The sequence below is a fragment of the Pinus tabuliformis genome, chromosome 2_2 (genome assembly GCF_031772625.1).
Source record: "Pinus tabuliformis cultivar Carrire ecotype Pingquan chromosome 2_2, CPIR1, whole genome shotgun sequence".
NCBI classification, from domain to species: domain Eukaryota; kingdom Viridiplantae; phylum Streptophyta; class Pinopsida; order Pinales; family Pinaceae; genus Pinus; species Pinus tabuliformis.
The window spans coordinates 846,191,442-846,335,620 of NC_142300.1; positions in this window are offsets into that span (position 1 = coordinate 846,191,442).

Sequence of the window (144,179 nt, forward strand, 5' to 3'; positions counted from 1 at the left end):
TACGAATAATTTTGTTGTTGTCGAGTACCTAGAAGATCCGATGAACAAGAGGCATTGATGTATTCTCATTGTTTGTCGGCATGAGGACTTGCCATTAAGGCATGCAAGCCTCAAGGTGTTTTTGCAAGGATTTTAGACTCAAAGGACTATGGACTCAATAATTTGCATTGAAGCAGGGTTTATTTGCGAAATGAAAAGGGATAGGAGAGGGAAAATGAAAATGGAAAATGACAATGGAAAATAATAATGACAACGGGCAATAAGCATGTCAGTGAGATTCTTGTTTTTATTTGTGGGTCAGATAGAAAGTGTATGTCAATAAAGGAAAATGAACAACTGAATATTACTGGAAAAAAAAATGACTGTGGCTTGCTTTGAATTGCTTGGTTGGATTTATAATTCAAAATGGAAGAAAGGTAATGGTTTTGATGGATATAGACATGGACTTATTCTTATGTTTCTCATGGGATTAGTCCTTTGAAGACCAATTGTGCGCACAATTAGTTTCCTTCAATGTTCATTCAATCATCCCAAACCTGCAAAAAAACACTTGACATAAATAACATAAGTGTGATAAAAAAATAAATGATCAGTTCCTTTCTGATTCTTACACAAAATGTCAAATGAAACAGACTACAGAAAATTAAAAGTGTTATATTCAGTCCAATTCATGATATCGATAACAATCCATTTTTAAGAAATAACTATGAAAAATAAATTAACTCCTTGTTATCAGATGACTTCGTGCACTATGCTTAGTAAAATGATTGGCATCACAAAGATTCACTGTGTCCTGCAAGTTAAAACTTCATAAAAAAATACACAGCAACAATATTAATGCCAAATGTTTAGAAATCATTTAAATAATTTTCCAATTGTTCCGCAAGCCATTATTGAACATCCCAAAAGAACCAAAGAACTGAGGTAGAGTGTTCAATTGTCCACATGAAATCTTATATATATAAGCTGGCACAAGAGTAATAGCTAATTCGATTCCAAATCCATCAAGTAGACGGGCCAATACCATTAATAGTACAATTGCATAATGCAAGTGATGGTCAAGATCAACAAATTGTGGAGAGGATGAAAGAGACAGAAGTTTAAACCAATTTGGATTATTCAATCATGTATCATATGGATTAAATGCCACAACAAAATTTCATTTTGAGTTGCATTCTTCCACCTTGCTGAAAACCATCCACTGTGTATATATAAAAATTGTTTCTTCTTCTCACACAAACAACAAAATAGGGCTCTGAAGAACCACAAAATTATCTCAATTGGTTGCAAAATCTAGAAAATGGTTTCTAGATTACCTAACTACCCCTGTTCCGGAAAAAACCCACGTCCTGGATTTTTCTAATTCTCCCTGTTTATTCAGAAAACACATTTTAAAATCATTTGTCAAAACAATTATGTTTTCTAGAAAGGTTCCGACTACCAAAATCAATTTCTTGTGGTTGGATTTTTGATTTGCAGATTTTGAAGGTTGGGCTTGTAGCTACATGGATGTCTTCCAGCAAAGGAAAAGGGAAGATCTAACTATATCAATTGTCCTATGAATAACTATGGGGGAAAGTTCATGGCTAGATGTTAATAGAATAGATTGGAAAGCGGCATTACCTACTGGTGCGCTTGAAGCTCAAGCCTTGAAATTATCTTCCTTTGTTTCGCTTGGAAATCAACATATCACATCAGTCGATATCTGCATGTCTCACATAAGTCGCATTAATGTATCAACCACAAATCTGAATTCATTGATTGTGTATTCACGCTTCATAGCATTCGAAATAGAATCACTCCCTGACTGCACTGGCACGTGACGAAACGAGTATACACATGGGTGCAGCGTTAAGTTAGCAATTTCTTCCAAGTGTTCAAGGATGTAAGGAGGGTAAATTTGTTGAAATTTTATGGAGGAGAAAGAGTCATTGTTTGATTAGAAGTCTTAGTGAATTAAATGTGTTATTGCAACCAAAACCTCGTGCACAAAAAAAAAAAAACAATTTTCCTCACTTAATCACCAAATAGGGTTCTGAAGAACCACGATTTTCTACCGAACATTTAGGAATCTGAGGAAATGATTTTTGGGTTATTAAACTCATCCCGTTTGGGAAAAAATCCATGTCCCAGTTTTTTCAGATTCGCCTTGGTTGGCTCAAAAAATGCGTTTTAAAAACATGTGTCTAAACTATTGCGATTTTTGTGATGCTCTGGCAACAAAAAATCGATTGCTATGGATATTTGTTAAGATTTCTTCCTCATTTCACGAACAAAAAGCCCGATTTTCTCATGGACAGATGGGTTTTCAATATTTTTGTTGAGTTAATTAAATTTGCAACTATCACATGCCATGACAATATTTGATTTTAAATGAAATTCGTTAGCCTACTCCAAAAATATTAGATCTATCTGCCAACCTATTATTCCATAAATTGGTGTCAAACCATAAATGCACATGCTTGATAGAATTCAATTTTTATTTGCAGGTTTATTGAATCTCAGAGCAGCAGAGAAAGAAACACCAGATCTGAACCTTGTTTGCTTTCGTCGTTTTCAAACACTCGTTTTTAATCATTTTTCCACACTTGTCAAACATTTTTTATGTCAAGAGAACCAGATCTGTCGAACAATTCAACCGCCCAATTATCATTACAATTAAGTCAAAGTTTGGATGGTTGCGCAGTCAAGTTTTATTTGTAGGTTGAGATGTGAGATAGAAGCCCGCGACTTGATTGAACCAACCACTTGAATTGTAGGTTTTTACATTACGCACTTAGCTCTCGTTTCATTGTTTTATTCTAACCTCATTTTATGCATGGCCTTTTAACTTAGGGTCGTGTCTCATTTTGTTTTATGCTTTGAGCTTTTTCATAATGTTGACCAACATTTTTTTTTTAATATATACATATATATTTCATTTAAACAAAACAATTTATTAATAAAGAAAATGCATTTAGATTTTTTTTAAGTTTATTGAAAAATCAAATTAAATTAAATCAAATCATGAAAACAAATATTAGCTGCAGAATTGTATTTTGTAGCTAAATAATTTTTATGATATACTAACAAAACAATTTATTTTTCTGATCATCTAGGTCACACGAAGTGCAAAAGGAGAGCATACTTGAGATTTTTTTATTTTATTTTTATTTTGTTAGCATAGTCAAGATTTTATCAATCGATTCCTCTATAAATTTTGCAAAAATAAAATGAAAAGGATTGATCTCATACCTTAAATTATCGTTTGTGATCTTCGCTTGCGCTTCTTGTTCTCAATCATTTGTTTTATTGCAAATCTTTCCTACCAAGGGTTAGTAGATGGGTGGTTCTTACTGCACCACAAAACATCAAATTTATCTTAAAAACTATAAAAATTTATTTTTATTTTTCCTATCTATCTAAAAACTACTTTTTTTAAAGTATATTCATGCTTCCAATGAATTCATTTACGAATTAGAATTTTTGAAATGCTCATATCCAAACTTGAAAAATGTACTTGATTGTTTGTAAGGATATGCGAAATCGACTTGACCTTTCGATTTGCTGCAAGGATCTCTTGAATAATTGATGAATATTGTGGCGTAACCGCTTTTTGATACCATTCCTCAATGTAGTCTTTGGGCTGTATACTATACCCTTTGTCCATAAATGGTTAGTAAAATAAAAAACAAATAAAATACACTCTAAACTGAAAGCTAGTTCCTATGCACACTTCCCCAGCAACGGCGCCAAAACGTGAAGGAAAATTAATTACCTATCATTTAATTGTCAACCCCTAGGTTTCATAAAACTTGCAAAGCATGCGTGCACTATATATGCTAGAATTAACTTCCAATTTAGATCAATCTAACTACTAAACCAAATTCACCTATTCTAATTCAACAATCACTTCAAAGGAAATTATAGTACAGTGTTTGAAATTGAAATCTTAAACTATCACACTTGCAGGAATTGAAATCTTAATCTACCACACTTGCAGGAATTGAAATCTTAATCTACCACACTTGCGGGATTTGAAAAGCACACCACTCTTTTCAAAAATGAAATTGCATGAAATGAAATCTACTCTAAAAGATCATGTGTGCATTATCAAATCAGGATCCTATGAAATGAATAATCAAAACCACATGATATGATATGAAAGCAAAAACAATAATTCTTAACCTCTAGATATGAAAGCAAATAAAAATAATCACTCTTAACCTCTCATATAGGAAACGATACGAAATAAATAAATCTTAATCTATGAAAAACAATAAATCTCACACATTATAGATGGTCAATCCAAAAGCATGTGGGATGGAAAGTTGAGAGGATCCAAATACAAGAATAACCAAATCAAAGTGAACATCGCTCATGAGTATGGTGCCAAATCCAAATTCTATATTCAAAACAAGAGCATTTCCCCAACTTTTCACATCCCAATGATAGGAGAAAACTTCCCCTATTTATACAAAAATATGAGACGATATCTCATTAATGGGAGTCCATGAATCTTTCCCTATATCTTTAGAGTTACAATCAAAATAAGAAATGATAAGGCACATGTCTTCTTATAGTTTCAATACAAATAAGAAATGAGACACATATCCTTATGATTCCATGATCTTCTCCACTCAAATTCGAATTTGGTTTTGGGATGCCACATAAGGGTCTTTTAGAGGCTTCCTTTTGACCTACACATGTTAACAATCTCATCCCACTTGTTAGGTATAAGGATATGCACATTATTTTCTAATTTTTAACCATAAATTCACTTAAAAATGCTAAGAATTAATATAGTTTAGAAAAACATAAATGTGACCCAATAATGATAATGGTAAGGTAAATGTGATTAAATGGAGGTAAATGTAATGAAATAGAGGTGGAGTGAAAGTGACAATATGGAAATATAAGTGAAAATGTAATGGAAGTGAATGACAATTTCAAGGCCAAACAATTATTTTGCTTCAGTAGCATGAAGTATTCATCTCATTCTTCACAAGTGATTGTTAAGAGTGTTCATATATAAAATAGCTTAGCCTCTTGGAATTATATTTATCATTGTTCAAGCTTGTTACAGCTCTATGGATGTGTAAAATAACATATGCTTAAGCTTCAATGCCTTATAAACATAAACTACAGATTAGTAAAGTATGAACAAGCATAAATACCTTTTTAATGTTATCAATGTTTTCCAACTAATCAAACAAAAACCAATCAAACTTTTCTTAATTGATTGGGAAAATGCCATAGACTATTGAGAGCCATGATACGAACTCTTGATCATTGAAAACCATAAATATAAAAAGGAAAAAAGTGACTATAACCCCTCCCCCTCCCTCCACACACACACACACATATCCTTACATTATTGTTAATAATAATATTTAAAACTAAAAAAAAGCGATATCAAACCATAATTGATTACATGCTCCTTCTATCCTTGGCCCAACCCCTCTTATATCTGGTAGCAACACCATGATCACTTTTGACACCCGGTAACCACTTAGGTGTTCCCTTTCCTTGATTCAATGGTATGGAGTTCTAAATTGTAACGTAAACATCGGACATCATCAACGATTCAACAAAGTGGGGCCTTGTCATATCTCAATCTCTCGCCTGACATGGAAAAGATCCTAATGAATTTGTCTCGACTCTGCATACAATTATTAGTGTTTGACGATTGTTTTATTTAGTTTAATAAGTTGATTTTAATCATTGTTCACATAGTAATTAAAAAAATTGTTATCTATGCTAAGAAATACACAATACTGTGTTGGTAATTTTGCATCTGTATATAAAACAAGGGCTATATAGTAGTTGGTACCCATCATTTAGCTTAAATATAGTTTAATAAAACTAAAAAATAATAAAGACATATTTCATCACAAAAATAAAACAACTAATAAAATATTGTATTGTTGAATGCCATCACCAAAAATTAAGAAATATGATTAACTAATATTGTTTATATTAACATATATGTGTGTGTGTGTGTGTTTTAATTTTTGTTAATATTTATAATTTTTATAATTAAATTTATTAAAATATGTTTTTAATATAATAATAAGTTATATTAAATTTAAAATATGAAGAAAAAATATAATTCATGGAAAAAAAAAAGAAGGAAATAAAACAAAAAACAAAAAATTAGTAACTAATAGAAATGGAAGTTACTAACAGTCCATAACAAGACCTCAATTCATCACCTTAAAGATAAATAAATTTAAATAATAATAATAATAATAAATAACAAAAAATGAATTCACAAGGTTAAATTATGGATAAGCGACATATATTTTTGGTCAAAGACAAACTAATACAGTCAAAGGAAAAATTGAATATGTAATACCATGCTTGTGGAAGGTATAATAAGTGTTATTCTTTTCCTAATAGTTCTCAAAGTGTGTACTACTTTTGACCCTTTTCCTAAGGGTTCTCAAAGTTATAGTGAAATGGAAAAAAAAAAATCCCAAATTAATCCAAGTAACTCACAAAGTCTGAGCAATTTACGCGGATATAAGCCACAAAGTTGATAATTCAAATTCAGTAGAGTTTATCACTGATATAATAATAGCCTAAATTCATTTTATCTCAAGTTTACCAATAATCGAGAGATCATTTTTTTTTCATTTTAAAAGAGGTTTGCATCTCAAGATATTTGATCCCTTTAGTCGCATAGATCTAGAATTAACATAGATATGGGTTTGTTTAATTATTAGTTATAATTATTAATATAATTATATTTATTTTTATTTTTTTTTTATTTGATAGAGTCAAAATGTTAAGCATTATAATATCTCTACCATATTAAGTTAGAAAGCACCTTTCTGCATTGTTTTAGAATTTGTTGCATGCTTTTACCACAGTTCATTTTGTAACAACATTTTCGCTTACCCCATCCATGATTCGAATCAATTCGAAGACAATCATTAGTCTAAGGAAAATCAACACTGTATGGAAAGAACATTTTGAAGGCGAGCTCATATAAAAGATATTGAAGGTGCTTAAGTAAATATCGACCTTCTAGATATGAAAGAAGGAAAAAGAGTTTGATCGATCAATAGTAATTGGGAAATGAAAGCATTGGTAAAACAACTATGTTGGTTAGGGAGGTGGATGAAAGCGGCTATAAATGGAAGAATTTTGTTGAAAAACAGCATAAATCCATCTCAGGTATCGATCTAACATAAGCCGAGAGGGATCAAATTTCTTCATGTGCAAATTTTTTTAGAGTGCAAAATACAATGCGTTATTTTTCATTGTTTAAATTGTATTTTTGAATGCTAAATAAAGTATATATAGGACCAAATAAAAAGTCTAACCATAAAAAATAATTTTTTTTCTATATATAGATATATATGAAGGAGATATCGACATAAATTACTTAACATAGATCTTCAAATAGTTTATTTAAATCTTTTGTTGAAATATTTTTGAAAAGTATAAGATTTAAACATTTGATTTTTTTTTGCTTCTAGTTATTTTACAACATATTCATTTTTTTTAATTATAGCCAACATTATTTTTCTACTTAGAGCATAACTTTTAATTTCAATTTTTATTTTAAAGGGGCACGGGCAGACATACAAACTTACACATCTCCTCATATTGGGTTGTAGAATGATCCTTTCAGCTCAATGAAAAAAATGGCACAAGGAATTGAACAACCCTTTCTTCAGCAGCTAGGGGTATTTTGACCATCGACCCTGAGATGAATACTTATTGGACTGACAAGAGAAAGAGCAGGTTTGGACCGGTGTGATGGCATAAAAGCAAAGGAGGATGGCATAAATGTGCATCTAGGTTGAGCTAAAAGGAAGATGATGTGTCAACTGCAATAACCTGTAGTTGATCGCAATCTCTGTAATGTTAGTTGTTAGAGCTTCGCAAATGGTAAATAACATAATGTAGAGGAAATTATTTTTTTAGTCTTGTAAATAAAAAAAATATAGATTAATAATAAGTCAAATCTAGACACGGTGGGACACATCAATCTTTGACCTAATTAGATTTTTGTCAATAAAATTTTTGAACCAAAACCTTTACACTATAAAATATGTTAAAAAAATATATATTCACGATCTACTCTACCCCATAAACAAATATCAAAATATAATTTAACCAATAAAATTTTTATAATATATATATATATATATATATATATATATATATATATATATAAAACATTAAATATATTAGGTCATTACTAATAAGGTGATAAGTACACCTTAAGAATAAGCGATATTATATTACAAGGAGATGCAAATCTATTATTATAAATAAAAGACATTAAGTCATAGCGTGCCCTTTTAATAATTTATTTAAATTTAAATTTTATAAACAACCTAATAAAATATATAAATTTTTTAATAAATAAAGTTTTATATGAATAAATTATTATTTTTTTAAATAACTTCAAATTCCCTCAGAACAATCACTATAAAATTTTCCCATGATGTTTCAGTAAATTCTAATTCTAATATAAAAGGCAAAGAACAAATCAAAATAGGAATTTTCTTATGTTGTTTAACTAAATTCTGGTGAAATAGTAAGTGTGTTTTAGTTGTGACTTACATAATATCATAATTAGTAAGAAGTTATGGTTTATTAATTACATCAATACGTATTCTTTTATGAAGTTTTTGCTTACGACATTGTTGAATATTCGTCGTCTTTAATAGTTTTCCTTTTTCTTTATAGCACATGGACTTGCCCATGCACCTATAGTATGTGCTTAACTAGGTGGTGGCTCATGGTTTCTACATGGGAATTGGTGGGTGCTTTTGTGGACAATCTAAATGACTTTTGATGATCTAATTGTGCGAGAGTTTAGGGTTTATAATTCTAAAAATGAATCTTATTATCGTTTCACATTCATTTCTCCTTTGTCTTTGCTTTGTTCACCATTTCGCTCTGGGAACCCTTGTAAATTCCCTTTGTGTTTTCCTTATGTGATTGTCATGAATCTGTTTGTTTTAGTTCTTCACCATTCATTTCTTTTTATTGTTGGTGGAGTTCGAAGGATCCCACAAAGGTTTTATTGGTAATTTTTATCCATTCACATGCTTTGTTTCTTATTTATCTCTGCATTTTTAACATAGAGTTTGTATTGACTTCTAATAACGTTTCTCATAGGTTTCAAACCCTGGTTTGGCTCAGCCTTTACAACTTTGGTGTGGAAATGGTTAGCCATAATATCCTCTTTTCTCTCGGCCAAAGAGGTGGTTCTTTCTTCCCGCAATTCCCTGAGAAACATCTCCTAATTGCTTTTCATCTATCATTGGCTTCCAAGGTTTTAATTTGTTTGTTATGGATTAGAACTCTTTCTACCACTTATCATAGCAATTAGGTTTGTTGAGACATTCCCTAGTTTAGATTGAAGTTGTTAGCTTTCAAACCCAACAGATATTGTATCTATGGCATGCAAGTTTGCGTTCCTTTTTTTATTCCTGGATTTTTTGGGTTTACTTATTGCATTGTATCTATTTTACTAAGAGGGTTTCTAACCATGGAAATTAATTGTCACGAGATTAACAGTGGCGCAACCCTTCTTCATCACAACACTATAGATGAGAAATTTCTTCCTCATTTGGATTATTTATTATTCATGACTTAGATATTCTTGGTTAACCCTACATACTCTAATTCAAATTTATCCTCGGGGTTGTTGTAGGTTGGTTCATCGAACCCTCATCCTGTACCCTCACTTTTCAAGCGCAAATCCAAGTACTTAGGTTATTTTCCCATCCAGACACAACATAGCATGGCATAGGGATTGCATCTATTTTTTCGCTGACATTTGGCTGGATTTATTTGTGAAAGTTATTGCACCCAACACTATAGCTTGGTGCCTGCTCAATTATGGTTCCTTACCAAACCATATGTATTTAACAGAGAGAACAACACCATAACTTATTTAGCTTGAAATACTTTCTTACATATCATAGACATTTTTCTCACACATAGCAATATCCCTAGTGCATGTATCACTTGGAAGCAATAAGAAAAAAATGTGAAATTTACATACAAATAACAAGAAAAATCTAATGCAAATTACGAATGGGGCATTCATTCACTAGTGCAATTGATAGTTCTATTATTGTTGCAATATGTCCCTACCCAAATAGAATGAGTTAAGACGGGGTGGGGATGGGTGAAAATCATGGGCTTCTTTGTCATTATAGATAAGCATCATACCTAGCTTCTAAGAAAAAGGAAGTTCTTTCTCTGCAATGCAGCTCCTTTGGGCATAACTTCAAAAAAAAAAAAAAAATCAACATAACAAAATATAAGCATACAATTCGGAGAAATAAATTGGTGCATCCCATGAGCAAAGGAATGTTCTCGGAATATAAAATAAAATACCAACTAGCAGGGGTGAACAATCGAAGCTTGTTTCATTTTGCATTATTCAAAACTTTCTTTATTTTTCAAAAACAAATAATTTATGCAAGAATCTCAGTCCTTTACATCTTCTTCATTTCTTAAGACTGTTGGGTGTATGTTATATTCTTTCCACGACTAGTCGCATGCAGGGAGTGGTAATAGGGGGGGTGAAATCCCCCACTGTTCATTGCATTGGGCGCAACAGGGATGTCACAAAGGGGGCATAGCTCCACCTATTACAGGGTTTTAGGGGGGTGGTAGTCCCCCTGCACAAGGTCTCGAGCAGCATCTTGGGATTTTTTTTTTGGACCCTATATTAGGTGGGTGGACCTACCTATGGTTTTAGGCATGATGGTTTTTTCCGCATGGTATTTTGTAGATCTGGTCAAGGGAACTATGGTTATGTTCTAATCCAGGGTTAATGGATTGGGGTTTACGAATTCTTCAGCATGTATATATGTGTATTGTAACATTAAAAGGAACATAATGAAAAATCAATATAGTAGTCCCAGTTTTGGGATCCAGGGGAAAATCTCTACGTATTTTTTTTATATTCTCGTCATTGTTTATTTTCTGTTTTTTAGAATTCCTATGCAAGTAATTTTTGTATAGGGTTAACACCTACATAGACGACCAAGAAACAACATGAAATCTACAACTATAATCCAAACCCCTTGGAACTTTGAATCTAAGAAAGAGATGAAAATCACATTCTAAAGTCTTGCTCCCACCTTTACAATCCATCACAAAACTATATTTTGGGTGATTTTGTTCACTGTTACCGTCCTTTATTCTAATAAGTCATAAACAAGAACATATGAGCTTCATGGATTTTTTGTATTTTTGTAATATATGAATCAACTACCATGTTTAAGAAATTGCTTCTTTGTTCAAAAAAAAAACTGTGAATATGTTGAATAAGCGTAGTTATACACATATACCATGTCAAACAAGGACTTTCAGTTTGTGACACTTACTCAAGTTTCTCCTAAATTTGTTCAAGAAGAATTCACTTTCGACCTGTTATTCTTAGCCCATGCTTTCACAAGTAAAGCTTGCATTGATCCACTTTCAATTTTTCAAGTTTACCATCTCTCAAAATTATATAATAACACAATATCAAACCTCTCTGAAATATTTCAAATTTTTAAAAGTATGCTTACATAAATCTCAAATCAGTCTTCAATGACAAAATACACCATGTGAAAACCTCTAACCATGCAGAAAACATATGCATTTATGTTACAGGAAACGTTCATCAGGGTGGCACTTCTCCAAGAAACTGAAACAATAAATAAACATCATTTCTTGGGTGCTTCTCAAAACCTTTGAAATACAAAGGGTTCTAGTTCACTTTCACACTTGGGAGGCTTATAATTGTTAGTCTCCAACCTTCTAAAAAAAAAATTAGTCATATAATTATTTTGGTTGCACAATCTTAGGATACATTTGGGGATGAAGAATAGGACTTACTTGGGTTATTTAGAAGTGGAACGAAGGCATTCAGTTGTATTATTCACTTTTCCAAACCATAGTAGCTCTACTGAGATGTAGAAATCCATAGATTAAGATTAATATTTAGCCAACTCTCTATCCCTAGTAAAAGTCCATAAATTTGTCTTAAAAGACTCAGAAATACATGGTATAGATAGAAAGCATGCAAAATAGGCTAAATGTAGTATCCTTCTTAATAGTGATAACCATGCCATGGAAGTATTTTGCCAGAAATACCACAAAACCATACTATGTACTTGACGACACTCTATGAAGAAGGTTTGAATTTAAATATCATCCCCTCAATTGTAAATGCTTGAAATTGTGGAACTCCTTGATACTCTCTCCCTTGCATGAAGAGTGGCATGAGCACTATCAAGCTCTAGGACTCACTCCAGAGGTCGAATATCTCACTTGGATCTACCAACAAGTTTCCTTTAGACAAAAAGGGGGATTTCTTCCATTTACCCCTACCCCATGATGAGCCCCAGCAGTGCAACAATAATGTCGCAACTTGTTGCACTAAAAATTGTAACCTTGACATTCTACTATCTGTGTGAGTTTATTACCACTCATACTTTCCCCCTCTGCAAGTCTGAAGCATCAGTTCCTCATATCAAGCCTTGAAAGTAAGAGAAAAGCCCTCAAAGTCTTTAAAACTCTGGTTCCACACTTTCTCTTTGTCTTACCTGCGGTCCCGCACCTAATGGTCATGTCTCCTGCGGACCTGACCGCTTTGTCTCTGTGTTAAAGGTGCAGACCCCTATAAAAGTTAAAAAGGCGCGAGTATATTCTAAAAAATTCACTTTCAGTCATTTCTAGAAGCTTCTGGAAGGAATCTTGAGGTGGCAAGTTCGCTCTCTTAAGGTTCATGCATCCCATACCTTAAGGAGCTAACCCCTTGATGTGACGAGCTTATCCCTTTGAAGGAGGATTCTATCCCTTCATAGGTGGACCTATAACCTCCTCCTCTGCACATTAAAAAGAAGCATTGGGCTGGTTACTAGGGAGGTTAGAAGCTGAATATTTTTGAGGTAAAATGTTGTTGGAACTTAGTCTTCTTAATTGAGTTTTTATGAGGACAGATTACATACCTCTATGATCTCATTTGGAAGAGTGCAAGGCTTGTCAAAGTAAAGGAAATTCTTGTTTCGGACCCCAGGAAGAGCTTGTTCAACATCAAGGCTAAAAAGTTTGCAAGGTTCTTCTACTTCAAAATTAATACAAATAAGTTTGTTTTTCTCAATAAGTTCTTGATTCATGGTTTATTTTATGGATTCCTTGATCACCATAATAGACATGATTTATGATATTTGCTATGCAAGTTCTATTTAATGTTTGCTTGTTTGTGATTGCAGGTTCTCAAAGGTAACTCTTTCAAACGATTGAAGGATGACTACTACAAACAAGCATTGGATCTAAGGTAGGGTCTTAACACCTTTATAGTATTTATTTATAAATCACATATGTCTAGAGAAAGATAGATTTGTTTGTCTATTTGTTGCTAGCTATCTTCTGATACTAGGGAGATCGGTCTTGTCCGCAAGATCGACTTATCCGGCCAACACAACTCCCAATGCTACCAACTTAAATTATCAACCCGGGGTTCATACAAATTTAAGAGGTGTCAGAACTATATGTGCAACATGTAATGTGTCCTTCTTTCATTAATATGACACAATGAAGTTTTTGGATGTGTGTTATATTCTTTCCATGGCTAGTTGCATGTGCGCGGGGCTCATAGGAGGGGAGGAAGCCCCACCTGTTCGTTGCATTGGGTGCAACAGGGGAGTCATAGGTCGGGTGGCATCCCCCCCAATTGGGGATTTTACAAGGGGGCGGTAGCCCCCTTGCATGGGGTCCGAAGGAGCACCCCGGGAATCTTTTTTTCCTATATATATGCGGACCCAAGGATGGGGGGTAGACCCAAATATGGTGGGTGGAGCTACCCATGGTTTTGTGCATGGGTTCTTCACATGGTTTTGGGCATGACGGTTTTCAGCCCATGGTATTTTGTAGATCCGGTCAAAGGAACTACGGTTATGCTCTAATCCAAGGTTAATGGATTGGGGTTTATGAATGCTTCGGCACGTATATATATCTATTGTAAAATTGAAAGGAACATAATGAAAAATCAATATTGTAGTCCCAGTTTTGGGATCCAGGGGAGAATCTTTGTGTATTTGTTTTATGTTCTCGCCATTGTATATTTTCTATTTTAAGAATTCGTTTGCAGGTAATTTTTGTACAGGGTTAAAACCTACATTTGGTTTCAGAGTTGTTTCAGCTTCAAGGGACACCTTTGTTGCTCAGGGGTTTTGCTCGAGCCTGTGGTAGACTTTGTTTAGTGGGAGATTTGTGGGATCGATTCTTTCGATGAATTAAGTTGGCGAGAATTGGTAAGAAAGAGATTGAGAAATTTATTGGTCAGAGTTTTGAGTTGTGGAAGCTCAAGATGGAGGAAATTTTGGTGGACTGAGATCAGTGGATTGTTGTAGATCCAGGCACGACACCAACACGAATGTCGGTAGAAGATTGGGCGAAGATAGATCGGAAGGCGAAGAGAGAAATATGATTGTGTCTCTCAGATTTAGTATTGTTGAATATGTTAGGGGAATATAAGACAAAGGATTTGTGGGATAATTTAAGGTCTTTGTACCAATCTGAGTATTTGGTGAACAAACTATTCCTATGGAAAAATTTGTATAACCTAAGGATGAAGGATGGAGACTCAGTGACAGAGAATCTAAACACCTTTAATACTATGGTAAGCTAGGTTTTATCTGTTGATTTTAAAATTTCAAACGAAGACAAGTGCATCAGTTTGTTGTGTTCTCTACCAGATTTGTGGGAAAGTATGGTTGTTGCAATAGGTAGCAATACAACTACCTTGAAGTTTGATGAAATAGTTTCATCCTTGCTATCTGAGGAGATGAGATAGAAAAATATGGAGAGCTAGAATGGGGATGCCTTGTCTATATGAGGACAATACTAGAACAGAAATAAAAATAAGTCCTCGAGTGGGAGATTTAAATCTCTAGGAAAACCTATAAAGGTATGTTTGAAATGCAAAAAGGAAAGGCACTACAAAAAGGATTGTAGATCTAAACCTCCCGAGAAAGGAAATGGATTTTAATGCTCCTTCTACAGAGGTGAAAACAACTTTAGATGAAGGTGGGGATGTGTACTTGGCTTCTTATTCAAGTACACATCTAGATCATGAGGCATGGTTGATTGACTCAGGTGTATCCTTTCACTTCACTCCACATAGGGAGTGGTTTTGTGAGTATGAGAAATATGATGGTGTTGATGTCTTCCTAGGAGATGATAGGAAGGCCAGAATAATCAGGCACAGAAAAGTCAAGTTGAAGTTGCAAGATGGAAGGATTATAACATTTCCTAGTGTTCTTCATATTCCCACGTTGGCCAAAAATTTGATTTCTATAGGCAAGATGGATGATGTAGGTGTAAAAACAATGTTTGTGAAATATATCTGTAAGATGGTTCAGATAGAACTGGTATTGATGTGAGGATTGTAGAATGGAACTCTGTACAAGATTTTGGGTAGCATTATTATTGATGGGTGCAACAGTTCTATGGTTCTTGAAAGTGGAGCAGAAAACCTAGTGGTCTCTGAGAAAATACCATGTTATGGTATCAAAGTCTTGGACATATTGGAGAGAAGGGTCTTCAAATACTATATGGTAATGGTATGGTAGAATGTGTGTCTAATTACTTTTGGATTTTTATTAATGTGAACATTGTGTATATGGGAAGGAAAATCGAGTGAGTTTCCCCTCTGGTGCTAAGAGGGCGAAAGGGATATTAGATCTCGTGCACACTGATGTGCTTGGACCTGTGTCAGTTCCATCACTGGGTAAGTTTGTGTACCATGTATCCTTTATAGATGAATTCTCAATAAATACATGGATGTATTTCCTCGGGAAGAAATATGAAGTCTTTGACAAGTTTAAAGAATTTAAGGCTCTGGTGGAAAATCAGAAAGAGAAGAAGGTCAAGTTGTTGAGGATAGATAATGGTGGAGATTTTTGCAAGAAGGAATTTTAAGAGTTTTGTAAGAAGTGCGACATAGCATGACAGAAGACTAATCCATACACACCTCAACAAAATGGAGTTACAAAAAGAATAAATAGGACGTTGATGGAAACGACAAGAAGCATTCTCAATGGTGTTGAGTTAGGACAAGAATTATGGGCAGTGGAAGCAGAAATTGCATGTTACTTGGTTAACATATCACCTTCATCAGCGTTGGAGGATAATACTCCATATGAGGTATGGACTGGTAAGAAACCTTCTCTTTCACATCTGAGGGTATTTCGTTGTGATGCATATGTACATGTTCCAAAGGAGAAAAGAACCAAGTTGGATAGTAAATCTCAAAAGTGCATCTTTATCGGGTAGAAGGATGGTTTAAAAGGTTATAAGCATTGAAACCTAGAAACAAGGAAGGTTGTGTACAACCAAGATTTGGTGTTTAGAGAGGTGAAATATGTTATAAACATGAATTCCTACCAAAGGAACCTGAAAAGATAAAGTTTGAGCTAAAGGAGGAAGAATCGGACTCTACATCAAAACATGAATTAGAAGCGGAAGAGCCACAAACTCCATGTTGGGCATGGAATCCCCCCATGGCATGTTTTGGGGATCAAAGCCCAAGTTTTGAGTTGATATTTTTGTAAAGCTCTGTGAATTGCAGGCACAAAATGTATGTTAAAGTCATAGGGCTGTTCGCCCTAGTTTTGAATGTAAGGTCGGCCTACCCATGGTCCGCGGACCATGGGATTGTATAAATAGAGCGAGGCTCTAAGTTGTAAAGAGATGAAAAGAATGGAATCTAATAGATAGCACAGTAGAAGAAAAGAGCAAGTGTAAAGTGTGTCTTGGGTCGTAGGGTAGGAGAAGGCTCTGCAGTTGAGTGCGCGGACCCCTGCAGCTGAGTGCGCAGGGCAGAGTCGAGTCTGTAACCGAAGGAAGATAATAATAAAGAGAAGTTTTATCTTAAATCCGTGTATCTATTCTTGGGTTATTGTCTGTTGATATGAATTGCAATTATATTGTTTCTTTACTATGCGCACTAGTATGAATTGTGAATATTGTTAAGTATAACAGAAAGCACACAGATAAGCTAAGTTAATCAACTAATATCGGATTACTAGTAAGGACTTGGGTAATAACATTGTTCGGCCCCCGAGTAGGGTTGCGCGAAGGTAGCACCTCAGGCTGCGAGGAACGGGTAAGTGTGCGTAGCGACGTGCGTGTAGGGTCGAACCGCGGACCACTTGAACTCATCAGACATCTCCAGGGTGCAGAAACCTGGTTGTAGCACCCTCCCATACTACTTCGGGTGAGACCTCAATCCACACTCCACGAACTATTGCCAAAAGGGCCAGCAGTACCGGGATTTCTTTTGTCTAAATCACCTCTGAACCTGGGTCAGGCCCCAACAAGCCAACAAATGGTTCCGTTCCCAGGACCGGGATCTGCATAAGGGATGTTTGATGTCGTGTCACTGGAATCCGACGAAGAAATAAATTGAAGGGTGGTTGGACAGAAATATTCATGAGTTCGTGGTGCAGGAAAATAGGAATCCGCGAGTATCAAAGGTAAAATGATTAGAGCACTGCTTATATACGGAAATCCATGAAATTTTATTTGCATCCTTCCCCTCTGAGTTATATGAGTGGATCACGAAGTTAGCAGACAGTCAGGGAAGGTGTAGGCTCAACAAACCAATTGTGTGGACTCCAGAATTGGTGTGCAGACTAGAAGCATCAAAAGATAAGATCGCGTGCGCTGTGGACCATTGGCTCGATCAAATTATCGAAGAGTTTTACACTAAAAAATGTCACCATGGCTATTTACAGTTGGTATGGCTCTATCAACAGTCATACTACCCTCTTAAGCAAGTCTTATGCCTCTGCTATCCATGTCAAACTCCAAGAAAGAGAGAAAGTCTTTATAAATGTGTTTATCTCTGGGTACGCAGGTTCTCTCAACCTTGCCTGCGGGTACGCACCTAATGTTCATGATGTCTGCATCCAAGGACGCTCTGTATCTAAAGGGTCAGGTGCGTCCCTCTGAAAAGGTTAAAATGCGCAAGTTTGATCTTCAAAAACTTACTTGTGGTCATTTCTAGAGCATTCTAGAAGGTTGTTTGACGTGTATGAAGCGCCTCCAGATGGTTCATGCACCCCTAGCAATGAGGAACTTATCCCATCAATAAGGGAGTGATCCCATCCAAAGAGGGGACTATCCCATTGATGGTGGACCTGATTAACTTCCTCTTGAGCATTATAAATACAGGCATTGGGCCAGAAGGAGGGGGGTTGAAAGCTATACATTTCTAAGGGTAAATGCTGCAGGAATTAGGACTCCCATTTAGAAGCTTGTGAGGAGAGATTGCCATCTTTGCTTGTTCTATTTGGAAGTGGGTGAGATTTGTCAAAGTAGAGGAAGACTCTTGTGGACCCTGGAAGGAGCTTGCACAACACCAAGGCTCAGGTTGTAATGGTTCCTTTTGATTACCTTTAATGCAAATTGGTCCATTCTTCTCAATAACTTGTTGTTTATGGGTTATTTCATGTACTCCTTGGTCTATATGTTGAATATGCTTTGTTTTATGTTATAATCAGGTGCTATTTAATTGTTTGACTGTTGGTGATTGCAGGTTTTGGAGAAAAGGAGGAGCTCATCCAGATCAACAAAGCTTGGACTTCTACAACAGCGTTTGGACAAAGGTAAGAACGAAACACTTGATTTCTCATATCATAATGCATGTTTAGAGAACGATAGCTCTAGTTTGTTTTGTTTGTCATTAGAATGTCTTAGACTTCTAGGAAGGTCGGTTGTGTCCGCACTTTTGACTGATTCCGTGTGACAAATTGGCGACCATACTGGGGATTCCATTAATGAGAAAAGTCTTTTCCTTTGTGTGAACTTTGCTTTGAGAAAATTGGTTTATTTTTCTGGTTTTGGCTCTGTGATTTTGTCTTTGGGTGGGTTAGCTTAGGATTAGTTTTATTTTGGTTTTTCTTGAGTTTTTCAGTAGGACGCACCCTCTGAGTGCTGCACAGTGCGTCCCTGGATGCACTTTTGCTGTGTGCACAGAGCGGGCCCGCACCTGTGCTAACGGGTTGCCTGCGTCCCCTGCTAAAATTTGAAAAAATTCCATTTTTTGCTCTTAGATTTTGTTTTTTCTTAGTTTTTTCTGCCCAGATTCATTAGTCCCTTGTCAAAAATCTTCACCTGAACTTGTTTCGATAGCATTGAGTGTTTTAGTGGATTTCATCGAAGTATAAGCCCTAGGGTTTGATTTTGAGTAGGTCTTGTAGTGACTTTGGCGGTAGGAGTTGTCAAGCCTTAGATCTCTCTGGTTTTGTCAGCATTCTAAGAAGTCAGACCTGTCATAAAGTCTACCTGTGAGAGAAACTTACCATTGAGTTGTCTCTTGGGCCAATTTCGAAGTGCTTGTTGTTTAAGTCTTGAATTCCATTTTACAAAAAGAACAAAAAGATTTGAGTTTTGTTTTGACTAGTCTTTTGATTCTGCATTAGCTGGTCCTTGATTTGATTTTGATCAAGTAAAACAACCTAGAATCATCTTTGTGAGCTTTTGCCTTGTTAGGTTTGCTTAGAGTAATCTCTCTTTTGATTTGCTTGTGAGTCAAGTTTTCATAGTTTTTGTAGCTTTTGAGATTGTTTTTTGTTAAGATAGGTTTATATGCTTTATTAAAAAGAGAAAATACAAAAACATCTCCTTTGAAAAGTTTTGTTTCAAGTAGCTTTGAAAGTTTTGAAAGAAAAAGAGTTTTTCGTGCAAGTAAAGAGTGGTCATGTTTGTGTGCTTGAAAAGAAAAAGAGAATTGTTTCTTTGATTGTCTTTTCTAAGGAAGTTGTTTTCTCTAAAATTTGCATTCTCTCAACTCTCTTAGTTAAGAATTTCATTGAAAAAGGAAAGTAGCGTAAATCATCTTAGGTGCATCTTTGTAGTGGTTGGAGTCGAGTCTACACACCATTGGTTTCACTTCCACTACCTTTTGTCTTTAAAGAAAAACCATAAAAGTAACGCTTAAAGTAAAATCGATAGTAACTTTTATTTACTAGGGCTCTGAAACACCAATTTAGATCAGGCTAGTGTCTTGGAGTAGGTGAGTAATTAACTCTCCAAGACAACAAAACCAAACAAGTAGCTTATCTTGTGATAGAATAAATCCAATTGTCTCACTTGTACTCTGGGAAAGCTCCTCTTAAAGGAGAAGCACGAGCTCGTGTCCGAACCAGTGAGGGGATCAATCCCCCCTCGTTGGGAACGACGCCAGACACGCACGTATTACAAACGGTAAACCTCGGATTAACCATTGTCGAGGAGCCAGGGGTCACTTGTCGGTAAACCTTGGATTATTGTCAAGGAGCCGGCAAGGGGATTGAGCTTGCTACTCTGCCCTTGCGTGCTGTCGGAGTTTAGACTGTTCCCCCAGGTGCATTTGTTGCGGTTGGTAACCTTAGTGGCCATTATCTTTAGGATTCTACCGAGGTGACGGTGGAGGGAAGGTCCCACTGTACCTGGAGCAGACGTCGGCTAGACTCACTTGGATTTTCTGGGGGGTTCACTTCACTCGAGACGGTTAAAGTGGAGGAACTTGGTCCAGTCTATTCATTAAGCAGGTTGCCGGGGTAACTGTTCCACCCGCCACTTCTGTACTGAATCCAGCGAGGTTGGGCTTCATCACCAACTAGCGCTTTTGGTCCGGAAGGCTACTGTTTGTGTTTGGTTTGACGCCCTAGATTCTTTAGGCGTGTGATTCAAATTTGTTTGGTTCTTTAGAGACTTTAGGTGGTTTGATTTGAAATTTTATTTTGTTTTCGTGTGTAGTAGTTAAAAGTTTTTAGCTGTGGCGGAATTACCGAGACAGTCCCGTAGACTTCGGGGCCAGTCTCCTGAAGTTGTTTCTGTGGCCGAATTGTTGAGAAGATCCCGTAGACTTAGGGGTGAACCTCCTCAAGACGAGTCCAGTCATCTAGAAGGTTTAAAGGTCCTTGTAACTCCTCCTAGTGGCAGTAGAGTAGGTTCACCTGAAGAAGGAGAATCTTCCTTGGTAGTCCATCCAGATTACCAAAGTTTAGAGACAGGTTATAATCCCGAAGCTGTTACAGTTTCTGAGCTTGTTGGTAGTTTTTCGTCTGCTAGTGATACAGGCGAAGAACCAGAAATATCCGAACCTGTTACTCCGACTCCTAGTGTTCCTGATTCACCGAGAATAGAAAGAATTATCACCGAAAATCTTCCTGTTGGTTTGATTGCTATTGAAGAACTTGTTCCAGAGGAAGAAATAGGCGTCTCTGATCCTGAAGATCAAATTACCCTTGATCTAAGGGAGCGTGAATCTATCTTTTACAGTCCTCCTAGAAGTACTACTTGGTACCTTTCGTTAACCAATTATTTAGACAACTTTGGGCTAGGTTTTTCTACACCTCGTACTCCTTTTCCACCTGGAGGTATTCATACTCCTGTAAATATGTCTGGTCAGTCGTCCGTGTTTACACAAAGTCCTGAATCTTTTTTACATGGCGGTCCTTCTGTTCCTACTGGGTATCAATCTCTTTCTGGTACCTTTGCGGGAGCATCTCCTCAACCCGTTGATCATGGGTTATTAGTTGGAAACAGTGGTAATGTACCATTGGGTGTAGGAGACATTTACATGATGTCAGGTTCAGTTCCCGTTTCCCAACCTCAAGGTGGCCAATTACCGCCTGGGGGGCAGCCTCCGTTAATGCCTGGGGGGCAACCTCAAGGTACTTCATTCGTGTCTGGGGGGCAACCTCAAGGTCAGTACGCTCCTATAGGGCAATACATACCTCAAGGTCAACCCCAGCCTCAATATGTACCCCAAGGTCAACCTCAGTATCAATATCAACCTCAAGGATGGCAACCTCAAGGATGGCAACCCCAAGGGTATCAACCCCAAGGGTATCAACCTCAAGGATACCAACCTCAAGGTCAAGGTCAACCCCAGTATCCGTATTTACCTCAAGGTTATCAACCTCAAGGTCAATACTCAAGTCAAGGTTATCAACCACCTCAAGGTCAATCATATGGTCAAGGTATGGGAACTGCACCTTACAATTATCAATCCTATCCTCAATCCGGCTATGGATCTCAGTATCCTCAACCTGTTATGGGTCAATACCCTGGAATGTTAGTGTGGGATCCATCACAGGGTCAACAGGTGTTGCAGCCAAGTATACAGTCGGTACCTCAAGCTGGACAACCTGTAGTTTCTGGTCCACCCCAGCAACCGCAACCTGTCCAGTCAAGTGTTCAAACCTCTGTAACTTCGGTAGTTACTCAGCCGCCAATTGCACCTAGTACTCCATCTCAAACGGCTGCTGCAACTACCGCCACATCTACCATACTTACTTCTGGAGTATCGACGGCTCCGGTTTCTACTGTCTCTGTAACCACTCCTCAGACATCTGTACCGTTGTCTGGATCTACGATTCAAACCACGGTCCAGATGCCTGTAGGCCAGCCTGGTATAAGTACGGTTGTCACTACTCAACCTCAATTTGTTCAACCTCCGTACCAGGGACAGTACCAACCTGGGCAAGCTGTCCAACAACCGGTTTACCAGTATCAACCGTATCCTGGGTACACTTATCAACAACCTCAGCAACCCCAGTACGGTCCGGTTAATCCTGGTTTTCCAGGAGGATATAATATCCCAAATGCGACTCCTGTTCCTAGTTATCCTGGATATCCTCCTCCTGGGGCCGGTATTGTGACCCAGAGTTTTAGAGATCCTAACCGGCAGTTACCGTTTATCGCAACTTTGGATTTACCAGACTTGACGCGCCTAACGAACGATCCAATTCAATATCTTCCGTTCTGGCCGCCAATGCCAAATAAGTTGCCCAGCGATATACCCAAGTTCGAAGGTAAGTCTGGAGAGGATCCGTCCAATCACGTGATGACTTACCACCTCTGGTGTGCTTCAAATTCTATCTCGGATGATTCGATCCGCTTACGTCTTTTCCAGCGTACACTCATTGGTCTCGCGGCCAAGTGGTACATTGAGTTACCACGGGCCTCTTTTTACAATTTTAGCCAGTTAGCTACCTCGTTCTTAACTCACTTTCAGTTACCGGTCAGATACGATAACGGTACGGAGTTATTAACTTCACTAAAACAATCAACCTCCACGTATATTTCTGATCACATTCATGAGTGGAGACGTCGAAGAAGGCTAGTGAAAGTTTTTATCCCGGACCAAATCTTAGCTGAATGGTTTGTTAAATCATTATTACCAAGGATTACTGAAGATGTAGCTAAGGCCGGAGTAGTTACTGAGGAGCAAGTCATTGCTCAGGCGCAATACCTTGACTTAGTTTACACTCAGTCGGGTACATTACACGAGAAGATTCCGGATCTTCCAAAGTCGAATCAAATCGCTGCTGCTCCTTCGGGATCTCATGCCGCTGATGGTATGATTGGTATCGTGAATACAAAGAGCAAGAAGAAGTCTTCCAAGGCTTCAACTACTCCTATTATCACTTTGCCCGATTCCCCGACAGGAGAGTCTTCTCCTGAACTTACCGCCGATATTCACGCTGTAGAGTCATCTACGGCCAAATCAAAAAACGGTGGAAAGAAGAAAGGAAAGAAGAAGGCTAAAGCAGACAAGGCTCCGAAGGAGAAAACAGAAAAGTCGGAAACCAATGACGAAAAGCGCAAACCTCGATATCCTTGTCTTATTTGTGAAGAGGATCATTTTACGAGAGATTGCCCTCATCGGGCCGAGGTAGTGAAAATAGTCAAAGGTTCTCCCACTCCTGCTGTGTTAAAAAATCCATTTCCGGAGCAGGAGAATAAGATGATAGGTTCTTCCTCGAATGCCAGTGAAGAACCCATTTTGATGATGTCTCATGTGAGGATTGCGACTCGATCGCAAGATTATGGTAGTAAGAATCCTGTTGATGGTAAGGAAGCAGAATCTTCTCACTCTAACCCATCAACCTCAGCTCCTGGTTCCGATCCACTACAGATCGAGAAACCTAACCCAGACTTAGTAATTAAACCGCCCGCCAAGGGTGTACTTCGAAGGTCTGCTTTCAATCCACATGCGAGAGCGGCCCAGAATTACAACATTGTTGAGGACTTAGCTGTTTCACCCTCAGCAATGTCGGCGTTAGAAGTGCTGCAATCATGCCCAGCACAACGAAAATTGCTTTTGTCGGCTATAGGAGCTGTTGATGTTCAGGATCCGAATCTAATGATCTTCGATCTAGAAAATAGTACACCGCGTCTCCCCCATCAAATGGCTTTCCAAATTCCAGTGATAGTCAAAAACAGGCCTATTCATCGGACTGTGATTGATGAGGGAGCTTCTACGTGTATTATGTCGATTCAATGTTGGAGATCCCTTGGTTCTCCTTCGTTGAACCAATCCCCCACCATCCTTAAGGCCTTTGATGGCCGTGGGTTCCGTCCGTTTGGTATTCTACAGGAATTGCCTATAGGGGTAGAAGGTAAAACCGTTAGTCTGGATGTGGAAGTGGTTGATGCCCCTCTAGACTACAACCTTCTTTTGGGTCGAAGTTGGTCATATGCTATGACAGCGGTCGTTTCATCGGTCTTCAGAGTAATTAAGTTTCCACATAACGGTAAGATCGTGACTATTGATCAGCTGACATACTTTTCATCCGACCCAGCCTCTTCAGAGAGTATCCAGCATGTCGGTAAGACGACAATCCCTTATAGGGACGTTGGTGTAGGTTTAGTTAAGGATTCCGGTTTACTGGGAACTTTTCCTCTCCCTCCACTCAGCGTAGAACCTTCATTTGCAACAATTCATATGATTACATCAGAAAACATTATTTATGATGATCCTTGGATTGTCCCATCTGACTCTGAGATAGACTCATTCGGTGATGCTATGCCTTTGAGTCCATATGAAATTGCTTATGAAGCTCTCATGTCTTTTACCGACTTTCATTCAACCGAGATCGACCAAATGAATGTGGTCAGTGAAGAATCACTTTTCACCTCAACCTTAGAACGGATAGCGTTTCCCGAAGTCGTGTCATCTGACGAACAACTTCGCGAAATCCTAAGTGTAGACGATCTACCATGGGAAGATCTCCATCACAGATCTTCGTTTTTACCTAAGGATGATGCATTTGAAAATGATTTTTCATCTATCTTTACCGCTGAATATGTCAAAGACGCTCAGGATCCAACGAAACATTCTGATTCAGAGTTGAATTTAGGGAATATTTCTCGTACTATTCCCATTGATATTTCAGTGAAGCCCGGAATTGAGGAGAACATTCATATAGGTGCCGCATGTACAGAAGAAGAAATCCAAACTTACAAGGCCCTATTCCAAGAATTCCGCGATGTGTTTGCCTGGTCTTACGAGGAAATGCCGGGAATCGATCCTGCCATTGTTGTTCATGAAATAAAGACCTACCCGGATGCTAAACCCGTCCGGCAACGGTTGCGTCAGATTCACCCTCGAAAAGCGGCTGCGATTAAAGCAGAAGTCGAAAAGCTGTTGAAAGCAGGTTTCATTTATCCGATCCCGTTAACGGATTGGGTATCGAATATTGTTCCGGTCAATAAGAAACAAGGAACAATAAGAATCTGTATCGACTATAGGGATATCAATCGAGCTTGTCCAAAAGACAACTATCCTACGCCTTATATCGATCAAATTATTGATGATTGTGCCGGAAGTGAAATGTTTTCCTTCATGGATGGTTTTTCGGGCTATAATCAAATCAATATTCTACCTGCCGACCAACCAAAAACGGCATTCATTTGTCCATGGGGGACATTTGCTTATTGCAAATTACCTTTTGGGCTTAAGAATGCCGGGGCCACTTTTCAACGGGCGATGTCTTACGCATTTCATGACATCAAGCACATTGTGCAACCGTATCTCGATGATTTGCCTGCTCATTCTTTACATCGAGCTGATCACCTTGTCCACCTACGAGCAATCTTTATGAGGTGTAGGCATTATCGAATTCGGTTGAATCCCCACAAGTGTGTTTTCTGTATAGAAACAGGTCGATTGCTGGGATTTGTTGTTTCAAAAGCCGGCATTCGCGTCGATCCCTCGAAAGTCGAGGCTATCATCAAATTGCCTCCTCCTTCGAGTTTGCGCCAACTCCAAAGTTTGCAAGGGAAAGCGAACTTTTTACGCCGATTCATCCCAAACTACGCCGAGGTCACTAAAGGTTTTACACGGTTGTTGAAACAGAACGTTCAATTCTTTTGGGACGAGATTGCCCAACAATCTTTTGATGCACTTAAACACGCGTTGACCCATGCACCGTTGTTGCATCCTCCCAACTACAACCAGGACTACTTCTTATACCTCGCAGCTTCGCATTCCACCATTGGAATGGTGTTAGTTCAAGAAGATGAATTCGGAGCGGAACATGTGATATATTATCTCAGTAGGACCTTAAATCCCACTGAGCTAAAATATTCGCATGTGGAGAAATTGGCCCTGGCAGCCGTTCAAGCTGTCCAGCGTTTTCGTCACTACATTCTTCTCCGTAAAACTACAGTTATTTCGGATTGCAACCCTATGATTTACATTTTGACAAAACAACTGCTAGGGGGCAAGTACTCTAAATGGATCGTTATCCTGCAAGAGTTCGACTTGGAGTTCGAGAAGTCCAAGTCTAAGAAATCCTTAGTTTTTGCGGAATTGATGTGTGATTTCCCGCGTACTGACACAGAGACTGTGGCAGAGGAGTCCATTGCGGACGAATCTTTGTTTCTTATCAGTACTTTAGATCCGTGGTACGGGGATATAATCATCTATCTCCAAACCCAAACCTTTCGGCCTGAAGCTTCAAAGGCGGAACGTCGAAAAATTCGGTTTCAATCCCAGCAATACAAAATTATTGGAGATACACTTTATCGCCGGGGGGCAGACTTAGTTTTTCGACGTTGTTTAACTCACGAAGAGGCTGAGAGAGTTTTGAATGATTGTCACTCTGGAGCATGTGGCGGTCATATGTCTGGGTATGCCACAGCTCAGAAGGTGTTGCGCGCTGGTTACTTCTGGCCATCTATGTTTAAAGATTGTATCATTGCAGTCCGGAAGTGCCACAACTGCCAAGTGTTTGATCGAAAGATGCGCGCACCACCTGCTCCTCTCCACCCTATAATTGCCGTTGGTCCATTCGCCAAATGGGGTATCGACTTTATTACTTGTAACCCTCACTCGGCCGGGGGGCATGCGTATATCATCCTCGCGGTTGATTATTTCACTAAATGGGCCGAGGCGATGCCTACATTCGACGCAAGCGGCAAAACAGCTGCAGTTTTCGTATTCAATCATATTATAACTAGGTTTGGTGTCCCACAAGCAATCATTACTGACCATGGGAGCCATTTTCGAAACATCATGATGACTGAGCTTACAAGCCAGCTTGGTTTGCGCCACGACAGCTCTACTCCTTATTATCCGCAAGCCAACGGTTTGGTTGAGTCTATCAACAAAGTTCTGGTTATCATGATCCGACGAACCATTGGTATTCATCGGTCGAATTGGCACAACATGTTATTTTCGGCGCTATGGGCATACCGAACCTCAGTGAAAACCTCAACAGGGTTCACTCCTTTCCAGCTAGTTTATGGCTTGGAAGCTGTGTTACCCATTGAATGCGAAATCCCATCACTTCAAATGGCTGTCGAATTACTCCAGCTACTTCCGAAGAGGAGAAACGTTTATTGTACTTAGCTAAATTAGATGAGACTCGACGTGACGCTGCATTGGCAATCGAGACTCACGCGAAGCGAATGAAAGCTCAGTATGATAGAAATGTGACCCCTCGAAGTTTTTCGGAGGGAGACCTAGTGCTTTTATATGATCAAGCTAACGATAAGCTAGGTGCTGGAAAATTCGTTCCTATGTGGCATGGACCCTATATTGTAAAGCGAAAGCTAGCAAAAGGGGCTTATGAGCTGGTAGATTTTGATGGGGACTCTTTGGGTAAACCCAGAAATGGACTTTACCTAAAGAGGTATTATGCTTAAATGGTGGGTATGGAGAATTTTTAGTTAGGTTAGGTTTTCTTTCTAGCTAGTATGATTGTTAGTTAGTCAGTGTGCTTAGCTTAGTGAGTGTGTTTTTCGTCGTTATTCTGGCTTATCTTGGTTTTACTCTTGATATTGCAGATGTCGACGCCTCTCCAAACATACATTGGATTTGCTGATGGTGCTTGTCGTAGTACACGGAATATCTCTTCCGCAGCTTGGGTTATCTATTCACCCTCTGACGAGTTAGTTTCTATGCATGGGGTAAGCCTCGGTCAAACAACGAACAACATTGCAGAATACAGTGCAGTGGTTGAATTATTATCCGAATCTATTTCATTTGGAATTCGACGTTTGATAGTGAGGTTAGATTCTGAACTTGTTGTATTACAGCTTAATAGAGTTTATGCCATTAGAAATCCTGTGTTATTAAGGTTGTTTTTGAGAGTGCGTCTCTTGGAACGTGAATTTGATTACATTGAATATCAGCATATTCCAAGGTCCTTAAATACATTAGCAGATGCAATTGCTTCTCGAGTGTTGGACAGACATTTACGATAATCATGCAAGTAAATTTAAAAACATTTCATCATACATGTTAAACAAGATAAGCCGGTAATAGTGATATATATATAGATAGGAGTGTGTCAAAAAATATACATCGTCTTCGATCATAGGTTGAAAAACACCTTATGATCGGCAAAAATGATAGAGTACAAAAAGTCAAAAATGTCACATGTGTCTACAAAGTGACTAGCCAATCACTGGTGGTGCTCCCTGTACGACACCACTGCACGGGCTACCTTGCGCAAAAATCTCCTAAACGGTCCAGGGACCGCGACTACATAGCGCTGAAGTCTGATAGGAATATCATCCATAGTAGTCTCAGGTATATCCGCCGTCAGACGCTCTAGATCATGCTCCAACTCAGCTAGTACCTCTGCAGCCGCCGCGTCCTGTGGGGCCGGTACCGGTGCAACTGGATGTCTCCTCTCAAAAGGCCGGAGGTTGGCTGGACGCTGTGGACCAACATCTGCATTTTGAAAATTTTACTGTCAGTTTTGAGACGATATATATAAAAAACAAAAAAATACATAATTTGAAAACTCGTGAAAAATAAAGTACCTCTGTCATCCCATTGTTCTCCCTGTGGAAGAACCATGTCCGGATCACCTCGAAAATCTACTCCGGCATACGGAAAGTCCTGAATCGCAAACACCTGGTCCTCTAACCAGTGAAAATAACTGTCAGTGAATCGAACAACTGTCGCGCCCTCGTCAGGATGCCGGGCCATCACCGCAACCCATCGTACCAGCTTTGGCTCCTGAGGACCCAAATATCAACAGTGAGATGCTGAGGGATCAGCATCGGAACTCTCTCTAAGGCAAAGCTCACGACTATAGGCCCATATCCAAAGGTCTTTAGTTCCCGGTCTTTGCCCTGGTCAGTTGGCTTTCAAGTTAGCCGACACAGCATCACACCAGTTGAAAATGGTGCCTTGGAGACAGTCAATTGCCATCCGCATTTGGGACCCAGTGGCAATATGTAAAGTGGCTGAGCCACAAATTCTGGTAACAGTGAAAGCTAAGACCATGAGTTCACGCCGAGAGATGTATTTGATCTCTATGCCTTTCGCATGGTGTCGATCAGGTAGGCACCAATCTGCTCGGAGACTATCAAGGGATTGGCCACCCGGCCTAGTCCCGGCTAGATTGAGTTGCTCGCCTCTATTCGGCAAGCCAGTGAGAAAGTATATATCAGAGGGCTCTATCTCGAGTTGTTGCCCTCGATATAAAAGCATTGCTCTTGAACGTTCCATCTCTCAACCAGCCACTCCAAGAATCTTACCTGAGCCCTCATGCCAGGTATGGCCCAGTATTTGTATAATCCACATCCTCTTAGGGCATCGAGGGAAGGTTGATGATTGATTGCAGCTTCATCAACCTCCTCATGCTCTCTTTCTCTCCAATCCAACATGATAAGTGCCCTACACATGAACAAACAGGCATTAAAATAAATTTTGGGAAATTCAATGGTTAATTTGGGAGTTTGGGGTTTCAAAATCCGCGTTTTGCGGAGGACGCACCCCGCGTTTGGCACACAGTGCGCCGGGACGCAGGTGGCCTGAAGGTGGGCTGCGTCCCCCGACCTTTTCCCTGTGTAGGAAAAAGTCGGGGGACGCAGGTCACCTTTAGGGCACCTGCGTCCCCCGCGGAGCGGTTTTCAAAACCCAAAACCCCCCAAAAATCAAAAATGAAACCTAAAATAAATTTCTAAACGGATGAAATTGACAAGGAGGATGTTGTGAAATACCTGGAAGAGACGGCGTTCGATTCTGACGGTCGGATTTTCCGCAGCGACCACGGGAAGTTTCTTGTCAAAAGCCCTTTTTCAACCTCAACAGTAAAACGGTAAAAATGACATGGTAAAAAGTCTTTTTATAGGTTTTTTGGATGAATTTGTTCATTTTTCACCATGGAAAGATGTTTTTCGATGTATTTTTGCCTATCTTAAACAGGTATGAGTAATGTGTCGCTTTTGTGCAGGACAAAGGGATTTAGAGGGAAAATTGTCATTTTTCACGAACAAAATATCAGAGTCATCTTTTAAGCCCTTTTCTGACTCCTAAAAAATGAAAAGATTGCCGAGCGTTTCTTTTACACTCGTTAAAACGGAATTAAAAGACGGTCCCCTTATAGCTCTTTTCTGACCGTAAAATCAGGAAAAGATTGCCGGGTTTTTGTCGTTTCAAACTCGATACGGAAATAAAACGACGTGTCCTTGATCGCTTTTTACTTTTCAGGTCAGTGGCACTAATTATGAAAGTACTCCTTGGTCGCAAGATCAAGCGGTTCCCCCAGGTATTATTTTATACTTTTTCGGGCTTGAGGGACACAAATCTACGAAAAAGTTCAACTTGGAGTCTTCTTAAGTTTTTCAGACTCTCTAAAATTGAAAAACGCCGAGTTTCTCCTATACTGGGCTCGTTAAACATTTCACAGTAAAGGACCTGTTCAATTACAAACAGGAACGAACCACTCCTTCCTAGGGTTCGAATCAAAACTAGGTTGGACTCATCCGAAGGATGAGCTTATAATCAAGCATATGTTATCCTCCTCAAGCTTGTTAAAAATAAAGAGGTACTTGCCAGAAATGGTGGGGGAAAAGAGAGAAGAATGAGCCTATTTGTTACCTTTTGTCTCAGAAGAAACTTTATTACCACTCTTGAACACGACACTTTTCATTCACCTGGGTTGGGAAATTCTTTACCTCACAGTTGATCAAACCACTTTGAAAGTCTTCAGCCGGGTTCCGGGGATTAACTTTGAGTTATTTAGCACCAAACCATCTGTCGTGTCGTTATGTGTTCAAGAGGTCTGCAAACAAAACTTTCATCTGCAAAATACTTGTCATCCATTTGACCATCCCTGAGTCAGTCCTTACAGCAACATTTCTTCAACTTGAACAATGATTTCGTGTTGTGGGCTTGCCTGCAACGGGTCGCTTTCTATCGACATCAGCACATTATCTAGAGAGATGACTTAGAAATCGTCAGTACCTTGAAGTCTGCATGCATCAATGGCAGGTTTCTCGCCTTTGACGTCAGTTTACATCATTGACTTTCGATCGAAGGATTCCGTGAAATGTTCGACATCAACTCATTCATTCACATCTCATGGATTGTACTGGGTACTTTGAGAACCATTGACATTACTGGTGGTCTCTCTCACGCTTGTTAACAGTTCACATCATCGACTGGTAATCAAGTGGTTTCTACCATGTTCGACATCGACTCATTTATTCGCATGGCTAGAATCGTACCAATTCGAGAAGTAGGAATGAAGACCCTGGATCGAGTCTCTACCATCCAGGCTGCGAGGAGTTTTGTATTCATTATCTAAGTAGACTAATCATAAACAGATGGCTGCGTCCATACTGTGTCTACAAAAGTCTATGATTATGATGTACTGCAAGATCATTCCTGTATCAGAGTAGTTAGTCTGTTAGTTAAAGTTTTAATCTGAGTATGGGAATGCCTACCTCAGTGATGATATAATCTTATACATGTATTTTGTGTTGAAAATTGCAGGTTCTGACCAGGCTCTCCACGAGATAATCCTTGAAATGATAAAGCGCTTCACCCTTCCTAGATAATACAAAACCCTAATCTATTCCAGGCTTCGCACTTTAGGGGGCAATCTGTTACACTAAAAAATGTCACCATGGCTATTTACAGTTGGTATGGCTCTATCAACAGTCATACTACCCTCTTAAGCAAGTCTTATGCCTCTGCTATCCATGTCAAACTCCAAGAAAGAGAGAAAGTCTTTATAAATGTGTTTATCTCTGGGTACGCAGGTTCTCTCAACCTTGCCTGCGGGTACGCACCTAATGTTCATGATGTCTGCGTCCAAGGACGCTCTGTATCTAAAGGGTCAGGTGCGTCCCTCTGAAAAGGTTAAAATGCGCAAGTTTTATCTTCAAAAACTTACTTGTGGTCATTTCTAGAGCATTCTAGAAGGTTGTTTGACGTGTATTGAGCGCCTCCAGATGGTTCATGCACCCCTACCAAAGAGGAACTTATCCCATCAATAAGGGAGTGATCCCATCCAAAGAGGGGACTATCCCATTGATGGTGGACCTGATTAACTTCCTCTTGAGCACTATAAATACAGGCATTGGGCCAGAAGGAGGGGGGTTGAAAGCTATACATTTCTAAGGGTAAATGCTGCAGGAATTAGGACTCCCATTTAGAAGCTTGTGAGGAGAGATTGCCATCTTTGCTTGTTCTATTTGGAAGTGGGTGAGCTTTGTCAAAGTAGAGGAAGACTCTTGTGGACCCTGGAAGGAGCTTGCACAACACCAAGGCTCAGGTTGTAATGGTTCCTTTTGATTACCTTTAATGCAAATTGGTCCATTCTTCTCAATAACTTGTTGTTTATGGGTTATTTCATGTACTCCTTGGTCTATATGTTGAATATGCTTTGTTTTATGTTATAATCAGGTGCTATTTAATTGTTTGACTGTTGCTGATTTCAGGTTTTGGAGAAAAGGAGGAGCTCATCTAGATCAACAAAGCTTGGACTTCTACAACAGCGTTTGGACAAAGGTAAGAACGAAACACTTGATTTCTCATATCATAATGCATGTTTAGAGAAGGATAGCTCTAGTTTGTTTTGTTTGTCATTAGAATGTCTTAGACTTCTAGGAAGGTCGGTTGTGTCCGCACTTTTGACTAATTCCGTGTGACAAAAAGTTTATCACCGAATTCACTGTAGATACTTCAGTCAGCTATAGTGAGGTGGAACGACGCTTCCTCAAAGGACCACGAGGTAAGTACATTAAATCTTTGAACACCTTGATTAAAATGCTATTGTGTGAAAAGCAGGTTATGTCAATAAATTGATGTTTGGGGCTACACGGAGTGGGAGGATCTATAGAAAAAAAGGTAGCGCAAAAATAGAAAATAACCCCTTGATTTCACCTCAGTGAAAAAGTGAGGAAGAGCTCGCAAAAGTTTCACCAAGAAGTGCGATCAGTCTAATAAGGAAGCAAATTTTGTGCATAACACCTCCACCTACACCACCACCGGTTTCACCATCTTCACCCCCATCTCCGCCCACAACACCTCCGCCACCACCACAGTTCAATATGGCGAGCGCGATAAAATTTCTGATGTTCAAAGGAGTAGGGAACGAAGATCCGGACCAATTTTGGTTCATAGTAAAAGCTGTATGGGAAGCACAAGGAGTCATGCATGACAATATAAAGATGGAAACGCTGGTAAGTGCATTGTAGGATCATGCACTAACATGGTACATTAAGAATTCTATGACCATCCAAACATGGGGATCGCAAATATCCAGGTTGCGATAAACAGGGAATTTAGCAGGCCAAAATCGGAGACATGGTCGATTATCAGGTTTAAGGAAATTGCGATGCTTCCAGGCAAGACCCCCTACGATTTGGATCAAAGATTGAAGAGTATGATTCGCGAAGCCAACATGACCTTGACAGATGGACAACACCGCGCATGGTTTGTAGTATCGCTAACGCCACATCTAAGGACCACGTTGTCACAGTAGAAGTTATCCACCCAGGGCGAAGCTTTGGAGATTGCAATGAGATTGCACAAGACCCCAATACAAGATCCTAGCCTGGGACTCCAACAAATCCATGCGCAACTAAAAAATTTGTGTCCAGAAATGCAGAGTTTGAAACAAGACAGGACAACTCGGCCAGAGGCGTGCGAGGAGGTATGGTGCATAAAATGCAAAGGCCAGGGGCATGACAAGGACCATTGTCTAGTCTTTACAAACTACTTAGCAGGAGGAGGGTCGATACCATTAAGACCAGAGGCACAAGCAGGACCGAGTGCAATGCCTAGATTATGGTGCACGATTTGTCAGATAGGAGAAAAACATGCTACGGATAATTGTCATCTCTTGCAAAAGTATACATAGACGTCCCAGCAGTTGTTCTGTAATTTTTGCAGATCAGTAGGCCATGATGAGCACACCTGCAGATGTTATGATCTGATGATGGATCAGACCCCTACTTTAAGGGTGCAGATCGAAACGCGAGCCCTCGATCAAAATACAAGGATGGCACGCGCTGGATTTCAAGGGTGCGAATGAGGTCAAGGTGGAATGGGAGTCGGGACCAGAATGGGTCACAAACCATTGATTTGTTACAATTGCGGAGGGCCAGGGCATTATGCCCGCGATTGTACAAATCTAACAAGAGCATCATGTTTATATTGTACCCAGTTTGATCATGAGACAAAGGACTGCCCTACACTGATAACGAGGTTTCGCGATAAAGGAATACTCTAGCCTCCCCAGACTCAAAACCTACAAATGATGAGGTCTGAGTCACACGAAGAGGACTCGTAAGTAAACATCGTGCTCCAAAGTGGTATTACGATAGGAGATGACAAGGGCAAGCAACCTAAAGAGAGTGCTTGGGTTCGCAAGGCTCCTACAAAGGAACTAGAATTCGATTTGGAGCGCGCGAAGGAGATATTCATGGAAGCTAAGAAGAGCTTCACGGAGGCCTCCACTTCAGGTAGTAAGTACAAACTAGAACCAGAGATGGACCCATCAATGCTTACTACCTTTCTGGAGACATGCATGAAGTTGTTGCACGACAACAAGGCTCTGAAGGGATAGCAGGAACTCATCACTAGGTTTGCTGGGTCAGGAGAACCGTGCGTAGTCTGGAAGCTCGGGAAGCACACAACGCGAACAGGAAGGGAGATGAGATTGATTGCGCAAATCGGGGAATATGAAATGGATCAAGTGACTCTAGATTTAGGATCGGATGTGAATATACTTCCAAAGTAAATATGGGAGTGCATGGGCAGGCCCGCATTGCAATGGTCCCCTATTCAATTGCAAATGGCGAACCAATAGAAGATCCTACCGATGGGAAGATTGTAGGGAATAACGGTAAACATCGAAGGTGCAAGCTCGCTTGCAGATTTCAAAGTGATAGAGATTTTTTATGACAGCAATCCTTATCTGGCGCTACTGGGAATTGATTGGCCACTAACATGAACAGAGTGATAAACCTAAAGAAGCGCAAAATGATTTTTGATAAAAAGTCACTACATGTAGTGGTACCTTTAGACCCTACGGAAGGATCGCACTACACAGAGCCATTGCATGACGACGAGAGTGACAACGATCTAGAATGTATCTACAAGATAACATCTCAGGAACAAGATTAGGTGAATCCTACAGTGGATGGCAGGATTTCGTGGGAGCATGAAAGCTCCTGCACATCGGATTCAGATGAGGAAATAGAACGATCGCAGAACCGGTTACACAAGGTAACCATGCTCAATTGCAACATGATGGTAAGATCACTGCGTTGTGTGAAAACAGAGGTAAGGGATCTACCTATTTATGAAGGGTTGACAGTGGTGGATGAATTCCTAAACAAATTTGAAAGAGAAGTGCTAGAAAAACAGTGTTTTGATGCTCTGAAATGGGCACTGCACACTACACCTTCAAGATGGTGGGGTATGCATCGAAGAAGTTTTGAGAACTGGCGTGAATGGAGAATGATGATGCTTATATGGTTTGGAAAGCCTCAGCTACGGATGGAAGCTGGGTATGATGGAAGAAACAGCCTACGTGCCCACCTCTCTAGATGGGTACAAGCGTATGGTACGCAACATGCACGAATGCACACTGTCCTTACGATAGAAAATAGGAACGACAAAAAGCGGTATGCAAGACAAGGACGCGAACAATTACTTGGACAAGACCAAGCACACAAACAATGATCCACGTAGAAACCTTTGACAAGGTGTGCGAACTACTGAACACGGTCCACCATGTGAGACGCACTGACTGGGACCTACGCATACCAACGATTCTATGGGCTTATAGGACCATGTGCAAAACCCTGACTGCGCGAGCACTTCCAAAGATGAAGTATGAAGCAAGGGCTGTAATTCCTATGGAGCATGCGAAGCCTAGTCCGCGAAGCCCGAAACGAAGGAATCACACAGCCACGAGAAACAAAACACATAAGACTCGAGGAAGAAATCCGAAGGAAACCTTAGACTTCACAAACTTGAAAAAGACCGGGTACGTCTAAGGGAGAAAAGCGCTTCGATGGATGCAGAGGTCAAGAAGCTAGAGAACAAGATAAAGGAAGCGTTTTTTGTCGAAGAACCTAGGATGGTAAGGTAAGATACGAATGATCATACTGACAAGTTTGAGCACTATTGTCGTGCATTGGTTAGTATATTGCCTTGGCTTGGACCGCATATCGCCAAACGTAATGACCAGGGTAGCACCTTGCCAGTACTAAGGTGTGCAAGGATGACCACAACTATGGATGGTGGGGATTCTCCATGAACCATGGTGGAGGACGGGATGGAGCCCCACATGTGTGGTGTGACCACCTGACTAGCCGTAGGAAGGATAGTCTTAGGACTCCAAGCAGTTGAAAGCAAGCATGGGACTATAAACTATTCTTCCTGGAAGCTGCGCGATATTGGGGATGCGCACAGAAGCAGAGCGTCACAGGGTCTGCGACCGCACATGGAGGGCTGCACTGTCGCACGAATTGGCCAGAAAGTGACCATTGGTGTCATTATTCATGATGGGATTTTTTATTTGAGGCCAAATGGAGCGGGCGGCGGGCATTTAAGACACGATTTATGGGCCAGATTTGGGAAAATCTGCCGCCAAGAAAGCATTAATGGCCCGAAATTGGGGGAAACGATCGAATTTGAATTCAAAAGGTGCTATAAAACACAAAGGGTTGGCCAACGAACAACACTTGGTCATTTGAGAATTGAGCGCTTAAGCAGAGCACTGAGCATTGACAGCTAAGCGATAATTGAGCCCCTAAGTTCGCAAGTGACCAAATACAGCCTAGTTACGATGAAAACCACTAAGGATGGTTTAGGGATTGAAGAGGTAACCGCCGACGAGGCCGTGCAGACCCCAATGGTGGAGGATGTTCCAGAAGGCAATAGGTTTGTGACAGAAATCCCCAAATCACCGCGAACACCAAGGCCCAAGAAAGATAAACAAGCAATGGCCCCCCTACGCATGTCCCCGAGGAACCCACTATGCAATAAGTTATCAACGGCCGATAAAGGAAATCTGTCACCGTCAACACAGATGAGGAAGAAGAAGATTTATAAGCCCTTATCATTACAGCGGAAGAAGACAAAGATATGTAGGAAGATATTCAACCTATACGCTCTGCAACAAACCTACCCGCGTATGTCCCTTTGCAGAAAGGGAAAACAAAAGTGCTGAAGGACCTGGATGAAACGAAGATTTCACTCCAGACCCTACTCCTCCCAGATGGAATTGCGTTTGAGGGCACGCACCTAGGCTGTGTGCCAACCATGAAATTTGAAGACTAGGACCTCACTTACCGCGAGAAGTTCCCGCACCTAAAGACTGGGAACCTAATGAAGCAGAACACTGGGGGGGTGGTGATAACGTTAGAGCTACGGAAGTGGCTATGCGGTGTGGAAAAGGCCAGGTTGCTACACTTATTATGGATACCACATTTCCACCGTGCGTCCATCACCATTTTTGTCATCAGGCAACTGCTCTGCCTGGTGCATGATGGGTATCTATGGCTGGAGGAGCCTATTCCCATCATGGCAGACCTCATTCACTGCATTTCTCAGCTCCCCTGTAAAGGAAAGGACCCCACGACCATAGCCGAAGGAAAGGGTAGTGATTTGGCTCTCGCAGAAGCCATGAAGGCAAAATACAAGCTGGAGAAGAAGAAGAGGGGCTACGCCATCTCCAGCATCAAGGACAAAGGGGTACGCGTAGCAACCCAACTCCTGGCCGACAAAGTTATGAGGAAGTGTCGTGCCGATGAGGTACTGGCGCCGGTGGTCACACTAGCTGAGCAGTGTGCGGAGGGGGTCCAGTTCAATTGGTCTGAATTCCTCTGCAAAGAATTTTTGAAAAATTGTTGCGAAGCCTAGGAGCAGGATAAAACCTTCCACTATGCATGGTTGTTTTTATCCATCATGCTCGTAGCAGGGGAACTACCAGAAGAAAATCAATTCCCCAACATTGATAGAGGCTTACCAGAGGCTGCGAAGTATGCTTCGCTCTACCCACAAAGAACGTAAAATGGATTCGCGACACCAAAATTTTCTGGGTGCTCATGGATATGAGCATCTGGATGTGGATCAATTGGAGGCTGCACCTATCACCTACAGTGTACAACAATCTACAGATTTTTGCAGAGTTCAAAGCGACATGCATAATGTATACATCAGGACATGCAAGGATATAACAAAGCAGTGGACGAAGCTCCCATTTATAGCCACTGACGGCCCCATCTTCACTGTCTTGGAGACATGGCCTCTAGAATGGCGCACCCTAGACCTAGCAGAACTTGAGAAGGTGGCAACACAGAAAAAGAAGGACGATGCCAAGTTGCACGTCACACAATTGGCTAAGAAAATATGGAAGGAAACCGCAGTAGCTAAGGAAAGGGAAACGGGGGAAGCGACACAAAAAGCCACGGAACAGAAAAAGGCTACAGATGCAGCAGCAGTAGCACAGGCAGCAGCAGAATAAACAGTAAAGGCGAATGAGGACCAAGCAACATCCTCACAGGTGCAAGAAGCAAAAGAAACAGAAATAACATAACGGAGCACGGACCCAGGGGCTGCATCCACACATCACAGAGGGAGCAAGACTAAGGAAGAAGGTTAAGGCCTCGAAGTTGGCCATTGACCCGATCACCTTAACTGAAGGTGATCTCCTTGACATAGGTGAGACGGTCTGCGATGTCATGAATGAAGTGCTTCAGGATTTTATGCAGGAGCATCAGACTGTGTTGGGGGCCCTCAAGGTGCAGCTACAAGAGTTATAGGTGCGGCCCCCTCAGGTGGGTACCCTTTTTACCCACCTTACAGTAGGATCCTCGATAGCAGAGCAAATGTTGCACACATGGATGGAAAACATGATAGTGTTACTGGAAGGGGCCCTGGTCACAGTGAATGTTACTGATAGGTTTTCAGTTAACATGTTGAAAGGCCTTGGCCTTAATTTGGCTGCCCTTCCGCGAGAAACGTTGTATCAGCTACAGGATGGGATAACGGTAGAGATGCGCGCTAGGGAGAGCCGTGCGATCCAAGTTCTTAACGAACAGAAGATAAAAATGGAACAACTCGCCTTTCAGTGCAACGAATTGGTGTCACAAAATCAACACTTAGAGCATATGGTAGATGATGCTTGCCGACGCGTCCCAGAGCTGGCCATCCCAGCAGATCTACCAGTAGAGGTGTGGATCCACCAATTGGCAACCAAAGTTTGCGAAGCCAACGAAGAAATGAGAAAGGCTCAACTGGAGCTGAATCTTCATATCGTCGAGCTGCAATTGAAGGCGTAGCCTTCCACTCCCCCGGAAGTTAGAGAACAGCGCGCTAGCGCTATTGCAGCAGGATTGGCAAAAATTGGAGGTGCAGCGTGCGACTGCACCGGCATGTTGGAACAAGCATTGGAGTTCCTCACGACTTTGTAGGAGGACCCCAACATCCAACACCTGGAGAAAGAGGTGCAATAACTCCAACAGCAATATGACAGTGTCCGAGTAAATGCACAAACAGTAGTCCTCACTCAGCAGCTTGCGAGGATGTAGAAAGCTAAGGCACTGAAGGAGCAGGTGGACGCGGCGTGACATAAGGAAGCAGTTCTCAAAGCATGCGTTCAGCCATGGATTGACGAGGCCTTCACAATCATGGTGAATATCGAAGGAAAGCTCGTGCACATACAGGGGTTGCATGCGTAGATGCAGGGAATCACATCAAACACAGAGGTCTCAGAAGAATGGATGCAACAGGTTCATCAAGTAGCATCTCAATGCGTTGTAGACATTAATACCGTTTGAAAATGGTTGGACGGACTCTGCGCCAAGATCACCATGCCGATAGAGTGACTTGAGGGCGAGTCACGGTGTTTTTGTTGGGGGCCTGTTGGGCATGGAACCCCCCCACATCATGTTTTGGGGCTCAAAGCCGAAGTTTTGAGTTGATATTGTTGTAAATCTCCGCGAATTGCAGGCGCGAAATGTATGTTAGAGTTATAGGGTTGTCCACCCTAGTTTTGAATGTAAGGTCGGCCTACCCATTGTCCACAGACCATGGGATTGTACAAATAGTGCGAGGCTCTAAGTTGTAAAGAGATGAAAGGAATGGAATCTAATAGATAGCACAGTAGAAGAAAAGAGCAAGTGTAAAGTGTCTCTTGGGTCATAGGGTAGGAGAAGGTTCTGTAGCTGAGTGCGGAGAGACCTAGTTGTCCGCAGCTGAGTGTGCGGACCCCTGCAGCTGAGTGCGCAAGGGAGAGTTGAGTCTGTAACCGAAGGAAGATAATGATAAAGAGAAGTTTTATCTTTAATCCGTGTATCTATTCCTGGGTTATTTTCTGTTGATATGAATTTCAATTATACTTTTCTTTACTGCACGCACTAGTATGAATTGTGAATATTGTTAAGTATAATGGAAAGCACATAGATAAGCTAAGTTAATCAACTAATATCAAATTACTAGTAAGGACTTGGGTAATAAAATTGTTCGGATCCTGAGTAGGGTTGCGCGAAGGCACCACCTCAGGCTGCGAGGAACGGGTAAGTGCGCGTAGCGACATGCGCACAGGGTCGAACTGCGGATCACTTGAACTCATCAAACATCTCCAGGGTGTGGAAACCTAGTTCTAACACCCTCCCATACTACTTTGTGTGAGACCTCAGTTCGTGCTCCATCGACTATTGCCGAAAGGACCAGTAGTATTGGGATTTGTTTGGCTAAATCACCTCTGAACCTGGGTCAGGCCCCAACAAGCTAACACTCCATCTTTGAGAAGATAATTTCAAGAGAGAAGGAAACCATAAAGGTATATTCCATTTTCTTTCTATTCAAAATTTTCTCTATTTATTATTGATGATGATCCCAGACCTATCAAGGAGGAAGTAGATGCAGAGAATGGAAAACTCTGGAAAGAGGCCATGGTTGACGAAGTGGCATCTTTGGACAAAAATGAGACCTGGGATCAGGTGGAATCGTCAGCTGGAAGTGAACCCATTGGAAGCAAATGGGTATTTAAGAAGAATATGAATGTAGAAGGAAAGGTGGAGAAACACAAAGTTTGGTTGTTAGCAAAAGGTTATTCCCAGGTGTCGGAATTTGATTTTTGTGATTTTTTTCTCATGTTGCCAAGTTAGCTTCTATTATATTACATTTATTTGTTTTTTATGCTTTTTATTTTGAGGTAGAACAGATGGATGTGAAAACAACATTTCTTCATGGGGATTTAAAAGAAGAGATTACATGAAGCATCTTGAACGCTTTGCAGTGAAGGGTAAGAAAGAACTGGTATGTAGATTAAACAAGTCTCTTTATGGGTTAAAACAGTCACCAAGGATGTGGTATCATAAATTTGATACATATATACAAGGACTTGGCTTCACCAAAAGAAAAGCGGATCATTGTGTGTATTTTAAACCAATTGGTGACTGTGTTATTTATTTGGTCTTGTATGTGGATGATATCTTGTTGACTGGAAATGACAAAGAAATTATCCAGGATTTGAAAACCAAATTGTCATCCAAATTCGACATGAAGGATCTTGGTGCTGCAAACTATATTTTCGGCATGGAAATTAAACGATATTGGGGAAAAAGGAAGCTCTGATTAAACCAAAGGAAGTATGTCGAAACAATATTGCAGAGGGTTAATATGCAGGATAGTAAACTAGTGAAGGCTCCTATTCATGTAGGTGTAAAGTTATCTGTTGAAAAGTGTCCCAAGGCACAAGAAGAGGAAGAGGACATGTCCCATGTTCCATATGCAAGTGAAATTGGTAGCCCGATGTATACAATGGTCTTTAGTAGACCATACATTGCACATGCAATGGTAGTATTGAGTAGGTTTATGTCAAAACCAGGGAAGAAGCATTAGACAACAGTGAAGCGGGTTTTCAGGTATTTGCATGGCACTGGTAATTATGGTTTGTGCTACCAAGCAAGACCAGGATTGGACAGAGTTTTGGACATCCGTACCTTTGTTGATGCAGACTAGGTTGGAGATCTGGATTGGAGAAGATCTACAAGTGGGTATGTGTTTAACCTATTTGGAGGAGCAGTCTGTTGGATGAGCAGGAGACATTCTGTAGTGGAACTTTCAACTACAAAGGTAGAATACATGGAAACCATTCACACAAGAAAGGAAGCAGTTTGGTTGTAGAGATTGCGTTCAAGTATAGGGTTAGTACAATGAGTTATAAGGATACATTATGACAGCCAAAGTGCAATTCTCTTGGCAAAGAACCCTGCTTATCATTCAAAGACAATCACATTAATGTTCAATATTACTTTGTGAGGGATATGGTTGAAGACAAAAAGGTTTTCTCAGTAAAGGTGGACACATTGGAGAATGTTGCAAATGCATTGACGAAGTCTGTGAGCATTTTCTTGGTGTAGAGAAACAATGGGCATTGCATGGATGGACTAATGAATAAGCTCTCTTATGACCCCCTGTGTGGAAAAGAAAACAATAAGTGGGAGAATGTTGGGTGTGTGTTATATAATTTCCATGACTAGTCGGACATGAAGGGGGGTCACAGGGGGGGAGATATACCCCCTTTTTCGTTGCATTGGGTGCAACAGGGGGGTCACAGGGGGGGTGAAAACCCCCCCTTTCGGGGGGTGAAAACCCCCCCTTTCGGGGGGTTTATAGGTGGGCAGTAGCCTGCCTCCACGGAAGGTTTATGGGGGTCAGTAGCCCCCCTGCATAGGGTCTAGGGCAGTGCCCTGGGAAAAACAAACCCTATATATATGCGGACCCAAGGATGGGAGGCAGACACGAATATGGCGGGTAGACCTACCCATGGTTTTGTGCATGGGTTTTGCACATGGTTTTGGGCATGATGGTTTTCTACCCATGGTAGTTTGTAGATCCGGTCAAGGGAACTATGTTTATGCTCTAATCCAGGGTTAATGGATTGGGGATTATGAATGCTTTGGCATGTATATATATGTATTGTAACATCGAAAGGAACATAATGAAAAATCAGTCTGGTAGTCCCAGTTTCGGGATCCATGGGAGAATCTCTGTGTATTTGTTTTATGTTCTTGCCATTGTACATTTTTTGTTTTAGGAATTCGTTTGCAGATAATTTTTGTATATGGTTAAAACCTACATAATTGAATGACATGAAATCTAAGCCTAAACTAATTGGAGAAATGGAAATGTTACTCTATTTTTAGAAAGGAAAGGTTATTCTACTTTGCATGAATGTAAATGTTAATCCTATTTGTAGAAATGTATTTATTAACCTATTTGTAGAGTGTAAATGGTGTTGGAAATATATTCAATACTGAGAGCGGGGGGTGAAGCAGTAGTGATGTCCTTTAATCAATTTTCACCAATTTATACTTTTTCTTCTATGTCAATTATCCATCCACATCCACAACATTAGTTCATCAAAACATATAGGCAGCAGTTAACTAAAATCATAACAACCATGAGAAATAATAATGATAAATGCAAGCATGCACACACACAAGAATACAAGTATTTCAAGTGGAAACCCTTTTGGGAGAAAACCACCATGTTGTTGTTGCGCTACTCAAATATTCTATTAATCTTCTGAACAAATTTACATGGGTTAGCTTACAACCATAAGCCAGAATACTTGGCTTCCTCTACAGTATGTTGAAACCTATCAATTTGGAACTTTGTTTCTATCACAGATCTATGAACTACCATCCGCTGGAATCTCCCATGACCAACGATCCTCGCCCAACCACCATTGGACTGTCCAACTCCTATTGGATGGAGAAAACTCTTCCTATTATGAATCAGCCAAATCACTATCTATACTGAAACCTCCAAACACCTTCACTTCCTCCATGTGAACCACATTTCATATATTTTCATATTGGGTTCTCAATTCACTCAACATGAGCAACCCAATAGCTCTAGCATTCTTCTCATCCATAAATATCACCTAGAGAAGGGAATTTCTTCACTACTTCAACAAACCAAACACCTCTCTCAAACACACAAAAAGATGCACAAATTTCTACCACAATTGACACACAAATTATGCATCTTCTTCTCAATTTTATCTCTGATTTTTTCTCATATATCTTTGATCTATCTCAGCATAAAATATGTGAGCAATTGCTTTATACTTTACTCACTCATAATGCTATCACAATAGCATCCTCTCACATTCTCACAAAAAACAACCAAATGAACTCAAAACCTTCTTCTATTTAACATTTTCTAAGATGATTAACTCAGTAAATGCAGCAAGTTATGGAATACTCAACAAATATGTTCACATACTTTAGATTTGGTTGAGGAAGGATTCTTGAAAAAAATCAATCACTAACTCCGCTAACCCTTTGATATATTCAACCTTCATCAACTTCTAGAGGGCCCACAAAATTTTTCCGGCCATATGTTAAAAAGTCCCAATCAATAACAAGACCACAACACCAAAATTGGTTGAGCAACATGAGGAATGCAGAGAAAAACTTGCGAAATCCAGTAGTCCCTCCCTTAGAACTGTCCTCTGAGCAACTATAGCTATAATCATTCCCTTGATCTTGTCTTGCAAGCGACTGGAGCCTAAAACCACTCCCTTGACCCATTTGATGAGCGCCAGTATTGCAGCAAGGATGTTGCAATTCCTGGGTTACCAGCTTTACTTATCAACCTAGGGTTCGTACAAACTTGGAGGTGACAGTTCTATATGCACAAGTAAAATTGAAGGTCCTGCCTATTATCACTATTCATCTGGTGAGAGACCCCAGGGGTACCATAACAGACTTCTATAGAGTCAAAAGAAGCTTGATTCTTTGATGGAAGAAGAGAAAATTTATTCTAAGAGAGCTACTCTACTGCAGTAATGAAGAAAACAACATGTAATGATAAATCACACCATATCCTAATTAACATTTTAAACAACTATGCTAATGTTTCTATCTAATTTACTGACGTAAATACTATCAAACCATACTAATGTGTGAGTAATAAAACTAAACTAAATCTGTTTTAACTTTTTTGGTTTTCTTTGGTAAAATCAAGCATGCAATTTAATTGTTCTTGTGGATGTGACAGGTGGATGGAAGGTGATTGAGGATGGCTAGAAGGTCTATGGAGTGTTTGGATGGTGTGGGAGGGTCCTAGGAAGCTTTTTGTGACTTCCTAGAGGTTCCCCATCAATTCGGCCTCAAAACAGGCTGATTCAGGAAAACCTACAGGATGATCCTGTAGGAATTATAGGAAACCTATAGGATGCAGCCGAGAGCTAATTGTGAGGTGTTGGAGGTGTTGGGAAGCTTGTAAAATGTGTGCGATGAGTGGGATAGGGTGTTATAAGGTCTAGTAACACTCAGAATTCAATATCCAAAAGAAGAGATGGCTAGATTCACTCTATGTGTCTAGGGGAATTTCAATAAAAAATGACAAAAAAACTAGTGAGGGTGATGGTGGAACAAGAGATGGTTGAGGCGGATGAGGTGGAATATGGTTGTTTGTGATGAAGTCTAGACCTCCTCTTGAAGTACCTACAATGCTTAAAATGTGTGTGTCTTCCTAGAACTATGCAATAAGATACATTCTCATAAACTAGAAAAGCATGAATCAATTGCCCATATTATGCATGAAGAAAGTGTTGAAGGAAATGAGAACATGAGTGAGATCTTATTGTAGAAAGAGAGTGATGGAAAAATATCACAATGCAATGAACCAAGTACTGAATCAAGATAACAAACTCCAAAGCTTATGAAAGAACTAGAAATCTGTGTTCTTGGGGTTGTTGAAGGGTCTCTTCCTCAGGTCATGGTCCCAGAGGGAGGAGATGAGGCCGAGACACCTGCTGACAACCTTACGGTGATCTTTCTTTCCTTTCTAACCTTCTAATTGAAAGAAGTCACAAATGGAAACAAACTAAAATACAACCAATCTATTCTACACTGTTGTAATGGAAATGCAGCTACTTAAGCAAATGAATAATTAAACCATGAATCTAAGCTAGCATACATGTACAATAAAGAGGAGCCTTGGCTACTGGGGTTGGGCCCTAACCCAAGAGCTTCAGCCCTCTGAGTTAGCTCAGTGTTGGCTCAAAAGAAAACTCATTCTTATTATCAAAACCATGGATTACATCAAAAACTGTCACAAGTCTTGTAGCTCGAAAATAGAGTAGAGTTTTACAATAAAAAATCTAAATCCTACTAAGGTCCTAGGCTTCTCTACTTATACATCTGAAGTCTCCAATGACTTCCTTAAAATCAGGGAGGCTCGGCTCCAAAACTTGAGATAAACTGGTGATTTGTCTTTCACTTGCTCAGTTACCTTCTAGTCCTCATGATTTGGCTATTTGCACTCCGAGCTGATGGATGGATATTCGAATGGAGGGGTATTAAATGAGGAGGATTTACCTCCTATAATTCCTCTACCTTGTCCCATTCGAGTTTTGACCAAGGTCTTTGCAAAAATTCCTTGCTTTTATCCTTTAATCCTGCATTAAATGCACATTAGACCATAAAGCAAAATATCCAACTCTAACTCATCTAATAAATAAAATATAATCAAAAGTATGCAATAAGTTGTGAGAATAGTTGGTTTGACTAAGCTAGGAGGTGAATTAAGGCCCATATAATTACCCAATGATGAGGCTCACCTTCACCCCCTACTAAAAGTGTTGCTCATCCTCTGAGTAACTTAGTCAATGTCCATGCCCTTCATGGCTCTCGTAGCCTCTCTAACATCCCATGCCTCTGATGTGGTCTCTTCTTCTTGTTCATAGAAGCCTGCTTTTTTCTACTTCTTCCCACTGTCTCTTTTCCTCTTCTTCTTTTCTCCCTTCTAGCATCCCTAGGAGTAGTGGTGGACTGAGTTTTAGGCCTATCCAATTGATGTTCAACTTTTCATTGATTGCTTATACATAGGTGTCCTGTTGAGTGCCTCTCTCAACCTTTGAGGGGAGTGATATTCTCTTATCTTCAAGTTGTGTGGCAGTGTGTTCCATCTCCTTGGCATGCATGTATACTATCATCTCCTAGCAGCCTAAACATATCTTCAAAATGTGGAATTTCTTGCTCTTGGGCAGCAAGATATCTAGGTTCCAACTGAGGATCATTTGCAATTAGATTATGGGTGCTTTTTAGGTCCATGGGATTTGATTGTTCAACTCTAATGAAAATAGGTTCATTTTTCTCTCTGGCCAATATTATTTTCATCTCTGTAGCCCTTGACTCCTCATGGTTCATCCATGATGCCAAAGCCATTAATTGTAGATCTCCTAGCTTGGCATTAGGGTCCTAAATATTCATATCTGTGAGGCCCATGTTGTGCAAGTAAAACTCAACCATTTTGGCCCTATCCTCTAGTGTACTTTGATCACAAAGATCAATAAACTGTCTTTAGTCCTGAAATGGCATGGTGCCCCTTTGTGCTAGTGTTTTAACCTGAAACTGCAGCCATTGTTTGAGGTACAGAGCATAGGATTTAGTTGGAATCCTACACTAGATGGCCTCCAAGGAGAGGTTGGAATACATTTTAGTTGGTTCTCCCTTTCCTGCAGTTGTCCCCTCAACCATGCATTTTACTTCTCAATTTGATCTCTCATTATTGCTTCTTTTTCCCTTAAGCCACTTAGCTTTTTGACCATTTATTTGAGCTTCTCTTCCATGTGCCCAATGTGTTCCACCCATTTTGACTTGGTGATTTTCATCCATCGATGGGTTCTATCCCTCTCCTTCTCAAGTTCAAAAAACAATGGGATGGAAAATTTTTGAGGTATCACCCTGTCTCCTTCAATAAACCGATAGTAGGAGTCTAGGTTAGGTTGGCGACTTGGTTCCTTTGTTTCAGGGTCTTCGTCTTTTATTTCTTGCTGCTCCCCTACCTTGCTTTCTAGTTTTTGTGCTACCTATAGTTGTTGCAGAGTATCCTGTAAGACTTTTTTTGCTTCCTGTAGGTTTTGTTGTGGATCCTGTAGGATGGCCTTACCTTTTAGGGAAGTTGATCTGGTACTAGGCCTCCTTACATAGGTGATTGGTGACTTAGGGGAATGCATTTTGTCTCTTGGTGTAGGGGAATCTTCAATCTCAATAGGGATTTTTGTTGATATTTATGGCTTCCCTTGTTTGATTGTTGTGCTCTTTCTTGTTCTGAAATATAGATGGGTTTGCCTCCTTCTTTTCCCCTTTTGCTTGACTGGGGTGCTGAGAGAAGTGAGGGAAACTACTGCCTCCCTCTCAAGGGCCTTTGGAGACACCCTAGGTGACATCCTCCTTGTGTTCTTCCCCTTCTGTTTCAATTCCTTCTTCCTCTATGTTTTTCTTATCTTCTTCCTCTTCCTGTTCTTCCTTATCTCCATCAGTTTCTTCCTTAGTTTCCTCCTCTATTTCAGCATCATCCTCCTTCTCTTCTCCCTCTTCTTCTTCTTCTTCATCATGTTCCTCTGTGTCAGCTTCTTCTTCTTCTTCCATCTCATCCTTATCTAACTTTGTATCTTCCTCTTCCTGTTTTGCCTCCTCATCACTGACAGAAGGACTAACATCGTAAGTGAGGGTTTTGATGTAATATTTTGCTAGAAAGTCTCTGAAGACTGACCATGTTATAGGGATTCTGAGCTTTTGGAGAGCAGCCTCAATGAGGATCTTGATCAATCCATGGTGAGCCAATTTTTGGTAAATCCCTCCTCTATGTTGGATGCCTATAGTAATAGGTTTCATTTTTCATGATTGATTATTAAATTTCCAAATATGCTCTGCATTGTTAGCACAAAGATCCCATATTTCCAGGTAATCAGAGGTGTGTGTAATTACTTCAGATATTGAGGACCTTATTACATATTTTGTGGATGATTCAACAGTCTAATCTGGATCATGCCATGTTTCAATTTTGAGTTGTAGAATAGAGAAAGATGTCTATCCAAACAGCTTAATCTTGGCAGACAAGTAGTTCAGGTAGAGAAACAAAGGTTCCCAAAAGTCTAATCTGGGACCTTGGAGGAGATAAGGGCAGAAGTAGATAGAGAGAAAAAGGGAAAAGCCAAAGAAAAGAAAAAGGCAATTGAGGGTTGCAAGTCCAAGTGCCCCTCCAAGAAGAAACAAAAAAATGTTAGGTGAAATAGTTGGGTAGGCAGTTGTGGTTGCAGAAAGGGTGTTTTCACCATTACACCTATGTCAACAGGTGTTTTGCCAAGGCGAAATCTATCAATACAAAAAGTGGCTAATTCCATCATATTACAGCAAGGAGCATGACTAACTTCCCTCTTCCCCTTTGTTCCATTACTAACACTCCCTTTCTTTCAGCTGAGATTTATGAAGAGAGATCATGGTTTTATGGTGGTTCTAGTTCATTCAGAATCCACATTTCTTGTCTAAGATCTTTTCATTTTGATCTACTCTCAAAACCAAGTCAATTTCAGATAAACTCAGTAAAATCCCTTTCATTTGCTCCCTTCATTCATATTAACCTCTAATTTTACTATATAGCTCCCCTATTTTACCCCTACCCCTAATAAATACTAACACTGAGGTGTATAAAGCCCCAAATCTTATATATACTCCCTCCCCTTGGCATTATAGCCATATGGTCTTCAAAAGGGACCAAAGTGACATCTGGTCACCTTGGTGAGCCTATCCCATCCCATTCCCCCTTGCTGCAGGTCAAAATGCTCTTCAAACCACCATTTGCATTGAAAAACCCTTGTAAACCCTCTTTTACCCCTAAAAAACCTTTGCAAAAATTACCCAAAGTAAAAAACCCGCCTCTGGCACGTTTCCCAATCCCACCACATTACGGGTTAAGCCAAAAGATGAAAAATTGTTCAAAACCCACTAACCTATAGTTTTGCGCCCAAATATTAAAATCAATATTTTATTCCGCTGGCGGGACCCTTCCCCAACATGCTCGACCTGGCGGGAGGCCCGCCAGCCGTCAGATCTCCAGCGCCTAGATCTAAGGGTGGGCGGTCGATTTCAGATCTCAACATGCCGACCTTTAGCGTCCGGGGAAAGTGGTTTTCCCTGTCCCGTACAATGGACGCGTGGCGGGCGCTAAGGTTGTTCGGAGCCCTCCTCCCACTTACCGCCTTTGCCCAAAGGTGGTGCGGGGAACCCACTTACCGCCATCCCGTGTACCGCTACCCCACGTCATATCCACGCTGCTTTGACGTCACCCCGCCGGTGCCCGCTCCCATCGTCCCTTGGTCCTCCACGCTGGCCCGCCTTTGCGCCCGCCCGCCACCATGTCCTGCCGACCTGGCCAACACATCAGCATCCACGTCACCCGGGCCCCGCCATAACGTCATGCTGACGTCACCGGCGGAAAAGCGCCAAATTCATAATTTTGCCGAATTTACCGTTTTAAACGGCTAAACGCATAGTTTTTGATTATTTCACATGCGAAGCTGAACTAGCCGTTGTCAAGCCTGCTGCCGCGAAATCCTGCATCCAGCCATCAAATTCGACAAGTAAACCGGTCAAAGTTCGAGGCTTGACTGCATTAAGCCTTTGCAATCCAACCAGCAGGCTTCCAGGGCGATTTGCCAGGTATTTTGCCGTTTTCTCCCATTTCTGCCCGTGAATTCCAATTTTCTGCTAAAATCACCTTTAAAGACTGCAAAAACTCTGAATTTGTCTCCACCTGAGCGCCCAAATCAGACACAAGCAACCCTGTACCATCCATCAGCCCCAATTCAGCTCTGTACTAAACAGCTTGCGGGTTAAAACCGCAGAAATCGCCCTGAAGTGCCCGGCATTGTTCTTTATTGCCAATTGCTGGTTATTTACACTCTTCCTGTACAACTGCCAATACCTCGGTAAGCCTTCCCTTAGACAATCTACATTCCTGAAATTCACCAGTATTTTGCCAGCTTCAGAAAAATTTCACACCAAGAGAAGACATTGCACCAATTGCATCTACCTGCTGCTCAAAGTCTTCAGTAGATTCATCAAAGCTTTGCATCCTACTGCACCCTTTCATACTGTGTCATGGCAGCATCTGAATCCTCCTCCCTCAACATCACTCCACTGAGTCAAACCAATAAGGAACTGGAAGCTATGCAGTTAATTGACAAAGACTGTCTCATAAATGATTTTGAGGGGAAAAGAGACTTTTTGAAGACCTTCACCACATTGAGGGAAGATTATAAAGCAGGACTTGGTACAGATGGGATATGGGAGTCAAACCTGCCCTATTACTGCCTCCCAGCTGTGAATGTTTTCCCTGAACTCATTCACTTATGTGCTCAAAATTATGATCAGGAGCACAAAGCTGTCAACACTCAACTAGGGAGGATTTTATTCTACATAAACGCTGACACCATCAACAAAATGCTGCACTTCGAACAGACAGAACTATTAGTCCCTTTCTCCATGAGATCTTTAGTGGAAGAAGGTGAGAAGATGACCAGTGAAGAACTGCAGAAGATCACCAGAAACTACATGTGGCCTGAGAACCAGCCTACAGGGCCACCTCCTTATCTACATAAGCACTTCAATGACTCAGGCAGGCTGCTCTTGGACATGATAGCCTATGTGCTAGGCTACCAGAGCAGCGAGCATGTGGATCTAGTCATGCTTGTAATGCTATCTGCCTACAGCCCACGACAACCCCCTGCCCGAAAGTTCAACTTTGCCAAGTTCATAGCCAATAAGATCCATGATCAATTGTGCAAATTGGACAGACAAGGAGTTTTTAGATATTCAGCATATATCTACCACCTGTTCATGTATCATCACTCAGAAGCTTTCCCATGCTACATCAGAAGGCTGAACAACAAAGGGGAGAGAAGATCAGTCATTTTTTGGACCTCAGTCTATCATGAAATCACAAATTCACCCTATAGCTATTGTGAATTTATAGATCAGTTTGTGTACCCTGTCTCCAGCATACTTATGAAATCTCCTCCCCCCAGAATATCAAATGAGATCAAGAAAGCTTTACAGCTTTCTAAGAAATACAAAGTAGGTGATTGGTACCTATATGAACACCACACTGTGTTCAGAGTGTATGGGTGTGAGCTCTGTCCATACAGACTACCCAAGTATGTTCCCATGAGACTATTTGCCTTGGAATATTACAGGCAATTAATCCAGTCAGACCTCACTCACTTCCACAGCTCAAAGAAAAAAGCACACCTTAACTTCAAAAATGAGCTGGGCCCTTTTATCATGAATAAGAAGGAAGGATGGGAGGCTGCAGATCTGATTCTAAAAGACAAATATAAGTTGTCTTACAGTTTCCGATGGGTCCCATATGACCCTCAAGGTTTCATCACTGCTAGGAGAATAAAGTACAGACTCCTAGCCATCAAACACTGCCACTATCCCCATCTAGAGCAGTATGCAAACTCACAAGAATGGCAGTTGGATACCCTTGTTGAGAGCTTGTCTGAAGAGGAAAGAATAGCTAAGAATATGAAAGAACTTGAAAAAACTATTGACCTGGACTATGTGATCCAGGTACCGTTCAAGCTGCCTCGAACATCAGAAGGAGGAACCTCGGTTACCAGGACAGCGCCACCAACAACAGCACCAGGCTTAGATAAGGGAAAGGGAAAGATGGATGCTGAAGATGAAGCAAAGAAGCAGCAGTCTGAGCAGGAAAAACAACAAGAGGAAGAAGAGCAACAAGAAGAGCAACAACAAGAGCAACAACAGAAGCAAGAAACAGGGCAGCAAGAAGAACAAACTGGTCTGCCACAAACTGGGCTGCCAAAAACCCCCTTACTGCATACACCACCCCCTCAAGTGGAGCCCATAACCACTTCAATTTTACAGACCCCGGCACATGAAGAAAGGGGAACCAAAAGACAAAGAGAAGAGTCCACTCCCCTCAGTGGATCCTCCCATCAGCCAGAGGCCAAAAGACAGAGGGCAGACTCCCCAGAAGTAGAAGACATTACTGAAGATGTCTTAAAGGATACAGCCAAGGATAAGGAGGGCAGCCAACACACAGGGACTAGTTCCTTTCAGCAGGAGCAGAATCTACAACTTGGCATGGAGGTATCATCTTCTTCCAAACAAATCCAGAAGCTCAAAGGTCCCAAGGCCACCTTCAAAGAAATCAAGGCAGCTAATGAACTATTGAGGGCTGAGGTTTACAAACAATTCATAGATGCTACTCCAGCCCAACAAGAAAGATTGATGTCGGTCTACGACATCAAAGAGGATAAGATGATATTCAGCCATTTTAAACCTAAGGGGCCCAACCCAATGTCCACTGCTGATTTCATCAAAACAAGGGTGGAGGTATTGGCCAAAGACATACATCCTATGGACCAAATTGAGCTCCATAAGCAGACTGGAGAAATGGTCTATGCCACCTTGGTAGATAAGGCCACATTAGCTCATGAGCTGAAAGAATCCTTGAAGAACACAAATACTCAACTGGATTTTGAGAGATTGTCCTCCAAGGCCAAGGATAACAGGATAAAATCTCTTGAAGAGATTATTGTTGATCTAGGGCATAACCCTAGTGACCCAACCGGGGTGAAAGCCCTCTTGAAGAAAAAGGAGGATGACCTCAATGCCATGAAGAGGAGATTGAAACTGTCACCTACAGAACACCCTCAAACATCTGAACTCCAAAAAGAAAAACAAGTTGATCAACAACTTGATCTACTATTGCAGCAGGATCAAAGGATCCAAGAGCTAGAGAAGGAGCTGGAGAAATCATATCAAGACAAACAGGGAGCATCTACACTAACAACTCCTCCAACAGATTCTACAGCAGCAACAGGTTCTGGAGCTACAGTGGCCCCTACAACAGCAAATACAGATGACCAGCCCAGTGTAGAAGAACTAACTGAGGCTGTTAAGCAAATGGAGCTACAAGCAGATGAGATAAGGAAGGCAAAAGAAAAACTGGCAGAGATAGATGCCAAGTATGACCAGTCCAAAATGACAGTGGCAGAGCAGGGCAGACAGATCAAAACCCAAAGGGACAGAATCAAAGCCCTGGAGAAAGAGCTTGATCTAAAAAACACCATGGCTGAGATCAAGAGGATCTTATGGAACAAGATCACCAAAAGCATGACTAAGCAGTGGAAATCACTCAAAACAATCCATGAACATATGGATTTAATTGTGCAAGCTCAGATAGATATCCAGAAGGCTAAGACAGCACTAGGAAATAGGCCTGAACAGGCAAGCCAACTGATTGATTTTCTGAACAGACAAGACAAAGATGAGCTGGCAGCAGTTGGAATCACCAACAGAACGGAGGCCATCCTCATGACCAAAAAGGTGCTAACACTCAGAGGATATGTGCAGACAGCAGAAAGGAGGAGCTACGAGATACAGACTGAAGTTGAAGACTTCAAGCTCAGAATGGGAATGCTACAGGCGAGAGGAATGCCTAGCTTGTTGAGTGGTACAGGGAAATTGATCAGCAGGGATCAATTTACAAATAGGATGGCCGCCTACATAGAAAATCAAATCACTGCATCCAGCAGTGCTTCTGAAGAAACTATTCCTCCCACAGGACAAAGTGTATACACCCAGCTTGAAGGGCCATTTTTCATTGAAACTGAAGTTAATCATCTTTTTGAAACTCCTCCCAGTTTTTTCAAATACACAGAGCTTGATGAGACGTTGATTAAAATGCGAAGGCATCAAATGCCCAAGGAGGACTGGTGGCAAGCCATGCTCCAGATACTGCCACGGTAGTTGCAAAGCTCCAGGTCAAAAGCCAGCTCAGGTCACCACAAGACAAGTATAAAGTGGTCAAGTGACTGGAAAATATTTAAAATGTGCTACATCACTAACAGTGACAGCAATTTTGATGGGACAGAACCAATAGTGCATGAGGAAAGAAACAGGTACATGCAGCGACAATTTTGGGAATCAATACCCACAGGAAAGGACAAGAGGCTGAGCCAACTCAGCCAGACCAATGACTCACCACCGGCAGCAGTCAAAGTCATAATGGACAGGTCCGAGACACAGTGTACCAGCCTACAGTCGGGTTCTCCATGCATTAACTCCAAATATTCAGACCGACTTAGCTGTTCCCAGTAATCTGAAATATCTTCTGACAGAGCATTAAAATGCCTGTACTATGTATTAAATGTTGTATTAAATTCTGCCCATAATATCTTAGATAGTTGGTAAGGAAGTAAATCTGAGATAACCAAGGACTCAGATATTTTGTAAAGAACGACTAGTATATATTCATCCTTCACAGCAGTGAAAAGGGTTGGTTGGTCGATATTTGTAACTCTCCTAGAAGAGCTCTGGCTCATTGTAATTTTTCAGAGAAACTAATACAAAGAAAGCATGGAATTTCCAAAGCTGAGTGTTATCTGATGTCTTGTAGTGAAGGATGCATGTTACAGGATTCCATGGGTGTTGCATAAGACTATAAGTATTCTCAAATCCTTTTGTCGTGTCTGCTTTGAGTCTTTTGTTCTCTTTACTGTTCTTATGTTTACACTTGATAGCAAGGTGAATGATTAGTACCAGGATTTAACCATGTTTACCCTGGACTCAAACTGAGCTACTATAAATGTTTTCCTCTTATACAGTAACAGGATTGTAATTCTTAAATGCTGCAATTCAGAACTGTGTATTTATTATAACAGTCATTCTCAGGGATTCAACTCTGCCCCTAAGACATCTGTTTTCTCCTCTTAAATCTATCTGTTGGGAACATTTAAATAAATAGTGAAAATTCTTTAATGCTTTCACTGTTTGTGCTAGCTGTTTCCAGTCTTTTAATCAAAATCTGTCTTATTAAACACCCAAGTGGCCCTGTAAGTCCCATCTTTCATCCCAAAATTTCAAATACATACAGCTGCAGACTCCATTGCCCAATGGTACTCAACTTCTCAGAAAACTACTTCACCAGAACCTAAAAGGAATTTTCACCAACCAAACACAAACAAACACAGTGCATAATAGCTAGCCTAAAACCCTACAACAAACAGCTACATATCATAAAGAGAGAGCCCTCTCTGATCACTGTTAGGCTAGAAACAGTGATCCAAAGACAGGTTAGTGGTTACCCCGGCCGTATTCCCTTGGGAGTCATAGGGAACAACCTGGGTGTTAACATAAATGGCGACTCCGCTGGGGATTTAAGAATATTCAATCACTATCTATTTTCAAAGCTTTCATCAAGCCTGAAACTAGCCAAGACATCTTAGGACTGTTTTTTCAGTCTTAGGGAAGAGCTAACTAGGGAAACTTATCCTAGCCTTGAAACATATATAGTCATTCCAGAGTTCTTATTTAGCCCTTGTAAATACGAAACTTCTGTATAAAGCTCTGAGAGAACACTTAGAAGCTGGCTCCTAAAAGAAACCCAAGGCACACTAGGGCACATCCTGACCCTGATCAGCCTGTTATTGTAGATAATCCAAACATCATCACAAAAAACATAAGGAAACAGCACAAGCAGGAGAGGCCTGCTGATCCAGTCATAAGCTTAGACCAACCTATCTTCATACCAACTCCTTGTAAAGTCCTTTTCCGTTCCACACCTAATTCCCCTAGTTCATCATCAACACCTCAAAGTCCCCCTCTCCCATCTTCACCTTCTGCACATAATCCTTCAATCAACTTCCCTTTTGTTACCCCTGTTGTACCTGTGATATCAGCTGGTCCATTTGTCCCTATCAATCCTATAAATCCCATAAATATGGCTAACAGATATGCACCTCTGCAGATACCAGCTAATGCTCCAGCTCTACCACATGACTACCAAACTAGACTCTCGTTTTTCGACTCCCAGGGACCTATGACAGCTACCCAGCATGCCAAGAAGATGCAAGATCACTTTGAGACCTTTGAAATAGATGATGACAGTATGAGAATGAGAATTTTTGTCCAGAGCCTAACTGGAGATGTCAGAACTTGGTTTAGATCACTGAATGCAAATTCCATTGCGACCTCTGAAGCTCTGTACCAAGAATTTACCAACAGATGGGAGAAAAAGAGAGATCCACACCATATACTTGGGGAATACAACACCATTAGAAGAGGCCCCCAAGAAACAGTTTTAGAATATTGTGCTAGGTTCAATAACATATACAATGCTATTCCCCAGAACTTAAGGCCACCTCCTGATTTGGCCCTTTACAATTTCCCTGATGGTTTTGATTCTGAAATGGCATATCAGTTGAGAGAAAGAGACCCTCCAACCCTTGCTGAAGCCCAAAGAGTTGCAGTCACTGTAGAGGCCAACCTAATTGCCAAAAGAAACAGGGCAAAGCTGGAAAAGAAGGTGGGTTTCAAGGAAGAGCCCTCTGGCTTTGATCAGAAGTTGGATGCAATACTAAATAGCATGAAAAGACTAGGTGAGAGAGTGGAATCAGTAGAAAGAAAGTCATCCTGGGAAGCGCCACAAAACAATACTCCTAGAAACCCAAATTTTAGGAGAACACAAAACCCCAATACAGGAAAAACAGGTGCTGACCAAGATATCAGACCCCCCTTTCAGGAAAATTATGCAGAAACTTCCTCAGCTAATCAGCTCAATGAAGATCCTGAGATCAATTTAATAGGGCTGGATGGTAAAAGCCATGTTTTCCTAACACAGGAAGACCATGATGAGGATGAAAACAAAACATTCCAAACACAATCAGGAGAATCCTTTGACTTCAAGCAAGGATATGATACTGCTGTATATGAAGTTCATAAGCAGTACAAACTAAGAAGTCGGACTGTGAATGCAAATCAACCAGAAAAGGTAAAGGATAAACAACAATCTAAAGAAGACTCAGTCATTGAACCTAATCACAAAACAAACTTACCTACAAAGGAAGTAGTGGTTGAGGAGGTCACTGAACTACTGCCTACATCACAAGAGCCCACAGCAACTTCATCCTCTCACCCAAATCCGAACATCACCCCTCAAGACATGGGCATGAGGGACAGGTTCCAAAATCAAGATGAAATCCAACCAGAAGAGTCATTGAACAAGGAAAGGACTGTTGGCCGTGACCTTAAAATTCGGGTGGATAAACCCTTTGACTTAGGAGTAGAGATTGGCAAGTTAAAGGTTGCAATTCCCCTCTCAGAGTTAGCAAAGCATGACATATACAAACAACAGATCAAAAAATCCCTCCAGCTCACCAACAACAAAGATGATGTAAATGTGCTAGATGACACTCCAGAATTACTGTTTGGACCAGAGGTAGACGGAAAAACAATAGTCACAGGAGTCTTACCTTTTTATGTCAGCTTGCATGTTCATGATAAAATATTGCACAATGCAATGTTTGACTCAGGTGCATCTCATAACCTCATGCCAAAAGCAGTCATGGAAAGATTAAATTTGGATATAACAAGACCATACAAAGACCTGTTTTCTTTTGACTCTAGTCAAGTCAAATGCTTGGGCCTGATTAAGGATTTGTGTGTGTCCTTGGTCCAATTTCCTAACAAAACCATTTTAATGGATGTTGTTGTTGCTGATATCCCACCCAAATATGGAATGCTCTTATCAAGATCATGGGGAGCCAAACTCCAAGGCTCCCTGCAATTAGACATGTCATATGCAACCATCTCTGTCTTTGGACAACCCAAAAGACTTTATAGGGAAACACTCATGAAATATATGGTCAGCAGTGAAGAAAAACCTCAAAATTTTCCAATATATGCTGTCCATTCAGACATAGACTCCTTCATTCTCTTCAATGACAGCACAAGCTCCTTGAACCATGACATTAAGACTGAAATACCCATACAAGGACAAAACATCAGTCAAATAAGTGACTCCTGCCAAGTTTCAATCAGTCCAGCAGCTCCCATTCACGCCCCCATAAGTGTGAAAAATTGTCAAACAGATGATGAAACTATTCTAGGAGACAAATGGAAAAAGAAACCTCAACTCATGCTCACATGGCCATCCCATGAAAAGAATTTAAGATCCCCTGATCAGCAAGATAGTCTGTGGGTCCTAGAGTTTGATGGCTCAGTCAACAAGTTAGGGGCAGGGGCTGGAGTGTGGATACATAACAAAGAGAAAGCCTGTGCACAAGGCAGGGCTTATAGATTGAACTTTAAATGCACTAACAACATGGCAGAGTATGAAGCTCTGCTACTAGGCCTCAAAATTGCAAAATCATTGCAAGCACATAACCTCTCAATCATGGGGGACTCTGATCTAGTAATTCAACAAGTAAAAGGGGATTTCGTCACCAATGACAAAAGATTAAGGTCCTATAGGTCTGCTGTAATTGAAATATTAGAAACTTTCTCCGAGTTTGTTCTCACAAAGATTCCAAGGGGCCACAATCTCCATGCTCACAGCTTGGCAACATTTGCCAGCACCTTCAAATTCCCATTGCAGCCCAACAATTGTTTCACAGCAGAAGTCAAATATAGACCTTCTATCCCAAACAATGTCAAAGAGTGGCAAGTATTTGAGAATGATAGGCAAATAAACAACTTTTTAACCTTACAACAAGAGTTTACAGGATTAAATATTGATCTTGAGACAGCAAGTCAATCTCAAATTACTGATGGAGCAAGTCAATCACAATTACAGTTTCAACAGTCTGCTCACCCAATGTCACCTAGGACAGCAAAACAACTACTCAGTCCAACCATTTTCAACAAAGAAAACATTCAGCAAATTCACCAAATTGACTGTGAAGAGCTGGGCAGTGCTGAAGATGAAATCATACAACTCAAAGACAATCTTCTGCCAGCAGGCCTTACCCCACTAGAGGATATTTTTGACTCAAATGATGTTTCCAGGAAACCAAAGATGCAGCCATTAGATGCAACAATTGAAGAATGTAACATTGGTACCCCTGACAAGCCCAAAATAATAAAGCTATCTGCTGCTTTGCCCCCTGACCAAAAACCCAAATATGTTGACCTCTTTAAGGAGTTCCAAGATGTCTTTGCCTGGGGTTATGAAGACTTGAAGTCTTATGATACCTCTGTTATACAGCACACCATTCCCCTCAAGCCCAATCAAAAACCATTCAAACAGAAATTGAGAAGAATCAATCCTGTGCTCCTTCCTTCCATTGAAAAGGAATTACAAAAAATGTTCAAAGCTGGGATCATAGCACCAATCAGGTTCTCTGACTGGATTTCAAATTTGGTCCCTACAAGAAAGAAAACTGGTGAGATTAGACTCTGTGTAGACTTAAGGAATTTGAACCTAGTCTCACTCAAAGACAACTATCCCTTACCCAAAATGGACCATATTCTTCAAAGAGTAGTAGGAGCCTCAAGAATATCACTATTGGATGGCTTCTCAGGTTTCAATCAAATCCTGGTACACCCTGATGATCAAGACAAGACTGCATTTACTACCCCATGGGGTACTTTCAAGTATGTGAAAATGCCCTTTGGATTGAAGAATGCAGGGGCGACATTTCAAAGAGCAATGGATATTGCTTTTGCAAAAGAAATTCATGACTTCTTGGTCATTTACTTAGATGATCTTACACCCTTCTCAAAATCTGACCAAGAACATTTGAAACATTTAAGACAGATTTTCATAACATGCAGAAAATATGGCATTTCTCTAAACCCCAAGAAGTCTTTGTTTGGTTTAGAAGAAGGGAAACTTTTAGGACACATCATTTCAAAAGATGGCATAAGAATTGATCCAGACAGGATACAAGCGATCCTACAAATGCCCCACCCTAGGAATGTCAAAGAGTTGCAAGGATTCTTAGGAAAGCTCAATTTTCTAAGAAGGTTCATTCCAAATTTAGCAGAATTGATCAGACTGCTAAACAATATGCTAAAGAAAGATTCAAAGGTTAAGTGGACTGTGGAAGCAAAGCAAGCCTTTGAAAGCATAAAACAGGCTTTAACCCAAACCCCGGTACTAACTAACCCTCAGTTTGACAGAGACTTTATCATTTTCTCCTTTGCCTCCCAACATACTATTGCTGCTGTTTTATTGCAGAAAGATGATCAAGGGAATGAAAAGCCCATTGCTTTCTTCAGTAGAGCCCTTAGAGATGCTCCTTTGAAGTACCAAATAATGGAAAAACAAGCCTATGCATTAATCAAAGCTATAAAAGATTTTAGGATCTATATCCTTTACTCTCATGTTGTGGCTTATGTACCAAGTCCTATTGTTAAAGACATTCTCACCCAAGAAAACTTAGAAGGAAGGAGGGGAAAATGGATTGCAAACATACTTGAATTTGACATTGAAATCAAACCTACAAAGTTGATAAAAGGGCAGGGATTAGCTAAGTTAATGACAGAAGCAAATTTCCAAGCCTTAGATATAAACCAACTGGACAGTGAAACAGAGCTGGCGACTCCAAAGATCAATGTAGCCTTTGAACAATCTCCGTGGTACTCTGATATCTGTTATGTGTTACAAAACCTGTGTGCTCCCCCAGGACTGTCCAGAACTAAGTCTAGGTTCCTAAAAATGAAAACATCCAAATTCTGTGTGTCAGATGAGAATCTACTCTGGAAAAACCATGAAGGTATTTTGCTGCACTGTCTTCTTGAGAATGAAACTGATAAAATTATGCAAGAATTCCATGCTGGGGACTGTGGTGGACATCTATACTGGAAATCCACTGTGGACAAGATATTAAGGGCTGGTTATTACTGGCCCACTATGTTCTCAGATATGAAGAAATTCACAACATCATGCCACAAGTGCCAACTGTTTGAAGGCAAAAGACAGCTGCTGCCACTTCCTTTGAGGCCCATTGCAACAGAGAGACCTTTTCAACAATGGGGCTTGGATTTCATTGGAGAAATTCACCCCTCATCTTCAGGACAACACAGATGGATTCTAACAGCAACAGACTACTTCACCAAGTGGATTGAAGCTGCCCCATGTAGACAAGCAAATGACTCAGTGATCATTCAATTCTTAGAGAACAATATACTGGCCAGATTTGGCTGCCCAGACAAGATAATAACAGACAATGCTGCTGCCTTCAGATCCAAGAAAATGGTAAACTTTTGCCATAAATTTCATATTACTTTGGGCCATTCTACAGCTTATTATCCTCAGGGAAATGGTCTTGCTGAATCATCAAACAAAAGCCTGATAAATATCATTAAGAAAGTGCTGGAAGAAAACAAAAAGAATTGGCATAAGAAACTAGTAAATGCTTTGTGGGCAGACAGATTAACCACCAAAAGATCAATTGGGACCAGCCCATATGAGTTAGTCTACGGATTAGAGGCCAGGTTTCCCTCATCACTAGGGGTGCCAGTTATGAAACTTCTACAAGAAAGTCAAGCAGAGCCAAATGACATGCAAAGAAGGATCAACCAGATAATCTGTTTACAGCAGACCAGAGAACAAGTCTTCAGCAGAGTGCAGATACTACAGGAGAAACTGAAAAAGGCCTTTGACAGAAGAACCAAAGCAGAAGACTTCAATCTAGGAGACAAAGTTCTAAAGTGGGATGCAAGAAGAGAAGACAAAGGGAAACATGGGAAGTTTGATTCTTTATGGAAAGGACCATTTGCCGTCCAAGCAGTACAGGGTAATAATACTTATTTCCTTAAAAGCTTGACTGTGACTGAACAAGATGAAGGTCCTGTCAATGGCAGGATGCTGAAGCACTATTATGATGGTTCAATATGTTAAGGATCCAAAGGCTCATTGTATATATGCAATTGTACATATTCTCTTTTGATTTACATTGTATAAAGAAATTTTCCCAAGAGCTGCAACTAGCAGCAACAGGCAGTTAATATCAGAGCTTCTCCAAAAAGAAACACACCATTTTGACAGGTTACATGCATAAGATCTCAAAGATCAAGATGGACATCCAAGGAACAAGGCAATCTGACCTGCTGTTCTTGGTCTTTCAAAAGAAAAACCATCCCCATGTGGAGCCACTGTTGGATGCCTATAGTAATAGGTTTCATTTTTCATGATTGATTATTAAATTTCCAAATATGCTCTGCATTGTTAGCACAAAGATCCCATATTTCCAGGTAATCAGAGGTGTGTGTAATTACTTCAGATATTGAGGACCTTATTACATATTTTGTGGATGATTCAACAGTCTAATCTGGATCATGCCATGTTTCAATTTTGAGTTGTAGAATAGAGAAAGATGTCTATCCAAACAGCTTAATCTTGGCAGACAAGTAGTTCAGGTAGAGAAACAAAGGTTCCCAAAAGTCTAATCTGGGACCTTGGAGGAGATAAGGGCAGAAGTAGATAGAGAGAAAAAGGGAAAAGCCAAAGAAAAGAAAAAGGCAATTGAGGGTTGCAAGTCCAAGTGCCCCTCCAAGAAGAAACAAAAAAATGTTAGGTGAAATAGTTGGGTAGGCAGTTGTGGTTGCAGAAAGGGTGTTTTCACCATTACACCTATGTCAACAGGTGTTTTGCCAAGGCAAAATCTATCAATACAAAAAGTGGCTAATTCCATCATATTACAGCAAGGAGCATGACTAACTTCCCTCTTCCCCTTTGTTCCATTACTAACACTCCCTTTCTTTCAGCTGAGATTTATGAAGAGAGATCATGGTTTTATGGTGGTTCTAGTTCATTCAGAATCCACATTTCTTGTCTAAGATCTTTTCATTTTGATCTACTCTCAAAACCAAGTCAATTTCAGATAAACTCAGTAAAATCCCTTTCATTTGCTCCCTTCATTCATATTAACCTCTAATTTTACTATATAGCTCCCCTATTTTACCCCTACCCCTAATAAATACTAACACTGAGGTGTATAAAGCCCCAAATCTTATATATACTCCCTCCCCTTGGCATTATAGCCATATGGTCTTCAAAAGGGACCAAAGTGACATCTGGTCACCTTGGTGAGCCTATCCCATCCCATTCCCCCTTGCTGCAGGTCAAAATGCTCTTCAAACCACCATTTGCATTGAAAAACCCTTGTAAACCCTCTTTTACCCCTAAAAAACCTTTGCAAAAATTACCCAAAGTAAAAAACCCGCCTCTGGCACGTTTCCCAATCCCACCACATTACGGGTTAAGCCAAAAGATGAAAAATTGTTCAAAACCCACTAACCTATAGTTTTGCGCCCAAATATTAAAATCAATATTTTATTCCGCTGGCGGGACCCTTCCCCAACATGCTCGACCTGGCGGGAGGCCCGCCAGCCGTCAGATCTCCAGCGCCTAGATCTAAGGGTGGGCGGTCGATTTCAGATCTCAACATGCCGACCTTTAGCGTCCGGGGAAAGTGGTTTTCCCTGTCCCGTACAATGGACGCGTGGCGGGCGCTAAGGTTGTTCGGAGCCCTCCTCCCACTTACCGCCTTTGCCCAAAGGTGGTGCGGGGAACCCACTTACCGCCATCCCGTGTACCGCTACCCCACGTCATATCCACGCTGCTCTGACGTCACCCCGCCGGTGCCCGCTCCCATCGTCCCTTGGTCCTCCACGCTGGCCCGCCTTTGCGCCCGCCCGCCACCATGTCCTGCCGACCTGGCCAACACATCAGCATCCACGTCACCCGGGCCCCGCCATAACGTCATGCTGACGTCACCGGCGGAAAAGCGCCAAATTCATAATTTTGCCGAATTTACCGTTTTAAACGGCTAAACGCATAGTTTTTGATTATTTCACATGCGAAGCTGAACTAGCCGTTGTCAAGCCTGCTGCCGCGAAATCCTGCATCCAGCCATCAAATTCGACAAGTAAACCGGTCAAAGTTCGAGGCTTGACTGCATTAAGCCTTTGCAATCCAACCAGCAGGCTTCCAGGGCGATTTGCCAGGTATTTTGCCGTTTTCTCCCATTTCTGCCCGTGAATTCCAATTTTCTGCTAAAATCACCTTTAAAGACTGCAAAAACTCTGAATTTGTCTCCACCTGAGCGCCCAAATCAGACACAAGCAACCCTGTACCATCCATCAGCCCCAATTCAGCTCTGTACTAAACAGCTTGCGGGTTAAAACCGCAGAAATCGCCCTGAAGTGCCTGGCATTGTTCTTTATTGCCAATTGCTGGTTATTTACACTCTTCCTGTACAACTGCCAATACCTCGGTAAGCCTTCCCTTAGACAATCTACATTCCTGAAATTCACCAGTATTTTGCCAGCTTCAGAAAAATTTCACACCAAGAGAAGACATTGCACCAATTGCATCTACCTGCTGCTCAAAGTCTTCAGTAGATTCATCAAAGCTTTGCATCCTACTGCACCCTTTCATACTGTGTCATGGCAGCATCTGAATCCTCCTCCCTCAACATCACTCCACTGAGTCAAACCAATAAGGAACTGGAAGCTATGCAGTTAATTGACAAAGACTGTCTCATAAATGATTTTGAGGGGAAAAGAGACTTTTTGAAGACCTTCACCACATTGAGGGAAGATTATAAAGCAGGACTTGGTACAGATGGGATATGGGAGTCAAACCTGCCCTATTACTGCCTCCCAGCTGTGAATGTTTTCCCTGAACTCATTCACTTATGTGCTCAAAATTATGATCAGGAGCACAAAGCTGTCAACACTCAACTAGGGAGGATTTTATTCTACATAAACGCTGACACCATCAACAAAATGCTGCACTTCGAACAGACAGAACTATTAGTCCCTTTCTCCATGAGATCTTTAGTGGAAGAAGGTGAGAAGATGACCAGTGAAGAACTGCAGAAGATCACCAGAAACTACATGTGGCCTGAGAACCAGCCTACAGGGCCACCTCCTTATCTACATAAGCACTTCAATGACTCAGGCAGGCTGCTCTTGGACATGATAGCCTATGTGCTAGGCTACCAGAGCAGCGAGCATGTGGATCTAGTCATGCTTGTAATGCTATCTGCCTACAGCCCACGACAACCCCCTGCCCGAAAGTTCAACTTTGCCAAGTTCATAGCCAATAAGATCCATGATCAATTGTGCAAATTGGACAGACAAGGAGTTTTTAGATATTCAGCATATATCTACCACCTGTTCATGTATCATCACTCAGAAGCTTTCCCATGCTACATCAGAAGGCTGAACAACAAAGGGGAGAGAAGATCAGTCATTTTTTGGACCTCAGTCTATCATGAAATCACAAATTCACCCTATAGCTATTGTGAATTTATAGATCAGTTTGTGTACCCTGTCTCCAGCATACTTATGAAATCTCCTCCCCCCAGAATATCAAATGAGATCAAGAAAGCTTTACAGCTTTCTAAGAAATACAAAGTAGGTGATTGGTACCTATATGAACACCACACTGTGTTCAGAGTGTATGGGTGTGAGCTCTGTCCATACAGACTACCCAAGTATGTTCCCATGAGACTATTTGCCTTGGAATATTACAGGCAATTAATCCAGTCAGACCTCACTCACTTCCACAGCTCAAAGAAAAAAGCACACCTTAACTTCAAAAATGAGCTGGGCCCTTTTATCATGAATAAGAAGGAAGGATGGGAGGCTGCAGATCTGATTCTAAAAGACAAATATAAGTTGTCTTACAGTTTCCGATGGGTCCCATATGACCCTCAAGGTTTCATCACTGCTAGGAGAATAAAGTACAGACTCCTAGCCATCAAACACTGCCACTATCCCCATCTAGAGCAGTATGCAAACTCACAAGAATGGCAGTTGGATACCCTTGTTGAGAGCTTGTCTGAAGAGGAAAGAATAGCTAAGAATATGAAAGAACTTGAAAAAACTATTGACCTGGACTATGTGATCCAGGTACCGTTCAAGCTGCCTCGAACATCAGAAGGAGGAACCTCGGTTACCAGGACAGCGCCACCAACAACAGCACCAGGCTTAGATAAGGGAAAGGGAAAGATGGATGCTGAAGATGAAGCAAAGAAGCAGCAGTCTGAGCAGGAAAAACAACAAGAGGAAGAAGAGCAACAAGAAGAGCAACAACAAGAGCAACAACAGAAGCAAGAAACAGGGCAGCAAGAAGAACAAACTGGTCTGCCACAAACTGGGCTGCCAAAAACCCCCTTACTGCATACACCACCCCCTCAAGTGGAGCCCATAACCACTTCAATTTTACAGACCCCGGCACATGAAGAAAGGGGAACCAAAAGACAAAGAGAAGAGTCCACTCCCCTCAGTGGATCCTCCCATCAGCCAGAGGCCAAAAGACAGAGGGCAGACTCCCCAGAAGTAGAAGACATTACTGAAGATGTCTTAAAGGATACAGCCAAGGATAAGGAGGGCAGCCAACACACAGGGACTAGTTCCTTTCAGCAGGAGCAGAATCTACAACTTGGCATGGAGGTATCATCTTCTTCCAAACAAATCCAGAAGCTCAAAGGTCCCAAGGCCACCTTCAAAGAAATCAAGGCAGCTAATGAACTATTGAGGGCTGAGGTTTACAAACAATTCATAGATGCTACTCCAGCCCAACAAGAAAGATTGATGTCGGTCTACGACATCAAAGAGGATAAGATGATATTCAGCCATTTTAAACCTAAGGGGCCCAACCCAATGTCCACTGCTGATTTCATCAAAACAAGGGTGGAGGTATTGGCCAAAGACATACATCCTATGGACCAAATTGAGCTCCATAAGCAGACTGGAGAAATGGTCTATGCCACCTTGGTAGATAAGGCCACATTAGCTCATGAGCTGAAAGAATCCTTGAAGAACACAAATACTCAACTGGATTTTGAGAGATTGTCCTCCAAGGCCAAGGATAACAGGATAAAATCTCTTGAAGAGATTATTGTTGATCTAGGGCATAACCCTAGTGACCCAACCGGGGTGAAAGCCCTCTTGAAGAAAAAGGAGGATGACCTCAATGCCATGAAGAGGAGATTGAAACTGTCACCTACAGAACACCCTCAAACATCTGAACTCCAAAAAGAAAAACAAGTTGATCAACAACTTGATCTACTATTGCAGCAGGATCAAAGGATCCAAGAGCTAGAGAAGGAGCTGGAGAAATCATATCAAGACAAACAGGGAGCATCTACACTAACAACTCCTCCAACAGATTCTACAGCAGCAACAGGTTCTGGAGCTACAGTGGCCCCTACAACAGCAAATACAGATGACCAGCCCAGTGTAGAAGAACTAACTGAGGCTGTTAAGCAAATGGAGCTACAAGCAGATGAGATAAGGAAGGCAAAAGAAAAACTGGCAGAGATAGATGCCAAGTATGACCAGTCCAAAATGACAGTGGCAGAGCAGGGCAGACAGATCAAAACCCAAAGGGACAGAATCAAAGCCCTGGAGAAAGAGCTTGATCTAAAAAACACCATGGCTGAGATCAAGAGGATCTTATGGAACAAGATCACCAAAAGCATGACTAAGCAGTGGAAATCACTCAAAACAATCCATGAACATATGGATTTAATTGTGCAAGCTCAGATAGATATCCAGAAGGCTAAGACAGCACTAGGAAATAGGCCTGAACAGGCAAGCCAACTGATTGATTTTCTGAACAGACAAGACAAAGATGAGCTGGCAGCAGTTGGAATCACCAACAGAACGGAGGCCATCCTCATGACCAAAAAGGTGCTAACACTCAGAGGATATGTGCAGACAGCAGAAAGGAGGAGCTACGAGATACAGACTGAAGTTGAAGACTTCAAGCTCAGAATGGGAATGCTACAGGCGAGAGGAATGCCTAGCTTGTTGAGTGGTACAGGGAAATTGATCAGCAGGGATCAATTTACAAATAGGATGGCCGCCTACATAGAAAATCAAATCACTGCATCCAGCAGTGCTTCTGAAGAAACTATTCCTCCCACAGGACAAAGTGTATACACCCAGCTTGAAGGGCCATTTTTCATTGAAACTGAAGTTAATCATCTTTTTGAAACTCCTCCCAGTTTTTTCAAATACACAGAGCTTGATGAGACGTTGATTAAAATGCGAAGGCATCAAATGCCCAAGGAGGACTGGTGGCAAGCCATGCTCCAGATACTGCCACGGTAGTTGCAAAGCTCCAGGTCAAAAGCCAGCTCAGGTCACCACAAGACAAGTATAAAGTGGTCAAGTGACTGGAAAATATTTAAAATGTGCTACATCACTAACAGTGACAGCAATTTTGATGGGACAGAACCAATAGTGCATGAGGAAAGAAACAGGTACATGCAGCGACAATTTTGGGAATCAATACCCACAGGAAAGGACAAGAGGCTGAGCCAACTCAGCCAGACCAATGACTCACCACCGGCAGCAGTCAAAGTCATAATGGACAGGTCCGAGACACAGTGTACCAGCCTACAGTCGGGTTCTCCATGCATTAACTCCAAATATTCAGACCGACTTAGCTGTTCCCAGTAATCTGAAATATCTTCTGACAGAGCATTAAAATGCCTGTACTATGTATTAAATGTTGTATTAAATTCTGCCCATAATATCTTAGATAGTTGGTAAGGAAGTAAATCTGAGATAACCAAGGACTCAGATATTTTGTAAAGAACGACTAGTATATATTCATCCTTCACAGCAGTGAAAAGGGTTGGTTGGTCGATATTTGTAACTCTCCTAGAAGAGCTCTGGCTCATTGTAATTTTTCAGAGAAACTAATACAAAGAAAGCATGGAATTTCCAAAGCTGAGTGTTATCTGATGTCTTGTAGTGAAGGATGCATGTTACAGGATTCCATGGGTGTTGCATAAGACTATAAGTATTCTCAAATCCTTTTGTCGTGTCTGCTTTGAGTCTTTTGTTCTCTTTACTGTTCTTATGTTTACACTTGATAGCAAGGTGAATGATTAGTACCAGGATTTAACCATGTTTACCCTGGACTCAAACTGAGCTACTATAAATGTTTTCCTCTTATACAGTAACAGGATTGTAATTCTTAAATGCTGCAATTCAGAACTGTGTATTTATTATAACAGTCATTCTCAGGGATTCAACTCTGCCCCTAAGACATCTGTTTTCTCCTCTTAAATCTATCTGTTGGGAACATTTAAATAAATAGTGAAAATTCTTTAATGCTTTCACTGTTTGTGCTAGCTGTTTCCAGTCTTTTAATCAAAATCTGTCTTATTAAACACCCAAGTGGCCCTGTAAGTCCCATCTTTCATCCCAAAATTTCAAATACATACAGCTGCAGACTCCATTGCCCAATGGTACTCAACTTCTCAGAAAACTACTTCACCAGAACCTAAAAGGAATTTTCACCAACCAAACACAAACAAACACAGTGCATAATAGCTAGCCTAAAACCCTACAACAAACAGCTACATAACATAAAGAGAGAGCCCTCTCTGATCACTGTTAGGCTAGAAACAGTGATCCAAAGACAGGTTAGTGGTTACCCCGGCCGTATTCCCTTGGGAGTCATAGGGAACAACCTGGGTGTTAACACTCTACTTTTTTGTTGGAGTCTATGAGTGATTGCATCAAGAAATAGGGTATGCTGAGTCTTTGGTGAACTGACGTCTCTACCCAAAATCTTAATTCTTCAAGGATCCTAAAGTGGTAGCCATAACCAACACTATATCTACCCTCACATGAGATATATTTGATGATTTGGTAGCCTACCTCACTCCATGGGTATGGCAGACTGTCCCTCCTTACTCCATTTTTATCCTATGTGGGTTCTTCACCTTCTAAAAAGAATTTGCTTTTTGCCACCTGACTATCTGCCTTGTCTTCTTTTCTCCAAGGAATTCCTACGGGAAGTGTTGTGACCCTAATGATGAGTTATGGGGTGAGATCTATAGTGAGCCTCTAACTATAACAGTGGCATGGATTCTGTTGTGTGGAGTGAGGGAATGAGAAAATTCTTAAGCCACCTCATCATCATACCCTGTGAATTTTCCGAAAAACCCCATCTAGTTGTGTCTTGTAAAGATTTCAAGCACCTGGGGGTGTTTTTGTATCCTCACAGTGTTTGTGGGTTCTCTCCTATTAAACCCTCATGTCATCTTGCTTGTGAGGCTTGAGGAGAAAATGAGAGGTTTGACACTAATTTTTTAAATTCAAGAGGAAAACAGAGTTTACTGTCTATGTAATTCACCTCCTACAGTTGCTAACTCCACTAGATTTTAGAGCATTTCTAGTTCATTTGCTTGTGAAAGGGGATGGATTTTTAGATCATACCTCCTTAGAATAGTGATAGTGGAAAATTCCCGTGATATTCTCTCTTGAACTCTTCTCTGCCTATCCTGTACACTGCCTCTGTGTATCCTGTAGACTGCCCCTGTAGACTGTATCTTGTAGGAATTCTTGTGCATGCTCCTATAGAAATTCTCTTGCAAAACGACAGATCCTTGCTTCTAGTGGGTGGCCAGAGTTATGAGAGCGACTTGAGTGAGGGATTTTCAAGGAGTTGGAATGCATGAATGCATGCAAACGATGTTTTATTTCCCTTTATGGTGTTTTTGAGTGAGGTGGTGTGCTGGCAGCAAAGGTACATTTCCATTTTTGGACTGTTGGTCCCCACTACCACATCATCATTTCCTCTCCCTGTAATCATCTCCCACCTCGTATATCCGTAGTTAACCACCCCTTGTCCTACTCCTCCTCTGTCTTTGAGTTGATTGCAGCCACGTGTGAGAGGACACTTGGTTTTTCATGTGATGACTGAATGAATGTGGCCAAGTTAACTGGCCACCTTTTCACTTATAAACCAACTATCTCGTAACCCTTACAACTTTTGATCAAATGATGCATATGAGTGAGTGAGCGGGATACTTACCTATGGTCTCGATGCCATGCTGCAGTTGTCGAAGATCAAAGGTGTTGTGTTGTTTATTTGTTGCATGGTCATTCTTCTTTCTCCTCTTACTGTCTATTGATGGTTTCTTGGCTTTTGCAGGTGTCTGTGACTAAAGATCTAATGTTGCTGCTACTGTGGAGATCCTGGATCATCCTAGTGAACACCTATAGTTGATGATTGACATTCTATGGGATAGGCTGCTACAGGATGTCCTGTACTTGCTTCTCCCTTAGAATTCCTTAATCATGTTGCTAGCTAGGGCTGTGAGGATGGTGGAATGAATGGACAGAGGGAGTAAGATTTTGTGTGGAGAAAGGGACATTTACGTAATTCTCTTATTCTCCTCCATTTTTCCTTTTTTTTTTTCTTTTTTCATAACTAGCATAAACTAATCTCTTTTTTTTTGAATGGTGAGTGTAGGGATGATGGTAATGGACAAGGTGAGGGGTTAGATCATGTCTAGGATGAATTTTAGGGACCTAATAAACCTACCATGTGCCCTTGGATTGCTTCCTGTAGGAATACAGGGGATCCTATAGAAAACACATTCTACGCATAAATTGAAGCAGTGGAGTGGAAAATGATAGAAATGATGGAGGGATACATGGTAAGGAGTGGAGGAGATGGATAGGTGTGAGGTAGGGTTCCCTTTGGATCCTCTTTTTGCTCCTTGACTGTCTTTCTCACCCACCTGCAAATAACAATTATATATTTTTCTCTCTCTTTTTTTTTTTTTTTGAAAAACACCTAGGCTACCTCAGAGAGGTTTTCACCCTAGATGTTTGCCCTGGCCGCCTCAAATAAGTTTTTCACCCAAGGATCTTCTTATTCTTCTTTCTATTTTTTTCTCACACTTGGGCCGCCTCATGAGGTTTTCAATCCAAAGATGGGACTCAGGCACCTCATGGAGGTTTTCACCTGAGTCGTTATTCTTTTTTCTTTTTTCTTAGTGACCTGATGAGGGAGGAGCTGGAACTTTCTCCGCCATAATCATTGTTTTATTGATATTGTTAATGAACTCTTGCTTTGATAAAGGCCTCTTGTACATTTTCAATCAGTGTCGATTAACAAGCAATGGTATGGCTTCTTCATCTATAGTTTTGATTTTTATTGAACCATTATCATGGCATCTCTCCACCACATAAGGTCCAAGCCATATTGTCTTTAGCTTGCCCTTGAATTCTTTATACCTAGAATCATATAACAATTCCCAATTTCCCTCTTGAAATTTCTTCTCCTTAATATGTTTATCATGCCAGATCTTCCTCTGAAGCTGAACTATCTCTGTATGTAGGAGGGCCTGCATTCTGAATTCATCCAAGCCATTCAATTGGAACAATATTTCTTTATGTGCATGTCTGAGATCTAGATCTAGTTGGGCTGCCATCCTTAATGTGTTATATTCAAACTCAATGGATAGCAAAGCCTTTTTTCCATAGACCAGTTCATAGGGTGTAAATCCAGAAGTGGTCTTCCATGTTGTATTATAGGCCTAGGTGGCCTCAACTAGTCTCTCTGCCCAATACTTTTTGTTGCTGCTCACTACCTTGGTTAAGATGCTCTCTAGTGCCCTGTTGGTCACCTCCACTTGCCCATTAGCTTGTGGATGATAGGGAGTGGAGGTCCTATGCTTGATTTTGTGATGGCTGAGCAGTTCTTCAATCATGTTGGAGGTAAACTAGTTGCCTTGGTCTGTGACTAGCTCTCTTAGGTATCCAAATTTGTAGAATACATTCTCCCTTAGGAACTCAGTCACCTTCTCTTCTATTGCTACCTTAATTGCTTTGGTTTTAGCCCACTTAGTCAAATAATCAGTGCACACAATAATGTATTGTTTTTGCTTTGAAGGAGGGTTGATATGCCCAATGAAGTCCATGCCCCACTTGTCAAATGGCTCGAAAGTAACTTGAGGTTATAGGGGCATTTCATCTCTTAGAGTAGGCTTTCCCATCCTCTGGCACCGATCACACTGAATAATGTACTTTTTCACATCCTAATGAAGAGTGGGCCAATAATAGCCTGCTTATACACTTTGAATATTGTCCGCTTTGCTTAAAAATGACCTCAAAAAGGCCCATCATGACAGGTTAGAAGGATGTCAAAAACTTCCTCTTCCCTTACACACCTTCTTAAGATTTGATCTGGGCCAAGTTTAAAAAGGTTGCCCCCAATCCAGGTGAAGGGGGTGCTTTTCCTGACTATCTTGCTCTTTTCTTTGGAGGGAAAGTTTGGTGGGAACTATGCTGATACCAAATAGTTTTCTATATCAGAAAACCATGGAGAGAGAACTAAAATAGCAAACAAGTTCTCATCTAGTAACTAGTCATCCAACATTCCTTCTTCACCTGCAGGCAGATTCATCCTAGATAGAAAGTCTGCAACAACATTTTCCTTACCATGCTTATCAACAATGGTTAGATCAAACTGTTGTAATAAAAGAAACCTTCTTATAATTCTAGCATTCACATCTGGTTTGTTCATTAAATATTTTATTGCAACATGGTCAGTATGCACAAATTTTTGATAGCCTATAATGTAATGCCTAAATTTAGCCAGGAGTTCCTTTTCGATCACAGTATAATTTAGCTCAGCCTTTGACAGTTTCTTACTGATAAAATAGATGGAATAGGGCAATTTCTCCTCTACCTGACCTAAGGCTCCTCCTATGGCTTTGTGTGAGGCATCAACATGAATATGAAAGGGGAGGGCCCAGTTTGGGCCTTGCAAAATTTGTGCCATGGTTAACTTACCCTTTAAAATGTCTAAGGCCTCTTGACAACTTTTTGACCATATAAACTCGGAATATTTGGCCAACAACCCAAATAAAGGAGAGGCCAACTTGCTAAAGTCTTTTATGAACCTTCGATAGTATCTAGCTAACCCTAAGAAACTCCTGACATCTCTCTGCTTTTGCGGAGGTGGGACCTTTTGGATGATTTCTATTTTGTTCGGGTCCACCTACAATCCTTGCTGAGATATTGAATGACCTAGCATGGTCCCTTCAATCATTAAGAATTCACATTTTTCCGAATTGAGAGACAGGTTCATTTCAATGCATTTGTGCAATAATTTGCCTAGGTTTGTCAGGGCTTCTTGAAAATCACATCCATAAGGTGTAAAATCATCCATATAAATTTCCACCGCATCATGTACTAATTCAGCAAATATACTCAAGACTTCTCTCTGAAAAGTGGCAGGAGCATTGCATAGACCAAAAGGAAGGACCCTATAGGCAAAATTACCCCAAGGACAGGTGAATGTGGTCTTATCCTGGTCTTCTGGGCAGATTTGGATTTGGTTGTACCCACTAAATCCATCTAGGAAATAAAAAAAAACTTCTTCGCTACCAGGCCATCCAGCACTTGGTCAATGAAGGGTAGGGGAAAATGATCCTTCTTTGTGGCTTTGCTCAACTCCCTGTAATCGACACTAATTCTCCACTTACCATTTTTCTTGGGAACTAGCACTAAAGGAGAGACCCACCCATTGTTGGAGATAGGGTAAATGAGTCTTGCATCTAGCCGTTTTTGCAGTTCTTCTTTGACTATATCTTTAAGCGTTGGATTCATCCTCCTTTGTGGTTTTCAGACCAGCTTGCAACCTTCTTTGATGTATATGTGGTGAGTACATACTAAGGGGTGTACTCCCTTCATTTCCTTGTAACTCCAAGTAAAGGCTTCTAGGTTTTCTCTCAGCATATTGCATAGCTTTTCCTCTTTAAGAGCAGAAAGAGATGGATTAATTTTCAAGGTTTTCTCTGGGCCAAATTCTATGGTTTTGACTCGGAGTGGATTGGAATCGGCCAAGCATAAGTCAATTGGATGATTGTTTTGGGTTTCCCTTACTTCTTCTTCTAATGGTAACAAACTAGGAGTTGGACTTTGGAGCAGGTGTTCAATTAAGTCATCTTCATCTTGTTGTCCTCCTCCTATGGTTGCTTCCAAAGCATAAAGTTGGGCGGAGTAAATCTCAGCTTCTTCCTCCTCCTCCAACCATAAAGGTAAATCATGCTCTAGAGAGGGTTGAGCAGGAGGGTATAGGACTAACTGTTTGGACATATGCCCATTCTTGATGGTCATATTCCCAGCTCTGCAGCTAATGTAAGCATCAGTTGTGGCCAACCATGGCCTCCCAAGGATGAGAGGTGTTATTACTCAAAAGTTTTCCCTAGAAGTTACCAAAAGAAGGAATCATCCGAGGTAACCACAAACCAATCTTTTAGGCCCAGGTTCTATCCAACCTAAGTCTAGGGAGGGCTCTCTCTTTATAATTTAGCTTTCCTTTTATGATATTTTAGGCTAGTTCTTAGTGTTCATGGGGTTTTGATTTTGGATTGAAGGTTCAGTGGTGGAATTCTTGGAGCATATGGATAGAGCTAGGTCTTCAAGCCATTGGGTTATGGAGTCAACAAATGGATAGAATAATTGGACCAGATCATTAAAGGGAATGTTCACAGGGTAGGCTAGCAAAGAAAAAGGCAAATCTTCAGGTCTAATGGGTGAAGTGATTCTAACCAGGGTGAAAGGGCACTTAAGAATCCTTGGATCGGGATCAGAATGAAGAATAGAGGGTGATCATGAACAAAGGGCAATTAAGAATCATTTGCTATAGACCAGAGGGGAAACTACGGAAGCTAAGGAGCAGTTAAGAATTCCCTAGCTAAGATAGTTTAGGAGAAAACATTCAGAATGTAAAACAGTCAAGACAGAGTGCATTCAAGCAATTTCTGAAATATCATTCCTTGTTATACATTTAGATTTTAGAGAAACAAACAAGATTATGAAGAAACATAAGAAAAAACAATAGCAAACATGAGAGAATACTTATTTTTATTTCACTTTACACAAGAATCCTGTTAAATATCTGATCTATATTCCTTGATCCAGCAAGCCAATCCAGTCATTAATAAAAAGAACTCTGATTTGAGAGAAAAAGTCTATAGAAATGTCTTGGAATCCACACTACATACTTCGAAATGAGAATTATTTATACAAAAAATAATTACAAAATATCTCATAACAATTTGAGATCTAATCTAGGGAATAATATATCTTCATGCATGAAGATAGAGACAGATGTAGAATTGCTTCTTGTTGTCCCTCTTGTTATGGTGTTGCTAGTTGTTTCTATTGAGTTTTGAGCCCTTTAAGTTGGCTAATAGTTGTGGTATTTCTACGTTGGAATATTCTTTACTTTTATCTTTCACTGATACTCTTTGACTCTGTTACTCTTTGACCCTGTTGATCTGTCTTTTACCTGTTTCACCTGGCTGCCTTCAGATTTACTATGGTAACTTTCTGATGTAAAACTTTTTCATAGTAAATCTGTCATTTTCTCCCACCATTCTTCCTCAGGTAACTTTACTTTCAACATTCTTCTGTAAATTTCGTCTGCTTCTATGTATTTTGCAAAATTGGGCTTGGTGAGAAACAAATGTTTCACCTCATGTTTTAGGAAAAACAGGTTCTCCAATGTATCATATAACACTTTGCCTGTTGGCAAAGCTTTAATAGCTGATGTACTTGCCTGTTCCTTTGCCAATATTCTTAACCTATCACTATAGTCCAATTGGGTCATGAGTTTGTCATTGATGACCATGGGACTGGGAAGACCTTTGTCCCTTAGAATCTGAAATTTAGCCATGAACCTGTCAATGGCTACTTGCATGTTGTGGCACTTCTCTTCTAAGTTGTGCATGAGGTTTCTTTTGGAAAGAACCTTTCTAATCTCCAGAATGGCTTCAGTTCTGTCTTCTATGTTAAGCTCTTGGAGCTCATATCTATTTTTGTTGTTCAGGAAGTGGATGAGTCGATTTGCATCCTCTGGTTTATCTCCCAATTCTTCCTTCACTTCTTGAATGGCTTTAGTGGCTATTTTCACCAATTCTGTTTGCTCAAATATAACTTGAATTGATGGCCAAATATCATTGACAAAGTCAATGATATTGGCCCAGAGCATCTCTTTAGTCTGTCCTAGTAGCTTCTGCAGTGTCAAATCTTTCTCCAGGACTTTGATTTTCTCACCCATTCTTTGGGCTTTCTATGTTTCTTCTCTTTGCTGAATTTGGGCAAGTTGGCAATGAGTTTCCAAACTTGCCACTTTCTGCTTTAATATTTTGAGATCGGTAGCCTGGATGGACATCTCCCCCATGGCTTTTACCAATTTTGTTGTTTTCTCAGTTGATGTACCTGCTGTTGTAGTGGACTCAATTGTAATTGGCAGTGATGTGGCAGGTGGAGCTGTAGGTGCCAATGATGCTACCAATGTGGAAGGAACTACTACTGATACTGTGGGGATGATAGTTCTGGAAGTTGTGACCAAGTCACTTTGCTTCGATTGAATTAAAGTGTCCAACTCCTTCTCTGTCTCCCTGAGTTGATCGTTTAGTTTGAGGACCAAGTCCATGAGTTCTTCATGTCCTTATTGTGCCTCCGGGACTTCCTGTGTCTGAGGATGATGCAGGTGGGGTATATTTAGCTGCTTTTTGAGTGCAGCAATGTCATCATTTTTTTTCTTGATTAGCTGTTTTGCAACTTTTACATCTTTGGGATCATGTCCCAACTCTATGACTAAGTCCTTTAAGGACTTGATTCTTGTATCTTTGGCCTGTGAGGAGGCCTTCTCCAACTGGAACTGTGCTGATATATTGTTAAGGTAGTTTTGCAATTGGTGGGCAGCAATGGCTTTCCCTGTTAAGGTGGAGTATATTATCTCCCCTGTTTGCTTGTGTAGCTCAATTTGGTCAATGGGATGAATATCCCTTGCCAGTACTTCAAAGTCCACTTTCCTAAAATTTGGCGTTGTTCTTGGCTGTTGCGTGGTTGGCTTGATGAAATTCATCTGCATTTTCCCCTCTTTGACATCAAAGGCTAACATAAGCCTTGTTTGATTGGTAAGGGTCATCTTCAGATATTATGCATAAGTCTGGGCTTTCAGCCTCTCATTTCTAGCCTTTATTTCTTTGTATCTCTCATTAATGTCTTGGTATTTATCTGCTGGCATTCTGAAAGAGGATACCTCAACACTTTGTTGTCTTTCCAACGTCTGAGTGTGTGATGTGGAAGGTTCTAGGATGCCTCCAGATGGAGTGGCATGCCTGCTCCCATCTATTTCTATGCATGTAACCTCAACTGTCTCCTCTGTATATTCTTGTTTTGAGACAGGATTTACTCTTTTTCTCTTAGCCTGGCTTGTCTCTGCATAGGCTTGTGATGTTGCTCTTTCTGAAGTAGTGGCCCCTTCCCTGTTTCTCTTGAGGCTTTTCTCCTCATTTAGAGGAGTTTGTAGAACTGGAGGGGTACTCATGGTGGTTTCTAGTCTATCTGATTTCTCTGATATGTCTGTTTGATCTGGCACCTCTGTTTGATTTGGCACCTCTGATAGGTCTAGTGCTTCTGATCCCTCTGGCACCTTTGATTCTTCTGGTACTTGTGATTCTTCTAGCACCTGCAAGAAAGAACCCTCATCAAGTTGTTTCTCTAGGTCAATTAATGTGTTTTCCACAGCAAGTTCAGTACTATCCCTATCCTCTAAAGTGTTTTCCACCCATTGCAATTGGTTGGCATACTTTTCTATCTCAGGGATGCAGTGATGAATGTAGGGAGCCATCTTGTGTTTCTGCCTTCTGCTGCAGATGAAATCCAAGGGATCATATCTCCATATGAAGCTCTGTTTTAGTTTTAATCTTTGAAGGATTAGGTCTGCATCCTTTCCAACTTCTCTGCTATTACAAATAAAATGACCTGATTGGTCTTTGATCTTGAGTTGGGCTTTTTTTTTTTCTTTAACAAAGTGTACCTCATCAGAATTTATTATCTTCCTATAGTACTCCATAGAAAATAACATCATTGGGAGGTATTTGGGTAGTTTGTATGGGGCCAGCTCACAGCCATAAATCCTGATCTCAGTGTGGTTTTGGTACAAGTACCAATCCCCTACTTTGGATGGTTTTGAGAGTTGCGGGATCCTCTTTATATCTAAATTGATTCTTGGAGAAGGGCTTCCTATCAACATTGTCATAATGGGATATACAAATAGGTCTATTAAGTTTGCATATGAATATGGAGAGTGATATTTATGGATCAATGGAGTCTAGAAAATTACTGATCTAGGGTGACTTTTTGTGTCAAGCTTCTAGGGAGTAAATGGGAACTTATATGCTTGGTAGTATAGAAAAAGGTGGTACAAGACAGAGGAGTATTTGAAAACTCGCCCATTACTCATCCTAAGGAACTGATCATGCATCCTATCGGCTATAAAACTTGGCATAATCATATATGACAGCGGGAGGATGTTCTAGAGTGAAGATGGACATGAAAGCTAGGATGATTTCATCTATATACTCACTAGTGGTATAACCTAGGATATTAGATGTCATTGCTACAATGTCCTGGCCAAATAGGGAAAATATGGTATACACATATGGAGGAGGATCTTTTGGGATATACTTTTCCTCCCTGATGAAAGTTTGGGACATCTTAGCAAGTTTTACAGTAGTAAGATTGGGGAATTGGTCTAAAAGGTCTCCAATTGAAATAGGGGTTAGGTTTTTCCCTAATTGAAGTTGCAACATCTCATTGATAGATTCAGCAGTGATGGTGAAGAGTATGGTCTGGTTAGGGGACATCACTGCTCTTTGACTGGGGATATAATTTGCATGGCAGTAATGGACAATTTCTGGGAAAATGTGAACTTCAGGGAATTGATACTTGGGCAAATTGGACTCCCAAAGACCAATTTTATCAACATGGTTCATGTATAGGTATCTATTTCGGCAGTATAGTTTGAGCAGAGATTCATGGACAGAGGTGTCCTTTATCTGGAAATCCCTATCATCCAAGGGGAGGTCATCCAGGTCTAAATGAGGAGTGGAAATAGGTCTCACATCCATGGCAATTGGGGCAGTCATTCTTAGTTCTTGTGGATTTGAGAATGGAGGAGGTGATTTTCAGTCTTTTAGGGCAATGGTGTTTCAATACAAAGTAGGTTTGAGTTGCAAGAGTTCTTTAATTAATTTTTTACCTTAACTAAGAAAACTCATTAACTAGTTCTGAAATTGACAAGGTTTTTCTGGTGAATTATGGCTTAAATACTTGGAATTGAGGAGAACTGGCTCTGAACAAGGTGAATGGCAACTACGAACAGTTGAAAAGGCTCTAAGTAGGCTGGAAAGAAATTTGGGTCCTTTGTGGTGTCTTTAGGGTGCAATTGGATGTAGGTTGAAAACTTCGATGTTCACAAGTGCGTGCATGAAGGTTTACAGTTGAAAAAATGATAAAAACAAATGATTTGAGGCTTTTTGGATTTATGTGCGAAAGTCAATTTTGGTGGGTACGGGTGAATAGTAGTCATTTTTTCATGTAGCACGGTGAACAATAACCATTTTGGCGTGTAGTAGGCAGGCGGTAAATGGTTTTCGTCACACCGCTTTTGGACGCTTGGTGGTATTGGTGGGAGGCTGCCCGATTCCATACATTGGACAACACGTAGCATTGGGGGCCCGACAGAAAACTGATTTTTTGGGTGGGTATTGTTCGGACGTCAGACCCTCCCAAAATGGATAAGGGCCATCATACGTGGAGGGAAGCAACCATACGGTGATCGGGCGGGGAAGTTGCACAGAGGGTAGTCGGGGGCCTGGCGGGCACATAAGTGCAGCGGTTTTTTGGTTAATGAGGGATTAAACCAGGGTTAAGGTGTCAGGGTCATTTGCGGGAGGATTAATTGGGTTTTAGCCTAACTTAATCATAGATCGATTAGTTAGTGGGTTTTTCAAGGTTTGGGTAGAAAATTATAGTTTATATTTAAACTAGGGTATAGGGATAGTTAATATGCAGGATTTAAATATATATGGGAAAAAAGGGTTTTTATTTGCGGGATTTAATAGATAAAATTAGTAATTAACAAAATGAGCAGAAAGGGGCACAATACCCTTAAGTAAATACTTTTTCGTTTTTGAATGCTTTTCGCATATTAACACAAATACTTAGGATAAGGTATTTTTGTGGGTTTTTGATATGAAAATTATTTATGTGCGGGGATAAATACTTTTCCTATGTAAAAGTATTTTAACCTTAGGAAAGGAGTATTATTAGGGAAAATGAATGAACTGAAGGGGGGGATGAACTTTTATGAGGGGTTTTTAGTACTTATTTCCTATAAGTCTTTGAGTGAGGATCCGGTCCCTCCAAAAGTCAGAGAAATGCTCTGAGCCTCTTTGGCTTAAAGGTTTTGGTACTTGTAACTTTATTGTAGTAAATTAGTTAAGTAAAAGGTGAAATGAATGAGGGAAGTTAATTAATTGACTTTGACATCCAATTTCATGGTTGATTGCCCATTCATATATAAAACTTTTATGATGGAAAAGATGATAAATATGCTTTGTGTTACCAATCATCATGCTTCTGCAACCTTTGTTCTACTTACCCATCTACTCATCCTACCATTTTTACTTCTCTTTATTAGGGTGTGTTTGAGCTTTCAAACCCTTATCAAATATTTTTCTTTCTCTTCTAAAATTGTAAACTAACTAAATCTAACCGTATTACATCCAAGGGCTCAAATTAAATAGTTGAGCTCCTTTTATTTACTCTACCTATCTAATTATCTATCAAGATTAAACAGTTTGGTCAGATTTTTATTCTCTATCTATAGACATGAAATTTAAAACATGAAATAGCCAAGTTTAAACATTTTGACTACCATGGATTGTGGCAAAGATTACAAACTGCACATAATCATTTATTATGCACCAAAAGTAAATAGTAGTGGCATTTTGGCTTGCTCACTTTTATGGTATTTTTTCTTTTCTTGGGGTTCATATTTTTCATTTTTTTTTACCTTTTTTGTTCTTTTTGTCCTTTGATTATTCTTTTAGGACATACCCTCTTTACATTTTTTAATTTTTTGAATATGGAAAACATTTGAAGAAAGTAAAGGTATGTACATATTATAGGTTTAATCTCAGACATTCAAAAATTATGGCTCCTATTGGTATAGGAACCTAACAAGGGGGTACCAGTAAGCTTAGCCTTAGGCTGGAGAAATGGAAAATCTGCAGGGTACTCCCAGGAGTCAATGGAGACCATTACATCCTCCACAATTCCCTCAGGGGTGACTATGGAATGGTCTGCAAGTTTTAGAACTGTTGTGGTCTTCCTCAATGACCCTTGGAGGTTGAGCTTGAGCATGGTGTCCTTGGTCATCACATTAATGGTAGCCCCAAGATTGATCAGAGTGTGTGGGACGATGGGGCCATTGATGTTCACATCTACTACAGTGCTTCCAGGGTCCAAATATTTCAGACATATTACCTGCCCCAGCATTAAGTCGGACAGCTGCCCAATGACATTAATGGTAAGGGCAACCCTTTTTCTTCTACCTGGATGCTTGAAGCACTTCTCCTTAATCAACTTATTGTAAATGGGGACATATTTTATTGCCTGGAGAAGGGGGATCTTTACACAGATTTTTTCAATTCTCCCAGAAGTTCAATTTCTTCTGGGGTAGGCTGGAGTGGTTAGGTTAATCTCTTAGGAAAGGGTGGATTTACTTTAAGGTTGCTTTCCTCTCTTTCTTGCTCAACCTCCCTATGTGGAGATGGAGGTTGGTTATCCAGGAGAATTCTCTCAGATCTTAGGTTGATCTCTTGGATTTCTATAGAATAAGTTGGGTACGATGTCTCTCCATTGTATACCTATTGAGCTTGCCTATTGTTCAGGTTTGGATTTGGTTGGGCAGGCATCTGAGGTTGCTTGGGTGGAGCACAGTGTAGGAGTTGTGGTTGGGTAGGTGGTGGAGGCAACAGAGCTAGAGCATTGTTGTACTGGGGCCTTCACCCCTGGAATGGTGTATTCCACTGATGTTGTGGTGGAGTGTAAGGTTGAAATGACTGGTTGGCTGGCTAAGAATGATACTGAGATGCATAGGACCAAGGAGGGGGTGTAGACCAAGAAGGATGAGAAGGGGGTCCCCAAGAAGGTATAGCTCTGGTTTGGTTGGGGTTGTAATATGCATGGGATGACCCTTGCATACCCTACTAGTATGGTCTAGGACCAGGAGGTCTCCTTTGGTTGATTTAGCAAAGCTACTTCATGACCCCTTCAACTCCTTGATATAAAGCTTTGAGTTCGGGTAAAGAAGAGCACTTGTCTGTGGAGAAGTTTTCTTCACAGACCGAGTAAATTTGAATACAGTTCAATGGACATTTGTTCCTAGGATGACTCCTGGTGCATCTAGGACAAAAGATGGCCAAGGCTCTCTCTACATCCTATTGCTTCCTTTTGATGTCCAATTCCAAGGCAAGGGTTCGCAGCATCTCACTTTTGAAATATTCCAACATATTTCCAATTGCACCCTTGATGGTTGAGTTGGAAGATGATTTAATGGCCATAGGTTGACTACTCCTACCTTTTTTCTTGGCTGCCCTAGAATGGTTTCTAAAGAAATTCTTGATATCCTCATAGGGTAATTGGTAGATATATCCTCCTACTAACAGATGTAAGATATCCAGAAGATCTTCCCTTACTCCTCTGAGTAGACCAACTTTAGTGACTCGGGGTCAAGTGTGCACCTGACCCTTTTGTAACTGAGCTAGAATATTTCTTCGTAGTCTTCTAAGGATTCATCGTAGGTTTTCCTTAGAAGACTAATTGATGGGGAACCTCTAGGAAGTCACAAATAGCCTCCTAGGACTCTCCCACACTAAATGCACATCCTTTAATCCTTCATTAAATGCACATTAGACCACAAATTCCTCTCCCTTGTCCCATTCGAGTTTTGACCAAGGTCTTTGCCAAAATTCCTTGATTTTATCCTTTAATCCTTCATTAAATGCACATTAGACCACAAAGCAAAATATCCAACTCTAACTCATCTCATAAACAAAATATAATCAAAAGTATGCAATAAGTTGTGAAAATAGTTGGTTTGACTAAGCTAGGAGGTGAATTAAGGCCCATATAATTACCCAATGATGAGGCTCATCATCATCATGCATGTGACTGGGGCTAAGGAGACTGAAAATCATGCTTCCTTAGCTCAAAACTTTCCTCAACTTCTTGCAGAGCTTGATGAACCTCTATAGGACCTATGGAATTCATTATATCCTCTACAACACTTCACCAAGCCAATTCCATATCGTCAACAATATCACTAGTCAAACTAGGTTGACTAATATGCCAAACAATAAACAAACCGACCATCAGATCCATCAAACTTCACTATAACATCTCTTCCATCAATATGCAGGTCCAGAACCTCTCAGGCATCCTCCAACATCTAAAAAACCATCACAAGCATCCACATAGACATGTATATCCTCTCCCAACCAAAGGTACAACATGTCAACATAAGAGACTTAATCTGGGACATGGATACCATGGATACCTAATCAACAAGGCTCCTCAACACTAACTCTTGAAGCATCAATCACCATATGTATGCAACAACATGATCATGAATACCATCATCATGGGAAGGCCTCCAAGCTAGTGTAACATACCATCATCCAACTCATCATGGCATAGGACCATCTACACCTCAAGCTAGTCCAAGCTAGTAGACATGCCAAGGACCATCCATCACATATCCAAGCTAGTCCAGCCTAGTAGACATACCAAGGACCATCTACACATCATTTATAATCAACTCAATCATCTACATTCCAAGCAACCAGGTTGACATCAATGACAATCAAACACATCTGCAACACTACAACACACATCAATTCCAACAATCTCTCCCTTTGGCATTGATGTCAACCCCCTAGATGAATTAATCATCTAATAAAACATCCTTGCATTCTCCCCCTTTGAAAACAATGGAAAATGGATAAACGTGTCAAGGACAAATGCTATATACTCCTCTACATACAAGGGGATCCCTAAAAAAAAAAAATCCACTCACAATCATATGTAGGTGATGAACAATGGAGTGCGAGACTGAAATAACAACACCGCTCCCCATGGAATATATGTGCACTAACCTCCCCCTGGACATAATTTATTCCCAATCAAAAACACATAAGAGCAGCAACATACATCTCCTACCAGCAGCAACAATAAACTCTCACTCAACAACAACAAATACATCCTCTCTGCAATATACTATCTAGCAGCAGAAAACTCATACATCACCATCAACAATGAAACATCTCTCTGAAGTAGACATGGAAGCAATGAATCCATGATAAAAGATCACAATAGTATGACCAACCATACTCAACTGAATACAAACATCTCCATGGTTGAATGTAAACTGGTGTACATGGTTTTCAAGGCCTCCTTGCCATATCTAAGGGGCTATGCCACATGGACCAAAGACTATGACCAAAGGATATGCAACAAATTACATAGCCTCATAGGCTTATTACATGGCTACAAAGATGATAATATACGGTTGTAAAATCACATCAATAGTCCCATATATAACTTAAATATGGCTCACTTGACTCTCTCTCAATACATACATGACTATAGATATCCTCTCCGTGATAAGTATGAGAGTGTACAAGATAATACATGAAATACATGGTTAAACCAACACTATTAACATCCCATACATTGTTGCACTAACTCTCATAAGACATTTTACAACATTTTCCAAACAAGAATCATGACTCTATGACCAATACCAAATGATTTACAATAAGAATCCATGATCTCATGAGCATAATACTAGGCTCCATCAATAATATATACCATAATAAATGACACTAAGTGATGAAGCATTAGAACGCATAGCTGAAATATACACTTGCTACAATGGCCAACACCATGGCTTACCTCCATCCATGTCAACAAGATAATAGCAATGCATATCATATGAAGACATGTGACTGACTCTCCAAATCACTAGCCATAAATCAAGAGCTCAACATTAGTAATCAATGGCATATAACAATACATCAATAATCATCATTTGGAGCATGAACCTCTTCAAGATAAGAAAAAATTGATAGCAACAATGAGGCAAATGATCTAATGACAGCAGCAACATCATTTCAGCAATAAAAATCGTCTATCATCATAGAAATCATAAACATCACAATATGTAGTAACAACAAAAATATGAAAAACATCCATCATAAATATGAGCATCATGCACCATCATTATACCAATCTCCATGGCATCACCACATGGATAAAATCATCAAACAAAGTTGCATAATACATGACAACTGCATGTCAAACCATATAAGCAACATATAACCTGTGCATAATCAAAACATATACATCTGAAACAAATGAGAACCTAGCATGAGATGCATAGACAACTCCTCCAAGGAGTCATAATGTCATCAAACATTGTAAGCATAAAAATTTCTCCCCCTGAACCTATTCCATCTCTTCACCTTATCACACCTTAGTGAAAACATCATCAGTAGCAATAATCCATCATCAAGAAAACATAATCAAAGAGATAAGCATCAATACAAACCATTGCATGCAAAAAATAAAATATGCCATATACTCCCCTTGAGCCTATGAAGGCTTCACATCCATCTTGCAATCGAAGAGATATATCATGTAAGAGCGGATTGCAATATGTGTTGATCTCTTCTACTCTAAATCAAATGAGGAAGATTACTCTCTTGGTCTCTTCTTACTTTTCACTCTTCCCTTCAACACATATACATTTTCTGGGGTCTTGACTCCTCTTGAAATTACCCTCTTTGATCCTTCTTTCCTAATGAAGCAACCTTTGGAGTTGAACACAAATTCCTTACCTCCATCAAGAATTTGGCTTACACTTGAAATATTGTTCTTTAGACACTCTATGAGCCATACATATTCAGCATTGGTCCTCTTTTCACCAAGGTTAGCATTTCCACTTCCCAATACTCTTATTGGTTCACTTCCTTCAAAAACAACATGACCACTTTTGGTTTTCTTCAAGAAGTGAAATTTTCTCCTATCTCCTGACATATGATGAAAGCATCTGCTATCAATATGCCATTTTTCTTCCTCATCACATGAGCAAAGATAAATACCACATCTTCCTAACTATTCCTCCTTTTCCTTCAACATTTCTCTAGGTTGGTTCCTTTTTTGTCCATGTCTTTTTGGTTGTTTCTTTTGTACTAGTGGTCTCATGGATCTAGGCATAAAGTAATCCTTGGCCATGTGTCCAAAGTTGTGACACATAAAACATTCGACATGACCAAGATAAGAAGCCAAAGGATCTGATATATTATTCCTCGTGCTAGATTTCCAAATTCTCGTTCTAGAACTACAATCAATGGCTTTATGCCCAAACAGGTTACAAACATAACATAAACCATTAAATTAACTTGTAGACCTGAAACAAGACATCATTCTTGGTTGTCGAAACTACTGCATGGATATGTCAAAATTGGTTCTACAAAATGTTGTTATATGACCAAACTGATGGCAATTAAAACAATAAATTTCATTCACCAAAGGAGAAAATGAATTTTGAATTCTCCTTTGAATTTTGCTACCATAAACTCTAGGCCCTAGGGGTGTATGATCTTCTTGGAATAGAAGCTCATTTCAAATCTCTTCTTTGTTGTCGATGAATTTTCTTCCTCTTTTCTTCAACATTGTCATGGTTGCTCACAAATTTCATTGTAGGATTCTTTGAATCTATCTTGTTAATTTTTCCTACATCTGAACTTGCATCTCCTCTTTGAAGGTTAGAGCTAGATTTTCTCACTACTATGTTGCTCTTAACCTTTTCAAGCTATTGGTATTTTTCTTCAATTTTCTTTCTCAATTTTTCTACTACACTTTCAAGTGCCTCAACATAATATTTCTTTTCTTTTTGCTTGTTGCACATCACTTCTTCATTTATTTTTGAATCCTCCAGTTGGGTTCTCAAGGTAGTGAGCTCCTCCTTGAGATTTTTCTCCTTCTCATCACAAATATACAACAATTTTTTATGATCTCTACATGCAGGTGTTCGTTTATCCACTTGAGCAACTAATTCTTTAATCACAACCATTGTCGATTCATATTCATCCTTAAGAGTAAATATCCTTCTCATCATCAATCTCAAAAGAATCATCAGAATTATAATTAAAAAATTCCTTCAAAATATTACCTCATGACACATCTGATTTGAAATTTGTAGCTTCTTTTGCAATGGACTGATTTTCTTCCTTCTTAAAAATATTTGGCTTTTGAGACTTCCTCCTCTTGATTTTTTCCATGATCCATGATCTACTCTCCAAGCGGTCAAGCTTCACTAAAGAGCACTAGCTCTGATACAAATTGTTTGAAATATATTCACTACTAAGAGGGCGGGGTGAATCAATAGTGATGGCTTTTAATCAATTTTCACCAATTTATACTTTTGCTTCTATGTCAATTATCCATGCGCATCCACAACATTAGTTCATCAAAAAATATAAGAAACAGTTAATTGAAATCATAACAACCATGAGAAATACAAGCATGCACACACATAAGAACACAATTATTTCTAGTGGAAACCCTTTCAGGAACAAACCACCCTGTTGTTGTTGTGTTTCTCAAATATTCTATTAATATGTTGAACAAATTTACATGGATTATCTTACAACCATAAGTCGGAACACTTGGCTTCCTCTATAGTATGTTAGCATCTATCAATTCAAAACTTTGTTTCTGTCATGGATATACGACTACCATCCGCTGGAAGCTCCTACAACCAACTCTCCATGCCCAACCACCATTGTACTGTCCAAATCCTATTGGATGGAGAGAACTCTTCCTACTATGAATCAACCAAATAATTGTCCATATGGAAGCCTACACGCACCTTCACTTCCTCCATGCGAATCACATTTCATACATTTCTAGGCTGGGTTCTCAATTCACTCAACATGAGCAACCCAATAGCTCTAGAATTTTTCTCATCAAATTTGAATCATAAATATCACCTGGAGAATGGAATTTCTTCACTACTTCAACATACCAAACACCTCTCTCAAACACAAAACAAAATACACAAATTTCTATCACAATCAACACACCAATTATTCATCTTCTTCTCAATTCTATCATTGATTTCTTCTCATAAATATTTGATCTATCTCTCCATAAAATATGTGAGCAATTGTTGCATACTTTACTCACTCACAATGATCTCACAATAACATCCTCTCACATTCTCACAACATCCAACCAAATGAACTCAAATCCTTCTTCTATTTAACATTTTCTGAGATGATTAACTCAGTAAATGCAACAAGTTATGGAAGACTCAACAAATCTGTTCACATGCTTTAGATTTGGTTGAGGAAGTATTCTTGACCAAATCAATCACTAACTTCACTAGCCCTTTGATATCTTCAACCTTGATCAGCTTCTAGAGGGCCCACAAATTTTTTTTGACCATATGCTGAAAATTCTCAATCAATAACATCACCACAACACCAAAATTGGTTGAGAAGCGTGAGGAATGCAGAGAAAAACTCGTGAAATCCCTCAGTCTCTCCTTTGAGTGATTGAATCTATAACCGCTCCCTTGAGCTTGTCTTGTAAGCGACTGGAGCCTAAAACCACTCCCTTGACCCATCATGCATGCGACTGGGGATAAGGAGACTCAAAATCATGCTTCCTCAGCTCAAAAATTTCCTCAACTTCTTCTAGAGCTTGATCAGCCTCTGTAGGAACTCTCTAATTCATTGTAGCCTTTGAAACTCTTCACCAAGCCACTACCATATCATCAACAACATCACAAGTCAAACTAGGTTGACTAGGATGCTAACCAATAACCAAACTAACCCTTTGATCCATCAAACTTCACTACAATATCTCTACCATCAATATGCAACTCCATAACCTATCAAACATCCTCCAAGATCTACACAAGCATCCACAGAGACATTTAGATCCTCTCCAAGCCTAAGGTACAACATGTCAACATAAGAGACCTAATTCAGGACATGGAGACCATAGAGACCTAATCAACAAGGCTCCTCAACACTAACTCCTAAAGGAGTAATCACCATCTGTATGCAGCAACATGATCATGAAGACTATTGAATTCTGAAATTGTTTCTTTTTTTACTACCCTTTTACCATCTCCTTTCACCTTTTTGTCACCATTTTTATAGCAGTGTTAGCATTCTCAAGGTCAAATTCAACTTATAAAACGATATTTATCATACATCTTTAGAATCTATCTTTCTTTATGAATTATAATGAAAACATTCTTACAATAACACAATCATAAACATTTCGCAACTAATGTTGAATCTCGTAGCGATATTCATGGTTAGGCAGTTTGCAGTGCTTCAATAAAAGGGTAAAAAGTATCTGGAGATGACAAATTTTCACTACATGGATGACCACCTATCGGCATGACTTGGTAGGCTATAAGGATTAAGATATCTAAGAGTCAATCCCAAAGTCAAACTCTAAGAACAATGGTGTAACCATCAAGTGAACGCAACAGGAGAGTATAATGACATCATGCAAGCGTGAAGAAGACTTGCTCAACCATGAGGATACTATCTGAGAAGAATCTCTCATGATTTTCTCTTTCAACAGAAATCGTGAGGAGATAAAGTCTTAATTTAATTCGATTTCCTAGATGGAAAAATAGTTTCATTTCATATCACCATAAAACTCTTGAATTTGTTTGATGAAAACTTGTATAAAAATCCATAAGGAGGGACCCAAAAACTCCGTTCGATTATTAAAAAAATGTTTTGTGTTTTATTGTGATACTTTGTTTCAAGGAAATACAATCCTCTATTTTCAAATGCGTGACTAAGAAATCATCTGATCGATAGCAGACTTACACTCACGGGAGGGCCCCCTATCGAGTTGTAAGGACATTTAGTTTTGTTTATGTTTTCACTTGCTCATAGAAAAATAATCTTTTACAATTTATTTTCTCTTAAGATAGTTTCATTACAGTTCTAATCTAATCATTTGTTGTTCTAGTTCCAGAGTGCTCATAAAGAAAAAATACCAAAAGGATTTAATCTGTATATGCATTTCCTTTTAGGTTTCACTACTCAGTTTAGAGATGTATTTTAGAATTAATCATGCACATCATTAATCATTTAGAGTTTCAAGTTCTCAATTGGTTTTTATTCGTTTAGCTTCTTTCTGCAATTAGTTTTTAGTTTCTTTTATTTCTGCAATTAGTTTTTCTTATGAAAATTCCTTTAAAGCAATTAATGTAGAATTTCCTTTCTACAAAATAGTGTTGTAGTGTTTTGTGGGTGCAGGAATTGTGGTTAGGAAGACTCCTTCAACACTTAATTGTCAACTTGGGGGTTTCGTAAACTCATAAGCGAAGCACAGGAAATGCCAGAAATGTTATGACCTTTTCCTAACTCTATTCCTACTTCATTAATTACAATCTTGCAGAATCGAAAAGAAAATATGACCCGACAATTTACACCAAAGAAATTCTAGTGCTAGAATGTCAAAGAAAGTACTTTTGTAGAAAAATAAATGAAAGAAACTCTCAAACTCTTGTAAGCAATCCCGACTAATGGAAATTTAAATCTATGTTTATCTTCAGTATAGTTGTATGTCAGGTTAATAATTGGACCCTTGAAGATGTCTGACTTCTTTATAGATCTTTATCCGTGCACTAAGTTGTTATTCATGTACTCCTACAATATGCTTTCACTAGTACCAGAACAAAGTTTAGATGCAGGAAGTATATTTTACACCTTTACTAAATATTTATGTCCTCATGCAGGGGCTCTAAGCCTCAGGACTAGAGCACTTTGTTCTTGTATCAGGATATCGATTCCTGTACCGAAACAAAGGTTCCTGCACCAAGTTTTCAGATGTCTTTTATAAGAGAATAAAGAGTGTGTTAACTTAAATAAATAGTTTACAAAGGCGAACAAAACTTTGAAATAACTTCCACAAGAAAAAAGATGCTTCAATCAATCTCAACTTCAAAATGAAGTCAAAGCGCATTTTTCTTCAATCAAGGAACTCCTTCATGCAACTAAAGGAATCATCTAATTGTAACAGCAAGCTTCAACCCTGTAATAGTTATTCACACAAATCCGATCTTCATTCGTAACCTTCTTAACTCAGAAAGATTATCTTTAAAATAATTAAATATGAAGTTCGATCCTTCCCTGAAAAGTATGAAGTGCAGGTACAGGTTAATGTGTTATAACAACATTCATTGTCTAATTACCAGAGCATATCTAATTCCAAATATCAAGAATACTTCGGAATGATGATCACATACTTGTATAAACGCATCAAGGCTCATATGGGAGAAAAGAACAAAAGATTGTTACTATAATGAACCAAAGAAATCAATCTGTGAAACTGTAAATGCACTAGTGTAGGAATAATGTGCTTTCATGATCTAGGCATAAACGATGCTAAGCTTTGAAGAAAAGAAATCACAAAGGATAAAATCAAACTTAGTTAAGCATGCACACCACGGATCCATCACATAGTGATTATAAATGAAATCGAACCTGGACTTTGTGGAAGAATGAAAACGTCTATTTAATTCACACCTTGCATTAAACAAAATCAACACACCTTTAACGAGAAAGAAGAATGTGAGGGAGAACGAGTTGGGTTGGCTAGGCCCTAGCCAACCAGCTTGTTTCCCTATTTAGGAAACTTGGAAATTCAGCTCTCAATGACACATCAACAAAGAATTACAACATAGGATTGAAATAACATGACCCAGTCCCTTTCTATTAATAATCAAAAAATGTATATAGAGAATTCGAATCCAGCCCAGAACGAGGGAGATACCAGCAAAATTACAAAAGACCAAAATTATAGTATCATTGTTATAGCTATCACTCGCTACCATTTTCTATCCAAATCCTATGTTATATACGTCCTTTCAGGCCTACAACCGTAACCAAATTACATCCCATGTTACAATCTTAGCCTTTCGGCTATAACAAAATAGTAGCAATAGTACATACTAAGCCTTTCGGCTATAACAAAATGATAAACTTAAGCATTCGGCCAGTGACCTAATATTCATCATATCCCTGACTTATATCTGCTCCAAGCCCAACTCGAGATGACCTATCCTAAACGAGATGTTTGTGTTAGGTAGTGAGTTGTCACGAAAGTTCAAGATTCGCCAGCAGTGCAGGAATCCTACCTGCACTCGACTATGCTAATGAAATGATCAATACGTTGCTTACCAAATACTTTAGGAAAGAAAATATTAGTTGAAAATAATATTAAAGGTATAAAAATTTTAAAAACAATTAATTAAGCACATTTGTAACCCTTAAATATGAAATATAAAGCTAGTGTGGGAAAAGGCACAGTTCTTGGAATAGTGCATGAATAAGGAGGTTGCAAGGTTAAAACATAGGTTTAAGGTTAGGATTTTGAAGTGGAAAAGGGGTTAAAAATGAAGAAATTTAACCTACCAACAATTTTTTCAATTCTAAAAATAGCATTATAATCGTTTTCTTGCAATTTAGTATTAGCATTTCCTTTTCTGCAAGTAGAGATAAATATTGAATTATGCAAGCAATAGAATTCAATTCAGTGAAGTAATTGGTTTTGATGTAACTTTAAATAGAAAGAGCGTGCATGTGTTTACTCTCTAAATCTCATTCAACATTTTTTCATACTTAGAATAATTCAATCCATAGATATGACTCCTAGCATATATAGTGCACATATATCTCATAAGTACCTGAACCTTAGTTGAAAATTAATGAAGTTATTTAAGAACAATTAAATTACCCAACATTTTGGCGTCATTGTTAGGGAGGTGTATATAGAATTATATTCTTGGTTTGCATACCATTTTAGGTGCATTCAACTTTGTAGATGCATAATTAAAGCATGGTAAAAATAATTTATGCATAGAGAAAGGGATTCTAGGGGTAGATTTGTAAGTAGAGGTAGAAGTTCAATTCCAACATCACCACTCACCCCTGCTAGACCTCGTAGTGCCACACCATCCACTCATACTCGCATTCCATCATTGGAAGGTAGACATAGACTTCCTGAGGTGCATATATCTGAAATACAACCAAAGGATTCACCAAATTCCTCTACCAAAACTATTCTACATCCCCAACAGAAGGTGTAATTTTCCTCTCTTCAATAGGAGAGCAACTTCTAGGACAAGAAATAGAGGTTCCTAGTGAAGAGTAAGAAGAAGAAACTTATTTTAATATACCATTAGTAGAGGAACTGGAAGAAGAGATAGACAATCATATCATAGAACCTTATATTAGCTCTAAATAATCTACAATGGCAGGGGAAGGAGAAGGATGAGTACATAATGTAAATGGTGAACCTAGGATTGGAGGTGGAAGAGGCATAGGAGGAAATAGAGGAGGAGGTGGAGGTCGAGGTGGTAGAGGTGGTAGGGGAGAGACAAATCCTTATGGATTTCCCATATTTGATGAAGATACCACAACCATAATGAAGAACATCCCACCCTCCATCCTTACTAATTTCCATGGTTTGAGAAATGAGGACCTTGAAACATTTATTTTTGAGTTTTAAGTTTTATATATAACATATGACTACTTTTGAGCTTTCTCTCAGAGTATCCACAGTAGAAACCATATTTGTCAACGTTTCAAATCCCAACAGGGATCCATCATTAGGACAAATCTGAATGATGGATCCCTGTTGGGATTTGAAACATTGACAAATATGGTTTCTATAGTGGATAATTTGAGACAAAGCTCAAAAGAAATGAACCACATATGACTACTTATTTGATCCTCAAAATTTGAAATTATTCTGAGCTACTCTTAAAGATGGAGCACTTAAATGGTTCATGGGATTAGGAACACATACTATTATAACATGGGAAGAAACGAAAAATGTGTTCTTAGTAAAATATAAGGATTATTGCATGCCCTATAACCTTAAGGATGAAGTCTTTAAGATGATACAAAAAGAGGATGAAAGCCTTGAAACCTAGTTGAAAGATTTGTTTACAACATCCACAGGGCTAAGATGTATAATTTGAATGATGAAACATTAAAAACTCTTTTATTAAAATTCATCAGAGATGAATGGATTGACCTTCTTAATTTAATGGGAAAGGGAGATGTTTCACAACTTTCATTTGGAGAATTTTTTTATTTATGTAAGCATATTTCAAGGAGTAAGGATAGAACTGGCAAAAATCCAAGAGAACCTATGATGTCTAGAATTAATAAATTTGCAATTGGAACACTATGTAGATATTAAATAGGAAACTTGCTTGATAATTTCAAAACAGATATCCTAGGGAGTCTTAGTGAATAACTAGATACCCTCAAGATACAAAACAAGAAAAAAGCAGAGAATGTTTCATTATCTATTTTTTATCCCAAGTGTAGAAAGAGACCTACCTTAAGAGAATGTCCCCTTGATAGCATATAAATTTGTGTCATATGTGTTAAAAATCATAATACAAAGGAACGCCCTTCGATACATGGTCTTAAAGTTGTTTTTGAGGATGAAGTTGGAACAAGCCAAGTTGAATCTCTTTGTTTTATTGTTAAAAGACCATGGAAAAATCAACAATCAAATATGACTCAAGGTTTCAATACTCAATCATATGCAAAACCACAGAAAAATTGGACTGCACCCATGCCATGGAAACCTTGGCCCCCACAATCTCAAAATCCATCTTGGGCACAAGGTTGGAAAATCCTTATGGAAAATATCCTCAATATCCTCAATTCCAACAACCTTATCCTTCTTTTCCACCACAATATTATCCTCCTCAACCAACCTAATCTCCTCAATTTCAAAATCCAAATCAACAACTTTCATTACCATTTCCTCAAAAACCCAATCAACTACCTGCTCAACCACTTCCAAATTCGAACAATAAAAATCAACAAGTTGTTTATAATATTGAAGGACAAAATTTTCAAGCTTGTATGATTACCCCATTAGGTCTAAATGATGTTCAACTTAGATCTGGTAGGGTTTTACAAAAGAAGTCACCAACAATCGCCATCCAAAAATATAAAGAGGATGAAGTTCATGAAAAATATGCAAATCTTGATCAAGAAAATATTCCTCTAAAGGAAGATGTTCCTATACAATCAAAGGATGAGAAAATAAAGCAAGCTCCTACAGTTCCTCTAGTAGAACAACCTTCTATTTCTTTGCAAGATCCACCTTTTCCTGAAAGGCTCAAAATTGATAAAGGAATAGAAAGGAAAATTGTTTTACCAGACTATGATATGCTAGATGAACTTAAGAATATTTTCATCAAAATTCCTTTACTCCAAGCTATAAAGGAAATACCAATATTTGCAAAAACTATTAAGGAGCTATGCATTAGAAAACCAGGAAGAAAGAGAAAAGATGTTAAAAAAATCCAATTGGTAGGAAAAATTGCTGATATCATGATGGGGAAACCTATTGTTCAAAAATATCTAGATCCTGGTAGTCCCATTGTGAAAATTCATATCAATGGTGTTGAAATTCCAAACACTTTAATTGATCTAGGAGCAGCCATCAATATCATGAGTAAACAAACAATGGAGCAACTTAAGCTTCCTAATCTTCAATATACTCCTACATTATTACAATTAGCAGATAGATCTGTTATCAAACCAAATGGAGTATTAGAAGATGTGTCTGTTTCTCTAGATTCTTGGGAATATCCTATAGATTTCATGATTTTAACTCCCAAGAATAATTTAGGAGGTCATCCATTGATCCTTGGCTACCTATAGTTGATGCATTCATAAGTTGTATATATGGCGATATGTATATCTCTGATGGAATTTCCACTAAGAAATTTACGTTGTATCCTCATGCAAAAACAATAATTGAAGTAGAAAGTGAAATTTTGATAGATGATGATAATGAAGACTTTGATATGTAACCAATTTATACTCTTTCACAATTAGATGAAGAAGATCAATTGATAAATTTAATGAATAATAATGATTCTTCTTCATACGGTGAGCAAGATCAAAGTTTTCAAGAACAATGCAATATTGAATATATATCATCTCACCAAATGGCTTTACATTCTATGGAGAAGTTCAACAATTCTCAAGTAGAAATTTTTTCCAGATAAAACATTAAATATTAACAATGATTTGGAAGAATTTCAAAAGAGGAAATTTATATAGATGCTACAAAAACACTCTTCTGCTTATGCATGGGAGTACAATGATATGAAAGGGATTGACCCTAAAACTTGTATGCATCATATTTATATTCAAGAAAATGTGAAACCAGTTAGACAACCTCAGGTAAGTATGAATCCTAATATGAGAGAAATTTTTGAGGAATTACAAAAGTTACTTAACGTGAATTTCATCTATCCAATATCAAATAGTCAATGGGTGTCATCTTTAGTGATTTTTCGTAATAAAAATGGAAAATGGAGAGTGTGTATTGACTATAGGGAATTATACAAAGCTACTTTGAAAGATCATTTTCCACTACCTTTTATAGATCAAATACTAGATACCTTGGAAGGAAAGAAGTATTTTTCATTTTTATATGGTTTTAGTGGATATAACCAAATAAAACTAGCACCAAAGGATCAAGATAAACTACTTTTACATGTCCATAAGGAAAATATTCCTATAGGTTTCTTCTCTTTGGATTATGTAATGCACCTGCCACATTTCAAAGAGAAGTCTTACATATATTTTCTAATCTAATTCGTGATTGTGTGGAAGTATACATGGATGATTTCACTATGTATGGTGATACTTTTGAAGAAGCTATTGAAAATTTGGAAAAAAATCTTATTAGATGTAAAGATGAAAATATTTCATTAATCCATGAGAAATGTTTTATGGTGTTCAATGAAGGGACTGTTTTAGGCCACCATATTTCAGGTGATGGAATTAAAGTGGATACATCTAAAGTAGAAATAATTTCTAAAATTTCAATTCTGGTTTGTCAAAGAGATGTTAGAAGTTTTCTCAGATTTATTGGATATTATAGAATATTCATAGAAAATTTCACAAAAATAGCCTCTCCACTTTTCAAACTCCTTACAAAAGATTTTGAATTTGTTTGGAATTTTGAATGTCAGAAAGCATTTGAGAAATTGAAACAAAATATTATTGAAGCACCAATTTTAAGGGGAACTAAATGGGCTCTTCCTTTTGACATTTCTACTGATGCTTTAGATACATATCTAAGAGTTGTGTTAGGAAAAAAAATCAATTCCTTATGCTATTTATTATACAAGAAAAAATTTGACTCAAGCAGAGTTAAATTACACTAACAGAAAAGGAGTTTTTAGTTGTTGTGCGTGCCATTAATAAATTTTGTCATTATATCACGGGTTATGAAACTTTCATTCATGCAAATCATTATGCCATTAGATATATAATGAACAAACCAGTTACTAATGGTAGAATTACAATATGGTTTTTATTGTTACAAGAATTCAACATTACTATTATTGACATACCAGGAAAAGAAAATATAGTTGTTGGTTTTCTTTCTATAATGTCAAATAATAATGAGGATGTTCCTATAAAAGATAACGTTCCTAATGAATATATTTTTGTAGTATCTACTAAAACACCTTGGTTTTCATATATTGCTAATTATTTGGCTACAAAAAAGTTACCTCCACAACTATCAGCCAGAGAAAAGCAAAAAGTGATCAAAACCAGTGCACTTTATTCTTGGAAAGATGGAGAATTGTATAAGACTGGACCTAATCTGATTATCTGAAGATGTGTTTGAGAATATGAAGTGCTTAATATATTAAAAGCTTTCCATGATGAGCCATGTGGAGGACATTTTTCCGACAAAATAATTGCTTACAAAATCTTTCTTTTGGGATATTATTGGCCATCCATTTTCAAGGATGTTAAAGAATATGTCAAAAGATGTGATAGCTGTCAAAGAATCGGGAATCCTATTCCATCAGATGAAATGCCTCTACAATTATAGGTACTTGTAGAACCTTTTGAGAAGTAGGCTCTAAATTTTGTTGGACTAATAAAACCTCCATCTAAATAGAAAAGGTACATACTTGTTTGCACAGATTACGTTACAAAATGGGTAGAAGCTAAACCTATTTTATTTTCAAATGAAAATGTTGTAGTTACATTTCGTTTTGAGGATATTTTTACTCATTTTGGTGTTCTAAGAGAAATTGTAATAGATCAGTGTACTCAATTTACATCCAAGTTGGTGCAAAAGATCATGGAGAAATATAATATCAAGCATCGAAAGTCTACTCCATATCATCCACAAGCCAATGGACAAGTGGAATCCACCAAAAAAGTACTTGAAGTAATTCTTACCAAGACTGTGCATTTGCATAGGAAGGATTGAGCAGAAAAGCTTCCAGAATCACTATGGGCATACCGAACTACATGGAATAACACAACTAGACACACTACTTATGATCTTGTCTATGGAAAGCAAGTTTTTCTTCCAAATGAGTTCTAAGTTGAGACCTTCAAAACAAAAACTAAACTGGGCCTTGATCTATCAGAAGCTCAAAATAGAGATTAGCACAATTGAATGAACTAGATGAGATCCAACAATATGTTTTCAAAGAACCAACATAGTCCAGCAACAAATATCAAAGTGGCATGAAAAATTCATCAAAGCTAAAAATTTCAAGCAGGGTGACTGGGCTTTTCCTTTTTATTCCAAGTTCAAAGATTTTTAAGGGAAATTTCAAACTCATTGGCTTGGTCCTTATGATATTGATACTATTTTTTATAATGGAGTAGTCAAAATCAAAACTATTGATTTATGAACAAATTTCTTTCCTTGTTAATGGTCATAGATTAAGGTTGTATCATAAACCACTAACAAAGGAAGAATTTGTCAAATATTTGCAAGAGAATTCTAAATTCATGTTGGTCAAGAAAGGAGATTCTTCTCCTCACTCTCTAACTTCATCGGAGTTTTTCCAATAAAAATAAAAATAATAAAAGTCTAAACATGAAAACCAACTATGTTGGCATGTTTATACATAAAATCTTAACTAAAAACCAAGATCTCTTCGCGGTTTATATTTTCATAATCCCATCTTTCTTGTCCCTATTTATTTCTACCCTTCTTTTTCCAATAAATTTCAGGTGGCAAGCAATATTTCTGAGGATCATTATTTTCACTAACCACCAAAAGTAGCAACAACAATAAAGAAGTATTCTCTTGATCAAATAAGGAAAATTCAAGAAATGATAAGAAACAAACAAAATTTATGTCATTCTGTAATCGATCTTCAATTCTGCAACCAAGTCTGAATTCTACATCAATATTAGAAAATCCACAACAAAAGAATATCAAGGAATTCACAAAAGTAAAGGTATGTATAATGTTGAAATTATTTTTCATATAAGAACTTAGGTTTTAATTTATGAATGATTTTATTAAATAAAAGGTTTAAGCCCCTATAAAACTATTATTACACTCATCTTCATGACCATTATACCCTACTCCCTCATCATTACTTTTTCAGTCACATCAGTCCAATCGAGAGACAATACATTCCACCGATCCTCTGAAGTCGGATCTGGGAATTGTGGGAAGGTACAGTCCGATCATAACACAACTTCTTCCATTAAGTGCCTTATTTCACTATCATTTAACTCCATTTCATATTCATTCTTCCCCCTTCTGAAACCCCTATCATTCACACTTCACTCATTCCCTTCCATCATCCCTATCGAAAGGAAACAATCAAAGATCAAAACTTCTTCTCACTATGGGAATGATTGTCCACTCTAAACCAAATGGAATTAAGTTTCTTCAAGCATACCCGAGGGTTAGAGACCAATTGTAGCAAGTAGGGTGGCTTCAGTTCTTTGAAATATTTGACTAGCGTGAGATAGAGGTAACCAAAGCTTTTGCTCGATCTTTTGATGGGGTTGAAGAAAAAATTGGAGACATCAAGTTTATACTAACAGAGTCCATTATGGTAGAAGCTACGGGATTTCCCAGAAATGGAGAAAGTTGGTTCAATAACAGAAAAATCAAGGAGAATGACTGGATACATTTCCTTAGAGAACCGGGTATGGATATATCCATCTTTAAATGGGAATTCCAATCACTGCATTAAAATGGAAATGGAGAAATCTATTGTTGTTTATTCAAAAAAAATTAACTTGTGAAGGTAGATTTGGAACTATGTTTTTCTACCATGCCCGACTCTTGATGCATTTTATCGATGAAAATGAAATAAATTTTCCTTACTTATTGCTCCAAATTCTTAGAAAAATGGCATCTAGTATACAAAGAGAGTCTAAGTCCATTGGTAATTCCCTATATCATCACAAAATCATCAAAATCGTTATAGAGGCACATTTGAAATCTAAAGGAGACATTTGGCAATATTTCCTAGTTATAAATCATTTTGTAGAAGTCCAAGTGGAGGAAACAAGTAGTAGGGTTAAGTGGAGCCGATGAAAGTCATTACCAAACCCTAACCCTGAAAAAGAGAAAATTATGAGACAAAGGTACCAGAAGAACCATTTGAGGATGATACTCCACTTTCCCAGTATTTTGAGAAAAGTAAACAGAGAAATGAGTAATAGAGTCTTAAAAGAAAGAAAGCTAGATCAAGCTCTAAGCTACCAAAACAAAGTGAGAAAGAAGAGAAAACAAAACAAGAGGTTAGTAAAACAAAAAGACAAGGCACTAAAGGATTAGGAGTAAAATTGAGAAGAAGCAATATAATTTCAAAACTTTCAAGTACACATTCTCCAAAAATGATTGATCTTGAAGAAGAAGGGTACAAAACACCACCTCACACAGTCATCCCAACAAGAAAAACTCTAGATATTGACCCAGTTCAACAGGAAATTTATGATTATGTAGAATCTTTGGAACAAAGAGCACAACAGAAGGAAAATCTCTCTCAGTATCAAAAGAATGAAATTGGTGAAACTTCCTTGACAAAACAAACTCTATAACAAGAACGTAGAGTTGAATATGATTTGAAACATGACATATATGAGCTAGAGGTTCTAAATAAACACTTAACACAGGAAAGGGAAGCAGAAAAAGTTCAGAATGAGATACTAAGAACCCAGAATGATAATATACTTCTACATCTCTATCATTGGTATAAGAAAAATAATAAAATTAATGCTAATAACAAGTTTCTTAAGAATAGAATCAGGGGTTTGCGGAGTAAATTTTGATGAAGAGACCAAGGGCCACCTTCAACATTAAAAAGAAAAAGGAAAGCACTAGTGTAGATGTGCTTGCACAGGCTTCAAAAATCATACATTGAAGGAGAAAAGAAGAACCAATTTTGAATTTTTGATGCATGAGGACATGCAAGACCTTTGGTGTGGGGGAATGTTGAAGTTTGAAATTGTTTCCTTTTTTACTACCCTTTTACCATCTCCTTTCACCTTTTTGTCACCATTTTTATAACAGTCTCAACATGCTCAAGGTCAAATTCAACTTATAAAAAGGTATTTATCATTCATGTTTAGAATATATGTTTCTTATGAAATATAACGAAATACATTCTTACAATAATAGAATCATAAACATTCTGCAACAAATGTTGAATCCCGCAATGATATTAATGGTTAGACACGTTGTAGTGCTTCAATAAAAGGATAAAAAGTATCTGGAGATGAAAAATTTTCACCACATGGATGACCACATATCGGCATGACTTGGCAGGCTATAAGGATTAAGAGATCTAAGAGTCAAACTCAAAGTCGAACTCTGAGAATGATGGTGTAGTAGTCAAGTGAAGGCAACAGGAGAGTAGAATGACATCATGCAAGCATGCAGAAGACCTTTTCAACCACGAGGATACGATTTGAGAAGAAACCCTCATGATTTTATCTTTTAGTATCAAATCATGAGGGGATAAAGTATTAGTTTAATTTCATTTCCTAGATGCAAAAGTAGTTTCATTTCATATCGACATAAAACTCTTGAAGTTTTTTGATGGAAACTTGTATAAAAATCCATAAGGCCAGACCCAAAACTCAGTTCTAGTAATAAAAAAGTTTGTTGTGGTTTATTGTGATACTCCATTTCAAGTAAATAAAATCCTTTGTTTTCAAGTGTGTGACTAAGAAATCATTTGATCGATAGCAGACTTACACTCACGGGAGGGACCCCTATTGAATTGTAAGGACATTTAGTTGTGTTTATGTTTTCACTTGCTCATAGCGAAATAATCTTTTACAATTTATTTTCTCTTAAGATAGTTTCATTACAGTTCTAATCTAATCATTTTTTGTTCTAGTTCTAGAGTGCTCATAAACAAAAATTACCAAAAATATTTAATTTGCATATGCATTTCCTTTCAGGTTTCACTACTCAATTAATTTTGTAGATGACAAAAGAGATGTATTTTAGAATTAATCATGCACATCATTAATCATTTAGAGTTGCAAGTTCTCAATTGATTTTTATTCCTGTCAGCTTCTTTCTGCAATTAGTCTTTTTTAGTTTCTTTCCTTTCTGCAATTAGTTTTTCTTATGCAATTAGTGTAGAATTTCCTTTCTACAAAATAGTGTTATAGTGTTTTCAATTCTACAAATAGCATTAGAATATTTTTCTTGCAATTTAGTATTAGCATTTCCTTTTCTGCAAGTAGAGATAAATTTTGAATTCTGCAATTTTCAATTCTGCAAGCAATAGATTTCAATTCAGTTAAGTAATTGGTTTTGATGTAAATTTAAATAGAAATAACTTATGCATGTTTACTCTCTAAATCTCATTCAACATTTGTTCACACTTAGAATAATTCAATCCACAGATAGGACTCCTAGCATATATAGTGCACTTACATCTCATAAAGTACACGAACCTTGGTTGAAAATTAATGAAGTAATTTAAGAACAATTAAATTACCAAACAAAGACCATCATCATGGGAAGGGATCCAAGCTAGTGCAACACACCATCATCCAACTCATCATGGCATAGTACCATCTACACCTCAAGCTAGTCTAGGCTAGTAGACATGCCAAGGACGATCCGTCACATCTCCAAGCTAGTCCAAACTAGTAGACATGCCAAGGACCATCTACACATCATTCATAATCACCTCAATCATATGTAACCCAAGAAACCAAGTTGACATCAATGACAATAAACCACACATCTGCAACACTACAACACACATCAATGCCAATAAATGATTAATGAAAAGGAAGCTTAGTCTATGCAATAGAAATAACAATGTTGGAAATGGAAACCATAGCTTAAGATGTATGAAACAAAATTAAATAATTCTTCAATCACATCATTCAAGATAGGTTTTTTCAATGGATTTCACAAGGTGCTTCATAAATTAATCATGAAAATCATCATTATGCTCTTCAAGTCATGAATTTGTCCACTAATCCAAACTGTAGAGGCGAATTGTATTGGAGAAGAGGCAAGCCTTAAGATCTCTTTAGGGCTTACTAAATCATGTATTTAGAGCCTAAGGGTCATGATTCAATCCTAAGATAGAAAAACTAATATTTTGGAGAAAATCTGGTCAAGTTTACACATGCTACAGGAGTGTTATAGGAGTGTTATAGGAGGTGCTATAGGAGTCCATGTTTTGCTACATGAGTGAGATAAATTGCTAAATTCCTAAGTAAATCAAATAAAAATGGGATGGGATTATTTTTTTTATTAAGTAGGATGTCCTAGGACTTTTTTCCAAATGGAATCACTCCAAAATACCCCTATTAACACATACTAAAAAAATAATAGAAAATTATTACTCTAAAAATCGGAAATTCAAGAATTAGTGAGCTAGTTAACATACCAAATGCTTAACCTAATCAAGTGAAAATGTTATGGGGTAGATTTTGTTATTAACTTGAATGTTTTTATTACCCAATACCAGTGGAATCAACTCAAATGAAGCTCATTAACACGTTCTAAAAAATAGCATAAAATAATAGTATTTTGCTATAAGGGACTTCCAAAAATTCTAGATTTGTGAACTAGTAAACCAATCCAAATAGATCAATGATGAATATGACTTTTAAAAGTTGTTATAAGAATGCATCATGTTTTTAAATATGTAAATAACCTACAAAAAAACTCACTTCAATCATTTAACCAATATGACCTACAACAAAAGAAACATGAATAGTAAATGCAGAAATAAGAGCTGCAAGTGAAAAAGACATTCAAAGGAAATAAAGAAACTACATAAGAGGGCTATGCGGCTCCTGGGATGGCCAAGGCCAAGGAAACTCGTAGTCCTATGAAGGAAACCAAGCTTTAGAACTAAAAATAACACCAAACTTCATTATTTGAATCAATCCAAGTACATCCCTGCTAGAAATGAAAGTGGAGCTACTAAATAACAAATTTTCTCCACAAGAATACTAAGAAATACATGCCCCTGGAGGAAAATTAGAATTGGTACTTATACAAAGTGATGAGGAAGCATTCTCATTGAAAGGAGGCAGATTTTCCCTCCAAAATCCCTCAAAAAGTGGAACTTGTTCCCAACATTAGGAATTTGCATTAAATGACAGGGAACACATTCTTAGATTTTCTCAATCACTAGAGCTATAGAATTTGTTCAATATTTGCATCATATCATATTCATTTATTATCCAATATTGGTCCATCCTATAGTAGGGAAAAATTCCCTAGATTATCTAATCTTCCAAATCTTCATAATCTGCCCAATATTCTCACAATATTCTACAAAAATAAATAATATTAGGCACATAATAAGGATAAACCAAATTCCTAAGGACCCATTAATACTACGATTTAACTCTATGATGTGCAAGTAAGGGGGTAAAATACATGTTTTAAGTGTCTATAAATAATCAAATGGACCTAATAAAATAGACAATTTTGGGGCCCATCACCCCACCATTTCATTCACAAGTCAAACAAGAAGTTTTTAGTACAACGTAGCTCTCCAAGCATTAGAAATGGTCTTCATTCATGAGATGCAATCCAAGTTAGGGGTTTATCTGTTGTGGATGTGGAGAGAGAACACATCGGCACCATGCATGTAAGTCGCATCCATGTCGTCCCATGTGGGTTTCATCTATTTGTTTATTTTCTTTGATTTGGAGTTATAAATTTTATGTTTTTTTTTACAAAATTGATAATTAATATAACTTAAATGTAAAAAAAAAGGATGAGCAAGACAGATAATAAATATATATGAGTGACAACAAATTTAATAATTAACCTAATATAATGAAAATATATTATAAATTAAATTATAAAAAAACATAACTTAAAAAAATAAATAAATAAACAAACACCAAAATAAAAGGATATAGTATATAAATGAAATTTATATTTATATTATATTGATATGCATTCTTTGTGAGGAACCTAATAGATGTAGTAAGGATCTGTATTTTTTAAGGCAGTCGTGGAGGAGAAAAGGAAGAACTATCCCGACCTCACCCCCTCCTCCCCCAAGCCTTAACTTGGGGCAAGACCTGCATAGTTGGCCCCTCGGCACACCAAACCCCTAAAGAGATACTCGACCTCTGAGCCCGTCCGACCAACCAACCTCCTGACCTCCAATGAGATGTTATAAACCCTTCTATTAATGCAAATGCTAATTTTAATATATTATTAATATGATATATATTATTAAGATTTTAACCATTCATTATTTTATTTTTTTGAAAAATTATTATTATTCATTGGTAAACCAAAAAACGGACTTTAAAATGTGATGGTGATTGAAAACCAACTACAATTAAATTCTCACGATAATTAATTACTTATTTTCTATGAAAATTTTGGACATAATTTACAAATTACAAACATGTATGAGATGATGAGAGGCTGACCTTTAATTATGTATATTTAGTTTAATGGATACAAATATGTTATTTACTTTTGATGGAACTTTCAAATTTGTTCATCTAGATTTGGATTTATACTTTGTGATATAATAAATTAAATGATTATTACCAACAAATCAAATGGTAAGAAGAGAGAGCTCTTTAGTTCATCATTAAATACTTATTCTAGTAAATGCTATGGTTATTCAATTGTATATCTATGGTTGACTCCATATTACATATTTGCTATTTGTGAATAATTCTACTTTTGATTTATTTCCCTTAACTTTAATTTATTGTATTATAAGTATACTTCTACGTATGCTTTATCTACACTAACTCAATGGTTTTTACCTTGATTGAAGTATAGATCACCTAAAAAGTTGTTCTCTCTAGGGAGACATGTCTCCACAATAAACATCTTAAAATATTCAGTCAATCACTCCCAATAATAGCGCTAAATCACTATCCCACACCAAATTTCTAATAGGCATTTGATTTTTCCTTGGTATTGGCTTTAAGGTAGTTTTATAACCTAAGAGTGGTGTCTTAGGAAATCAGATTATTGACAAACCACATGCACGTCTAATAAACGACTAAATTATTTTATTCTCTTCAATGAGTTTGTGCTTGTAATGTCCATTCATCATTATCCATGTCCATGGAGGATATAAATATTTGAGTGAATATATTTTATTAGATTATTTTTCAAAGTCTTCAATAGGTAAATGGTGATCACTGAAGTATTTCTCTAGATTCAATAATCCGCCTTCACCTTGTTCTCTTTCCAAATTGTGGTTCGCCCTCTTATATTCAATAATATGTTTTCTGGTTTTCCAATTCCAATCTCAATATCAACCAGTGACTTATACAATAAGGCTCTCTCAAACTATCTATCTATCTCAAATTTCCCCACCTATCCCATGCCATTAATCTTGAACCCTTACTTGGTGGTCGGAAACAATCTGCATTATATTATTAGAACTCTATTTGAAATTTCCTAAACTCTTCTTTGTTATTTTACAATTTTTTTATAACTTATTATACCTGCCGAAAGTAGAAGGTATATAGCGATCGATATCGCTCTTCCCAACATTACTTTCCATTAAAACGATAATTTTAACCTAAGGTTTTTCACAAGGAAAATTTTAAGGACGGAAAATTTTCTTGAAGTTTAAAATATTGGCGAATCTCACTAATCCCTAATATGCAAATTATAAATGTTTATTGATATATTTGTAAAATTAATCAAATTTATAATTATTTTATATATAGTCTCTATATAATGTTGGCGATTTTTAAGGTAAAATAATTTTATATTCTAAAATTTGGGCGAATCGTCTTTTATAAAATTGGAAATTGGCGAATCTTTTTTGTGGAAAAATCATGGAAAATTAGCCCACTGGGCGAACATTAGCCCCTAAAATTTTCCATGGTTTTTCATTAGTATTTTATAAATGCGTTTTCCAACCTATTAAATATTGACAAGTTTTTTAACTAGCCAATCATAGGCACTGAAGTCTTTGGAGTCTTATTGCAGGGAAAAACTCACTTTTCAGATAAAGTTAAAGCATGAACCAAACATGAAGCTGACTAATGCTAGCCTTGGCTAGCATTAGTTCATAACATTTTATGTAAAATTAATTTGCATGGAAACACATTTTATCCAAAGTTTCACTCACCTCCGTTGTCATGCAATTGTGTCATTGTCTCGTTGCCACCTCTCAGCTACTCGCTGCCACCACCTCTCAGAGTTTGGCCACTTGTCACAAAACATAAACTCGTTGTCCAAACCATTGTCTATTTTATTCTTCTTAATCAATTGGCTAAGGTTAATGTGGCGGAGGGAGGTTGAGAGCAAATGGAAACAACAACACTATCGTTTGAAGAATTTGTAAGTATTGCAAGCCCGGCGTGGAGAAGGATTATGGGATTAAATTGGAAAACAAGGCAAAGGCAAGCGAGTTGGAAGTAAGGCACATTAAAGGACAGCGAGTTAGAAGTAAGGCACATGAAAGAAGTGAAGCAAGCTCTGAAAGTGATAGGAGGGCACAAGTGTTACAGGGAAAAGTGTCTACTCAGAACTGCTTATCCCACTAAGATGTGATAGCTGCCTTAGAAACAAACAAAGTAAAGCTACTTTCGTTTTTCCTTTATGAAGTATAGATAGAGAAGAACAAAGAAGACCAACCTCTGTCTTGCGCTAATCTCCTTGTTCGATTCCTCTCTTTCTTGATAGTCTTTCGCTACTTGTTCCCTTGCACGCCCAGCTTAACAAAGTACCTGTAAGATCACAGTAGCATAGCACTATACGAGAAGATGGATCTATAATCATAAAAAATCTAGGATCAGATGTAAATTGACCATACAAATGCAGCAAACATAAATTACACAAGAGTATGGAGGAAAACTTGAATAGCTTTTATTGATAAACAAGAAAGAGCCAAGGGGAGTTACAACCAGTTGTTCTGACCCAGCATCATCCTCTCAGCAAGGAAGCCCCTCTTCACCTCATGCAAAGCTTAGATCACCCAACAATCTAATGTTTGTCTCAAGAAACCAACAACAATTCCTTACAATATGCAAAATTCCAGCCTCTGGATCTCTGGGATGAGGGATCCATATATAGATATCTATAAGGGAGATGAGTCAGCTTGTGATTTGATTAGTGTCTTCCCTCTAATAGTTCTTTCTTCCACTTGGAGATTGATGATCTCTTACTCATCCTTGGTCGAATTCAGAGAGGCAAGTGTCACAGGAGAAGTTTCTGGAAGCTTCCATTTCCTCTCCACCTCGCGGAATGACACTGCCATTTGTCATTTCTCGCCCATCACACCCCATAGAAGGGCTTTTTGAAATGCAACGCACCCACACAGTGTGTTTAGGTGAGATGCAACGCACTTTGCCTATGGAGCAGCTGAAATGATCCTGTTTTGACCAATTCTGAGCAGTTTTTCATGGAGAACTTCTGGGAGAAGCTGTAATCAGTTGACCTTGTTCCTTTAGGGGTTAGAACAACACTTTTAGGGACTTAGGAGCCCTTGGTTTACGGACATTTCATGCTTGGGGTTGCAGTGCCCAAAAATGTCTATAACAGTTTCCCCCTAAAGCATGAGGTCGTTAATCTTTTGATGTCGGGTGAAATGCTTTATTATGAGGATCCGAAGTTCTTTCAAGCTGGGAGGAGACCTGTAATAAGATATAATACAATACATTATCTTCATAATATTTTCATGATCTAGCTGAGGCGGGCATTCCCATGCTCAGCTTTATAAATTCATTTTCATGTACATAGGACGGACAATCATCTGAGTGTACACTGATGATTCTAATATAGCCATCATCCCTTTGATTGGATGATTATCTGTGCAGCAATGATGTACATTTTATGTCTTTATTTCCCTGAATATATATCGCAGCCCCGATGGATGAAACTAGATCCGGGGTCTTCAATCTCGTTCGATCTTCACTCGAAGTACAAGTCTATCCATGTGAGAGATGTTCTGAGTCGAACATGGAAAGACATCGCTTGATTACCAGCCAATGATGTAAGTTGTTAACAAGCGTGAGAGGAATCACCGATAATGATAATGACCCTCAAGGTACTGCAGTACAATTCACGTGGTGTGAATAAAGGACTTGGCGTCGAACACCACGCAAAATCTTTCGGTTGAAGTTCATTGATGTAAACCTGTCGCCGGAAGTGAGAAACTTGCCATTGAGGCATGCAAGCTTCAAAGTACTGAATGGGGTGTTCCTAGATCAACTTCTTGGATAATGAGCTAATGTCGACAAGAAGCGATCCGTCATAGGAGGGCCTTAATGAATCCCACATCAATGACACGGAACGGAGCAAATGAATTTAACGGAGGTGAAAACGATCTGGTGACATAAGGTTCAGGGTGGCGGTCATGAAAGAATGGAGTGTAAATGTATTGTAGTGGGTGAGACACAGGTGAATTCTCTGAATGACTTCTCTTGAAAATATCGGCGACATTGACATGATGGATTGGTAGCATTAACCCCAAATGTGGATGGTGTGATGGGACCATGGCGATGTGACCGGTGAATGAAACAACCCAACCTGACTTGGATGCGGAGTGAAAGTGTCATGTTCAAGAGCGACTTGCTACCAACAAAGTTTCTTCAAGTTTTCTTCCCAATTTTTCCCCAGTCATTGCTGACCAGTACCTCTTTATTTTTTTCAAGCTTGAGGAGGATAACATATGCTTGTTCTATAATTTTCCCCTTCGGGCAAACCCATCGCTATGTTTTAACGAGCCTAGCGATAGTGAAACTCGTTCTCGTCTATAGACAAGTTTGTCGCTATTAAAATTTTAACGAGTTTAACGACAAAGATAACTCGGTCCTTTTCAATTTTAGAGAGTCTGAAAAGGAATGTAAAGGAAACTCCAAAATTCCTTTTTCGTCATCTAATCCCTTAATTCCGAAAAAGTATAAAACAATACAGAAGGGATGAATTTTCGATACTTTTAACGAGCCGAACAAAACAAGCGCTCGATCTTTTTGTGTAATAATCCCTCAAGTCCAAAAAGATTAAAATTTAGAGGAGGGATAGCACTTCCGGTCCCTTTAACGAGCTGGAGAGGCCAATGGCTCGGAAATATTTTCATATTTTACGAGTCAATTGAAAAGAGCTTAAAGGAGACTCGTCTTTTGAGGAACGAGTGATAAAATGGGTAGCAGCTGATTCCAGGTAAGGTTTGGAATTTTCCAATCACGGCAGTGTTACAAGGATGGCTAGTGAGATCACTCTTCGCAGTTGTTCCTCAAAAAGGGGTAAACAATCAAATGGAGGTGAATGATCGGCCAATACAGAGTGGAGGTGATGATGAGAACACGACCAAGGCTTTTAAAGGCTGAAATACTACATTCACGATGGTTATTTACCAGGAAATCGGTTCATTTTTTTTTATTGAGCTTAAACACTGGGGGGAAACATTTGCTCATGACTTATGTTTATTTTTTAACGAGCTTGAACTATGTCTTAAAACTGCTCGATTAATCCAGTCGTATAATAAGAATGTCTCATATATAAAAACGGCAATTTTTAGAGTTTTGCCCCACATCCTTCCTTTATGCAAGTTAGGAAACGACCAATCCTACGAGTTTAAAGGGTTAGAGGACCTACAAATTTAAAAAATAAATAGTCGCTCTTCACTTGCACGCCAAAAGGTTTGCATGCCCCCAGGTATAAAACAGAATTTCAAGGTTACCCCTTCTTCCTTTCGTTAAAACATTTGTTTTACCGAGAGAGGTCTACCTCTTACAGGTTACCAAAGATTGTTCTATTTACGGCGTAAACAAAACACTTCTTCGGCGATGTTTATCGAAATAAACAAAGGTGATTGGCGATGCTTGCCAACCCACATAACTTTAACAAGAGAATATTATTCCAGAATAACCCCCTCTTCCAATCACGGACGGGAGTACAGACTAGTCATATTCTCTCGCGAAAACCTACCCTATACCCGAAGTTTTCCTGCCGAAGCAAACCAAGGTGCATGCCCCCTGGGTTTCAGTCATGTCCCCCGAATCACTCGCGCTCATCAGGTGGACGAACTGGAGATTGATGAGACATTCCTTGTGTGAAAAGACCATTCAGGGATGGTATATGACTATTTGCTCTATGTGATCCGGGAAATGAAAGTTGGTCCACGAGCTTGACCACTCTTCCTTCGTGCGGAAAACACATTACTCTAAAGAGTGAGGAGACAATCACTCCCATGCAATAAATATAGTCTCGTCCAAGGAGTAGATTATAATCCAGGGGTCCTTGAACTACCATTACGTTCATTTGAACGGTTTTCCCTCTCAATGTTGTGGGCACATTGGGAAGGATCCCTAACGGTCGACTGGTTCCTTTGTCAAAGCCTGTTAGATTTCTCATCTTAGGCAAAAGAAATGGTGAACCAAGCACTTTCCAAGCAGTCGAGGAAAGGATACTCACAGAAGCCCCTTCATCTATGATGGTACCAGCCATAACCATCCTATATATTTGAACAATGATACAGAATGGTACACTAGCCGGTAAACGGGGTCTGCCTAGTTGGTTCCAATCGAAGGAGACAACTAGGTTGCTTGGAGGTGGGACCGAATAGACGGTCGGGTATGACCCTGACGAACTTCCTTCCTGCGGTAAAGGAACGGGTAAATTTCCCCCATGTTCATCGGAGTCTGTGCTTACGAAAAGAATTTGGACGGTGTCATCCTTGTTCTCTTCGGTGACTGTATAATCTGAAGATGGAACCTCTGAAGGCAAGACCAGGTCAACTGCCGCCTCGACCTTTTGACTTTTGTCTGGTATGGGTTCAGATGATTTATCTTCAATGATAGATGCTTCAGCCGACCATCTGGGCGGGTCAGCCGGTTTTTCAACTAGTGACGGACTCGACAAGATTTTTTTATATCTAGGAGGAAGTCGTAATGGTGAAACCGGACGATCGTTCAAAACTCTTTTCGCCTCATCTAAGAAGGGACAACGGTGGATGGCATGGTCACCTTCGCACAATTTACAAGGAAATCTATATTTTCCTTTTTGTCCTGGGGCTTCACTTTCACTAGTCGACGGTGTGTTTTCAACATGATCATCAGAGGTTGACGACACTGGATTGTGCAAATGAGGAGACCAGTCCCTTAAGATCCGAGGGATGCAAGGACAATCTCTATGATAGTGGTCTCCTTTGCAAATGACACATGGCGATTTAGGCCTGGTCGGTGCAGTGTGTGGATTTTCGCTAGACGACGCTCGGTTGCCCCCTTTTGCTTTTGGCTCCTTCTTCTTCTTCTCTTTCTTCTTCTTTTCCTTCTTCTTCTCAGGTACTTGATTTTTGGCTTTACCAACCCCATCAAGCGAAGAAGAAGGAGGAGAGGAAGAATTGGAGGAAGTAGAAGGTTGGTGGGTAACTCTGGATTCGTCTAGTTGCTGACTCGACTGTTCAGGAATTACGGTGTTCTGAACGACAGAGGTTGAGAAGAGCCATACGGGCAAGCCAATTGTCAGTCCTGGAAGCGACAATGTGGCCATATGGGGTGCACCAACATCTCCCCAAGAGGAGAAGGGACTAGGATTTCCTCCAAGGGGAACTCCTTGGTTGGTGGACTCCATTTTCTTCAACCTAAGATCAACGTACGAAAAGGTGATGATTATTCCATTTAAAACAAATTTTAGACGCTTTGACACAACTTGTTTTTTCAATTTTTAAGAGTCGAGAAAAAACAAAAGATGACTCTAGTCGCCTTCGATTTTTAATGAGCCTGAAGTGAAAAGTGCTCAGATGGACCTTTTCCGTTAAAGAGTCTGAAAAGGAACGAAAGGGACTGCTCTGGAAATCTGGGTAGAGGGATTACCAAACCAATCGCAAAACTGCAGAATACCTTTTACGGTACGGCAGTCAATCTTCCTGAATGTTGTGTTCAGTTCATTGCGATCGATAGGGCTGCAGACACAGCTTCCTATGGATAAAGGATTAAGCCTATTGGGGTCTCCCAAAATATACTTGACGGTACGTGGGAGCACAAATCCATACTGGCACTTATCGTCTCAAAGTGGAGGAATCACCCAACCATCAGTGAGAGCAATAGTTACCAGGCTTTACGACACCGGAATACGTCTCTAGCCTAGACTTCTAAATGTTGTGCGTTAGGTTCCGAAGCGTTGTTAGATTCATTGAATTTATTTTATAGTTGATCTTGTTTATGAAGTTTGCCTTTCAGGTTCACCGCGAGATGTAGTATAATTCCTAAAATGCAATCTAAGATGATAAACAATCTTTTTATCTTCTTTGTGCAATGAAAATCCTAGCTACTAAGGAAAGAAAGACAGAATCCTTTCACAAAGAGCAAAGAGCACACTCTAAATGCACTTTCCTAAATCAAACCAATCAGACTGTCTAAATGCAAATGCACATGCATGTATTTGTTTTCGACTTTCTTAGTATGTAAATGATAAAAAGAAAGTTGATGCACAAATCTAAATTACTTTTCAAGCGACAGTTATCAACAAGTTTCTTTTCGAAATCGAAAATGGAGACAATCACAACACCTTACGATTTGGAAATGAATACTTGTTTTCGACACTAGGAAAATTACAAATTCAGACCAAAAACAATAGTAACAGGATAATCAACTATCTACAGCAATCAAACTCTTTCCTATGATTGAAAATGACACTTGCGACACTTTCAAATCAAAGGACGACAGTGCGATTATGTTACTTTTTGCAAAGGAGAACTGAAAATGACTCAACAAACACACAAAAACATTTACAGTTCTTTTGTACAAAGGAGGCGGAATAACAGCAAGGAAAAGGGGTTTCAAACAGAGATATACTGATCACAGGCAGCAAAATTCATGAATAGAACTAGAAAGAATGAATCACAGAAACCAAAACTGCACAATGCCTAGTCTGATCAGTGCACCTGTAACACAGGGAATTTGAAATGCAGCGCACCTACTACACTCGGGAAGTGCGCTGAATTTCAGATTCTCAGAACAGTACCTGCGCTGGGCCAGAGACGAGACTTTGCTTGGGTTCCGGGTCACAGTTTGCAGTTCAGTTCATGGGTTTTGGCCGAGCAAATGGTAATCAGTAATGCAACAATCAGGGGTAGATCTAAGGAGGATCTAAGAGCTACCACAAGGGGCAATCAAAGAGTTTGTGAATCAGTTGTTTAAATCATAAACAGATCCCGGAGATTGACTGAAGCGACATTTATCTACTTTGCATTTGCATAGCAAATGCAGTTCGAAAGCTACCTGGCACGACTTCAGACTCCGTCTATAAGTTTATGAAATAGACAACAAGGAAGATAAACAAACAAACTAATTCATCCCCAGTGGAGTCGCCATTTTGTTACAGGGAAAAGTGTCTACTCAGAACTGCTTATCCCACTAAGGTGTGATAGCTGCCTTAGAAACAAACAAAGTAAAGCTACTTTCGTTTTTCCTTTATGAAGTATAGATAGAGAAGAACAAAGAAGACCAACCTCTATCTTACGCTAATCTCCTGGTTCGATTCCTCTCTTTCTTGATAGTCTTTCGCTACTTGTTCCCTTACACGCCCAGCTTCACAAAGTACCTGTAAGATCACAGTAGCATAGCACTATACGAGAACATGGATCTATAATCATAAACAATCTAGGATCAGATGTAAATTGACCATACAAATGCAGCAAACGTAAATTACACAAGAGTATGGAGGAAAACTTGAATAGCTTTTATTGATAAACAAGAAAGAGCCAAGGGGAGTTACAACTAGTTGTTCTGACCCGGCATCATCCTCTCAGCAAGGAAGCCCCTCTTCACCTCATGCAAAGCTTAGATCACCCAACAATCTGATGTTTGTCTCAAGAAACCAACAGCAATTCCTTACAATATGCAAAATTCCAGCCTCTGGATCTCTGGGATGAGGGATCCATATATAGATATATGTAAGGGAGATGAGTCAGCTTGTGATTTGGTTAGTGTCTTCCCTCTGATAGTTCTTGCTTCCACTTGGAGATTGATGATCTCTTACTCATCCTTGGTCGAATTCAGAGAGGCAAGTGTCACAGGAGAAGTTTCTGGAAGCTTCCATTTCCTCTCCACCTCGCGGAATGACACTGCCATTTATCATTTCTCACCCATCGCACCCCATAGAAGGGATTTTTGAAATGCAACGCACCCACACAGTGTGTTTAGGTGAGATGCAACGCACTTTGCCTATGGAGCAGCTGAAATGATCCTATTTTGACCAATTCTGAGCAGTTTTTCATGGAGAACTTCTGGGAGAAGCTGTAATCAGTTGACCTTGTTCCTTTAGGGGTTAGAACAACACTTTTAGGGACTTAGGAGCCCTTGGTTTATGGACATTTCATGCTTGGGATTGCAGTGCCCAAAAATGTCTATAACAACAAGAAAAGCAGGGAAGCAACCTAGAAAAAGGCTTCATTGTTCCACCAACTTCAGTCGGTCTTCGGTCTTCACTGCTCAACTTCGGTTGCTCAAGAAAACTCCAAAGCCCAATCGTGTTCTTGCAAATCGATGCTAAGAACAGAGGCACCATCATAAATGATTCTTCTACTTCAGCATCCCCTGCATAGAGTAGACACGTAACAATTTTAAAGCCTAAAAATTATTGAATTTTTATTTTGCACTCTTTTCTACAGTAAATTTTATTTACCTAAAAATTATTGAATTTTTATTTTGCACTCTTTTCTACAGTAAATTTTATTTTCACCTACACTTGCATGGAGTGTACACAGGTAAGAATTTTAAAACCTAAAAATTGCATAGAGTACTCAAGAACAATTTTAAAGCACACAGGTAACAATTTTAAACCCTAAAATTTCCATGCAGAGGTAACAATTTTAAAGCCTAACTTTTTTTTATTATTATTTTGCATTCTTTTTAATAGTAATTTTAAACCCTAAAATTTCCATGCACAGGTAACAATTTTAAAGCCTATTTTTTTTTATTTTTTTTAATTTGCACTGTTTTTTACAGTAATTTTATTTTCTCTTTGAGCATAATTTTTTTTAGCATTTTGCAGAACTTTGTTGATTTCCATTTAACATTAGTTTATATTTTTCCTCAACAATCAAGTTTTGTCCTCTGTGCAGGTTGGCAGAGTATACTATTGAGAAAACAATCAACTTCAATAGAAAAGCTGCATCTTTATTTTGATGAAAATAATCTCATCAAAACAAGAAGATTTCTGAGAACAAAGAGAATCTTACAGGTTTTTATTCAAGTACAACCTGTTTTTGCTTTATGCAGGGCCTTAATGACATTTTCCCTATATGGATAAATGTAATAATAGGACTAATAGGAGGAAAACTATATAGTTTCTATTATGTTAGATCAATTTAGAATGCTCTACTACATATGCCCATGTATATTTTGCATTTATGCTTGAAATATTAAATATAGAGTTGTTTTTCATTAAAAAAAATAAAACCCTTCAGTTATGAATGCAAAATAAGTTGGAATTTTGGCTTTCTGCTCATGGTTTTACCATAGACATTAACTAGATCATACCCATGTATATTTTGCATTTATGCTTGAAATATTAAATATAGAGTTGTTTTTCGTTAAAAAAAAATTAAAAAACCTTCAATTATGAATGCAAAATAAGTTGGAATTTTGGCTTTCTACTCATGATTTTACCAAAGATATTAACCAGATCATAAATATGGGGAAAGACCTTACCTATATTCAACCCTATGCAACTTCGAAACTTGACATTGAAGTGATAGCGTCCACGCAATTGAGAGACTAAAAGATAGAAGGCCGGTAGGAAGGAATTGGAACGTGGAACCATGAAACCGCTTCATTTTGGTGTGGCCGCTTGCAATTCCTATTGCTTTTCCAGTCTAGATGCCAGACTATCGCTTCCACAATGTGTTTTTGGTTTGCAAAACCGAATCAGAATTGACAGCTTTGGGTTGTTGTCGATTTACCCCCTCTCTCTCCACAGAAGCAGCTAATTGATCCTCTGCCCCAGTCCCCGGCCTGCCTGAGATAGTCGGATTGAAGCTATGTTTAAGGCAACTAGTTTGACTGCCTCTCTCTGGCTTAGGGGATAATGAATCTCAATCTAAAAATGCTTTTTGTGTTTTTGGTGTACCCTATAGCTCATTTTGCAAGCCCTAGATGCACATTAGGCATAGGTTGCATCCCGTGTTCTCTATATAATTCCTCGTCACAACAAACTCACAAAAAAATATTAGCTGGATATGAAAACCATCATAGAAAATTCACCAGAAAATATTTGTTGGATATGAAAACCATGGTTTCCTCCGATTTCAACCTACAAAAAACTCACCAAAAAATATTCGTTGGATATCAAAATCGTGCTTGCCTCTTATTTCAACCTATAAATGTTGCTCCATGTGTTACTTAAATAACTTGAATATTTTGTCGGGTGTTCATATGTTGTGGCAAATTCATTAAGAAATATTTGCTGGCATTGGAAATATAAAAAAAATGGTTGATTAGTAGTTGAAGTCTTCGATGGAAGAAATGACATATAGAGTACTCTTTTGTTCCAACTTTTCATGTTTAAGGTGTTGTCAGATTACTAACTGACACATTAGCCTCTTGGTATATATTAAGATTAATAGCAATAAAACGAAGATTATACCACTCGTCAATGAAACCGAAAAACCATGCTTAATTACGTAGATCTTATTCCTTGTAGTAGTAGCAAGTCATATGGACTAATTCACATAGATACGCCATGATAATGTAATTGTATTTATCACTCCCAGCAGATGTTTCTCACTAAGGGTTTTACGAGTTTCAGTAAGTATGCTCATAAACCATGTTTTTAAGCACACATTAGGCTACTTGCTTACAAGTAATGCTCTAGCTAGTCACCAACAAATTAAATAAAAGCATACTAATTAATAAAAACTCCATATTATACCCAACTCTGATTAAGTAGGCCAACTATAATCCAAGGCATAACTATGACAAAGTATAAGGCCAACTATAATCCAACGCACAACTATGACAAAGTATAAGCTCTGGAAATGGTGACACAAAAGTATTATCATGCTATTAGGAATAGCCCATGTTGATCTGAAATGATCATATGTTAAAACTGATGTAGAATTGATTATGCCATTAATTAATAGAATGTTAACTAAAAGTGTTGAAAACATGAGAACTACTCGAGAAGAAGACTTTACGATAGATGAGAAAGCATAAATAAGATGCAAAACAGTAATGAAAACAACAAATACATAGTGATACCAAACAGCAAGATTGATTAAGGAGTTCGTCCCTGATGGACTACGTCTCTGAGTCTGCTTTCAATATGGGCGACCGCTTTATTAGGATTGAAACCGAAGATCTCGATTACACAAAAATTTGACCAAATTGAATGTGCATGCAGGCACTTTTGGTCATTTTCAAAAGATAGCTCTCTAAACCAGCTTTCCAACTCCTGTCATGGTTCCCAATTCTAACTCTGGATGATCCTGTTACACTGAAAACAAAATCAAATATAACCTCTAGAACCTACATACAAAAACCCAAAACCACTCTCCTCTTTCAATGAGCAAAAACTGCCTCTTATAGCCCTGCAGGTACATTCGAACCTCTCTGGACTAAACTTGGCATGAATTGGCTAAAGTTTGGGGTCATGAATCTTGGTCCTGTTAGTTTTTTCCACCTTAGGTTTCATATGCATGGTCTTTCAATTTTTTTTTAACAAAATGCAACAACAAACCCAAATATAAACCATATATTAAATTGAAGTCGTTGGCAGCTTGTTGACTGGGCTGAGGAGATGGACCATTACATGTGACCAACCGCGGTCTAACCACAGGCTACCACCTCCGTGTTGAGCCCCGGTCATCTTGGCTGAAAGCACTCTAATGGTTATTAAATACGCTCACATGCCGCAGTTTACTCCCGACGGTTACCTACGTTGACACCTCCGCTACGGTTAAGACTGTAACTGCTATCTCCCGACTGTTATCGTTTGTTGCTCACATGGAATAGTCTCTGCCTGTGGTCTCCCACGTGGTCTAACCCTATGGTTGGGGAATATGGTTAGGGACTACGATTAAGGTTCGGACCTCTCAACTGTTCATATGAACAACAGTCCCCGTGCAGTTTAGGCCCACGGTTTTATGACTGCTATTCAATTTATATTGTTTATAATGTTTATTATATGCCGAGAGGGTTTATAACACATAGGTTTAGGTTTTAATGTGTTTTATGTTGGTTTAATACATAGGTTTGTAATGTAATATGTTTCGATAGGTTTAGAACTTAGGGTTTAGGTATTTTAGCATAGGTTTAATGTTTTTTTAATGCATTTTTGAATGTTTGCATTAGGTTCTAGGTTTAGGTTTGTATTACATAAAAAAGAAACCATTTGCATCAAATTGTCACAAAGTGACATTTGTGACAAACGTCACATGACGACAACCAAACTCTGAAAGGCAGAACTGACGACATCCAACATGTCGACAACCAAATCCTGTGAAGGCAGACGACCGACCACCTTTGTCAATAACTAGGTTCCAAACCATATCACAATGAAAACCATTGACATCACCTGAACAACCTGAACCATAAACAACACTGTCAAAACTGAACGACACCAAACTAAATTGCTAACGATGACACTAAACCTGTGTAACTGATCTGATGAGATCCTCCTGGATCAATCCTCTCCATTTGAAAGCTTTTGGACCACAAAATTTTGACTTAAACAGATAGAAAATGAGGATAGATCTCCCTCACTCTCCACGTTGCCTTGATGATGTACCAATACATTCGATCAATCACTTGAAAGTGATGACTCTGATGATGCTAACTGTTAGTTTTAGTCTTTGCAAACTCCAACTAGTGATTAAATATGCTCTTATAAAGTGGTCTTGGGGTGTCAAAGTCAATTTTTTGTCATTTCAGTGAGTCTTCAAGTAAAAATTGGTCACTAGGTATTAGGTCCAAGATTGTTTTCACTCCTTCCAAAGTTTTCCAAGTATGGGTCCATGTCACCATTTGACTGAGTGTACCATCATTCAAAGAGTTTTCATCATTATTTCAGATTCTAAATCGGTCATTTTACATCTCGTTTGTGCTTCAGTTGTGCTTAGGTAAGGCTCATTTCCCTCTCCTAGGGTTTTGAAGGTAATTTATCTTGGATAGCCAAATAATCAACAAAAATTGTATCCTGATGCTCATACACCTTCCCCTATCCTTAATATACCTTCTTAAACACTTCCCATCACTAATATCCCTCAAATTCATCATTTTCCCACACATCCTAGCCTATTGCTACAATTTGACACTTTTATAGGTTAGGCTTGTGTTTTCCCTTTTGGACCCCTTCACCTCACTCAATCCTTTAAATTCCACTTTCCCCTACTTCCTAACATACCTCCCTACTTCCCAAAATTTTCTCAAGAATTTAGAAGCCCCTCATCCCCTTCATTTCCCTTCATTTCTACAAATCCCTTGTTCCACATATCGGGATAGTTTTTATTCAAATGATGTTTCTGAGCAAGAAAAGATGAATTTGACAAAAGTGAGAGAGTTTTTCTCCATCATAGACCCAAGAAGAAAAACATCCTTCATTTTTTACACAGGTCTCATGGTTTGGGAGAAATGTCCAAACAATCGTTTGCCATGGGAGAGTTGTTGCACTTTTGGAGTGACCTTGGAAAAATCAAGATTTCTCCTAGCTGGAGTGTCCAAATGACTTTCTTTATTATTCAAATGATATCTAGACAAACATAGCTTTTCGATGAGCCATCTTGCACTCAATTTGGAGTTGAGGAAGACCTCCAAAAGTTAACTGCAACAACACTCTTCATTTTGGTAGCCTCATTCTGCACATTTTGACCAGTCAAAGGGAGATTGAGCTTTTGACAGGGAAAATGAGCTCCAAATTTAAAAAATAAAAAATTTTCCGGAAAGTAGACAAGACAAGATTTCCAACAAGCTATCCCATGCCTAATTTGGACACTGGGAAGGCAGTCAAAAGTCATCTTGAAGTGGCGTTGCGCGTTCAGGCCAGAGCGCTGTGCGTAGAGACTGAGCGCTACGCGTAGGCCAGTTTTGGCAATGTAAAAAACAACTGCGATGTGCATTCAGGAGGGCACTGCGCATTCAGGAGGGCATTGCGCAGCTATAGTAGGCGCTGCAAGTTGCACCAGCAAGGGCCAAAAATCCTCTTGCTACCTAAAAACATCAAAAATTTCCCTCTCTTCCCTCAAACAAGTAATTTTCCTCACTGTACTTCATCATTGGTTTGCAATTGAAGTTTTTAAAGATAATTTACAATGGAAAAAGTGAAACCCTAGATTCTTCCTTAATTATACCCTAGAAACCCTAACCCCTATTATTTCTCCCATCACCTATCACTAAAGCCCTGAACCCCTCCCCTATATCACTCCATAACATTTTGTATTCCTTTGTCCTTCATCCCAAAAGCTATACTTAAAAAAGGACCTGTTAGTGTCGGTCTTGAAAGCCCTCCATCAGTGATCAAAGCTCTTTGCATTTGCATTAGTAGGTGTCTCATCAGTGTCAAAGTTTGCATCCCGTTAGGCATGCCATAACCCTGATGGAGGAGCTGGTCTATTCATACCCCTCTTGGCTTTGTTGGATCAGGTCATATCAGTCATTGAGTTTTTCAAGCTTGTCTTGTTTTGTCTTAAGGTCAAAGGTCCTAGGTCTAGGGTTTTGGTCATTTGTCTCAGCAAGGTCATGTCTTTGAAAGTCCTTGAGTGACCAGCAAGCCAGAGGGAGGATGGTAAACATGTTTCTTTGATATTCTCATTATGTACAGTTCATTTTTAAACTTGGATTTAAAAACTCTGTTTTTAAAGCCAAAGTCATGATAAATTTTTGTAAAAAGAATAAATTTTCAAAAAGTCTTCAAAAAGGCAGCAACAACCCTGGTCCCCTTGCCACAGTCCTTCAGATGATCTACCTGCAAAAAGAATCAAGTCAAAGCACTCAAAAAGTCAACTTCGGGATAAAGGAAACCAAAAAATAAGTGTTTTAAAAAAGTGTCAAAATAGACTTTATAAAGTGGGTTTATTGATGAAATTTTTTTCAAATGAAGATTATAAAAGGTCATATTCCCTCCTTTCACTCTCATTGTGCATTTCAAAGCTTGCAAGAGAGGTTGTGAGAGAGTGATTGGAGAAAGGGCGAAATTACAGTGATTTCGGGCAGTTTGGAGGTGCGCGACCCGTTCAAGGAGGTGTGCGACCTGTTGGGCGGTGCGCGACCCGTCCAGACCCTTCCCGCAGTGCAAATTTACTACGGGCGCGACCCGTTGGGCGATGCGCGACCCGTTGGGAAGCCTGCGCGACCCGTTCAGCTGTTTGCATTCAAACTTCAAACAAATTCCTCAATTTCCCTTCAACTCTTCTCAATCGGTCGAGGTAGGCTCTTTATGCATGGTTTTCAAGATTGGTGGTGAATGTAAGGTTGTGTGTTATGATTCTAACCTCAAAAATTGCAAATGAATGGATTGATATGGCTGCAATGTTTATGCCCAAATGGTGTTAGGGTTTATGATGTTTCAAGTTGTTTTTTTTCCCTTTGGTTGATTTCCTTTCCCCTTCCTTTTACCCACACTCATATACACTTTCTTTTTCCCATGATTATTTTATCAATGACATACAAATCCCCTTCCCATCCCTAAATCACTAAAACTACAAACCCTACCCCTCTCCCAAAGTATCAAAAACAAAACAAAGTGAAACCCTAAATCCCCTCTACCATATACATGTAAAAAGCAAAGAAAAGATTCATGTGAAAACAGTAGCCAATATTGGTGAATATATCAGCAAATTTTGTATATGGTTTCCCTATTTCCCTATTGATACATATATGCATATGTGCTCATGTTCACTTATATGTATGTTTTTCCCATATGTAAAACTCTTTGCAAATGATTTCCCTTATAAAAATGTGTTCCTATATGAATATGATTTGCAAAGCTTCCCTTAAAAACTCCTTGTTATCTTATATATTCCCATTCCTTGTTAAAAATTCCCTCCCCTAACATTTCCCTCATGTTTGGTTCCCCTTGAAACAGCATAGATTTCAGCACCTTTTGCAGGCAGAGACAGCAGTTCATTTTGTCCACTTTGCTTCAAAACCATGTCAGAAACCGAAACTTATGAGAAAAGTGATGACCATTCATCATCTACAAAGGTTGAGGAACAGAGGAGGCCTCGTAGAGGAGGTAAGGGAGGACATCATAAGCAGGAGGAGCCTACTTCTTTGGCAGAATTACAGGCCTGTCCTTTGGCAGTGAATTGCTTCCAGTACATGTCTTGCTATCAGTTTTGTGAGAGGATCTCTCAGATTCAGCATCATAGAGAGTTGGCCCGCTTGTTTGTCTTACACCTCCATGATGGACATGTCACTCTTGCAGGGGTGAATTTCACATTGACACCTGAGGTGATCTCACAGGCAACAGGGATACGAAATGTGGGTGAGGTGTGGCCTAAGTGCAGATTACTTGATTTTGTTCACTTTGAGCCCTATGTCCGGCCATCATTTGTGAGACTGTTGACTGGTGTTTTCCCATTCAGATTTCTCCGGAGCGAGTATGCTCCCCTCATGAGACTTATCATGCATTACTTTACCTGTGAGGGCAGATTTTCACAGGTGTATTCATATCACATTCGCCTTTTGATGCATTTCACCTGAGTGAGGATGATGAACCTCCCGGTCTTCTTGTTTCATAACATTCAGAGGATGGTGCCCATGTTGCAGAGGAAGACCCCGGCTCAGCAGTACAGGAGCCTTTGCCATTATGGTTTGGTTCAGCTCATAGTCTCACATCAGTTGACTCAGCAGGGCATCTCATGGGAGGAGTTCATCTCCCGTGAGTTTTTCACAGTGCCACCTCAGCCACATCAGGAGGCCATTCATGAGGAGGGTGGACCATCTCAGCAGCCTGATGTTCCCGTCACCCGACATGTCAGTTCCACTCCTTTGGTCACCTATCAGAAAGGCCCAAGGGCCTTATTTGCAGCAGCTAGGCGAGTACTATCTCCACAGCAGGTGGAAGGGGTCTCGCCTTCATTTTCATATCAGCGAGTGTTATCTCCACATCAGGTGGAAGGGGCCTCATTTTCTTCACCAGCACAGGTACAGCAGAGGGGCAAAGAGCCCATGATTCATGAGGATCCGGTGATTGATCTTGAGGCCAGTTCTCCTAGCCAAGAGGCAAAGGAGATCATTCAGCATCTCAGGGCCGAGAATGATGTTTTGCAGAGGAGACTTGAGGGTGCCCAATGGACCATCACCTACCTAGAGCAGCGGAACAAACAGCTAGAGGAGGAGAAAGTTCTTGATGAGCTATGGAGGATTCGTAGTGACCGAGTCCTAAACCGAAGGAGGCCCGGTGATCCTTTGCCTGCTGATCATGAGTCTATGCTCATCCAGGTCAATGCACATTTAGAGAGGCTGTTGGCTAAGGCCAACCAAGAGAAGAAGCTGTTGAGAAACATGAAAAATCACTATTGGGCGAGGATGCATGTTTGCAAGGCAAAAATGAAAATGTTCCAAAGGAGGTTGTCCGAGGCTCTTAGGCGGAAGAAGAAAACCAACCCACTCCGTATCTTGGTTGAGGCATCCCTCAAGGATCATGGCACTCACTAGCATCATCTACAGCACAAATCCCAAAAATTTTGGAGAATTTTGGGTAATTTTGGTATTTTTGGGAAATTTACAGGTTTTGGCTTCTCAACGGGTTTCACCCCCGGTGAGACCCTTTGTCATCGTAGCTCCGTTTTGTGAAAACTCAGCATTTCTAGATTTTTCATGCAAAGTTACACATGCCTATGGATGGAATTGAGTTTTTATGGAGTTTTGGGCCTCCAAAAGGTCAAAATACAGCCAAATTTTGACTTTCTGCCCCTTTTTTGAGCTGCAGAAGTAGTCTTGGGAGAATTGACTTTTAACTAGGCAAATGACCTCCAACTCCCAAAATTCTGGTTGGGTTGGAAAGTAGACTCAGAGACCTTTCCAACGAGCTATCCTGCACCTCATTCTGACACCGGGAAGGCCTCCAAACAGGGCTCCAAAGTGCGCGACCCGTTGAGGAAATGTGCGCGACCCATTGAGGGAACTTTGCCAGATTTGACCAGTTCAGCCCAGAAAACGCAGTTTAGCTCCAGTTTGACTTTCTGAGGTGGATGGTGGTCCTCTTGGGTGTAATTATGACACTTTTTGAATACTTTTACTTTATTTTATCTCTTCTAGAAGTTTCTTTCATGTAAAGGGTAAAAATTCACTGTATGAACTGGTTTCCAAGTTTATAGAGGCAAGTTGTTTTGACTACCTATTTTCTAGTGCTTACTTTAGAAGTGGTTCAAACAGCTCCTAGGATAGTGAGCTCGACCCATGGAGGCAGGGAAAGAGGTTAGACCATCTATATTATGTACTTTCTTGCTCATTTTCATGGTTGGACTCTTGAGGGATAAGCTATCATTGTATTATCACTTGTATCTCTGCAATTTTTGGCTAAGGAAGACCAGGGTTTTGCAGTCATCTTTGGGATTCTTGTGGACTCATTTGTTGATGGTGTGTTTCTTCATGTTATTGTAAGCTTTGTTATGTGATTCATTTCCTTTCTATACTGCTGCATATTAAACAAATGAAGTGATAAAGTTAGAATTCATGCTTGCCATGCTCTACTTTTAAATTTGTTTAATTTCTATGTTTTCTGCTGTCTAAAGAGAATTCAAATCCATTGTTTGCTCTCTTTAGCCCTCTTATCTTTCTTCCTAATCATCCACTTCAGCTGAATACATCAATACAGGCTCCTACCTTGCCCCAAAGACCCCCCTACAGAAACTGTGTCAAATCCCCGCACCCTAAATTGCAGCTCCTCAATTTGCCACCAAAAACCCCAAAAACCCCCAAATCAACCTTTATAATCAGTTTACTAGCCTAATATCAGTGTTACCTTGTTGGTCATCTCATCCCATTGAAGATTTACCGAGATTGACCGGAGAGAGCCTTCTCCTGCCCCGTAGGGCTAGCTACGAGGCTGAATGGTTTGATGTAGCTTTGAGGTTTGCCTTTTTCAGCCTGAGGTGAAATTTCAAGTGCTAACATACTGGCGACCATACTGGGGAGAACATCTAATCCTTTGCTCATTGACGTGTTATTTCATAAGTCTTAGACGGAGCCTGAAGTTACGCCAGGTAGCCTTCGAAAACGCTCTTGTTTTACATCGGCGTTAGTAGATAAACGCTGCTTCAGTCAATCTCCGTGAGCTTGTGAACATAGCGCTTCATTGACATTTTACCCCAGTACATGTATCAAGTTTAGATCTGATTGTTGATAGTGAACAACGATCAGACACTTGAAAGGCTGAAATCATTCACTGGCGACTCCTTTCACTGAAGAATCCAGCAACTTGTGCTTCATGGTGACTTCACTGCAGAGAGATCAGTAGCTTTGAGATTTCTCAAGATGGATCAGATTGCAAGAAGATATGCTCCCTTGAGTCGAGATCACATTCCAGGTTTTCCGAATAAGATGCCCAAGGTAGATTGGTCAAGGAATCTGCCCACATTTAATGATGATGGTAAGAAGGATGCTGCTTTACATCTAGTTAGATTTCATATGCATATTCGCAAGTTAAAGATCAATTTTCCTGAGGACTGTTTGATGAAAATGTTTATGGCTACTCTGGAAGATGAAGCCCGATCCTGGTATGAAAGTTTGCCATCTGCTTCAATTTATTGTTTAAGGGATTTTCATACCGTGTTCTTTGAAAAGTATAAAGAATCATATCCATCTTTGATTTTAGTTCAGAACTGTTGTAGCCATGTACATAATTTTATTGAAAGCCTTGAGAAGTATTATGAAGATGACAATTTTATGGATGTTGAGATTATGGAGGCTCTGTATGAGAATCCATTTCAGCAGCACACCGAAATCTTAGAGGATACTTGCCAAGATCAGCAGGCTGAAGATTTCAATATGGTTGAAAATGAGGAAAGAGCAAATGTTGTTTCAGATCTGCCCACAGAAGACAGCAGCATGCAAGTAAGTCCAGTGTTGATTGCAGAATGTGATAATGTTAGGACAACTACTTCAGAACAACATTTAGATTATGATGACCAGGAATATCTTGTGCTGAAGCCCATCAAAGAGAGCTCTACTGTTGAGATCATAGACAAAGTTTTGGATTCAGATGTTCATGAACAGCAAGGTGAGATCTTTGTGCAAGTAAGTGATGAATCTCCTTTCAATAACTCAGTAATAAATGATAGTTTGAATGCCTTGTCATATGAAGATAATTATTGTTTAAGCAGAAGAAAACAAAAGGCATTGTCTCCTTTGTCTGAAGAGGAGATAGATCAGCTTTTGAAAGGTCAAGCTACAGCAGATTTGCAATGCACACATAGTCAGGAAAGTGTTGGGGAAACTTCTTCCTTTGTTGAAGAAGATGAGTGTCTTGTAGATCAGCAAACCGATAATGTTGTCCTTCACAAAGATGATAATCCCGCTGTCATATCATATGAAGATCACCTACCATATTGTCTGACTACCGAAGATCATAGCATACAGGATTACCTTTCAGATTCTTCATATGTTTCATGTGCTGAAATGTTTTTCCAAGAAGAGATCTGCTCATCCATTTGTTCAGAGATTTTTGAAGCCCATGAGCATACTTTTACTGAAGCACATGATGAAGGTAGATCAGAATTTGAAGCAAAGGAAACCTTGTTCTTTCAGCAGGAGGTGGCAATGGCAAATCCTCATGTTTTTCACGATCCTCTAGCAAGTTTGTTGCAGCCAGCAGTGATAGTGTTTATTGCAGTGTTCAGTGATGAAGGAGATCATGGTCAGCTATGTTTTTGGATGCTCAGTTATAGGTTTGTACTGTTGACCAGAAGATCTGATAAGAAGAATCAATCAAGAAGGCATCTGCTTGGTTGGTTACATTGGCATTATGATATAGTTTGATGGTAGGTTGTCTTGTAAGAAACATTGGCGGTTATGTACTGCCATCAAGTTTTAAGTTTTAAGTTCAGGTCTTGAGTTAGTTTGTTAGAGTCAAGTTTTTCCATCATTTCAATCTGTCATTGAGTTGGTTTGAGTCAAGTTTCAGTCAGTTTTTAGTCAAGTTTTCATTCAATAAATGTGTCAAAGGTTTTGTGTTCTCCGTTCAAAATAATGACTCCATTGCCCAATGGTTGTAAGGCACTGGTCTGCTCTCCCAGAGGTCTGAGGTTCTTGGTACCTCCAAGGAGCTACCATCCCCATTGGAGCCAATGTTAGTGTCGGTCTTGAAAGCCCTCCATCAGTGATCAAAGCTCTTTGCATTTGCATTAGTAGGTGTCTCATCAGTGTTAAAGTTTGCATCCCGTTAGGCGTGCCATAACCCTGATGGAGGAGCTGGTCTATTCATACCCCTCTTGGCTTTGTTGGATCAGGTCATATCAGTCATTGAGTTTTTCAAGCTTGTCTTGTTTTGTCTTAAGGTTAAAGGTCCTAGGTCTAGGGTTTTGGTCATTTGTCTCAGCAAGGTCATGTCTTTGAAAGTCCTTGAGTGACCAGCAAGCCAGAGGGAGGATGGTAAACATGTTTCTTTGATATTCTCATTATGTACAGTTCATTTTTAAACTTGGATTTAAAAACTCTGTTTTTAAAGCCAAAGTCATGATAAATTTTTGTAAAAAGAATAAATTTTCAAAAAGTCTTCAAAAAGGCAGCAACAACCCTGGTCCCCTTGCCACAGTCCTTCGGATGATCTACCTGCAAAAAGAATCAAGTCAAAGCACTCAAAAAGTCAACTTCGGGATAAAGGAAACCAAAAAATCAGTGTTTTAAAAAAGTGTCAAAATAGACTTCATAAAGTGGGTTTATTGATGAAATTTTTTTCAAATGAAGATTATAAAAGGTCATATTCCCTCCTTTCACTCTCATTGTGCATTTCAAAGCTTGCAAGAGAGGTTGTGAGAGAGTGATTGGAGAAAGGGCGAAATTACAGTGATTTCGGGCAGTTTGGAGGTGCGCGACCCGTTCAAGGAGGTGCGCGACCTGTTGGGCGGTGCGCAACCCGTCCAGACACTTCCCGCAGTGCAAATTTACTACGGGCGTGACCCATTGGGCGGTGCGCGACCCGTTGGGAAGCCTGCGCGACCCGTTCAGCTGTTTGCATTCAAACTTCAAACAAATTCCTCAATTTCCCTTCAACTCTTCTCAATCGGTCGAGGTAGGCTCTTTATGCATGGTTTTCAAGATTGGTGGTGAATGTAAGGTTGTGTGTTATGATTCTAACCTCAAAAATTGCAAATGAATGGATTGATATGGCTGCAATGTTCATGCCCAAATGGTGTTAGGGTTTATGATGTTTCAAGTTGTTTTTTTTCCCTTTTGTTGATTTCCTTTCCCTTTCCTTTTACCCACACTCATATACACTTTCTTTTTCCCATGATTATTTTATCAATGACATACAAATCCCATTCCCATCCCTAAATCACTAAAACTACAAACCCTACCCCTCTCCCAAAGTATCAAAAACAAAACAAAGTGAAACCCTAAATCCCCTCTACCATATACATGTAAAAAGCAAAGAAAAGATTCATGTGAAAACAGTAGCCAATATTGGTGAATATATTAGCAAATTTTGTATATGGTTTCCCTATTTCCCTATTGATACATATATGCATATGTGCTCATGTTCACTTATATGTATGTTTTTCCCATATGTAAAACTCTTTGCAAATGATTTCCCTTATAAAAATGTGTTCCTATATGAATATGATTTGCAAAGCTTCCCTTAAAAACTCCCTGTTATCTTATATATTCCCATTCCTTGTTAAAAATTCCCTCCCCTAACATTTCCCTCATGTTTGGTTCCCCTTGAAACAGCATAGATTTCAGCACCTTTTGCAGGCAGAGACAGCAGTTCATTTTGTCCACTTTGCTCCAAAACCATGTCAGAAACCGAAACTTATGAGCAAAGTGATGACCATTCATCATCTACAGAGGTTGAGGAACAGAGGAGGCCTCGTAGAGGAGGTAAGGGAGGACATCATAAGCGGGAGGAGCCTACTTCTTTGGCAGAATTACAGGCCTATCCTTTGGCAGTGAATTGCTTCCAGTACATGTCTTGCTATCAGTTTTGTGAGAGGATCTCTCAGATTCAGCATCATAGAGAGTTGGCCCGCTTGTTTGTCTTACACCTCCATGATGGACATGTCACTCTTGCAGGGGTGAATTTCACATTGACACCTGAGGTGATCTCAGAGGCAACAGGGATACGAAATGTGGGTGAGGTGTGGCCTAAGCGCAGATTACTTGATTTTGTTCACTTTGAGCCCTATGTCCGGCCATCATTTGTGAGACTGTTGACTGGTGTTTTCCCATTCAGATTTCTCCGGAGCGAGTATGCTCCCCTCATGAGACTTATCATGCATTACTTTACCTGTGAGGGCAGATTTTCACAGGTGTATTCATATCACATTCGCCTTTTGATGCATTTCACCTGAGTGAGGATGATGAACCTCCCGGTCTTCTTGTTTCATAACATTCAGAGGATGGTGCCCATGTTGCAGAGGAAGACCCCGGCTCAGCAGTATAGGAGCCTTTGCCATTATGGTTTGGTTCAGCTCATAGTCTCACATCAGTTGACTCAGCAGGGCATCTCATGGGAGGAGTTCATCTCCCGTGAGTTTTTCACAGTGCCACCTCAGCCACATCAGGAGGCCATTCATGAGGAGGGTGGACCATCTCAGCAGCCTGATGTTCCCGTCACCCGACATGTCAGTTCCACTCCTTTGGTCACCTATCAGAAAGGCCCCAAGGGCCTTATTTGCAGCAGCTAGGCGAGTACTATCTCCACAGCAGGTGGAAGGGGTCTCGCCTTCATTTTCAGATCAGCGAGTGTTATCTCCACATCAGGTGGAAGGGGCCTCATTTTCTTCACCAGCACAGGTACAGCAGAGGGGCAAAGAGCCCATGATTCATGAGGATCCGGTGATTGATCTTGAGGCCAGTTCTCCTAGCCAAGAAGCAAAGGAGATCATTCAGCATCTCAGGGCCGAGAATGATGTTTTGCAGAGGAGACTTGAGGGTGCCCAATGGACCATCACCTACCTGGAGCAGCGGAACAAACAACTAGAGGAGGAGAAAGTTCTTGATGAGCTATGGAGGATTCGTAGTGACCGAGTCCTAAACCGAAGGAGGCCCGGTGATCCTTTGCCTGCTGATCATGAGTCTATGCTCATCCAGGTCAATGCACATTTAGAGAGGCTGTTGGCTAAGGCCAACCAAGAGAAGAAGCTGCTGAGAAACATGAAAAATCACTATTGGGCGAGGATGCATGTTTGCAAGGCAAAAATGAAAATGTTCAAAAGGAGGTTGTCCGAGGCTCTTAGGCGGAAGAAGAAAACCAACCCACTCCGTATCTTGGTTGAGGCATCCCTCAAGGATCATGGCACTCACTAGCATCATCTACAGCATAAATCCCAAAAATTTTGGAGATTTTTGGGTAATTTTGGTATTTTTGGGAAATTTACAGGTTTTGGCTTCTCAACGGGTCTCACCCCCTGTGAGACCCTTTGTCATCGTAGCTCCGTTTTGTGAAAACTCAGCATTTCTAGATTTTTCATGCAAAGTTACACATGCCTATGGATGGACTTGAGTTTTTATGGAGTTTTGGGCCTCCAAAAGGTCAAAATACAGCCAAATTTTGACTTTCTGCCCCTTTTTTGAGCTGCAGAAGTAGTCTTGGGAGAATTGACTTTTAACTAGGCAAATGACCTTCAACTCAAAAAATTCTGGTTGGGTTGGAAATTAGACTCAGAGACCTTTCCAACGAGCTATCCTGCACCTCATTCTGACACCGGGAAGGCCTCCAAACAGGGCTCCAAAGTGCGCGACCCGTTGAGGAAATGTGCGCGACCCGTTGAGGGAACTTTGCCAGATTTGACCAGTTCAGCCCAGAAAACGCAGTTTAGCTCCAGTTTGACTTTCTGAGGTGGATGGTGGTCCTCTTGGGTGTAATTATGACACTTTTTGAATACTTTTACTTTAGTTTATCTCTTCTAGAAGTTTCTTTCATGTAAAGGGTAAAAATTCACTGTATGAACTGGTTTCCAAGTTTATAGAGGCAAGTTGTTTTGACTGCCTATTTTCTAGTGCTTACTTTAGAAGTGGTTCAAACAGCTCCTAGGATAGTGAGCTCGACCCATGGAGGCAGGGAAAGAGGTTAGATCATCTATATTATGTACTTTCTTGCTCATTTTCATGGTTGGACTCTTGAGGGATAAGCTATCATTGTATTATCACTTGTATCTCTGCAATTTTTGGCTAAGGAAGACCAGGGTTTTGCAGTCATCTTTGGGATTCTTGTGGACTCATGTATTGATGGTGTGTTTCTTCATGTTATTGTAAGCTTTTTTATGTGATTCATTTCCTTTCTATACTGCTGCATATTAAACAAATGAAGTGATAAAGTTATAATTCATGCTTGCCATGCTCTACTTTTAAATTTGTTTAATTTCTATGTTTTCTGCTGTCTAAAGAGAATTCAAATCCATTATTTGCTCTCTTTAGCCCTCTTATCTTTCTTCCTAATAATCCACTTCAGCTGAATACATCAATACAGGCTCCTACCTTGCCCCAAAGACCCCCCTGCAGAAACTGTGTCAAATCCCCGCACCCTAAATTGCAGCTCCTCAATTTGCCACCAAAAACCCCAAAAAACCCCAAATCAACCTTTATAATCAGTTTACTAGCCTAATATCAGTGTTACCTTGTTGGTCATCTCATCCCATTGAAGATTTACCGAGATTGACCGGAGAGAGCCTTCTCCTGCCCCGTAGGGCTAGCTACGAGGCTGAATGGTTTGATGTAGCTTTGAGGTTTGCCTTTTTCAGCCTGAGGTGAAATTTCAAGTGCTAATAGGACCCAAGCCCCTCTCCCTCATTTTCATGATTCATACCCTCTCATTCATTCCCTAGACCACCAAATACTTTACAAGGTCATCTCTCATTCCCTTATTCCTAATCACTCTTACTCACTCCCTTCATCCCTTTTCTGGGAGTGCACAACCTCAAACTTTTCAAACATGGACAGCGAAGACGGAGACTATGAGGAGGAGGAAAACACCGGCAGTGACAGTTCGATAGGTAAACCACGACATTAGAGAAAACCACATAAGGGAGGCAGAATTATCAGGGAAGAGTCATCAAACCTCAGAGAATTGCAGGCCTCTCAGTTGGCTGTCACTTGTTTCAGACATCTAGGGTGCTATGAGTTCTGTGAGCAGGTAGAGAGAGTTCAACACCACCCTGAGCTCACCAGGATTTTTGTAGCCAATCTTCGGGACAACAGGGTGACTCTTGCTGGGGTGACATTCACAGTCTCACCCTCCATTATTGCGGATGCAACTAGGATTCCAAATGTGGGAGAGAAATGGTACAAGGCACAAGACCTAGATGAACACTATTATGAGCCTTACATCAAACCTAGGTATAGAAATGAAGCAAAAAGGCTTTTTCCTTTCAGGTTCCTTGAAGACAAGTATGCCCCCATGATGAAAATCATCATGAAATATTTCACTTGTGAGGGCAGATTTTCCAGACTGTACACCTATCACATCAGGCTTCTCATGCATTTTACCAGGGTGAGGATGTTAAACCTCCCTTATTTCTTGTTCAGTAATATTAAGGAGATGGCCCATTTTGTGTAGAAAACCCTATACCCTCAATAGATGAGCAGTCTCTATCATTATTCCCTGATAAAGATGATTGTGCTTCATCACCTTAGCCTAATCAACATCTCTTGGGAAACATTCATTGCTCATGACATCTTCAAGGGTCCTCAAATTCCTCCACCAATGTCTCAAGAATCAAGGGGACCTTCTAGCAGTGCTCAGGTGAAGACAGATGAGAAGGCCAAAGGGGCTAGAGCTACTGAGGTGCCCAAGACCTACATGACATATCAAAGGGGCACAAGGATATTGTTTGCAGCTGATAGGCAAGTGTTTGCTCCACAAGATGTGTAAGGGACCTTTCCTTCTTCGTCAACTCATAAGAAAATGCTAGCTCCACAGATGTGGAAGGGGCTTTGCCTTCTTCATCAACACAGCAAGTATAGGTACAGCAGCTGCACAAAGGGAAAGAAAATATGTCGGAGGAAATTTTTGATGATGAGGAGGAAGAGAGAGACTTTGATTTGACAGAGCATGATGAGTCGGAGTAGCATTATACTCATCATGGCATGGAAACAATTGAATTATAGGCTCAAGATGAAGAAACAATAAAGGACATCATCATACAGGAAAAGGAGGCTCAAGTCCAAGAATTGATGGAAAATTTTGAGAGAGCCAAGTATGTCATCACATATTTGGAACAAGAGAACAAGCAGTTGAGTGATAAGTAGGTCCTCATGGAGCTGGAACTTCTCAAGGTAAAACGACAAGGTGACAAGGAGGCACCGGTCACTTTGTCTCCTATTAAGAAGGAAATTGAGGATGATAGAGATACTTGGCTTGAGAGAGTCAATTTGCACCTAGAGAAGTTGTTGTAGAAGGCCAATAGGGACAACCAGATGATCAGGCACATGGCCTACCATTACAGGACCCGAAACAAAATTTGCAACATGAGGGTCAAAAAGATGAAAGCTAGGCTAAGGCGGGCTCTAAAGGGAAAAAAAGAGGAGGATAGGCTTAGGTTTCTTGTTGAAGCTTCCTTGGCTCATCAAGATGCTTGATGGTGGTGCTGCTCACCAATTTTGGTTAGGTTTGGAGGAGATTTTGCTTTTTGCAAATTTTGGAAATTGCACACACAGAAAATCTGGCTCAACGCGCAGCGCCACTGGCGCTGCGCTTTTCCTAGGGCCATCCAATGGACAAATGGCTTGCATTTCTGGATTCCTAACGATGATTACATCACCCAACAGATTTTCTAAGTTTTTGGGGTAGAACTGGTCCACCAAAAAGTCAAAAAAACACCCTAAAAATGACCTTTCTACCACTTTTTGGACACACAGAAGCAGTCTTGGGAGAATCAACGTTTGAGGGGTCAAATGAGCTTCAAATGAGGAAATTCTAGGTGTTTTGGAAAGTAGACTTGAATATATTTCCAATGAGCTATCATGAGCTCAATTTGGATGTCGGGAAGGCCTCCAAAAGGGACCTGAAAGTGGTGCTACGCGTTGGACCAGTGGCGCTGCGCGTAGGACAAATTTTTCACGAGATGGTCATTTTTCTAAGTTTTGACTGTGTTCATGGATTTTCTCTCATGGAGGATGTTTACTATTGTAAATGATGACTTGTCTTGTAAATATTATGGATGATTAGTAGTAGAGGGTAGGTTCATTAGATTAAAAGTCATTTTGAGCACAAATGAATCAGTTTCCTCACTTTTAGATGCAAGTTGTTAGGATGCCTATATTCTAGTTTCTTGTTCAGTGTTGGTTATATTAGCTCTTCATCTTAGGGATTTGACCCCTGAGGATGGGAGGAGGTTTAATTCATGTCTATATCTTCTTCTTATTTCTCATTGTAAAGGGTTGGACTCAGCTAGATGCTTATGCCTTGATTGTACATCATTTTGTAGCAGTTTAGCAGGAGATTAATAAAATTGCAGCTATTTCTTTGGGATCCATGTGTTATGAAGTTTAGTTTAGTTTCTTCTCTTATGATCATATGTTAAAAAAATTTATGCACTTCATTAATCATTACATTGCTTATGAGTGAATGTTTTCAAGTTGATAGGCAGAATCCATAACATCACTGCTCTGATTTGGGGAAATATTCACCATTTCATGTTTTCTACAGTTTAGGAAGGATCCATGGTAATCACATGTTTTTCCTAGATTCTCACCAATCTTAAAACACCTCACCCATCAAGCCCTAGAGTGTTAAGCCTTATGCCTATCTTGCCCCATTGAACACCTTGCAATTTTTACCTAATTCCCTAGCCCTAATTGTCTAGCTCCTCCTGATCCAATAAAACCTTTTCAAAAATCAATTCAAACCTTGTGCTACTATACTTAGCCTAATATCCTTTTCCTGATCCAGTCATCTTGCCAGATAAGATCCTTACAGAGAGAGCCCTCTCACGGCCTAGTAGGGCTAGCTACTTGGCTAAGCGTGGTTTGTGGTTACCCTGGCATTGCCTTCCTTCAGCCTGAGGTTCAATCCAGGTGATAACACTAACCATGGCACATTTTGAATCAATGACATGTTCCATCCATCTGCAATGTGTACAACTTGCGATGATGACCAAACAACCTGTTATGAACATGGAAATTGATTTCTTTCCACGAAATACCATGAGTTAGTGATTCATAATCATCTTTGAAAACAGTCTCTACAGGATACTGTTCAATACCATCGACATGTCTTAAAAATGTATTTTGCAGAATGACAGAGACAATCAAAGACATTTTTGACATCATACCAGCTACTTGACTTGATATACTTTCCTAATTCCTTATTACTAAGTGAACTTGCTGCAAGAAACCCATCAAATTTTAATATGGAAACTGCTGCAACTTAGTTTGATTTTGAAAGTATTGAATTAGCTATTGATTTGTTTGAATCACTTTTTCCTTATTCATTAAATGATGTTTCCATTGATTAGCACTTTCCCCTGATGCATAAGTTTCCCTTAAAGGTATTGAATACTTTGACACTGCTTTAGAAAAGGCTTTGATATGAAAACAAATAGGCTTCCTCTCCACTTGAAAAGAGGCTTCCAAATTGTTTGAAACATGAAATGGTGACACGATACAACAGAATTTTAACATTGACTTTCCCAATACTAACCTGCATCCCTGTAACTCTTAGTTTCCAAACTTGAATTGAATTGATTCATTCTGACATTAGGAAGAGGAGCTTTTGGCATCAATTGTAATTCATGTTGTATTCCCTGCTTATGAGTAATATGTTTGGTTTCTTTAAATAGAACTGGAAAAGTTTCTACGTCTTTGATCAAACTATTTTTAAGCTGAGACTCATAACTTGAACAAACATCATGTTGATTCTTATGTTGTTCCTTTACACACATGATTACAAATATTTTATTTGAACTTATTAATCGCTTCATCTCATTAGCAACAACTAAATTCAAGTGATTTTTGTTTTCATGTGCCCTGACAATATATTCAACCCCATCTTTCTTAAGGTGATATTTGTTCTCTCTCCTGTAAAATACTGCATCACGATCATAAAGATAAGCACTTCATAAGATGACTCCACATATGTCTACTGGAACCACATCGAATTCCACTTCATCAATGTAATTAGCTATAATGGAAAATCTTAATCGACATTGCTTTGTGACATTTATCTGAGTTGATTTATTTAGCCATCCTAATGGGTAAGGTCTTGGATAGTTCTATGTCTCCAAACCCAAATTCTTAACTAAATATTCAGATATTAAATTGGCATGTGACCCATTGTCAAACATTTTATCTATCTTTGTGTGCTTAGAAGTTATCCTTATGTTAAAAAATTAAACTCTTTTATCCTCATGTGAAGGATTTATGTTTGATGAAGATGCAATAGTATCTAAACTTGAACCAGTGTCAGAGGTTTGACCTATCGTAACCATAGCAGTTATCCTCCTTTCATCCCCTGAATCTAAACCTAGATCTTGCTGGATTGTTGCAATTGCCTTCTTTTCATCCTTCTCCTTAGGGAACTTTTTGGGCTTAAGTTCTAGATGAAGATTCCAACACTTAGATTCATCATGACCAATTATCTGGCAATGAGAACAAGTAGGTCTTTCCTTCTGAACCATCGCTGATTTCTTTCTCTTCGAATTGTTCTTCCCTTTATTGTCATTGGAATCTTTGATTTCCAACTCTTTGGACGATTGCGATGAAAACTTGAATGGCCTGCCACCTAATTCAATATGTATGGCATGAACACACACTTCATCAAAATCATCAGGATTAAACATCAATAATGTATGCTGCAAATGTGAATGTAAATTGCCGTTGTATTTTAAAAAAGTTTCATGTGTATCCAATGAAATACCAAGCACCAATGCTTTCTTTCTGAACTCCTGAGTAAACTCCTGAACACTCTGCCCTTTACCTTGCCTCAAATGCTACCAATCAATAACAGCTTATTGCATGTATCCTAAAGGATAGAATTTTTTCCTAAGAGCTTTCAGAAACTTAGACCATGAAGAGATGACTTTTCCTTTTCGCTTTACATCTATCTGAGTTTTACTTTCCCACAATATTAAATTTGTTCCCCCCATTCTAAGTGTAGATAATTGAATTTTCGTTTTATCGTCATAAATGTTCTAAATGCGATAATACACTTCTAATTGTTTAATCTAGTTATCTAACTTTTCAAGATTCATTTCGCCATCATAAATAGGTAGCTCAAATTTTACATAAAGTTTCAAAAGAGATGTTTTCTTAGGTTTTTTTTCTGTTTCAGATTTTGCACTAGAAGAAGATGATGATGATGATAATGATGATGATGATGATGATGGAGATGATGGAGTTGAAGGTGGTTTATCAGCCTTGCCTTTACCTTTGTCCTTCTTTGATGTCTTTGAAGAATAAGTTGCATCTCTCGCCTTCTTATATTCGTACAGTTCTCCCAACATCTGTTGCATATTCAAGAATGCTCACTGAAATTGTTCATCACTCATATTAGTTTTAGTATTTTCACCTGCATCAGATCCTATCATGGTCAACTTATGAATGACTAATCTCTTTCCAATCTCTGGATCAATCTGCTCAAGGATTCCTTCTCCATGTTGCAAATTTGACCTGATTAACATTCAATGGAAAATTCTACAAATGCAACCTGCTTTGATACCAAATTATATGATATGAAATGATCATATGTTAAAACTTATGTAGAATAGATTATGCCATTAATGAATAGAATGTTAACTTAAAGTACTGAAAACGTGAGAATTTCTCAAGAAGAAGACTTTACGACATATGAGAAAACATAAATAAGATGCAAAATAGTAATGAAAACAGAAAATACACAGTGATACCAGACAGCAAGATTGATTACGGAGTTTGTCCTTGATGGACTACGTCTCTGGGTCCACTTTCAAGATGGGCGACCGCTTTATTAGGATTGAAACCAAAGAGGTTGATTACACAGAAATTTAACCAAACTAAATGTGCACGCAGACACTTCTAGTCACCATCAAAAGATATCTATTTGAACCATCTTTTCAATGCCTATCCTGGTTCCCAATTCTAACTCTGGATGATCCTGTTACACTGAAAACAAAATCGACTATAACCTCCAGAACCTACATACAAAAAACCCAAAACCACTCTCCTCTTTCAATGAGAAAACACTACATCTTATAGCCCTGCAGGTACATTCGAACCTCTATGGACTAAACTTGGCATGAATTGGCTAAAGTTTGGGGTCATGAGTCTCGGTCCTGTTAGGTTTTGCCACCTTAGGTTTCATATGCATGGTCTTTCAATTAATTTTTAACAAACTGCAACAACAAACCCAAATATAAACCTGTTGTGTTGTACAACAACCCCCCCCCCCCCCATTTCATAAATTTTTATACAAAATCATAATATGAAATGGGTCCCTTTTTAAAATTAAACTTAGCTAGATGTGTAAATAAATTGGTATTAACCCATCATAAGAAAACCCTTATTAAAAGGCTTAAAGTAAATGAATCATTTTAAAAGCCTTTTGAATAGAAATAAAGTGTGACTTTAAAAAATTTATAAAACTCTTCGTTATCGCAATAAAGTGATCGAAACATTGAATATCGCAATAACAAAGGAAACTTACGAAAAATCACATCCATTCTCTTCGATCCGAAAAGGCAATCACAATCGGATATCGGAGAAGTCAAAAGTAAAACAAAATATGGAGGAACTCCTTAATTTCTTCAATGCGATAAAGCGTATCGCCATTGGCAATCGACAATAACAATAGGAAGCTAACCCATCCTCCGATTGCAATGTATTAATGAGGCGCACATCTTGAGAATATATTTAAAAGGTTTGCATGCATGGTATCACCTTTCGGTGATCGGAGATATTTAAAATAGGCATTAAAACCTTTCTCTTAACATTACCAATCACCGATTTGCGATTTACCTCTGATTATCCATCAAAGAAATCTAAGCCACGCTTGAATGAATCATTCGGCATATAAATGACATGATGGGCATTTAAAACCTCCTTTACCACGATTGACAGGTTAAACGGCTAATCAATGAAGCATTTAAGGGTAGATCTTTTCTTTAGATTTTATCTGCAGCAATCTCACTATAATTCATTATCACTTGTTGATCAACGTAACTCTTTTTTCATTATCATATTGGTCTGTAGCAGCATTTCTCTGTATCATGGTTTTTCCAATCGCTTGTGCAGAATTCCGCTGAAATCAGAAATTTGAAACAAATGGGAAAGAAATCAAAGAAATCTGCAGCAGCGGCTCCTACAGCAATAGCGCAGCCAACCAAGGATCCAGGACCAAGAAAAAAAGGGTTAATCTCAGACACTACGTGCCTCGGTCTTGGAAACACTAGCTGGGAGAGCATCTACAATCTAATAGAAGTAGAGGAGCTTGAGGAAATATCAGAGGAAGCCACAGCTGACTCAAGTAACAAATCAAAAGCATCCCTCAAAGATTTAGCTTGTTCATATCTGCACAGAATAGCAGCACGAGAAAAAATCCTCCCATATACTGATGTAGTGAGATGGGTGGTAGAGGAAATTCCAGTCTCAAACAGAACATTTTGCACAGTTGACGGGAGGATATTTGGCTCATTTCAGCCTGATGATCTAAGGAAAATGTATCACTTACCGGAGCCTGAAAAGCGGTACAATAAAGCCTTCCTTGAAGCATTTGCAAAAGAAAATGAGTCAAAATCAGCTTCGATTAGGCAGTGGAGACATTTTCCCGAGAAGCACAAGCATGAATCATCAGGTAAGTACTCCGTGGACTCGTTAGCTTCTCCTTACTGTTATGTCGGAGCTATGATGTGTAGAATGTGGGGAATACATGACTCTGCTAAGTTCACTATTGAAATGGTCCCTCTAATGGAGGCGGCAATCAATGGATATGTAATGGATTGGGCAAATGTTTTGTCCGACAAATTAGCCACAGCAATTCTCGAATTCAGATCAAATGCACGTAAAACTACCAGGACCATTCCTCCTTTTTATTACAGTGCTTATATTATGGATACTCTTTGTTTTAATTCTGAATATCTGGTACTTGGATGGAGATGGACTCCCCAAGACCCTAAGCCAATCCATATTTATCATCAAATGTTATGGAAGGCTCACTACAAAAATCATTTGTACAAAATTTGCAATGGTTTTATGTTGCCTGTCTACCATGCTATTTTTTATAAGCGTGCCCCCAGGATTTCCGAGGAAGCAGGGATCGACTTGACTACAATAGGTAATTGGTTTGGAGAAGACAAGTTCACTTATATAAGGCTTTTTGGTAGCCTTACAAAACCCCATGTCCTTCCCCTGTATGTGCCCGATAAGCTGTTAGCTCGGGAATTGGCCTATCAAATAACAACAGAAGGGACATCCAAAACCCTTAGAAATTATAAGAAATAGGTATGGCCTACATTTCCTTTAAGATGCAGTGTTTTCACTCTCCATGATTACAAACATGCAGAAAAGGAGGAAGAAAAAATACAAATGCTCAATCTTGCAACAATTCCCAATAGACAATATGATCCAAGAAAAGTTTCCTATAATGTTCTTGAACAAGCCAAACTTACAAAGTTTGATCATGAAAAGGATGACTTTGATGACCTATTTTCCTCAGCATAATCATTATTTCAAGTACAAACATGGGCCAGGATCAGATATCAAGATGAAGGGCTTGAAGTGTTTAATAAGCTTAGAGAATAGAGGTTGCAAATTCCGCCTCTAGACTTATTAGCCACCACCCCAACAATCCAGTCAAGCGAGCCTGAACAACAAACTGTTGACAAATCTCCTACTGTGGGAAAAATTCCTAAGAAAGAAAAATCGCCAGAACAGGAGAAAGAACAGGAAAAAGGC